This window comes from Limanda limanda, chromosome 15 (genome assembly GCF_963576545.1).
Source record: "Limanda limanda chromosome 15, fLimLim1.1, whole genome shotgun sequence".
NCBI lineage: Eukaryota > Metazoa > Chordata > Actinopteri > Pleuronectiformes > Pleuronectidae > Limanda > Limanda limanda.
The window spans coordinates 24,137,915-24,282,093 of record NC_083650.1 but is presented as its reverse complement, the minus strand read 5'-3'; the positions used below and the strand labels follow the sequence as shown (position 1 = coordinate 24,282,093).

The following is a 144,179-nucleotide window of genomic DNA, read 5'->3' as shown; positions in this document are numbered from 1 at the left end:
ACCTATTACCCTAACTTGAGCATTAACTTGTTTGTTGAATACAGTAAGTGCTACTTGTTGGGGCAGTTTTAAGTGACAACAACAACTGAGACGCATCAAGAGCCAATTCCCCTCGTGAATCCAACTCAGATCACCTCAAATGGAGCCACTGATGATTTTCTCCTTCATAAGTGCTTCTCTTTGGGGTTGTCTTGGTAGGGATAAGAATGTGAGGGAAAGATCCCTGGTGAGCTAAAGAAACAATCTTGAATTCATGTGTACAATCACGGGACATTTTCAGCAAGTAAGAGATGCTTTTCCGCTTTATTCACAAACATAGCCTTTCAGCTTTATTTGCATTCAAGAGGATAGCTCTTTATAGCCATACAATTACACCCACTGCCTCAATTTTGTTGAAGAATACAATGCTATTTGATATTACTTTAGAAACTCCTCTAGCCGAAACTACAGGCTACTATCTGGCAATGAGATGCATTCACAAAAGTAGTTTAATTCCAATTGGCCTATCATCAGCAACCCTGCATACATGATAGCTGTCTCATGAAGGTGTGATCCTTTCCTTAACGAACCTTTACCAAGACCATTGAAAAGTCTTTCTGAAAGAGGGTGGGGCAGGGTGGGTGTGGCTACATTCGACTTTAAGATGGGCAACATTGCAGAAGACAATCCACTGGTGCTGGAACACAGCACAGAAGATGCTGCAAAGGACCATCTGGACCATGAGGCAAGTCTTAACTAAGGTAGAGTTTTTGTCAAAAAGGATTTAGTCAGTGACCAAGCTCATCTAAACTACTCACTTATGATTCCTTTCTTGACAATTGTTTTTCAGTGTCTGTGTCCCTGGTTGTAAGTTTTCACAAAACCTGGTCACTGTATATTTTGTATTATTAGATAGGTCAATCGATATGTCACCATCTTTACCCTAACACAAGCACAGACATGATTTCTCAAAGCTGTAAGTGCTAGTGGTTGGGGTATTGTTGCTGATTTTGCAATTTTTCCCCCTTCACATAGTTCATGAAGAATTGCTGAAGAATTCTGTCCTACCTATTACCCCAACTTGAGTATTAACTTGTTTGTTGAATGCAGTAAGTGCTACTTGTTGGGGAAGTTTTAAGTGACAACAACAACTGAATGAATCCAAAGCCATTTCCCCTTGTGAATCCAGCTCAGATCACCTCAAATGGAGCCACTGATGATTCTCTTCTTCATAAGTGCTTCTCTTTGGGGTTGGAAACAATCTTGAATTCATGTGTACAATCAGGGGACATTTTCAGCAAGTAAGAGATGCTTTTCCGCTTAATTCACAAACATAGCCTTTCAGCTTTATTTGCATTCTAGAGGATTGCTCTTTAGTCAGTGACCAAGCTCATCTAAACTACTCACCTATGATTCCTCCTCGACAATTGTTTTTCAGTGTCTGTGTCTGTTTCAGGTGTAAGTTTTCACAAAAGGTGTAAGTTTTCACAAAACCGGGTCACTGTATATTTTGTATTATTGGCTAAGTCAATCGATTTGTCACCAGCTTTACCTGATGGCTTCGGAGCACTGTAAGTGCAACTGAACCTGGATATTTCAAAATCACTGCTATCCTATTTGCGTGACAGGTTCCTCATGAGTGATGAGAATCGTTCCATTCCTGCTCCAATTATTGGCTGATTCTAGCTGAGCAGAAGACATCTTAAAGACGGATGAAACATCATTTACTTCAAGGGTTTACCTTGAGGGAAGAAAATACCCTTTTGAGTCTGACAAATTACTTTCTTATCACACTTCTCTTTTCAAATTATGAACTTTTAGGCTTTCAGGGAATGGCAATTTGTGCTTTGAAATGTGTGTGGGTGTGTCGTTAAAGGATAACCTTCTTTCTTTGAAACCTCTGTGCTGTGCAACAAAAGGAAAAGCGTGTGGAGTCTGTAGGCAGGGTCTGTGTGTTGAGGGAATTTGGAGTGTTTCATAGTGTTTCACTGTGAATTAGCCTCTGCGTGGCATCCACATGGCACACACTGCTGCCTGCCCTCTTCCCACCACCTCACACATGTGCCCAAGATTAGAATTAATAACCGTCACTGCCAATCACACTTTAATCACACTACTGTAACTCTGTATTTAGGGGGCACAGGGAGGTCACAGATATCTGGCCCTCAGGACGGCCAATCTGGAACAGCTAATGGCATGGCTCCGAATGTGTGTAGGTGTGTCTGAAGGACTCTGTGCTGGCAGTTCAGGTGAGACCACAAATAGGAAGAATTCAATCAGATATTCTTTCATGAAGATCCATGAGCTATTCCCTACGCAAAACTCCATCTTGCATTGTTACAGAAAGTGATAACAAATTTTGGAATCCACCCAAGAATTTAAAAGGTTCTTGGCCAAAGCCCATACCCTATTCTTTAGTGGAACAAAAAACAAACCAATGGACAAGGCTGAAAAATGACATTGAACAAGGTAAAATAAAATTGTGTGCACCATGGTTGCTTTATTCTAGCTTTACTCTAGATAAAGATATGCCAGAATTCATGTGATCTTTTGAGGGTCATTATCATTTCATGTGGTAGTCTATTATTTATTTATATGGCCGAAACACTGGCATGGAACATTCCACAGGTAAAGAGTTGGTAACAGGTGATGTGTACTGATTGAGGCATCCACAAAAGAAGTTTACAAGGACTTCTTTTGATGTTCATCATTGTATAAAACTGCACGGTTTAACAACAACATGTCTATGTCATGACATTTTACTAGTTCATTTAGTGACTTCAGGGACTCTAATTCTAGAAAGACCCATTTTGTCCGGTTAAAAGTGCTTGGCTTTATCATTAAAAACTGAGTTCAGACCTGTTCACCATTGAAAATGTTTGGCAAAATTATGAAGCGCACAATACAACGATGGAAGCAGGTGTGAGGACAGTAGGAGCAAGGACAATGGGAGGATCTGGGAAGGAATAATAGACATGTTTGCAACAACAGCAATATCCAACCTTAAACTGATGAAGATAATGGTCTGAAACAGCATTTTCTGATTATCTTCACCTTAATACGTTCAAATAATCAAGTTAAGACATTGTTATATTCTGACCCTAGTAGCATTATAAAAGGTTGGCTGGCCTTGGGAAAAGGGATGGCCATTGGAAGATCTTATCTTATCTCATGTACAACTGACTTCTGTTGTACATGTAATTGTAACTGTTAGTTGACAGTATTTTATTGAATCGTCAAAAATTATAGTTTATTACCTTTACCCTTGCATTACTGTATATATGCATATTTATTTCATTCTTATTTATCAAATTTTCCCTTCAATGTATTGACTTTTCATTATACCTTCGGCACCATTGTAAATGAGGGTGTTATTCCTCAATGTGTTTTCCGAGGCTTAAATAAATAATCAATCAACGTCTACAAAACACGTTTTTGCAGCATAGCTATAGTTATAACATTTTGTAACTGCTTAACAGCCTATGTGCCCTGGATTTGAGTGTAAACAAGTAGTAGGATGTAATGTTGACATGAGTCATACTCACACTATTGTGTGACCACACTGTAATGATACAATATCTATACAGAGACTGCATCAGTTCACATCTTCTTCTTAGAGTACTGTATCTTTCAGCTCCAAATGCAGACAGTATAACAATGTTGATAAAACCAGTCAATTGAAATTATCGTATAGTGATTAATGTTTGGCAAACACACCTGTAGTGATACAACATGTTAATCAGTTCACATCTTATTCTTAGAGTACTGTAAAGGATGCATGCAATAATGTAAACCAAAATAAACATAAATATTCCCTGCCTCACATGTCTAACCCATCACAATGACTTAATATGGGTTCACAAACAACATTTGAAAAGGACCAATGCACTTTAATTTGAACTTTACAAATCCCACAAGAAAACGACTTCTCTGATACTCGAATACTTATGACCTTGTGATATTTCAGTTTTTCTTTTTTAATGAATTTGCAAAAATTTCTACAATTCTGTTTTTTTTCTGTCAAGATGGTCTGCTGAGTGTACATTGATGAGAAATAAAATTTACTTTTTTGATTTTAATGACTGCAATGAAACAGAGTGAAAAATTTAAAGGGGTCTGAATACTTTCCTTACCCACTGTATGTTTATAAATGGCAGTGGCATGGCCCCCCTGTACCTTGCACATGTTTGAATTTAAACATGAATATATGAACCCGTGTAATATTTGAATAGCTTAGTCAATCAATCAATCAAGTTTTATTTGTATAGCCCACATTCACAAATAACAATTCGTCTCATGGGGCTTTAACATTAGTATTGAATGCACAATATCAGGGTAGTTATGTTTATACATGGCACAATTTTATACAATATATATAGTACTGCTCCATCTCTCCACCTGTTTGGGGGTCCTTGGCCTGAAAAACGTTGACCCCTGCATTAGACCGTGTAATGAAACATACCTGTCTCTTTCAGCTCCAAATGTAGACAGAGAGACAGGTTCCTGAGCGATACGTACCACAGCATGACAAGGGGGGGCACAGACCAGAATACTGATATACAACATATTCACATGTAAATAAAAGGTACATTAAACAGTACTCCTTTTGTAAGTACTGAAAAGAAGCTCACAAAGATGTTAGGACTGATTTAGCCGAATCATTGGCTATACAGCGCTCAGGTCTGTGTAAAAACCATTATGTACAAGTTCTCACTGAATCTGCATGGAGATAAATACACATGTGAATAAAATGTTTACTTTGGGGAATCTGTAATGAACAAAGTTCCACTTTTCAGATATTTTATTAAAGTTTTAAAACAGTTAAACATTAAGTGTCACCCTCATTGCCGCAGCTTGAACTAAACTCACCTTTCTGAAAGCTTCTCCTTATTCTGAGGTACTTTATCACTACTTTGAGAATTATATCTGTGTATCATGTGATAACAATTTAGTAGCACTTAAATGGCACTTACTTATAGCACTTTGTAGTTTTGCTTTATTTTTGAAGACATTTTATTTTCTTGATTCTTGTTGTTCTGGGTTTGTACCCTCTGGGTTGAATGCACTTATTGTAAGTCGCTTTGGACAAAAGTGTCAGCTGTGAAAAATGTAAAAAAAATTTTTAAATATGACCAGGAGAGAGCTGTTGATATGGAAGACCATCGTTTTCTTTTGCATTTAAAGAGCTCTAGTTTTTGGAGGTTTCTTGATCGGAAACTTTTTGTCAAAGTGTGGGCTGCTGGTAGGCTGATCTGTCTACTGCAGGTTCAGCCATTAGACAGTGATGTCCTCTTTTTGGATGGTTATACCCTTTAGCCTCTGGATAGAAAAAGACTACCGGGAGAGAAGCTGTTACTGTGACATCTCTTATGTACTTATCTTCTTGCTTGTGCTGTGACTTAAAATCAGAATTTCCAATATTAATAAAAACATGTTAAAATATTTCAAAGGATCAGGAGATATGATTCATGTAGGTTAAAAAATAAGTTGTTATAAAATAATACATTCAGTGGTATAAAAAAATATTGTGGGCACAACCCTCATGCATAAATTCAGCTCAGTGTGATGATAAGTAAAAAAATAATTGCCTGCTATTATCAATACACACCACAAGATGGCAGCAGTACTATACAAAAAAGAAAATGGCAAACCTCTCTCTGACCTCCCAATGACATAATCCATCTGCTGAGGAACAACAGACTATTCTGCCTGAAATGAAGAAAGATGGAGAAGATAGAGAGAACAGAAGTGGCTAACAGAAAATACACAAAACACAGACAATACTAATGATTTTTATGTTTAATCATTTCATTGGATTGTATTATATGTGTCACAGAGTGGCTCCTAAAATCAATTTATCTGGTAAAATGTGTATAATTCAGTAATGGTTCTTTCTCAACCCACATTCACTTCTCATAGTAGGTGGTCATTTATTATAATGCACATTGTAACTAAAAATGGTGCCACCTCCCACATATATTTTTGTATAGTGTGTGTAGTGCGGTGTCTGGATTGCCGCAAATTTTTTCTCTACATTATTCATCGGCTGTAATTGAGTGGTAAATGTTAGCGGTATCCTGAAGCAATTACTTAAAAGGGTAGTTCACAGAAAAATGGAAATTCGTATCATGTTACTGACATCGTTTAGAGTTGAATTTGAATGTCTCCGGACACTTGTATGACACCACAGGAGCATGGAGGCATTTCATGTTTTTTTCTGTTTTTTTTTTACATTTGAAGAAGTGGTCCACATTTACTTTGATTCTATTGGATTTGGCTGCAATGCTGTTTACCCCTGAAACCCACAGTGTTTTATGGACTCAAACACTTCACCCACCCTTCCATCGGCATAGTGGTGAATAGATTATGAGTGAATTTGGATTTTTTTATGAACTATCTCTATATAGTTCCAGTGTGGAAGATTTAAGTAAAGAGATCGATTGGCAGAAATTGAATATAAAATAACTCTATAGTGGTACTTTCACAAGTGTGTTTCATCTAAATTGTACGAATTTTTGTTTTCTTTAATGGCCCTTTAATTACTTTATATAAAGCAGAACCTCTCTACGGAGGCTGCCATGTTTTCTACAGTGTAGCCCAGACTAGACAAACTAAAGACCTTTTGAGTTTAACGACAACTGAAGCCTTCCACAGGTACTCTTCCATGTTTGGAAAGGGACCGTGAGGTGTATTCAGCTGCAACATGCAACTTCACCACTAGATGTCACAACATTTTAAACACTTTCACCGCATCTTGGCATCATAGAGGAAATCATTGCTGCTCTCTGCACTATAAATTGTCACACTTATTGTGTGCCTTAATCTGTGTTTGCAATGTAAGCTTGACACATCAGAAGTTGAGGCTGGTCCCCATTTACCGAGGAACAATTTAATAGTTGCCAAATGGCTTCTTGGGTTGCGTAATCCACAGTATGGATAACAGAGGAGTATCTATTATTATTTTATTATTATTCCATGACATTAACGAGCCTAACAGAATACAAATGTGATCTTCCTGCTCTCTCTCTTCTCTCTCTTGACAAAGTGCTGCTCATTGTGGGAACTGTTTGGTTTTTCTAAAAATGTGAACTATTTTTTAACCTTGTTTAGATAAGTGCTATACAAATAAAGTTATTAATATTATTATTATTAGTACCTTTTTGGAAATCTGGAAATCCTGTTAAATGAGGAGGAAATTACTATTTAACTGTGCAGTCAAGGTGACAGAAATGTTCAATGTTCCAGTTTGTTCTCTGTTTACAGTGGCCTACTGAAAAAAATAAAAATAAAAACATCTTCTCAAGATCACTTCTGTTATAGTAGAAAGGTATAGATAGCATACATTTTTGACATGTATCTATTTAGGAGATGAAGCATATTTGTCAGAATCTATTTGTTGAATATTTGGTCGAACCAAAAGCACTGAAAGTGGCAGATATTAACAGAACACCATTTTATGACTGTGTTGCAGGGCTTGATCAACGCTGGCCATGAGGCAGCTCTTTTGAGCGATCTAAACAGACTATACTAGGCTGGTGTGAACACGCCCTTAGAATCAATTCATACAGTTGCCATTTGTCTGCACATGCCAAGCAACACTCGGTGCATCTAGTCAGGGAGCATCCCATTGATACTTAGTTTAGTCTTCAAAAGCAAATATATCCAATATATATCCCAAATATAGTTTTCCATTCTCTTCCAGCAATTTGTCCTATTTGTCACCTGTTTTTTCTTTATAACATGCTTAAACTCATGAATTCCTTTTTCCTTTCTGTGTTTTCACCCCAAGATGGAGACAAACTCTATAGCCCTATGCACCATTTAATTGTTTAAACTTCTGGGAGAATGGCCTTGCTGTGACATCACCCACAGAGGTGCAATGGGTGCACCTTCACATGTCTCCTTGACTGATCTCATGGTTACTGCCACCTAAAACAGAGATTCTCCATTCCTCCACAAAAGGATAAAAGAGACAGTTCCTGTTTGGCTTTTGTATCCCAACCCCAAGGCACATAAAAAGTAAATGTAAAAAAATGTCAGGGGGTATCTGATTAACAAAACACAGAATTGGCCAATTAATAACTGTCATTTAGACGGCTACACCATCACAATTACATGCAAGGGTGTGGGAAGCCTGACCAGAGTGGCTTTTAAAACTAGGAGGCAGACTCAAACGCAATGTACAGGTATCAAACATGTTTATTTTTCTAAAAATAATCCCATGTTGCACGTGTATCAAACATAACAGTAACAGTTAATTTAGCTCAACTGAACAAAACTCAACTCAATAACACGACCAAAATGAACTTTACATGGCTACAGTCATATAGCCCACGCTGACTAACCATGGCAACTTTTCCCAAAGCTTAAATATGGCAGTATGATTGAAACCCTAGGGGAAGATGGCGTGTTGGCAAAAAGTAACAGGGAATCTTCACTGATTGATGGTTTTTCTCCCATGCATTGTTTTTGTGTGTTGGTTTTGGTAATATAAATAACTGTCATTAACTGATGTGTGAATGTTGACAGCAGTACTGTAGTAATCCATTATTTATTATTGATAATTGCTTTAATGAACCTTTTTTCAATCACTAACTGCCTTAAGATTATTGAACTCATTTGAATCTGTGAAATGTTGATACTTTTTGAAATATTAAGCTTTTTCTGCAATTTATGGAATTAATGATTCTGTCAATGGGAGGCTTCTACAGTGGCGACATCACGCAATGTGACATCGCATTATTATGAGCTTTATGTGACATCATCACATTCCTCTGAAGTTTCCACTGATGCCACATTCCTTTGATGTATGAGATTAAGGGAATGTTCAGTTTATTAACATTTTGCAGTGATTTCGCCTTGTTCTTGGTGGTCACATGCCATAAACCAAATAAACAAGAAGAGGTACTCAGCACATCAGTATTTTCAGCAGAAATGCATGCAGAGGCATGACATTTATAGTATATTACTGTACTATTTCAATGTTGTTGAAGTCACAAGAGTGAACCTCCACCATGAGATTGAAAACATCGCTGTTAAAGGAATCCAACCATAAGGAACTAGTGAGTTGTGTTGGCTGGACCACAGCAGATGAACTGTTCTCATGCAGTGACGACCACCAGATCCTCAAATGGAACCTTTTGACCAGTGAGAGCTGTTTGGTTGTCAAATTGCCAAATGACATTTACCCCACTGATCTACAGTGGTTACCCAAAACTGTTGGTGGCTCTAGACAGACCCAGGCGGAGATCTTTGTCCTTACCAGCACTGATGGAAAGTTCCACCTGGTCTCCAAGATAGGACACATCGAGAAGAGTGTTGAAGCACACAGAGGAGCTGTTTTGGCTGCAAGATGGAATTATGATGGGTCTGCTCTCGTCACAGCTGGAGAAGATGGGCAGATCAAAATGTGGTCAAAAAGTGGTATGCCGTGCTCAACACTAGCCAGCCAAGGGTCTCCTGTGTATTCTGTCAACTGGAGTCCAGACTCAAAACGAATTCTCTACACATCAAGGGGATGGTTATTCATTAAGCCTCTGCAACCCAGCGAAAAAGTCATACAGTGGAAGGCACATAATGGGATTGTCCTGAAGGTGGACTGGAATTCAGCCAATGACCTGATACTATCAGGTGGAGAAGACTCTAAATATAAGGTATGGGACAGCTTTGGCCATCAGCTTTATTCCTCGTCAGCTCATGACTACCCAATCTCCTCTCTGTCCTGGGCACCAAATGGAGAAGTGTTTGCCGTGGGCTCCTTCAATTTCCTGTGGCTCTGCGAAAAGAGTGGATTGACCTATGCGATGGAGAAACCCAACACAGGCAGTGTCATAAATTTGGCCTGGTCTTCAGATGGCACCCAGTTGGCCGGGGCTTGTGGTAATGGGCATGTCATGCTTAGCCATGTGGTCGAGCAGCAATGGGAGTTGAAGAACTGTGTGGTCACTCTTACCAAAAAGGGCACCATGCAGGTAAGGAACGTGATGAACGATGCAGTGCACGCATTGGAGTTTAGAGATCGAGTCATCAAAGCCTCACTGGCATATGGTCACCTGGTTGTCGCCACATCCCTCCAGTGCTATGTTTACAATTCAAGTAACTGGAATACTCCCCTCATCTTCGACTTGAAGGAGGGAAAAGTGAGACTCATCCGGCAAGCAGAGAAACACTTTTTGCTTGTGGAAGGAGCAGGGTTGTATGTGTTCTCCTATGAGGGTCAACTGATATCTTCCCCTAAATTCCCTGGTATGAGAGCTGACAGCCTAAATGCTCAGGGTGTCTCGCTGAGTAATGACACAATTGCCATCCGGGACCAGAGTGATGAAAAAGTCATCATTCTCTTTGATGCCCTGAGCGGGAAAGCCCTTGGCAACAAGAAGCCCTTGACCCACATGCTGGAGGTGGTGGAGATCGCTCTGGACCAGTGTGGCCCATCCACCAAGAGGAAGATGGCCTTCATAGACAAGAACTGTGACCTTTATCTGACTTCTTTTTGTCATCTTGGACTAAAGCACAAAATCTTCAAAATTGGCAGCATGGTTCACAGTATGGCATGGAATGATAACGCTAACATCCTGTGTGGAATCCAAGACAATCAGTTCACAGTGTGGTGCTACCCGAGTGTTGTATTCACTGACAAAGACCTGCTGCCAAAAACACTGTACACGAAGGACAGCAGTGAGTTTAGCCGATGCCCCCACATTCTGAGCTATGTTGGGACCAAGGTAACGTTACGCCAAGAAGATGGTTCACTCTTTCACAGTGCCATATCTCCATACCCAGCCTTGCTTCAAGAATACATCACATCTTCATGCTGGGAGGATGCACTGCGCCTCTGCCGCTTTGCCAAGGACAAAACACTGTGGGCATGTCTGGCTGGTATGTCCTTGGAAAACAGGGAGCTGAACACAGCAGAAATTGCATTTGCTGCCATTGGAGAGTTACCAAGGGTGCAGTACATTCAATTAATAAAGAACCAGCCATCCAAGGAGTCATCCTTGGCTCACTTGCTGTTGTTCAGTGGTCATATCTTGGAGGCTGAAGCAACTCTGTTACAAGCTGGACTCATCTACCAGGCCATACAAGTCAACATTAACCTTTTCAACTGGGGGAGGGCCATGGAGTTGGCTCTCAAACATAAGACCCATGTGGACACTGTGATGGCCTGTAGGCAGAAGTTCCTTCAGAAATTTGGAGAGAAGGAGACAAATGTGAAATTCCTGCAGTATGCTGGAAAGATTGAGATAAACTGGAATTCCATCCAGACGAGGATAGAGATGGAGTTGTCCAAAGAAAGACAAACAGCTGCAAATAACTCTGAAAGGAGTGTTATGGGCACTCAACATTAATGTTGCTGTTTTAATCTCTGTTTATGTATCTCTCTCTGTATATATGTCAAATGCCTTTGGATGTATATTGTAATTTAGCAAGATAGAAATAGAAATGTATTGAATATATGACATTTTTAGTGTTTTTATTAAAAATCTGTATCACTGACATGCTGATGCATGTTGTATCTCTTCTGATTTGTTGTTGTATCGTATTGACTTCAGCTCTACTTCATCCTTCTTAATTTAGCTAAATTCTTGTCCACTACAGCTAATATGGCACCTCCCTAGTGGCCACCCAGCAGCTCCCGCTTATTCCTGGCACATTTTTTCCCTTATCTTGTCTTTTTCAGTTACTTTTACTCTCTTTTGTATGTTTTTGCTCCTTTAACTTTTGTGCACTATGGACACCAAGTGCATCACGTTTGCAGTGTTTTTTCTTCTGTTTTTTACACTGTCAACAAAGCCCGTAGATCTTTTGTGGAGCCATGGTCCTATTGTTTGCAGTAGGGATCAGCTGTTAGCGCTCTGTAACACAGCGATGCTCCCAGAGGAGAGATCCGACAGGAAGTAGAAGGGGGAATCATGCCGGGGCCCAGCATTGCGCTAGGAGGAGACACTACAGCCCCGAGCTCCCTTCCACCAGCATGGGGAAAGTAAGATCTCAACCCAATAAGATGGACAAGTTAGCGGTGTTGAGAGGGACTACTGGCGGTGTAGCATCATGCTGTTCATGGAGACATGGCTATCCACAACAACACTGGACTCAGTCGCCGCACTTGACGGATTCTAGCTGATACGGGCAAACAGGACAGTGGAGTGCGTTAAGAAGAAAGGAAGAGGGCTAGCAGTGTTTGTAAATGATAGATGACGTCACTCTGGGCACATCACTAGTAAAGAACAGTACTGCTGCGTATTCGAGCCTATCCAGGATGTGAGGTGGCCCTGCACCTCACATCCTGGATATTTAACAACCTGATCAACAGATCCCAGTATGTGAGTGTAGCGGGGATATTGAGAGAGTTGCCACAACGCCACCCGGGGAGTTTCACCTCCAGGAAATATTAATATTTGTTAAGTGCAACAGCACAGGTTCATGAAATCAGAGGGGCAAGAGACGTGTTTAAACTAATAGTAAATCACTTTAATATAAATCAAATACAGGTAACCAAAAACACAATGAACAACACACAAAACACTAGTTAACACATGAATTAAAATTCTCGACAACGGGACAGGGCTGGGACTTACCGCGGCCACGAGAACCAAAGAAAAGGGGGAGGGATTAATAAACAAACCCGTGACACTGCAAACCAAACAAAACTGATCGTGAAGAACCCCACCCACCAGGCATTGGGTCACCGCCTCCGGCCCACAGCACCTGACCACAATAAAAAAAAGATTAAAACAGGTCAAGATTGAAAACAAGTTAAACCAAACAACAAAATAAAGCAAATACAAACCTATATAAACACAGTGTAAATAGGGTTAAATGTTACTTTAAAATCGGGCGTCCCCCCGACGTGATCCCTCCACGCGCCATGAAGGTGTAGCGTGGAGTCACAGTGGAGACTAGGATATTTCTTAAAAATGATCAAGTCCTCGGGCTGAGCCAGGCAGTCTTAATGTCACTCAGTGCCTTTCTCAGTTTCTCCAGACACTGGAAAGTGTTGTTTTAATGTAGTGCAGTATATAATAAAGGCAAAACCAGAACTTCAAACAAAACCAGAACAGCAGGTCCAATGATGGCCGACGAGGAGCAGGGCCTCACCCTATCAGGCCAAGGCCCCGTCCCAGCAACCCGGAGGGAGGGAGGGAGTCTCCCCAGCTGTAGCTGAGTCCTGCAAGCTGATGCGCTACTGCACCTGAAGGTCCCCGGCGGAGAGATGCCGCGCCGGCAGTCAGTCGCACTGAGAGGGATATCTTACGAGAGGCGTTTGGTAACCCGCCAAGCTCCGCCGCAACGGAAGTAGCTCTCCCTCGTTAGCAAAACCCACCTGAGAGTAATGTAACCGGAGGGAGGGCGAGGCAAACACGGTTGCCTCCTTAAATAGGGTGCATGACTTCGCCTAACAACCGGCGCGTCACAACAACCGGTAGAGCGCCCCGCAGCGGAAGGGAGGGCGCACGCATCTGGCTACATGAGGACTCAGGACTGTGTGTCGGACACGGCGATGACTCTGGGACTGAGGAGGAGGACAGGGAATACAGAAGATTGACGCAGGCCAGCGGACCTGCCTCCAGATCAATCTGGGAAAACCCAAAGACAACTCTGATGAGTTGTGGTATTGTAACAGAACAGCACATAGAGCAAACAGGAGGCCCAGTCCTGTTTCTGTAAAACTGGCATGGCACGAAGGTATGGTATTGTACATGGAACCGTTACCTGCAGGGTTGTATGGGGTTGTACAGGATTTTGCAACACCATAAAAAGAGCAGAGCTGGTGAATCAAATAACTCCCTGGAATTAGACAGGCACTATTCTCCTGTACAGATATAATGTGCAATATACAATATACATAATATATAGTGGCATATACACTACTGTGTGAGTATGTACAAAAATTCCTCAACAGGCAGTTTTGGAGTAACAATACTGTTTAATTCAAGCTATACAATATTGAACTTCAGGGTAGATAAGTTTGAAGGGCTAGCTAAAAGTCGTCTTCGTCCATTGCATCTTGAATCCAAAAGCTCACTGAGCTCTCCGGGACAGAAGCATCTCTCTGATGTTGTCTTTAGCTTCTTTCACGCTGTGTTCAAGGTACACCTTTATCTGCTGTAAGTCTTTGATCTTCTTGTCAGCCATTTTCTGTTTGTCCATCAGCTTATTGTTGATTTCCTCTTTCGTCTGCACAATGAACATGCGTACCACTCCCTCGTAGAGTCTCGTGTTGTCAGGCAGCGTGTTGATCTCTGCGTGTGTTAGCTTAGCGTGTTTGTGGACTCGTGTCAGCTGATCGATCTGCAGATTAGCTAGTTTCACCTTCTGCTGGGTGTCAATCATCTTCACCTGCAGCTCGGAGAAGGCCTTCTTTAGTGCCAGGTCAATCGTCGCCGCCATCTTCAACAATTCTGAACCAGAAAACCCAAACATGTTAATTTTACAAAAAATAATCCCATGTTGCACCTGTAACTAACAACAACAACAACAACAGTAACAGTTAAATCAGCTCAACTGAACAAAACTCAACTGAATAACTCAACCAAAATCAACATCACACAGCTGAACCTATATTTTCCCTTCCATCAGCAGGCGCTGACCCAGACGACATCATCACTTACCACGCCAACTTGCCTCCAAGCTTAAATATGGCAGTGTGATAGAAACATTTAGGGAAAATGGCGTGCATATAAAGCTTTCATCACATTCCTGTGATGTTTCCACTGATGCCACATACCTTTGATCTAAGAGATCGACGGAAGTTTTGGTTTGTTAAGTTTGCCAGTAATGTGCTTTGATCTTGTTTGCCACCTACTAATAAACCAAACAAACAAGAAGAACTACTCGGCAAAGCACATGTCAGTCATTTCAGCCGAAACTCATGCAGCGGCATTAGTATTACTATATGTAACAGTTGCTCTGTCTCTACTGCGGGTCCCTCGTCAGTGAAGCCACCAGACTCTCCAGGTACAGGTTAGAATTTGCTTTATTTTTCCTTTTCACAGACACTTTTTACTTGTGCACCCCCCCCCCCCAACACAGTGGGGGGGGCGGGGGGTGTCTGTCCCACACTCTACTGCTGATAAAGGGAAGAGAGTGATAGCCAACACAGAACACCTGTGTACAATCACTGGAATGAAACTGCTAACATCCTGTGTGGAATCCAAGAAAATCATGCAGAAATGAAGACATGCCTATTTGATTGTAGCATAAGTTGAGCTTCCATATGTAGGCCAGGTCCTTGAGGTTGTGGGAGACGAAGTCCAGGTTAGATCCTTGCGGAAGTCGGTTGAAAATAACTTGTTTATGTGGCCACAATATTCAGATGTCCTTTTCTACTATAAGAGAGATGTTCATGCTGTCATGTCAGAACCTGATCCAGCAACCTCACGCAACTCTTAGTTGAGCAGCCAAGATTGGGCAAAGTTCAGAAAATGCATTTAACACCACATGCCCGACTTTCACGCGAACATTCCAAATACCATCAGCAGTATTATGATTGTCAAGTTTCATGAAATATTTATTCACAACAAGGCCACAAATGTGTCCTGCACTTAAATGTTTGTGATGAGATTGTCATGTGAAAAATGTTCCTGAAATGTTTGTGTTCATGAATATTTTTTGAAATTTTAAGAAAACCTAGTTTTAATGTATTTTTTGTATGGAATTTATTGATCTCTTTAAATGATGGAAGGACATTAAAAGAAGTTTTCATATCATTTGGAGTGACCACGTATCGTGGTGCGACCAAGAATAGTAAGACTTGTATCTAAATAAAATATCCAATATCTGTGGCTGAAATATTAATCACTGGTACAGTATGCATAAAAGAAGGGTCTTTTTTGTAAACATTTTTATCAGTTTAATGCACTTTACAGGAAAATTTTGTCTGTTAACTTCATTTAAGACGGGGACCTTGACCTTATGGAACAAAAATATGAGGTCATTGTTTACAAAGACTCAAAAGAAATGCAAATACTGTGTTTCTAAACACTTAAATTACTGAGAACTTGTAAAATATGTTAAGCATGTCAAGGAAATGATTTTATGTATGTAGTGTGTTTGTTTATGTATTTGTTTATTCATTTAAATGTTGTTTTGTTTAATTATTCAGTTATGTATGTATTTGTTTATTTATCTATTGTTTATTTATGTGAATGTGTTGTGTTTCTTGACTGACAGTTTGATCTCCGGAGCAGAAGATAGCGGTAGTGAGCTCGATCCAGACACGGACAGGCAGAGATATAGGAACAGACCCTGTGTGTTTATGACATGATGTGACCAGTAGCGTTTTTAGCCTGAAATTTCAGGTGGGGCAATTTTGTATGACGTCATGTCACCGTCACAAAAATAGAGGTAGCTGATTATTATAAGCAGTAGGCCTATATAGACCAGGAAGATATACTATGGGCTGCATTTTGAGTGCCAGCAGGGAGCAGAAATCCTATTTCAAATACATTTCACATGCTATAGCGCTCAGCGCGACACAAAGATGTTGCCCATAATACAGCATTAAAGTAGAAATGATTGCAACAAAGTAAAAAGATTAGACAGACACATAGCTAAAATAACTTGCAGAATTTATTAAACAAACTTTGTAAAAAAGGCGATGTCCTTCACAGCGCAGACGTCTTTAGCTTCTCCGTCATCATCAAACCGTATTATTCATCCGATATGTGAGTGAAACCTCTCCACAGACTCAGGTCCTGTTCACTGACGGGGGATAGCCTGCTAGCTCAGGTGAAGTTGCTAGGCAGATTTCGTGAGGCACATCTGAAATTGCCCAATCTCCAAATGTTAACTTTGGCCTGTGTGGTTCACGCTCATTGGTGTTTCCATGGCAACAGTCTTAAGCTTGCGGCGTTGCCCCACAGAGCAGAGAGAGAGAGAGGAGAGCAGCATTTCACAGAGCAAGCACACAGACAGAAACACACACGAATCAAATTACTCCAAAACAAGACTATAATGCTTGTGAGTTAAGTTTATTAACACACACATTCACGCTACTTTGCATATAAAATAAAATACAATATATTTTGCCACAAAGTACAGATGTATTGAGCTTTCTGCACAACAGCGCCATCTGGATCTGGTGGGGCAGTGGCCCACGTGCCCCTATTGTAGAAACGCCACTGGATGTGACCATGTGACGACAGAAGTTTATTTTGAAGGTAACGTTCCTCTCTCTCTGGGCAGCTTCTTTACCTCCAGAGCCACTGAACAGTCGAAATGGCAGCCAGGAAGAGAGCGCAGGACCTCCCGCTGGCCGCCTGCAAGCAGCAGATCAGACGCAGCGGAGAGAGACACGTCGCTGCGTTGATCCTGGCTAGAGGTGGAAGTAAAGGGATCCCCCTCAAAAACATCAAGACCTTGGCCGGGGTCCCCCTCATCAGCTGGGCGCTGAGAGCTGCTGGAGACTCCGCTATGTTCCACAGGTACAATAATCATTATTGTTTTTTAAACTTCTTTAATACACAAAATATAAAACCATACATCAGCTCCAGACCTTATCAAAACCTGTATTGCCAATAAAGGTGTATTCATATTTATTTTATTGCCATTATAATTTTTACATGTCCATGAGTTTTATCTATTACAAACTAGTTGTGTCATAGAAAACAATGTGAGACGGAGCATAACAACTTGAGCTCGACTAATAATAGTCGTTTTTCTTAGTGTGTGGGTATCAACGGACCATGATGAGATTGAGAAAGTGGCAAAATCCTGGGGTGCGAAGGTGCATCGCAGGAGTCCTGAAGTCTCCAGAGACACTTCGACATCATTGGAAACCATTCAAGAGTTTGTGAGGCTCAACCCAGGTGAACCACAAAATACTCCACACTGTACATTCGTAAACTTTAGTATCAGAGGGGGCAACATCTGTTCAGGTTGTAAATCCACTGGCTGTGCATCTGAGTAACTGCACGCAGTCTGACCACGGAGTGGAGACAAAGCAGCTGTTGAGATTTAGAGCATGTCCTTTTGATGACTTGTTTTCACAGAGGTGGATGTGATATGCAACATTCAGGCAACATCCCCGTGTCTACACCCATTTCATGTGAAGGAGGCTTTGGAGATGATCACGCTGCAGGGATACGATTCTGTCTTCTCTGTGGTCAGGAGACACCAGTTCCGCTGGCAGGAGGTCAAGAAACGATGTAAGTCAGCAGACGTTGTTGCTGTTAGCTCCCTCTACAGGACAATAATGAATCTGCAAACTTTATTTTATCCCATTTCATTAATTTGCTGTTTTTTTACCTATAGACGTTATCTACCTCAGCATAAAATCAATAGATTCCTTCCAAAAACACAATAAAGTCTTGAAATATTTCAAGCAAGAACACCATTATCTCTATCTGTATCTGTTCAACCAACGAAAATGTCCGTATCCTTACTCGGTAGGGCCTGGACTTAAACCGGAAATTGGTACTTTAAGCCTGACATGGATATGGGTTGATCAGAAGTTTCTACATTTATTGTTTATTAGAAAACTAAACACAGAACAGCCTTAGAATTGAGCTTCAGATCAATGTTTTTGATCGCAAGAGTAAGAACTATTCAGAACGTTTTTTATAAACTTCAGTGAATAAACGCACACATGCAGTATTAAAAAAAGTATTAAGTAAAATGCAGGTTTTCATATTCAACACACTCAAACTCAACCCGAACGAGTTTTCATACTCAACATTTCCTTTTTATTGAATATTTATTTTGTTTTGCTTTCAAAAACATACATTTAAACAGTGTGATGTTGGTGTGTGTGTTACTGATCACAGGGCATTGTTTTACATCCTGTCATTTTTTTTGGGGGGTGCTGTATTTTTGAATTTCTACACAAAGTCAAACACAATGTTAATTATGTAGTGTGGGTGTGTGTGTGAGTGAGTGAGTGAGAGAGAGACTGGTAGTGATAGAGAGTGGTGAGAATAATGTAAGCTATTTTATTTGGTTGCTTTATTGTGGAAGGTTGGTGTGTGTTTCCTGTTATAAGGTGTGTGTATGTTGGGACTTTTGTTGTGAAGGCTTTCAATATTAGAAACAATATTACATGTTGTCCAGATTGAATAACACATCTTAAATGATCTTTCGTGTCCCTCTCCCAATGCCTTGCAATGTAAGTGAAGCGATCTGTGAATTGCTAACTTATTGAGAATATATAGATCAACGATGTAACACATTAGTATCCCTGTGGACAGAGTAGCTGTGACAACGACCAGATTGTGTGGCGTGGCAGCAGCAGTGAACTTTTTATAGGATCTGTGTAGGGTAAGAGCTCTGTGTGTGGCTGGCATTTCAAGGGATGATGTGGACACAGCTATCCAATGAGGATTTTCATTCATCACGAGTACGGATATTGACACATTTTACTTGGATGGTTCTCGTGCTCCGTACATTATCCGAATTGGATACTCACTTCATCCGAGTATTCGGTTCAACTCTAACTCTTAGTTAAATTGATCTCTTAAAGTAAAAGCCATATTGATGTTTAGTGAAGCCGTGCATTATAAAAAGTGCGTATTAACCTTAACCCTGCTTCTCTGCAGATGGTGAGTTGACCAAGCCCCTCAACCTGGACCCAGCCAACCGTCCACGACGTCAGGACTGGAACGGAGAGCTGTGTGAGAATGGTTCCTTCTATTTCACCACGAGAGACCTTATTATGAAGGAGGGACTTCTCCAGGTAACTGGGCCACAGTAGATTTTTCAGTATCCAGAATTTGTTTGCCTCAGGATGCTTTTTAGTTATCCCGAAAAATAGGCTGTGCCATCTTACGTCTTGATTTGCAATTTCTTCTAGTGTCAATATTCAGTTTGTGTATTTGTACATGCTGCTGCAGATCCTGTTGTTTTACTTTCTCTTTTTTCATCCCTCTTCTGTTATCTGGGTCTGCAGGGTGGTAAGGTCGGCTACTATGAGATGCTACCAGAGTACAGCGTGGACATAGACGTGGACATCGACTGGCCTGTGGCAGAACAGCGAGTTCTAAGGTGAGATGCATATAAACGATGCTAACTGCTAGGGACGGATAGTTTGATGATTAAAATATACCATGTTTATTATTTTTCTGTTAAACTAACTCCAACAAGAAAGTAGCTGCCAAAATACCCCTTCTTCCAACTAAAGCTGGACAAAGTATGTATGTTTTTTATCTTTGCAAACAACCTGGATGATTACGTCTGTTAGATCTAAACCAAATGATGATCCGGCTGGTTTAATATTGTAGGTCTTTATCTGGTGCCCTGCGTTTGAATCATCTGGATCTGGTCATTCCATATCTTTCTTTTCCCACAGGTATGGTTACTTCGGGCTGGTTGCACTCGAGGTGGTTCGGCTGATGTTCTGCAACGTCTCCGGATGTTTAACAGAAGGAAGGATCTTTTTGTCTATATCCGGAAAAGAGATGGTGTCTATTAATACCAGAGACACTGTGGGCATCCGGATGCTGCAGAAGGAGGAAGTGGAGGTTTGAATTTTAACACTATTGTCACCAATCTTGTTGCAAACAATGTTGTTCTGTTGGTTTTGTCAGACCATGACTGAGTGTCAAGCAGTCAGAATGAAAACCACTTTCAAACTGTGGCCATGGTTCTTGTGGTGCAGTGAAGTGAAGTTTAAGTATCTCAGGGTCTGGTCTTGTTTGCAAGAGAGGGGAAGATGAAGTAGGAGATGTAAAGGAGGATTGGTGTATAATCAGCAATAATGCAAGTGTCGTACCGCACCGTTGTGGTGAATGAGAGCTTAACCACAAGGCAGAGTTTAAGATTTATCAGTCAATCTACATTTCAAATTAGAAACCTAATATGGGTATAACCAACTGGAAGGAAACCTTGTCCTAGACCCATGGCTTGCTAGAGGGATAACATATCTCATCTGGCCTGGGAATGCTTGGGGATCCCCCAGGAGGTGCTAGAAAGTGTTGCTGGGCAGAGAGATATCTGGAACACCCTGCTCTGCCTGCTATTAGTCCATCCCCATGTCACGTAATCAAAAGAGGGATGGAATTGATTCATATTATCCCTTATCACTCACATTAAGCACTGTCTAACATCTCCAGGTGGTGCTGTTGATGTCCAGCGAGGACCCAATGACCCAGTTGGTTAACCAATTGTCTGAGAGGACAGGCTGCAAAATCATCCAGGTGGGAGAGGAGCCGCTAAATGTTTTGAAAGCGATCGTGGAGCAGAGGAAGTTGGAGTGGAAGGACGTGGCATACATGGGTAAAGCATTCATACCTTTATTATAGTGTGGTTCTCTAGCGATCTCACAGTGTTAAAGAAAAATTCCTGGATCTGTACCAAAATTTAATAGGTTCTTCCCTGGCCCATTTCCTAAATTTTTTTGGGAACTATGTTCAGTAGTTTTTGCTTACTTCGTTTAACCCGGGTTGGTGCTGAGGACATGGGGTAATTTAGCTGGAATGACATGAATACCTGGATATTGTCTGCAAAGTATTGATAAAAGAATCCATGTTAGCAGCAGGTAATTTGACCCAAGGAGGTGGTGTATATAGCAAACAAAAGGGGGCCCCAGCAGAGAGCCTTGTAGAACACCTGTGTAGAGGTGGATGTTATTATTTTATGTTTATGTAAATAGACCTAGCTTGTTTCTTCCCTCATAAATGTTTTCTTCTTTCTTCAGGTAGCGACAAAGCAGATGTTAACTGTCTAAGTCTGGCAGGTTTGAGTGCAGTACCTGGAAATGCCCCGAGGGTAGCAATTAATGCTGCAAAGTACACCTGCCACGCAGTCGGGGGGATGGGAGCCGTCCGGGAGTTTGCTGAACACATTCTCCTTCAGAGAGAAAAAGCAAAGTCTCAGAAGAAGCAGGATCGTATCGACTTAAAATCAGTTCATATTGAGAGGTTTTAGACTCGGTGCAACTCATTCACATATACTGGAAGTAATCAAGCAATGCATAATACTTGCATATATATGCAAGTATTAAGATATTATACAAAATGGAATCTGCTATTTACATCATACATTTTCGTCACATGTAGTAAATTCCGATATATATTAGCATTAGAAGCAACCAATAAGCTGGTATGTATTTTTTATCTTAGCACCACTACCTCAAATTTGGATAATTCCCCAAATTAAGCAGCCAAAATCCATACAGTCTGCCGAGCCGCACTGGATGTATTTTCCACTCCGACCTCTAGATGGCAGCAGAGTGCATCCAATACCTTCCTTGGCATGTATAATATTTGCATCAACAGGCGTTAGTGGGATACAAACGCCACTTCGGCGGCATTAAGACCGGAAGTGGTTTGATGCGAATTCGCGACAATAGTCTACTAAGGGGTTTCTATCACTCTTCCGATACCAGGCTTTAAGCTAACTGGAGTTAGCTAGCTGTAGCTTGCATTATTTTACCAAACACATACACATAAATAGTGTCTGGCTTTTCATAGCAAAGAAGGTGTTTAAGTCAAATGTCCGACAGGTAAGGACGATTTGCAGCTGTAGGATGTTAAGAGAGAAAAATCGGATTTTGTTTCGGTGAACTCGTAGGATGCAGTACCACGTTTGCACTTTCATCCAGTCAGTGAAATATCGTTTTTATTATTTATTTTAACTATATGTACAACATGTGTTGTTTATGTTACTTTTCAATTGAATCTAATCTCTTTCCAAGGTGCTTGGATGATTGTTGTGGTTTGCTTGTCATATGATTTTATTTCACTCTTTTTCATTTAATGACGGAATAATTAAAGTGATTTTCCTTTTTGTAAATCATTTTCAGTGAAGATGAAAAATGAAAATGGATTAAAAGTCTCTGCCGTCAGCTTTTAATCTAGAGCAGAACTCGGGAGCAGTTTGACATTTTGGTTCTCGCCGCATTGTAGCATTCTCTTCTGTTCGTCAGGACGATAAATATGAAACTGGAGCCAATAGACATTATGTCACCGATTATAAGATAAATCATGGTCGCACCACAATTATTTAATTATTTTTTTTAATAAAAATGGTCCTGTTGAAAATCCTTATACATCATTGACATTAATGTTGATGTTATAATCTCTGTGTATGTCTCTCTCTCTCTTTCTCCGTATATATGTCAAGTGCCTTCATAGTCCAGGCAAAGTAGCGTTTTACGACCGACTAATTGTAAAATAATTTTTTTCAGCATAGATCATTTCTATGAGGTGTCCAGAACAACATATTAAAAGTCCTAAGAAATCCTAGTTAATCCTAGAAATATGTTTAATTCTCATCAATGTGTGCCAATAAGGCCCGGCAACAATTCACCCCAAAAGGGCTATTTTTTTCCTTTACTCCTATCAAATGAAAACTTTACACAATGAAAGTAACCATGAAACGTAACATTTTTTGTATTACAAGTTTTTTTGAAAATTAATTTGAATATGCAAATTAGCTATACACTAATCGAATATTCCCCAAATACACCCAAATAGGCTTAATTTTTTCCTTTACTCCTACCACAGTAAAACTTTACATAGTAAAATTATTCATGAAAAGTAACTTTTTTTGTATTACAAGTTTCTTTTGAAATGAATTTCAAAATTTCTTTTGAAATGAATTTCAAAATTTCTTTTGAATTTCAAAGAAACTGCTGCAGGAGAAGGAAGGCTTCCGTCTCTGCAACAAATGAAAAATGGTGCACGTTCTGTGGTGCAATCAGAAAATGAAGGTCCATCTTACCCAAATTGAAAATGTGAAGCGTTTCTCAGCACAAAGGATTATGAAGTGTTAACAGGGGTCAGATGAGTACGACACAGAGAAAATCCCAGCTGACAAATTTTAGCCCAGAGGAGGTAGAAACTCTTATGAAGTGCACCTACTACTCCCATGTAAAGATGTCAACATGGGAACAGATCTGCATTCTATTTGGAGGGCCATTTTTGTTCCAAGACATTGGCATGAAAGTCCACTTTGAAGAGCTTACTGGAGCATCATTGACAGAGATTTCCATCGGTGTAAAAAAATGGGAAAACGGCTTCTGGGCTTCATGAGAAGCCTTTGTGCTGACAAGTGCAAATCGTTTTGCAGGCTGCCACAAAGCTGAAAATCCCGAGCAGAGAGTTATAAGGATGCTCAGGAAATGGGAATCGGTATGGTCCTCCTCCTTCTTGCCTATTTTGAATTAAAAAGAGGAGACCCCTTTCACTACGTAGAAGAAACATGTCTGGAAAGAGAAGTAAAAGTAGAAAGCTTGCCTGTGACACTAAAGGAATTGCGTAAATTAATAAAGAAACTAATAATTAGTTGCATCGCTGTTACATTTAGTTTATGGGAAATAGTGGCTTGTGTGCTCTCCCCCATGTATCTTTTTTGCAGGAACCTCACACTATACCTCATGGCAGTTCATGCTGAGCATAGACCACAAAGTTGTGAATGACCAAATCCCAACCTTCATAAATGCCACCTGTTGATGTTTAGAAGCTACTATTGTCTCAATATCTACTAGATAGGTTTTTCTCCCTCATCAATCCAGAGAAGAGCATGAAAGGTTAAATCAAAGAACAACAAGCAACTTTCAGTGAACCCAAGAGTCCTCACCCTTGCTGATCTTTCTAATCATTAGTGGACCTTTTCTATATTCCTTCTCAATCTTGAAAATGTGGCCGATGATCTCCATGGCTTCGGGCGACATCAGGGAAAGGGTATGTGGAGGCACAGGACCGGACACCTCACTGTCATGTCTCTGGATCTTCATCCTTTGCCTCATCGCTAAGAGTCTGCAGCACATTAACACGAAGAAAAGACAGAGTTAGAAATTATAGACAGACAGATGAAGAAGAGTTCAGCTGAGACACATGGAATAAAACAAAGTGCAGCTCTCCTGCAGGTTTTGAGACAAAGATGAAAGTTGTAAAATGTAATTTACTGAATTAAAAGCCAGATGAATTTGCATGAGAGAGAGTGAACAATTGTAATTTAAAACAATTTTCACCACACTTTCACAACACCACTCAAAGTGTATAAACACTTAAGGGATATCTGTAACTACTCAACAAATCATCAACAATTATATCTTGCTATGCATCAAGTCGTCAGCATCGCAGACATTATATTACATACCAAGCTCCCAGTCCCCACGTCCCCGTGCATGTGTTTTTTCTGCGTTATCTAAAAAGAAAATAGACTTGGTCATTAAGTAATGTAACAGAATGATAAACATGTATCCTGAAAAGCCTTGTATCCACCAGTGACATAATTTCAAATACTTATTTATTAGTGATGGCGAGATTTAGCTTCATGAAGCATCGAAGCTTTCCATCCAATTGGTTCACTCATGGGCGAAGCTTCATGGTGCTTCATTGGCTCTACTGTGCCATCAAGTGGACAATAAATGTAAAACAGGCAGAGTGATTATAATGACACCACAGCTTTGGTGTCAGAAGCTTTGAATTGAATGATGTTTGTGATGCCAATACATAAATTATGAAGTTATTAATATGGTGTCTGTCTTTATGATACAATGGCAGGGTCAAAAAGTAAAGTGGAAACAAATTGGGAAGAGAGTTTTGATGTGAATGTGCTATTTGGTTTGTGACTGCTTATGTTACTAGGGGACAACATGAAACACGTAATATAGGGGAAACATTTTATTAATTTTTATTTATAAATAACAACTTTTCCACAGTGCTGCGCCTCAGGCAGTTTCTTTTTCTTTTTTGTTGATTTCGCCAGCTTTAGAAAATATCCTTTCACAGGGCAGAGATGAAGCTTTGGTACAGAGAAAAGCAACAGCAAGTTTATACAAGTTGGGATGAACAATTTTCTGTCCTTTCCAAAACCCGAAGGGGTTCTCTAATCTTCCAATGTTTGTTTCACCCAGGGACGCCTGGACCTTCACTGTTGCGTCCGCAGTGAGATGTTGAGTCCTCGCTGCAGGCCTGTGGTGTCCAAATGATGCAACAGTTTACTACCTAAGACAGACAAACAGGCTGTGAGTGACTAAATACATTAACACAATTAGAATGTATCCAGTATTCATTACCTTGAGTCACAGGCTGAGAAGCTTCTGATATGTGCGGTTGCGATGATAAGGAGGAAGACACGCTGTTTCGTTTAACAGTAGCACATTCAGAAGTGAGCCTCTTCTCCGAATCTGCTACTTTATTGGGGCTAAAGAAGCTTATCTCTTTAAACCAGGGATCGAGCAGTGTCGCCAGTGACATGATGCTCATTGATTGCAAAGTGTATAGAGTCTCCCTTTACTGTCTCCTCAGACTCTCAGCCATTGCGGTGCTGTCTGGAGTGTTGTGTAGCATTGATAAATGGGGAATGACTTTATATCCAGGCACACTCTTCTCTTCTGAAAGCTCAACTGTGGCATCATTAAATGGGGAAAGCACTTTTAGACATTCTGCCATAATTTCATACTGTTCTGATGAGTGGGGCAACGTCAGTGCGTAGGCCTGCCAAAGCTGCTCCTACAGGTTCCTTGAGGTCATACACGCATTGGAGCATATGGTATGTGCTGTTCCAGCGTGTATCCACCTCTTGAATTAGCTTCAGTGCCGGCCAGCCCATTAGCACCTGCGTCAGCCACTCCTATTAAATTAGCCAACATAAAGGGATTCATTCAAGTGTAGCTGCAGCAGCAACTTAGACAAAACAACGTCTTTTAGAATATTGCAATGAAATAAAGGAATTCATCTTTGCAGTGGTGCTGCTCTTGAAAAAGCCTCCTATCTTCTTAGTTTGCCCGAATGTTAACAAGTGTTTTGGTGAAGAGACTTTTTTAAAATATGAGCCACACAATTTGTGAGACGCAAACAAAGCTCCCTGGCACACACACCCATATTTGTTGCACCATCAGTCACGGGGCAATTAACTTTGTGTGTTATACACCAGTGTGACATAAGTGCTGCTTTTACTGTTCAGCAGTATGTGCCTCAGGGAAATGCAGCACCCCATAAAACAGAATGCAAAGCAGTGCTTGCATCTATAAAATGGCATGTCACATCTAGATACCGATCAGTGTTGATAGAGGTCCACATATCTGATAAACTAACTGCAGATGCCTTCGACACAATGGCTTTGGCTTTCTCCTTGGATTCCTTATATCTGTCATCCACCATTTTTTTATAAAGCCTGAGGGAAAGAAGAGGACACTTCGAATGGCAAATATGGGGAAATGGGGGAAAATGCTTCATATGCTCACATACACACCTGCCTTGTGGGGAGAACATAGGTAGGCTTGAAAGCTTTAACAAGCTTTCTGAACCCTGTGTCATCCACAAAAGTGAAGGGCTGGGAATCCTCAATCACCAAATTGCGAATCCCACGGCAAACCCGTTAACCACTTCCTGAATCAGTCACATGGTACGGCCGGCTCGCAAGGCTTCAAACATCACCACATACGTCATCAACACAAGCCTCGATACCCGCTTCACAAAAACCTTCCTGGATTACTCATCACACGCTTCAAAGCCTTCACAGATCACTACTGTCCTACAGCCATGCCTCTAGAAAATAAATACTTTCTAAAAGCACTGCTTGTTGCTGGGCGACTGAGGTGCTCAGCATGTCCCCCATTGACCAAAACTTCCATGTCTTGGTCAAAAACTGAAAAACATAGATAACCCTGGGGAAAAACTAGGAACTCACGAGTAAAGGAGAGAGGGTGATGAGGAAGGACAACAACGAACCGACAAAGACAAAAGCAAACACAGAGACTTATATACACAGGGAAGGCAGGGGTAATTGAACACAGGTGGAACACATGAGAACTGGTGCAGAAAATTGCAAGGGTGGGAAACAGGACAAAGACAGGAAGTCAAGATGGAAAACACACAAGGAGCAGAAACTACAACATAAAACAGGAAACAGAACACAGGGAGAAAACAGAAAGAAACACAGAGTGGGTAACAGAGGGGGACACCATGAAACACATGTGACCCGACACAGTGTTTAGAATTAAATCAAATTTTAGGGGTTAAAGAAGAGCAGAGATAGGCATTCAGTTCACAATTAAAACTTTATTTAATAATGGAGGACTAGACGGAAAAGAGTATACATGTGAATGTTTTGTACAGTGTTTTGTCAATATTCATAGATATTTTTACAATGTGGATATCCTCCGAGACCTTTAATGACCTGTATTTATCCATTCATCCATGATAAGTGCGGAATGTTATATCCAAACAGATGAATAATGGATAATAACAATTTACTATGGTATATTGATAAAAGTTTCTTGAATTGTGTTTGACCAGATCTTTTTACCAACTCTCTGCCTGTTAGAACTTTCCCAACTGCTGATTTCTCTGAAGAGACTGGCTTGAGTAAGTCCAGAGCCTCTTTCTTGGAACTTTGTGGACATACAGCCTATCTGGGGAATGTCTCTTGAGATTATCCAGAATTCAGTGAGGGTGTGAAAGCGATCTAAAAGGCGTCTCACTTACACTTAAGCATAGGCTGTTTTTCAGACACTAATGTCTCCACATAACTATACACTTAAATAAAGTAAATGAAACGAAAGTGTTAAAAAATGAATCAAAGTCAGAAAGTATCTCACTACTCCAGAAGGTTTAGAATAATCCAATGTTCTTTATTGTCAATCTTTTAATGGCAATTTAGTTGCTGCAATACAAGCAAAGTCATAGCTAATGTGTATAGACTGATCTGTCAATACCTACTCTGTCAATCTTAAGGCCATGGCTTGCTGTCTGCCTGCATGGTCCCACTCTGTAACTAGGCTATAATGTGGCATAGGCACAGAATGAGGATAAAAATATCTGACTCAAAATGGGTCACAACAGCCGTTTTAAGGATAGATCTAGACCTGCTTGTGTTCCAGCAGTTTGAACCTTCAGACGTTCAAAGCCTGACTGTCCTCACCAGAGGAGAGGAACTGCATGTGGCCAATCTAGAACTCTGGTGCTGTAGGTACATTTTGTTGCACATTCTCCTAAGACCTACAGACCTATAAGGTTTACGGGCATTTAATGTGCTTCAAAAACCAAGGCTGCAGGTTTAGTCTTCATTGTTGAGTGAAAGCAGAATAACAATTTTCTGTACAAATGACATTTGTAAAAAATAATTAGGATGAAATTCAACATTTGATTTAAAAGGTTTGGACAATCTTTTGTGGATTTCAAGGAAGCTTGGGTTAATATGGATTTTTCGGGTAAGAGGCTGAACTAAGGGGGCTGAACAACAGGAAGTCAACCCCCCTCCCCCTAACATCACTGTTAAAAAGCCATCCAAATGTATGATATAACAAAGGAAGTAAATATCGTCTGTTTCAACCGTGTGATTTTGAGGCTAATACTCAATAGCATTTAATTCAGTGTTAACTAACAGTGGTTTAGCGGAAGCAGGCTGCAGTGCCAGTGATTAAAATGATTTGGTGAAGTAAGACACTCCTACTGATGCTTGGTTGAAAAAAAGTGAGAGTTTTTAATTAACAGGTTTGAAATGGAAGTGACAAGATGTTGACACATGTGCATGCTTGATAAAAATAGTCTCTTGTGTTAGACTTTTTAATTGACTCACATTGAGTCTCTGCAACAGCTGTGTTGCTTCTGGTAAATCCCCAGCATGCCAGCTATTTATAAAGTGCAACCCAAAAAGCAATGATTTGTTCAATACGACCATTTCACTTAACTCGGATGCAACTCCAAAAAGTACTTCCAGACGAAGGCGTGTATTTCCCTATGTACTGTCTCTCTTTCTGGCTGAAATCACCCACTCACTCACTAACCCCTACTTCAATATATACTGACTTCTTTGTAAAGGACTATATAGTGAGTTCACCAGCAAAAGAGAAAAACAAATCATTATTATTTGACACAAAAACATGTAAATAAACTTGTTTGCTGCAGTTTCTGCTGTGATACCCTTCTTGTATTTACATTTGTTGCCCTCTCTCCTCTTGTCTCGGCCACAAGCACAATGCATGATGGTATATATTGCTTGGTTAGTGACCATCGACTGTATATTACATTTCCCATTGCATTGTGGGAAACATTGAGTGCGCTATAAAGGGTATAAAAATATTTATTTTGGAAGCACTACAAAATGGTGAACTTACTATATAGTGGACGACACAGTGATTAGTGTGTGATTTTCAACACAGCCTCTGTCTCTCTCTTACAAACACACACACACAAACATACACACACACACACACACTCACACACTTAAACTCATTGTAGCCATTCAATCATATAGACAGATATCATCATCCATAACATACTGCGATGTTGCCTCAGGGTAGGGGGAGGGGTGTGCTCCTTCCCCTTAGTAACCCAGCTTTACTGTTAAGGTGCTAATTCCAGTCTCATCAATCAGGCCTAGCTGGTGTAAGCCTGCAGCAACCACTGCATTAATGTGTTAACGAATCCCTGAGGGACGGGAGCAGAGCACTATAACATGCCAATGGTATACAGGTGGTGGGGTTTCCTCCTGGGTCATTTCTGTATCTTCCATTTTTTACCATTGAGATTAGCGATTAGCCTCTGATAGACTGTTGTAAATGGAAATGGTTTTGTATTTATAGCGCATGTCTAGTCTTGATGACCACTCAAAGCTCTTTACAGTACAGTTTTACATTCACCCATTCACACACACATTCATACAGTGCATCTATGAGCAGCACTTTGTTGTTCTATGAGGGGCAATTGAGGGTTCAGCATCTTGCCCAAGGATACTTCGGCATGCAGATGGAGAAGACTGGGGATCAAACTGCCGACCTTCAGGTTGGAGGACGACCGCTCTACCCCACAGCCACAGCCGCCGTTGTGTGTGATACTTGTGGGTAACATATTTATATTGGAAGTGGGAGTATATATACTTACTATATTGTATTACAACAGTATATACTTACTGTTTATAGTTAATGCTATTGGTTTTTATGACTATTTTTTTGTTGTAGCTTGTCTTTTTGCCCAGAAAATGGATGTTGCATAATAAAAGCATCAAATGAGGGAGATTGATCATTTCTGGTCGAATTTCAGAGAGTAGAGGAGTCGTATCAGATAAGATAAAATAATTATTTATTAGTCACACAATGGAATCAGACAACACAGCCCTCAGGTTCACAGGGACACGCAAACCTCTCCACCACGATAAGGTGATGGTTCCAGGAGAGGGTGCTCCTGGTAGGGTCTCTCATGGCAGAGTGGTCTCAGGTGAGGGGCCAGACTAAGAATGGTTCAAAAACCCTCAATGAATATCGTTACAAGAGGAGATGGGACTCAGCCCGGAGGAAGCCCGGGGCCCCCGTCTGGAGCTAGGCCCAGACGGAGGGCTCGATGGCGAGCGCCTGGTGGCCGGGTTTGCCACGGAGCCCGGTCGGGCACAGCCCGAACAAACTACGTGGCACCCCCCCTCTCTTCATCTCATGGGCCCACCACCTGTGGGAAGACCCGTTGGGGTCGGGTGCGCAGCCACATGGGTGGCAGCGAAGGTCAGGGGTCTCGACGGACCAGACCCGGGCGGCAGAAGCTGGCTCTGGGGACGTGGAACGTCACCTCGCTGTGGGGAAAGGAGCCGGAGCTTGTGAGGGAGGTGGAGCGCTACCAGTTAGATCTGGTGGGGCTTACCTCCACGCACAGTCTCGGCTCTGGTACCGTACTCCTGGATAAGGGTTGGACTCTATTCTTCTCCGGAGTTGCCAAGGGCGTGAGGCGCCGGGCGGGTGTGGGGATACTCATAAATCCCCGGCTGAGCGCCGCGGTGTTGGAGTTTACCCCGGTAGACGAGAGGGTCGCCTCCCTGCGCCTAAGGGTTGTAGGGGGGAAAACTCTGACTGTTGTTTGTGCGTATGCACCAAACAGCAGCTCAGAGTACTCGGCCTTCTTGGAGACCCTGAATGGAGTCCTGCATGGGGCTCCAGTAGGGGACTCCGTAGTTCTGCTGGGTGACTTCAACGCCCACGTGGGCAACGATGGAGATACCTGGAGAGGTGTGGTGGGGAGGAACGGCCTCCCTGATCTGAACCCGAGCGGTCGTTTGTTATTGGACTTCTGTGCTAGTCATGGATTATCCATAACAAACACCATGTTCGAACATAAGGGTGCTCATAAGTGTACCTGGTACCAGAGTACCCTAGGCCGAAGATCAATGATCGATTTTGTGATCGTGTCATCTGATCTGAGGCCGCATGTTTTGGACAATCGGGTAAAGAGAGGGGCAGAACTGTCAACCGACCACCATCTGGTTGTGAGTTGGATCAGGGAATGGGGGAAATTTCCGGATAGACCTGGTAAGCCCAAACGAGTAGTGCGGGTGAACTGGGAACGTCTGGAGGAGGCCCCCGTCCTAGGTATCTTCAACTCACACCTCCGGCGGAGTTTTTCTGGCATTCCTGTGGAGGTTGGGGACATTGAGCCGGAGTGGGCGGTGTTCAAAGCCTCCATTGCTGAAGCTGCGGCGGCTAGCTGTGGCCTCAGGGTCTTAGGTTCCTCAAGGGGCGGTAACCCTCGGACACCGTGGTGGACACCGGTGGTCAGGGAAGCCGTCCGATTGAAGAAGGAGGCCTTCCGGGATATGATATCCTGGAGGACTCCTGACTCGGTTGCAGGGTACCGACAGGCCCGAAGGGCTGCAGCTGCTGCCGTGTCGGAGGCTAAGCAGCGGGTGTGGGAGAAGTTCGGAGAGGTCATGGAGAAGGACTTTCGGTCGGCACCAAAGTGTTTCTGGAAGACTATCCGGCACCTCAGGAGGGGGAAACGGGGAACCATCCAAGCTGTGTACAGTAAGGATGGGACTCTGTTGACCTCAACTGAGGAGGTTGTCGGACGTTGGAAGGAACACTTTGAGGAACTCCTGAATCCGAATAACACGCCCTCTATGTTGGAGGCAGAGCTCGAGGTTGATGGTGTTTCGTCGTCAATTTCCCTGGTGGAGGTCACTGAGGTAGTCAAACATCTCCGCAGTGGCAAAGCCCCAGGGATTGATGAGATCCAGCCAGAAATGCTAAAGGCTCTGGGTGTTGAGGGGCTGTCATGGTTGACACGCCTATTCAACATCGCGTGGGAGTCGGGTACAGTGCCAAAGGAGTGGCAAACCGGGGTGGTGGTTCCCCTGTTCAAAAAGGGGGACCAGAGAGTGTGTACCAATTATCGGGGTATCACACTTCTCAGCCTCCCTGGTAAAGTCTACTCCAAGGTGCTGGAAAGGAGGGTTCGGCCGATCGTCGAACCTCAGATTGAAGAGGAACAATGCGGTTTTCGCCCCGGACGTGGAACTACGGACCAGCTCTTCACTCTCGCAAGGATCCTGGAGGGGGCCTGGGAGTATGCCCATCCGGTCCACTTGTGTTTTGTGGATCTGGAGAAGGCGTATGACCGGGTCCCCCGGGAGAAACTGTGGGAGGTGCTGCGGGAGTATGGAGTAAGGGGGTCTCTCCTCAGGGCCATCCAATCCCTGTACTCCCAAAGCGAGAGCTGTGTTCGGGTCCTCGGCAGCCAGTCAGTTTCGTTCTCAGTGGGTGCTGGTCTCCGCCAGGGCTGCGCCTTGTCACCAATCCTGTTTGTGATATACATGGACAGGATATCGAGGCGTAGTCGTGGTGGGGAGGGGTTGCAGTTCGGTGGTCTGAGGATCTCGTCACTGCTTTTTGCGGATGATGTGGTCCTCATTGGATCATCGGCATGTGACCTTCAGCACTCACTGGATCGGCTGGCGGCCGAGTGTGAAGCGGCTGGGATGAGGATCAGCACCACTAAATCTGAGGCCATGACTCTTAGCAGGAAACCGATGGATTGCTTACTCCGGGTAGGAAATGAGTCCTTAGCCCAAGTGAAGGAGTTCAAGTACCTCGGGGTCTTGTTCGCGAGTGAGGGTACTATGGAGCGTGAGATTGGCCGGAGAATCGGAGCAGCGGGGGCGGTATTGCGTTCGCTTTACCGCACCGTTGTAACGAAAAGAGAGCTGAGCCGCAAGGCAAAGCTCTCGATCTACCGGTCGATCTTCGTTCCTATCCTCACCTATGGTCATGAGGGCTGGGTGATGACCGAAAGGACGAGATCGCGGGTACAAGCGGCCGAGATGAGTTTTCTCAGAAGGGTGGCTGGCGTCTCCCTTAGAGATAGGGTGAGAAGCTCAGTCATCCGTGAGGGACTCGGATTAGAGCCGCTGCTCCTTTACTTAGAAAGGAGTCAGCTGAGGTGGTTCGGGCATCTGGTAAGGATGCCCACTGGGCGCCTCCCTTGGGAGGTGTTTCAGGCACGTCCAGTGGGGAGGAGACCTCGGGGAAGACCCAGGACTAGGTGGAGAGATTATATCTCAACACTGGCCTGGGAACGCCTCGGGATCCCCCCGTCAGAGCTGGTCAATGTGGCCCGGGAAAGGGAAGTCTGGGGCCCCCTGCTTGAGCTGCTCCCCCCGCGACCCGACCCCGGATAAGCGGATGAAGATGAGATGAGAGATGAGACAATGGAATCATTTTCAGTATTACAGGAGGACAGGACATGGTAACAAATAGGTAATATGCAACCTAAATATACATGTTTACATTTCATTTTAAATGTTGTACATATATGAAAATGGGAACAATATGAACAAGTGGAAAAATAGAGAAATTGACAATATAGACTTGAGGTAATAATAGCAACAATGTTAGCTCAAGGTCAATATCAAATTAGACAGTATACATGTATACTGGTATATACATGTATATTGCGTATATCGTGTATATACATGCATATTGTGTATACATGTGTGTACAGTAAACAGATTCAGTAGCTGAGTCTACCAATTGCACACAGAGATATTGAATCTGCACAGACACTGAAATGATGAATTGCACGGTTGAAATTAAATTACACCTGAGTGAATGTGGGTGCTGCTCAGTCTGTGCAATCTCATAATAGTGCTGTCTATTTTTCCATTCTGGTGCAAGAATCACTGGAGCTGTTTTGGAGGCTCCACTTTACAAGTAGTAGTATCAGGAACGGATCCAAGATTTAATTTTCCCTTTCTGAAAAAATTGCGAGATAGGACTTTTTTATTTTTTTTTTTATTTGTTAATTTGTTGTTGATTTCTCTTAGAATTTTTTGCAAATCTAGCCATTAAACATTAGCTCAGGAAATCCATGTTTTTTCAATTACCTCAGTCACAACAGCAGAGATACTCAATGAACAACAAGCACAGTTGTTCTGTATAAAACACACTGTTTAGGTCAACAAACACACAAGAGCAGATGACATGTACTGTTGATGAGTAAGGCAGTTACTTTTTTCAGTGTAAGACTCAAGGTTCACACACTACGTTCATTGAACGTGTGTGTTTGTATAAACAAGGACAACGCAACACAATGCAACTGAGAGGTGGAGCGATGGATCTCTTAAAGGATGATGGGAAGCATAGCATATTTTGTTTTAGTTGCATGTGAGATCATTTTGCTATTTTCGAATGTAAAAGTAGTAATATGGATGAAGCCTTACTTTTTATTTTTTTATTCTTTATTAGGAAAAGGCAATATAATATAACATATTATATAAAAAAACTTTCAATGTCTTTCAAATGACCATTTCCCATTTTTTCCGCACACATGTATATAACGTTATGCACGGTGAAGTAGTCATACCTCAGTAACCCTGACTTTTACTGTCAGGAGTCTAAAGAGCATCATGACAGGTATGAAACTGTTTCATCTGCGATCAATGACATAAAGTTGCACTGTAACAAACTGTGGAAAAAGTGGAATGGGAGGCTGTGCAAATGCATGGTGCTATCCACAAAGAGGCCAAGGAAAATACTTAATGAATAAAATGTGATTTGAAAAATGTACCTGAGGAACAGCTTTTACATGTTAATTATTTTCTCCCATGGACCTGCACCAACTAACTTCAATGATTTCTTCCTCAGTGTCTGCTGGACCCCATCCCAACTAGGCTGCTACTCAATGATCAATCTATCTTTCTTAACACGAACAATAATGTACCATAATCCTTTAAAGTGCTATTACCTCTTCTTGATCCAGGTGTTTTAGCCAACTTTAGACTTTTATGTTGCATTTCTATTTAAGATCTTTGAAAGGGCAGTCATCAATTCATTGTGTGGTTCTCTACATGGCAATAGCTTATTCTCAAATGTTCAGGCAGGATTTAGATTCAATCATAGCACACTCTTTAATTGCCTCACACAAAAGACTGGTTTCTTGTCTTGTGTGATCTTAGGGCTGTATTTGATAGCACTGACCATCGCATTCTATTACAGAGACTAAAGAAACCACTCATAGCTGGTTAGATTTTTATTATCAGCTAATTTGTTTGCCTTTTAGCCAAGAAGAACAGCTTTTAAAAGTCTGTGTGTATGTGTGTGTTTGTGTGTGTGTGTGTGTGTGTGTGTGTGTGTGTGTGTGTGTGTGTGAGAGAGAGAAAGGATCTAACAGTATTACTTATATAACTTACACATTCTTAATCGATTTATGTTTCCCATCCATATGCCATACATAGACAGCTTGGCCCTTGAACATTGTAGACCCTCCTCTTAATACTATTCAGACTGATAGTTCAATCAATTACTCCTCCTGGCTCTGCATGTCTTATTGCTTGCTGTCTAACATCTGGAAAATAAATTAAACACTTTGGTCTGTTGACTCAAGATTCTTTATAGCTGATCAAACTGAGTAAACCTTGTAGGTAGATGTATTTTCTCAGACTCATCAAACATATTTAAACAGAGTTTGATGGGGACGAAGTGCTTTATTTACAGCGTTAAAAAATATTTCACAATTATACAAAAGGGTATTTGTCATCTGTAGTGGCTGAAACTTGGGAAATATGTAACGTGTTAATTGTCTCAACAGGCGTGTTGTAAATGTATTAGCCAATTGGATTTTTAGTTACCCCCCAAATTAAAAATAATTCTAATCAGAGATAATAACCTACAAAGAGGCCAATAAAAGGTAAACTCTAAATAGAGTAAAGTGAATTGCAGTACAGGTAATGACTGAGCTGACCTCAACAAACTACAAAGGCAACCTCACTGAGTGTGACAGAGAGGGAATGTAATGTGTATGCTGTCTGGTCAATCCAGTAATACAAAATACAAGTAAATGAACTTCAAATAAGCAAATATGCTTACCACATGATATTAACTAGGTAAAAATAAAATGTAAAAAGCAATTTAAGTGTTAAATACACACAATTAATTAAATAACCACTTGTCACCCCCTTCACAGGCAGCATGGTTACAAAAAAATTGCATTACATATACATAAAACTGATAACAAAATAACAAAAGGTCAGATGATGATACACATCAGGGCAAAACCTTGACCCATGTGGGATTGCATTAATTAGCAGAAGCTTGTGGAACATATGACCAGGAGAGAGCCTCAGATGGCCGGACTGAACTACTCGTGTCTCTTTTCCAGCCCCCTGCTCTCCAAAGCAATTTCTAGAGCTTAAAGCAAGGTGTCATTGAGCTAATTTCCACTGAATTGAAAGTCTGACAACAGGCTGCATATTGTGAGCATGGATCAATACCAGTCAACAGGCCGCCTCACTGGTTTGGCCCCTGCCAACAATGTCACTTGCCTTTCGCATAAATTGGCTGAATGACATCAAATCAGTTACAAGTCTATCACACTGTGATCCCCCAACTCTTGAACACAGGCACACACACACACACACACACACACACACACACACACACACACACACACACACACACACACACACACACACACACACACACACACGCACATGTTTGTACAGCTATCTTAGTGAGGACATTCATTGACAAACTGCATTCCCTAGTCCCTTACCCTATCCATCCAAACTGAATGCATAACCCTTAACCTAACCTAAACCTAATTCTAACCCTAACCGTAAAACCAAGTCGTAACCCCCAAAAAGTCCATTGAAGGGCGGTCACGAAGTGAGGACCAGCTAAAAAATGTCCTCACTTTCCCAAAATGTCCTCACTCCGTTGGCTATATGCCCAAACCGGTCATCACAAAGCTGTACAAACACACGCACACACACACATACAACTTTAAATACAAGATACCATCAGATATGCTGCCTAAGCTGTTTTCACTTGGTTACTACTAGGGTTGCAAAGGGGTGGAAAGTTTTCGGTAAAGTTCCGGAAACTTTCCGGAAACTTTCCACGGGAATATTAAGCACGGGAATTTTGGGAATTTTGAAAAAAAACAAAACTATGCAAATTAAACGCTGAGCAATAAAAACATCATTCAAAACTCTATTTTAAAGATGTATGGAATGCAGCACAAGCTGCATGTTGAATGTCAACATTCAGGGCTATTGAGGCCTGCTGTAGAGTGCAGGACTAGTCCGGTAAGTTTCAATGATATTACTGGGAAAACATATTAGCATGCTGATTGAGGATTGTTCATCTGTTCATCTAGCCTATTTCCATTCATTTATCCATCAATTGTAAAATATGTTTACAGATGATTCCAATTGTTTGGCTAACTATTTATATCTCTGGCATTGCATGAGTATTTTTTTACAAACTTTTTTCTCATCTTATTCTAAAGAACAATGCCACGTGCACTCTCTCATGTGTGGAGACATTTCACCCCATCCAATGTAGAAGGAAAGGCTGTGTACATTTGCAAATACTGTGCAAAGACCTATGTTAAGAATGACACAACGATGCCGAAGCATATAGTCAAGTGCCCAAAGTTTCCTTTAGGGCTCAAATCAGCCTATGACACAACAAAATGTTTATATTTATGTCTGTATATGACAAGGTAAATACAGTTAGTATAAATTACCCACAACATTTCCAGTTTATTCCAATTAATTCCCGTTAATTCCCGTTAATTCCCGTTAATTCCCATGGAAAGTTTCCAACTTTGAAAATTCCCGGAATTTTGCAACCCTAGTTACTACACTGATAACCTTTTTATACCCCTGCCTCTCGTTTTCCCCCCACAATCCCTTGCAGCGTTTAGCTTTCAGCATGGGGTCATCAGGAGCTGGCTCCTGTTAAAATACTAAACTTATTTACCCCATTGACATTCTGCTCAGACCAGGGCTGACATATGTACATTAAGTGAAATAGGGGGCTTATCATCTTAGTTGCTAAAATGTTCTCAAACTGTGAAATGTAAGATATAATACGTAACGCAGGATAGCATGAAACCTAAAGCATTCGTTTTGTGTGTTATTTTCAAATTTCAAAAAGGCATAAGTATTCCTTATGTTAGAGCTCACACTGCATATGATACAGAATTAATTTAACTGTTCGTGTCATGATGATCCCAATAAGAGCATCTGTTTTAGTCTGTGGTCAGAGGTGAAAAGACTTGATCTGTGCAATATGCAAATATGTTTGAAATAGCATATGACAATATGACATGAGGCACAAATTAAAACTGTTAATAGTGCTCGTCAAAGCACTAATTGCCAATTCAAGAGTGAAAGAGACAGAGACATAAAGAAAGCGATGCTCACTGCTGCCAACAGATTAATAATTCATAGTAAATAATGTGTACATGTTTTATTTTGCAGCTGTAATTGCAGAGTATGAGTGAGAATATAACCATGTTTACCTTATATAGTTTTGTTTTAATGGTGGTGGTGATGATGCTCATCAGAAGTGATTCATTTTTGAATTTTCTTTGACACAGACACTGGTGTTTGTGACAGTTATTACAACCACTAACTCATGTCGCCCATCTATTGACCAAAGCCACAGGTCGGACTCACAGTGACAAACAACCCTTCACTCTCACGTTCACACGCACAGGCGGTTCAGGGTCACCAGTCAGCCAAGCCTGCATGTCTTTGGACTGTGAGAGGGGAACATGTTCAAGTATATAGCAATTTAATTTATCATCTATAAAGGTGCCCATCAATCCTTTAAAAAAACAGATAAGGAGCTGTCAGAGAGAAAATAATTGTTGAGCACTGTAATGGATGAAAAAATAAATTGCTAGAGGATTGTATGATTTAAACGATTTTCTCAAAGAATTCAGATGTTATATGAGAGATGTGTGTGTGTGTGTGTGTGTGTGTGTGTATGTGTGTGTGTGTGTGTGTTTGTGTGTGTGTGCTGTCTTGAACACTGTGAGCAGTTTATCTGGCTGGGGGAAATCGGTCTGGACATCAGTTGCCTCTGTTGACACCTGTTGTTTTCAAAACCTTGCTGTGATGGCCTGAGGCTACAGAAAGACACACAGGGCGAGAGAACAAAGGTCCTGCTGGAGATTCAGAAAAAGACCAAGAGGTGGAAAAAGATAGCAATTACAGAAACGGAAAGAAGGAAGAAGACAAGACATGACAAATCAATACCCAGCTAGTCAGTGCCGTCCCTCATCAATCTCTGCAGGGATTCAGTCCGAGGTTATTGGTGACTTGTTCACACTTCTGTGGTTGCCTCTGGTGTCTGCTGAATCCTGCTGTTTGATGAATGTAACAGCAGGCAAAGGATAAACAGGCCAATGGAAACAAAATAATGGAAAAGGTTGTGAAATTAAATGATGTTCCAGGTCATGTTTAAAGTACTGTCAGCATCCTTTGCCTCATGGATCTTAAAATTCAAACACAAAAATACAGAACAAAATAAAAAACTAAACAAAAAAAAAAACAGGCCAGTCCACACACTGACCCTCACTTCCACTTTGTGTTAAGAAGGGATGGGGGGGATGGGATTGCCATGGAAACCAACAGGCAAGCGGCCAGGCTCAGCCTTATGGTGGACTCCAGCCGAAAAAGACGCATGGGTGTATTCCCCAGAGGCCTGGCTTCTCATGGCCAAAGCTAAAGAAATAAATCTTCATGTGTCCCTTGGAAACATGACAAATGATTTACTGTAAATATATTGTGGTCCCACACTGTATGTCACAAGAGTGCAACTCAATGCTGGTGTGAATCAGTGGTGCTATAGCGCATGTTAAACTGTTGCTATTAGAAATAAATCACATTAAAGAAAAAACATCCCTGCAAAGCTTAAATGTTGCATGACTGAGCAGATGTTCACAGCGAGAATTCATGAAGCGCTTTGTGCCTGTGTCTATAATAAAGCAGACAAACTGCCTGATCTTACAGTGTGGTTTCCCTTTCTACATGAACGAATGGCACGTAGGTGGGGGTTGTGTTGCGTGATATCGTGTGATGTTGTTAATAGGATACACCAGATGGTTCTCGTGACATTTACACTGGCATTTCTCTTACTTCACTCTTCAGCTTAGTTGTTATTTTTTATTTTCTCTTTTATTTTATTTGTATATTGTGTCTTCACACAGGAAATTAAACCTACAGTGGTTCAACCTTTAATTAGATAAAAACAGACACCAGGAGAAAATATAAATGTCTCCAGATGTTAAGCTTTACTCATATAAAATTGTTCATACTACACATTTTTACCCTAATTATCGACTCGCCAACACTTATTAAAGATTACAAGATATGTCCAAGATAAGCTTTTGATTGCTGCTGATCAGCAAATCAAGGCTTGGTCACTGTTTGTGAACTGTTTAAAGATTCAATTCTGAGAGTCGCTGGTGCATCACAGATGCAGACAAGAGATATCTAGCAGGCTAAATATCTAATACCTTTCGCAATCAAAGCCATGTTGTGACTGGCAATGAGTGCAGTGACTGGTCATAGCCAATGAGAGCAAAAGATGCAGAGTGAAGTGAAACACAAGATGATCCTATATAAAGGATAATCACAGTTAAAAATAGATACTTCACTCCACCCATGTTATCAAAAAACAAAGGAGCTCATTTTAAAGAATGAATGATATTTACCTCCTCCATGGAGGCTATGTTCTCACCCATGCTCATTTGTTTGATGGTTTGTTTGTCTGTAAGCAAGTTTACATGAAGATAATACATTTCCACAAAAGTTGATTGAAGAATTCAGAATGGGTCAGGAAAGAACTCATAAACTTTTGGTGAAATTCCTGGATTTTGGTTTCCCCTTTCTTTAACAGGAACATATTGCGTTTTTAAACATATTCACCATCTTACGATAGAATAATTCATGGACATTAATGAAAAAGGTTCCGGGCCATCAGGACTAAAACCTCTCGCCATCTGAACAGTTTTTTCCCCGTGGCAGTGGGGCTCACAAACAAGCCCCCTGCACCACAATGACTCTGCATCACACTGACTCTACCCCACCAGCCCCCCCCTTGCACATAATTTATAACTTATATACTACTGGCACTATCACCAATCTCTGCACCTTCGCACAGCACGTGCCCATAACTCTGTTACTCTGTTACTGTATATATGTATATACTTTATTTTATTTTATTTTATTTTATTTTATTTTATTTTATTTTATTTTATTTTATTTTATTTTATTTTATTTTATTTTATTTTATTTTATTTTATTTTATTTTATTTTATTTTATTTTATTTTATTTTATTTTATTTTATTTTATTTCTTATATATTGTTGTTTTATGTACAAAAGTAGTGCACCAATGACACCAAGGCAATTTCCTGTATGTGCAAACATACCTGGCAAATAAAAGAATTCTGATTCTGATTCTGATTCTGAAAATATTTGTCACAATTAGAGAACTGATATCTATGAGTGTGTGCGATCAGGTGCAGCTGAAATGTTGATTTACTATTGCAACAGTTGTCAGTGTTGATAGATGATCACATTTTAGGGAGGCTCTGGAATGTATTTTTTTTAACGCGAACCTTGGTTATTTACCATAATATACATGCTGTACATATATATTTCTGACCATATCCCCCTGTGTTGGGGGACTGTTTGTTTCTCTGTGATTGATTATTTTAAATGAAGCGTGGATTAATGCACAGTAGAATTGTTATAAGATTGCCACCGTACTATTTGTATTGAAATAAGACAAAAGGAAAGCAAGGTTACTCCCGAGTTTTGGCCTCAAAGTTTTAGCTTTAAAACTCCAGGGCCGCAGTTCAGTCTGGACGAGCAGAAACTGAGATGTATGGCAACAATAACGTGGAAACTCACAACCACTTGCTTATTGGGTATTTTTGGTTATGAAGTAGCCTTCGCTGTTTTCCTTAGAAAATGTTGCTGTCAAACTAAAATTTTGTCCTATGGATGAAGCCAGAGAAAACCGGACTATGAGTCAATAGAGTTTTCTGCTTCCATTCACTTTCCTGCAGTAAAGTACAGATTTTCATTTCTCAAATAAGTTGTTAAAATCCTTAATCATAGTATTTCAAAAACCTCTGTGGAGAGTTATGTCAATCTATTCAAACAGGATTTTCTTGATCTTATACATTTTTTCTCTATCTGGTACCTGGACACAACATGCAAACTCAAAAGCACCTGCTTCTTCTACATTACACAAGCTGCCACCAGTTCCTGGTTACTCCTCCACCATCTCACCTTCAGTGTTACCCCCCACCCCCCCCACCCCCTCCCACACTTCATCGTTAAGGCGTGAACAAGTCACCTCTGCCAAGGTGACATCCCAGCACATCACATCTCCACAGCACAACATATAACACAAAAGAGTTATTTGTATTGAACTGTAGACATTTGCAGCTACTATTGTGTAATGTCTGCGACCACAAGAGCCCCCGCTGAGCAGAGAATGACACACATTAAAAGCCAAATGGGAAATTACATTACAGCAGCTAAGTTATGCTAACTTCAGCGCTGGGATTTTATATCCAATTCTGTTAGATTGGTCTCATTTGCAAGCTTCTAATATTGAGTTTGGAATTCAGCACAGGCCTCACTGTCTTCACGTACTGCATATGTCAGACAAACTCAAGAGAGCAAACTCTTGGTGATCGCATTATCATTTTACTACATGGAATTTTACACTGAAAAATAGAATAAACTGTGTCTTTCAACATAATGAGAAAGGTAGATGTCAGTCTATTTGAGGCATGATGGTTGAGACACCTGCCTCGACAAAGTTGTTTTGCGAGTCTAGTTTGCTTTGTGTATTTAAGCCTTGTCCAAAGACTGCAGACATATTTGTTTTTATTGATATTTTTCCCTCCAGTAATAATGAAACTCTGATTAAAATCAACCAATACCAGAGAAGAAAATTGACAGCATGCTCTGTGAGCTCTTTTGCCATAAGTATTGGGGCAGACGTCTTTGAATCCAATGTGGTGCAGTGAAGCTAAATTTAGCTGCAAACTTGTAATTAGAACTAGCAGTGCTAACCAGACATAGAGAAATCATTATATAAAAGTGGGCTTGTGGGAAGTTAGCTGTGATGTCATTCATTCCCAAACGTGTAAAAACAAATACATAAAAGTGTTTTGAATATTAGCACTTTGGAATGGAATTAGTAGAAATGACTGGATTCTCTTTGCCGGTCAGCTCGCAGCGGAAATAACTCAGTGATGACGTTGAGGGTCGAACAACCAATCAAAGAGCAGCCTCAGGTCCCTTGGTTGCCAAAGGTTAAAGAACTTACATTCACTTTCTTTTGGCCGGCGCCCAACACCAAGTATATGAATTTAAACAGATATCTAACAAATAGAATTTGAAAACCATTTCTATTGAATGCTCGCAGGCGCTTACAGTCTACCAGGCGCGATGTACGAGTCAACTAGTTGACGAGTAAACATGTTGAATAGTCAACATGTTGAATAGCCTTTTTTTTCTCAGGATACTGGAGGGAGCGGTGCCCCAGCGCCCCATTTTAACAGACCACCACTGTCTATTCCACTGACTTAGTCTTCAGTACAAGGCTTCCCATTTCCCAGTGGCTGTTTATCCAATGAGCCATCACTGCCATGTACGCCTCCATTTGTTGAGTGGACCACAAGTCTATTGTGAAACAGAGAGCCTAGCACTTGCTTGCTTGATACGTCTGCATATTTCTGTCCCATATGTCAGTGTGCCTCGCTGTCAGTGCATGACAGATAGCCTCTTGCTTGGTCTAGTGTAGCCTGGTTCCAGAGTTTTAATCAATTGTTTCAGTCCTTACCCTTCCAAGATATTAATGGGCCTCATGTCTAGAGCAATGACTCAATTTCTCTCCTATGGAATGGGATTTCCCCCCATGGAGTCCAGTGTTTTTTGTTAGGGGCTTTTGGTTGAAACATCAGTTTTCAGTTGATGCCCTACTTGCTAACTGTTGTACTTTATTGGAGGTGTTATCAACCATATCAGAGAAAGGAAATGTTAGTTGCCGGACAGCTAAGCTATTACTTTCATGACCGATTTTTTTCGATTTGGAAGTGAATCAATCAATCAGATTTTATTTGTATAGCCCATATTCACATATCACAATTTTTCTCATAGGACTTTAACAAGGTGTGGCATGCTCTGTCGTTAACCCTCAACAAGAGTAAAAAACCTTTTTACAGGGGAAAATAACGTAGAAACCTCAGAGAGAGCCACATGTGAGGGAGCCCTCTCCCAGGACGGACAGAAGTGCAACAGATGCCACGTGTCACATTCCCAATTCGAAGGCTTCTCCAAATGCGGCCGACAAATGTGTCCTTCCACCCAAGAGCAACAGACGCTCAACTGACTGGATCCTTCCTGGCCCAACATATCCCTTGATGCATTGCGAGGTGATGCGAAAACATCAGAAGAATGTATTTTTAAATGTTAGTAGGCAATGGCTGTCGCAGTCTACGAGGCTGTTTGAGGACTCAATGAATAAAGAACTTTATTTCTTCACATGAGGCGTTTTACATCTTCAATCACAAAGATATCCCCTGTTTTCTAGAAATATTTGTCCATTGTTGTAAGTTGTCAGCATCTTAAAGTAAATTTTTTTTAAAATATACTCCAAGCTCTATTTGAAATCAATAAACAAGCAATGCACTACTTTAAAAGTCTTCAGTTTATTGTGAATAATTGTTAAAAAGGATGAATAGATTTAATTCCACAACTTAATTACCATATCCTAAAATGATATTTAGCATGTAGGCCCTGCACCCAAAGCACAGCACCCTCTTGCTAGCAAATGCCTCCCCCTCATTATCCAAATACTCCAGTAGTCCCCCCCCCCCCCCCAGAAATCAGCTACTAGTCAAAATGTTCCCCTTGTTGTCAAATTCTGGAGCCATCGTCCAAAACACAGACCTGTTGAGGTGGATAACCTGTAAAGATGTCCATTAAGGAAAGCCCTGCAATCTGAATTGTTTTCATTTTAATTTCGTCAGCCTGCAGGCGTAAGCCTCATTCTAACATGAGATGGACGTATAAATAAAACATTAAAACAGAGATTTGCATTAATATGAACAACAACACATTTTGGGGGCTGGATTAATTAAAATTATGCATAATATAAATAAACTGCCATTGCTTGACAGAAAGAAATTCTGGGGCTCAGTATGGCTGCACAGTTTTGCTCACTCGATTGGTGCTGGAGCTGGATCACAGGAGCACTGTCATCATCTGAGTATTTATTCCCTCTAAGTCCAAACCAAAGTTCTTACCCAGCTGAAAAACAGAAGGAATACAACTGTTCAGAATGTATAATTTCCTTCTAACCTACAGTATGTTTTGCAGGTCTTTTGTGTATGTAGATACAATTTGATCAGAGCATTAATTAATTTATTGTTTATATCTTTTTTCAACAAATAATTGCCCTTATTATTGTTAACATTTTTACAGAATAATACACCAAGAGCAACTATACAACAGAGCATGAGACATAACAGTAAGAGAGAAAAAAAGATACAAACAAACAAAAAACGACTCTAAGGACAGACAATACAAAATATAAATAAATAATGAGTTAATTATAAAAGAAACAAAAACATCTAAATTTATTTATATTTGAAGGAATTTTTTTATATTTAACCATATCTGATTGCACAGTCCTCATTCAAGTCCAAGATTTTATGTATCAAGCTTAAGGCCTTTCGCAAAATGTCCTTAGCTCAGTAAAGAGTTGAGAAAACTGAAAGAAAAGAAGAAAAGCTAAAATGTGAATTAATGTAGATATGTCATTCTGGATTTGTGGGGAAACACAATTGTCTAACATAAGAAAAAATGGACCTTTATTTATGTCAACTGCAGAAGGTAACAGGACTATAAAAGTTGAGTAATTCATTAGAAAATACTAATAATTAATAAATGAGATGTCCTTATTGTGTTAATTTTAGCTCTTGACTGATAAAGAACAACATATGGTGTTAAAATAGCATGACAATATTGTTAAATTGATTTTAAATGCATGCTTAACTGGAAAACACATGGACATTATCCACTCTTATATCGATTCCAGACAAAGACCCAGCTTAAGTGATCAACCGGTTCTTATTTGACGAAAAACAGCACTGAAAATTATTAAATAAAAAAACAACTTTTAACATAATAAAATAATGCTGGGCTTTTATAAAGGTAATTGACACTCCACAAATAATGAATGATTTCGAGGACAATATGGGACACAAAGCATGAATTATTTTTAAACTCAAACTGACTTTTGCTCTGAATTACACAAGCCAATAATAATGTCTGAAACTCTCCATACTGTAAAGGGTTTGTTTTGGAGAGGACAGAGTCTGTAGGAGCAGAATTAGCTTCTGAATGCTGTATAATCATCTTCTGGTATTTGAGACAAAGCTGTACTCTCCTCTCAAGTCCATCTTTGTCAGTCTCTATATTTAGTGTCCAGTCTCTATATATAGTGGCCAGTTTCCAACCATTTCATGGAAGTGCATCCATCCTCGTGTTGTAACCTTCAGGTTCCTTTACTTGCCTGGTGCCGTGGCTAGATAGAGATTCCCTTTTCCTGTGACCCCAGACTAACCCTAGCACCTGATACAAGCATACATGTCCTCTTTCATGAACCTGCAGGAGGTGGTAAGGCTGCAACCAATTTCATGGTAAGTGATTGGGCGCTTAGGGTTCAGGACTATCCGGGGGGTCACTCAGGGCATCAACTGTGAGTGGACAACTGTTTATTGTGGCTACTGCCTCTTAGAAGAATGTCTGCAGAGAGGCACAATCCAGCCTGCCTGATGAAACTAAAGACTGGAGTGAAGACCATCCCTTAATGTTCTGATACGCCTCCCACATGGCTCGCATTGGGAGCGTTCATATTGATATGACACTGCTCCTCAGCCAGAAATGTAGTTGTATTGCTCCCAGTCTTCTCTGTCAGTTTATATGTTCATCTCCTCAGTTTGACCTTGTGCTTCAGTTTCAATTCTTTTAGTTTACTTGCGCTCCTGTTACTTCCTGTTTCTCACAGTATTTTTTGAGTTGTAAGTTTGTACCTGCCTACTTGAGCATATGTCAGCCTTGATGTTCACATACAATTTCTTCACAGCACCGTAATGCCTTTGTCATTAGTCTGCAAAAGCCTAACCTTGTAACATAGTGCATCACAGTGAGGTGCTGGGCGGCCTCTCCACCCACTGCAAACTGTAGGGTTTATCATCACATCCCAGAATGACTTGCTGTGGTGGCAGTACCCTTGAGCAGCTGTTGCCACTACAACATAGTTATACACCAACATCACACTCAAGCTCTGATGGTATTCCATCTCTTATTGTGCTTTAGATGGTTCCAGTGCCTCCAGATATGGCATCGTACAGGTAACATGAGAAATATTGTCTCACTGGATAACTGCAAATATGATAATACATTGTTCGATTTTTTTCCTGTGTTTTATGTGGAGTCCTTCCATTGTTGACTGAAATGAAGATGTATGTTGGCATTATATACTGAGAGTCCAAACATTGTTAGTTATTTGTATTTTCTTTGAATATGGACTGGAAAGAGTAGTTGTCAAGGCAACAACTAATGGGAATACCAATACACAATAATTAAGAGACCTTGATACCATGATCCAAAATGTCAGCCAGTATATTTTAATTAAAGTTGCTTACTTGGTACAAACACTTGGTGGTTCATTCCTCAGCGGCTGTATTTGAAGACCGAATGCGTCACAGCGGTCGTTTTTTAAAGAGGTAACAGCAATGGCAAGCAATGAGATGTCCGATGCTTGAAAATGCCACTTCAATTCAACCAAACTGAACTCTTTACCTACTTTTAATTCAACCGGACTGAAGTGGGACACAGCTGTTGTCAGAAAAAAATGGCAGTTTTTTCTGTTACTATGCGAACAATAACTGTTGATTCTGTTTTGAGCAAATACAATAATTACCAGTCCACCTACTTCACCTACCCACGACTCTCTACCTACTCCACCTTCTACCAATAACTATTATAGTCACTCATTGATCCACCTGTATTCTCACTCCCGTGTGTACACATCCTTAATCTATAACCTTGGAAAGTCTTTGAATGAGTTTGTATTTAATAACATATGTTTGTGACATTGTATCTTATCTCATGCAGTGATACAGAGTTAATAACAAAATGTTTATCGACCTCTCACTCTCCCTGCTGCTCTGCCTCAGCCTGCAGCTCACCGACAACACACAGGATGAGTCTTGTGTACAGCTGCAACCTAGTGTATGTGCTGCTCTTGCCATGTGTGGTGCACCATTGTTCTCAGCCTATAACAAAAGAACTACAGTGTCACAGGAACAGACTCTTATTATACAGGTGATTAATAACTTTGTCATCATGCAGATACACAGACGTGATTAATAAATGTCTTTAAACGCATGTGCAGTTCCATTGAGTCCTGTGGGTTAGTACATTTTCTCACAGCTCAGTACAGAGGTATTTATTAATTTGGCCTGCAGCCACCCTGGTGTCCAGTACCAGACCATCACATTGTCAACAGCTAATGTTTGTGATGCTGCTTATCTTGTAATGTGTTTGTCTGCACTGACACAATGTAATTCACAGCCACTAGGAACAAATAAGTGTTAGCGAGCCAGGTTGTAAGGCCTGTGGTCAGCACACACTCTGACAATATAATCACTCAGTGAATCATTGAGGTGTATATAGACCTTTACTCTCACGGCCAGAACCTCTGCTGCTGAAGTAACTCACTCTAAATGATGTGTGAAATAACTGCTCAATTTAGGAGACCACATGTTGGACAGAAAATACATCTCTGCCCGAATCACGACTGGGTTTCATTTAGGGACTAATAACAGACAATTCACTTTATTATGTTTGTTATGCATAAATGATTGTACACATATATTAGTCGTCTGCTTGCTCCATGAATATATAAAGTGAATGATACAGTTTGAAAGGAAAGAACAGAATATAAGCGCTTCAACAATCCCAGAGCAACTGTCACTAACCATGATAATTGCACTACACATTATGAATGTTTGTTTTACATCTTTATAAATTCATCAGATAAAAACAATTACCAGCAGTAATATATATAAATTCATCGCAAATTAGAAACATAGCGGTATGGTAATTATTTAGTTTGTTATTTAATGTAGTATTTCACTGTAAATTATCAAATAAAAAGAACATAAAGGCACGTAATGCCTGTTACATTATTATATATGATTATATATATAAATTATGTATTACACTATATATATATATATATATATATATCAGTGGCACACCTCAACAGTGCATTCCATTCCCATTCTCTAATCTCATCAACAACCCCCCATAGAGACTGTTCCAGGCAGCTATGGGACTCAACAGCCGACCCTCCTGAGTAACTAGTGTGTTTTTTATTCATTCATTTTCCCCCTCTAATATTTACTATTACAGGAAATGGCTTGATAAAGTCTCTCTCACTCTGCTCCTGGAGCGGCCAATGGTTTTTGTTCCAGATGTATCACCTGAGCCTATTAGCTTGAAAACAGTCTATTAGCATCAGATGGATTGTGAAGGTATATGGTGGCTGGAGAGAGACTGAGAAAGTGTGGTGCAGGGAATGTGTATCCACGGGTCTTCAGTCACTCTGTTTAAATAGCAGGGAGACTGAGCCATCCATCACTGTGGGAGTCTCATTTCCACCATGTGTCCAATGCAAATGAACAGCAATTGCAGTGAGGGGGGGCTGTTGTTTCGCAAACGGTGGCAGAGGAGCAGGAGGAGTGTTTGCTCATCTGTCTTGGCTTTGAGTAAACAAAGCGTCGCTCAGATGAGGGGCTTGGTTTACGTTTGCGAGCTGGAAACACATTTAATGTTTGTCATTTATTGGTGTATGTTAGCGGTTGAATGATGATGGTGCTTTAATGAAGGACATTTCTGACCTACAACAGCATTCATTCTGCTTCTTGTGTCTCCGACATTTAAAGACAGAGGAATTCTTAAAGGGTCGAAAGCGAGAGAAAAGAAGAGTGTCTTATTGTTTAGGTCCAAGATCATCTCTCAGTGCTGTGTGACCTTTTCATCGGTTATGACAGTTCTGTCTACAAGACAGGAAAGAAGAGGGTAAAAAGAAGAAGCCCCGGGAAATGAAACCCAGGAACTGAAGGTATGTTGAGAACTAACCTGTTGTGATGTAGTTTTCTCATTTGGTTGCTTGAAAGATGTTAGAGGAACTGGAGGCAAGAAAGTGGGAAAAATCATCTGTGTTTCTACACTGTCTTTTTCTGTTCCAAAATTCTAAATAACAAATAAGAAAGTATTCTTGTCCATACCCTCCAGATTGAAAGCATTTTCTGTGTGCCATCCAAAGGCTTTATATATCCAGTGCACACTGCACCTGCCTCACAGTATAGGTAGGTTATTTGGGGCTGTGTAACCCCCAGTCAGATGGTCTCTCCCAGTGTCAAACTGCCCGTGGCAGGTCAGAGATTCTTTTTTTGCCGTCCCATCTGGCATTTACATGATTTTCGGTATTTCCAGTCCAGGCCTACAGTTGGGTTATCATATGAGCCAAAGCATTTAATCAGAGCAATTGTCAAGAGTGATGAATACTTCATGCACATAGAAACGTAAGTACCCACAGATTAACATGAAGATGGAGTGTACACAGAGTTTATAAGAAGTTTAAAAACTACACTTTTAAAAACAGATACAAAATTCACCTGATTTGCTGGTGTATTCTGATTGAGGCTTTGTATGGAGCTTTAAAACTGATAACAAACAAAACATGAGGCCCTGTGTTAGATGTGAACATAGTCTCATTCTTTACTGGAAGGTCTTGTTTCCAGCATCTGTCGCCCCCTCTATGAGGTTGATGTAATCTACTCCAGTTTTTCATTGGTGCTTCTGCTGGCTCCCTTTGTCACTTCCTTCCTTAGTGGGTGTCCTGCATCTTCCTCCGGGACTTGTACATGTTTTCTTCATCCCAGCGATGCAGCCGGCCCTCTATGGCTCCACAGATGATAAGGAAGAGGACCCATGGGGTGAAGAGAGATCCTGCTGCTCTCACGCACAAATGACCACAGTTTTACATTTAATCTTAGCGGGAGACAATATGTCTGTTCTGTTTTATCTATTTTTTGTTCAGGTGTGGGAGCCACAGTGATTCCATCCTTGTCAAAAGAGGGGCACAATACAATGGTATGGCTATTGTCAAATCTTTATTGGGTAAATTGTGTATTCCTTGTTACGTTAGCCAGCAGTTGTTCACATATGAGCATGCGATTACGTAAGAGCAGGCAGAACCATTGAGGCAGAACGTTGTTTGTGTGTGTGTGTGTGTGTGTGTGTGTGTGTGAGAGAGAACCACCTCAAGCGTCGCTGTCATCCTTGTGAGAACCACTCAGCCTTACAAGCTTAACTCTGCCCTCATATTTATGCGATGTGAGAGGCTAATATGCGCGAGATACAGTTGTATGCAAAAGTTTTAGGCAAATTCCCTATTTCACGAGTCGATGCCACAAGCTATTAGTCATATGGAATTCCTCTCAGCTGTCATTGACTTTTTCTGTTTTTATTTTTAAACAGTATTTTAAAATCTCTTTTCGAGTGTTTTAGCTCCGTGTCAGAAAACACTGCATTGTGTCTGCGATACAAGGTCACCAGGGTCCTCGTGGCATAAATGTCTTAGCAACATCTTACCGGCTTATTGTCAAAGCAATAATGCGGCCCCAGCCTCCTAATTACGTATTTGTACCATTTATACAGATCGCGAGGCACAACATTCTCTTCTTTTCAATATGCTTGATTAAGCTTTGTTACAAGAGCTCGTCTACTGCGTTGACTCAATTGTCCTATTTTCAAAGCAGTAAATTGCAATCAACAGCAGCACAATCTGGATCTTCTCCATGGTGGTGTCTGAAATCACCCACTACAGAGAGACTTCCATATAGGGGACTAGGATGAGCTCATCTGCTAAAGAAAAAACACTTTCAGATTCTACTTTGTGATCACGTCATTGTCACAGGATTATGACAAACAAACGTTTATTTTACACTTAGTATTAACACTTTTAGGTAGAAAACATGTTGGATGACTAAATGTATAAATAAACTTAAATTCAGTTTGTGCTGTGATGCTCTGCTCCTTTATAAGACAGGTCGGGCTGTTCCTGCTTGCCTCTCTCCACTGGTCTCTCCGCCGCAAGCACAATGCATGATGGTAGATATTGCTCGATTAGTGACCATCAGTTTCATGATGCATTGTGAGAAACAATGAGTGCACTAAATAGGGTAATAAAAAAATCACTGAACATATGGACAGAACTACAAAATGGCAAGGTCTCTACACAGCGGACTTTATATTTTAGTTCCTTGAGGTTCCTAAACTCCTAGGTACCTTTGGTTTAGACACTGCTTTAGAAACTATGGGTTTAGACATGTGAAAGCAGGAGAATCTATTCAAACAAAGGAACAGAGCGAGACAGACCAGAACTCCCCCAGCACAGCGGTCACAGACGCACTGGGTATACTGGCGCACTGACAGAGACACCAGCAGCCGGATACTGCTGCATTGCAGAGTGAACCAACAAGTATTTTGTACTGTTTGTGTGTATGTGAGAGAGAGAGAGAGTGAGAGTTTGTATATTCTGTAGTGCTGACAGTGACACCCCAATGAGCCAGCCACCCCCTCTACTGTGTGTGTGTGTGTGTGTGTGTGAGAGCGAGAGAGAGAGAGAGAGGAGCAGAGAGCAAGAGTGATGACTAAATAGCTTGGTGTGTTTGTGTGAGAGAGAGAGAGTTATGCATGGGTTGCTCATATACAAATTTGTTTGATTCTGTGCCATCCCTCCTAATAAATAATAGGGTTCCCTTTCCCCTGGCAGCAACTTAGAAGGGAATCTATTCACTGCACACATAGCACACACATGCAGGGGACTTCACATATACTAGTGCTATAATTGAATGAAAAATGCCCAATCCGCTTACAGTACAACTGCAAGCGATGTTATTGATGGGCCAGCACTGTATGTGTGCACCATAAGCAAAGTGTGTTTCTGTCGGGCAGTGAGCGGGATGATCAAACAGCAGTTGGGTCCTGAACTGACCACATTTTCACAAATGATATAAAGCACTAGAAACCTCACCTGGACAACACCTTATTTGTTCTAGCTAGTTGGCTAGTTTTCATTGCAAAAATCTATAGCTACCCCATATTTCTTTTTTTCATTATGGAAAATAATCAACAGCAGAAACTGTAACTAGATAACAGCCATGTCTCATTATAATGTTTATTAAAGGTAAATTGTAATAGAAAAGATGTTTTATAGGAAAGATAATGGCACCAGAATACAATTAAATTAAATCTAAAAATCATGTTTTCTATCTGAATATACCATCATGCCTTTTCTTGATACATTTCAAGGATGTGTGATTTTGAGATATTTTCTCTCCTGTCATCCTGTCGTTCACCCAATGTCCTTCTACAGCTCTTCATGGACAGCAACTTGTTCCAGCTGAGGGAACAGGCCATATTGTAGACCTAATAGTATTCTGTGATACCCCCCCCCCCACCCCCCCGCCTTTTCCAATGACCACACAGATGAGTGTGAAAACCGTCTCTCCACATCATCATTCTGTATAGTAAAGTGGAAAAATTGATGCAATAGTAAAACCAAACTGTGACTTTAACACAAACAATAACACATGATCTATCCAACACTGCAGACAGGTACTGTGTTATGACCCAGTCAGTGAGAAGCTATGCTATACAATTACAATATGTATGTATGTCTTTGTATGTCAAATACAAATAAATGGATACAATGAAGACTTTCTGAAAAAGGAGTTGTTTTTACATAAAGACACTTTATTAGCATATACATACATCTCTGGATATAATAATTAGTTATATAATACCAAGAAGTCAAAAATAATAACTGTAGATATATATATATATATATATATTTATTATAGTTCCTTTCTTGTTTTGTCACCAAATCTAGAAAAACAGGGCGAAGAGGTTATACAGTACAGCTTAAGGATATGTATATTTGTATATGTCTGTATGTGTACATTATTTTGAGCCACTGTGTAGATGGATAGAGTAAAATGGTCACATTTTCTACACAACCGGGCATCCAGTTGTATTAGGACACATGTCTTGATCATTTCATCTGGTGGTGAATCTAATTTTCAAAGAAAAGGTAAACATTCTGATTAAGATAACATTCCAGTCGTAATCCTGCAATAACAGGAGGATTGAAATACATTTTTGACATTAACCTCAAGTTCTGCTTTCATAAGTTTGCAAGTCATTCCTTATTAAATATTGACCTTTGTGCTTCAGTATGTGGGAGCTTCTATTCAGAAGTCCTCACTAACCCACCCACATGGAAACAGTGCTTTTGTTCAGAATCTAAATACGCTTCTCTTGCTTAGAAACCAATGAATGTGCACAAATATTCAACCAGTGGTTTAAAAGAAGGTAGGGCTGAATGATGGCTATATTTTATAGAGCTGTTCCTGATTAGGAATTGTATAAGTTGAATCACATTTGGCTGCTAAATGTGAATATAACTTTTCATCTGATTAATGCTGTTATTGAACTGCCATATTTTTTAAAAGGTTTTGGTGAGATGTTCAGAATCAAAGCAATAGTCATGGAACATGTTAAAGAAGTCAAGTTAACTCTCCAGGCTAATAAAAGATCGGAACTGTGTAACACATTTTTTTGTTGACACTAGATATCAAATCAGAGACACTGTATTATGTTGCTCTCTCGGACTTTGGATCTGGTTCAAAAGTACACAGCTGCCTGGATCTAGAGCAGGATGACTTGATGAGGTGGACTTTTACCTCAGAGAGCAGAACGAAAGCAGAGCGCTCACTCGGCAGCTACTTCCGAGCACAGAAAAGCACACTGTACACTCACCGATCATGAACCAAGCGGTCCTATTATTTTATTTTGACACACTGATTGAAGAAAGTGTATAGTCCAAGTCAAACAAGCCAAAATGTATATTATAACTTAAACATTAAGTCAGGGAAAGTTTTGTGGTAAATTTCTCAGCTCAACAATAACAAATACAATTTCAGCTAAACTGAAAATGAATGTAATGTTAAGCCCATCATATCATTGATCCAAGCTCATGGTATCACATTACCAGCTCTGAACCCAAAACTATTCGGCAGCTAATCTTGCTTTAATGATTGTCAAGAAACTGGATCATTAGTTGCCATTAGTCCACTATCAAAACTGTGAGATAAGACTTGATAAATATTTACTCTCAACTGGCCAATATACTGCAGGGATAAGTCAATGCAAGACAACTCTAATCATCCCACTGTGGTAATAATGTGGGCTATATTGTACTGTTTTCCTTTAGAAAACTAATAATGTTTTTTAATTACTATCTTTCAGTGACTTCAACAACACTGGATCAACAATACTTTTTCTAATGATGCTTTGTGCAACAGTATCTTTAAATCTCAAAAGATATTGTAACAATTGCAGGTTGATATTTTCCTCTAATCATTGTGAACTAAATTAATGTTCACTCTCCGTTGCAGATATGATCAGTCTTTAACATTATGACATGTTAAAGACACATGAAAATACTATTGATTGATGACTTTTCATTTTGGGACCTGAAGCATAATATCTTGATAAACTGAAAATAGTGTCAGTGTCCTAAACATCCATAGAAAGACATGTGGTCCATGACTAGATGCGTGGTAGTGTAGAAAATGACAAGCACACACACACACACACACACACACACACACACACACAGGCACCAAATGACCAAACGCTGACATAACACTGTCGGTGTAGGAACAGAACTTGACACAAAAGCTAAGGAAGGAGTCAAAGTTTAGCAAACCTTTTTGTCTCCCCTTCACAAGAATATATGTATCCTTACCTGTTCTTTATGGACCCTGGGTTAATTTATATCTAAAGAATAACTAGAAAGGAAAAAGTACAGAAGTACCATACACAACAAGCAATATGGCTAGGGGAACTTGTTGACTTCTCTATAAGCTTACTTTCTTCAAACAGGAGGTACATGCTAGCCCTGGTGGTAACAGCAGTTTCAAATTTCATTATTTTGTATTACTTTAGCAGTTGCAATTCCAAAAAAGAAAAAAATCACCTAAATATAAACAAACGGTTCTTTACAGGATAATTCCTGTTTAATACAAAACTAGAGTTAATTGTTGAAATCTGGAACAGCTAGTTAGATTTGGTTTGGGGTTTTAAATTAAACCCTCTCTCAACCCTTGAAATAGAATACAAAGCCCAAACCTTTATAATTTAGTGGTGCACCTCTGGCATTGGTTAATTAAACACATGCTGCTTTTTCTGCTGCTTCCCTATAGGGTTGGGGTAAATGAGCCATGACGAGCAGAAGGTTACATATGTAACCCTCATTCTCAGATTGAAGGGATCTTTCTACCACACATATTCCACACTCCTCCACCCCTACACTCCGCTCAGAAGGCTGTGGTCCTCAAAGGCGCTTTACAAGTTACGACAATTGAAGGGGCAGCTAGCATGGATACTTTTTAGGGCCCATCCCCTATGGTGGTAACACACTTAATATCTGCATGAGGTGATATTCAAACCACCGAACCTTGATTAAAACCAATCTCAGAATGGCTTTTAGCTGAGACACTGTCGCTTCACTCAGAGAACAAGGATAATACATTTTACCTTTTGCTTTCAATTATGTTGACCTTACACTTTCCAAAAGTAATATAAGAAAACCAATTAGAACCTAAAATGACAGCTGGATTTAAAATCCCATCATCACCAGAATGCTGACCCATGTGCGCAGATAAATAAACTATTTACAGATATACTCTACACAAATGGTGAATGTGCCAGATGCCCTCCAAGGCTCGGCTGGTCCCACCAGGCGCTAAGGCCAGATGTATGTGGGTAGAAGGCCATGGAATGTCAGGTCACTATACAAATCTAAGATAGGGGGAAAACCTTGCCAAGCTAACTCTGACCCATGCGCACGACAGTTTGGAAACGGGAAAATGACGATGCAGAGGTGAGGTGGTGAACTGAAGCCAGATTATTGACCTACTTCGTAATTAACATTCAAACCAACAGTCTTATTTGTGCTTTTGTGACACCCATATACATAAATATATACAAATATATATGGGTGTCAGATAAGATATGAAACAAATTACAGCAATTTACGTTCAGATACCATTAAACAGCAGAGTCATTATAGTTTTTAATAATATCTTCTAACACTGTGTGTGTATCATCAAGTGTGTAAAATCGCTGAAGTGAAGTTGACTGTGCACATTTGATCACTCACACAAATAAAGAAAACTATTCACTTTCAAACTTCTATTTCCAAATAATTTCCCATAGTGGAGGTTAAGATCCACTGATGTGTGAAGTAATCAGTCCGATTGCTCTATGAAGGTATAAATACTTTGGTGACACTCGTGCGTAATGCTGCGTGATGGATGCATGCGAATGGAAGGATGGGGAGGAAACTGGGGTTCAGGATCACAAAGATTATATATGTTCCCATGACGATGACTCATCAGCTGACAGGGATATGAGGCAGAGCCTGAACGTTTCCAGGTGGACTTTGATTTATAAAGAGGCTGTGGTCTCTGCAGAGGGCAAACCACAGATTAGGGAAAACCCATGACTAGGAACTCAGCCCACTCATTGGTGAGGCCCGGAGCTTAAGCCCCTGGGGAAAAGGATGAAAAACAGTCCCCTGAGCCTGGTGCAGGAGGTCCTACCAAACAGGGAGCTCCCCTGAGGCATCATGAAGTTAACAAAAAACAGATAACGCAAGACCCCTCTTGCACAGTGAGTTTCACTACATTGATTGAGTTCTACGAAGACATTTGGCCTCCAAATGGAACATCCAGTCGCCTGATGCGACAGCAATGAGCAGGTGTGTCCCAAGCGCTGAGGTTGTTTAGACATACTGTTCACAGCCCTGTGTGATCATTCCCAATATCTCACAGGCAGCCATTTCTTGAATCATCATGACCATCTTCCCATGGTATACCAAAGCCCAAACAGGAGTGGTCTTCAAAAAAAAATACATTTTGCAGTACCCAGTACTGTGTGTGTGGGTTTGAGTGAGTGAGGGAGTGACAGAGATGCATGCAGTGGCAATATTCAGCCCTCCAAGATCCAACATGCTGGCACAGAAAGCGAAAAGGCGACCACTGAATTACCCACAACTTAAAAGATCACATCCTGGGGACTAGCTCATATTCGATTAAGAGACTACAGCTGTGGGTGTTAGACATCACACAACTATTCACCAAAAAAGACTGTTTTAACTCATGGAAAACAAGGGATCAGAGAAGCCACACACACATGGTCCTCATATTACCTTGTGCTGCCAATCGCTGACTATTGCAGGTGATGTGACTTAAAGAGTATCCACATCAGCTGTAATGACGGGGGTTAGTCTCTGTACACATGAAGTAGAGCATGTAGAGTGGAGAGGTAGTTTTAATACAACTGAGCAATGGGACCATTCACAAATGGTTTACCATAAAACAAGATGACAAGATGAAAGGTGTCGTTTTTCTCTGACTTGTTGGAGGTGTGCTGGTTTCACAAAAATACACGCAGGGCTTGTCACCTGCCTTTCATCATGTAAATCTCTCTCTTCTCTTGTTGTATCCATGAGCTGTGGGTATAGAAATAGCAAATGTGCAAATGTTTTGTGGTATAGGCAAGTTTTAAAAAATTATGACTGCTGGTCATAAATTAGATGCACTTAAAAAAACATTTCAATATGCATTTCACCACTGTGATGGGAGTAAATTGCAAAAATGTTTTAGAATGTGTAGTACTGTAGTAGTTTGTGCAGTGAGGAATTATTTCTACCATTTGAGATTTACTGATTTCCAGTTTTTCGTTTTATTAACCTTGATATAACATGATTTCAATGATCTAGCTAAATGGCTTGGTTACAACCAGTCTGATCTCTTGTGTTTTTACTGTATTCCCAGATCTCAGCAATTACAGGTTGTAATAATTTATCTTTCATTCTTTCTTGAAGTTAAAATTACTCTGTAAATCCTTTTGTGCTTCAGTTCCAAATACACAATTACTTTTGTTAAGTAGTTGATATAGTTAGCTACATGTTGTTGAGTTTAAAATACTCACTGGCACTGTGATTGTGTAGGGTGGAGGCTGTAACCTCCAATGTTAACAGGAGAAATTAAACGGCAAGTTTCTTCTTTGATCCAAAGGTCTATCTTTCTAAAGAGGTAGGACTATTTTGTTGGCAACACAAAAAAATCTCATCTTTCTTTTCACCTTTCTTCTCTTTGCAAGGGATGAGCCTCTGCTCAATCCATACAGTGACATTCAGTCTGGTGGTCCACAGGAAATGCATAGCAGCAGCAGACAGGGCAGAGAGAGTGTTCAAGGGTTTCCTGTGTTTTTCCACTTTGTCATCTTGTTACATCGGCTCCCTTGCCCTTCATTGCCTAATTTTGAATTCCATGTCATATATCCATCTTGTTATGTATCGATCTGCTCTTCCCTCCATCCAATAACTCAATAATAACTTGTTTTCTCCCTCGAGAGGGAGGTGGGCAGGGGGTGTTGTCACAGCAGCATCTGATGACGAGGCATATCATGGTCAGGAGGCATCAAGGCTGAAAGACATGAGGGAAACATTGCAATTACTGCATGTGGCTATATGTATCTGTGTGTATTTACTATACGTATCTGTGCGTGTGTGTGTGTGTGTGTGTGTGTGTGTGTGTGTGTGTGTGTGTGTGTGTGTGTGGAGCCTGTACTCAGCAGAATACAGGGATGTCTCATCTCCAGGTAAAGATTGAAGCTGATTTATTCACCCAGTAAGAAACACTTCATCATTAAATATTAACCCAACCAACCCAACCCCCTATGTAAGATAGTTGATGCCTGAATGAAAAACCAAACATGCAAATAAAGTGAAAAACAATCCACGTTGTTATTCATATTGGATTTGTGTATGCATTTCTTTTCATGGTTTAATAAAAATGTAAAATTACCCTTATTTTGATGTTTGTAAACCTAAATGGAAATTGCAATTGTTCTTTACTCTGATTTGAATTCTTCATTCCACATTCAAATAAAAACACTAAACAAAGTCAAAAGCGGTATTGCATTTCGGTGTTCCAGCAGAGGTTATTATAACCTGCCCAAATGAAATGCAAACAACTGGCGGAGAAAGAGAACTTTTACTCCAGCTTAAACTGAAACCTCAGTTCTTTAAAGGTATCCAACAGTGTCTCTGCTCACCTATTATAGAAAACATACACACAACAGAAATTAAGTTAGGAAAGAAAAACAGAATCCTGTTCACATCTTCTTGAAGAGGAATGCAGTTAATCATTTACCAAAAAGTGAAATTAGGTGAGGGCATTTATTCAACGTCTTTTCCATTCCATCCATTCATTTTCTATACCAATTTTTCTTTTGAGGGTCACAGGAGGAGCTGTAGAGAGTCGGGCTACACCCTCTGTCACAGGGCCACCATGAAGAGACAAACAACCATTTGCACTTGTCTCTTTCAGAATGTAATCTTGTGAAAGCTGCATGTTGGGCACACAAACTCCTCCAAAGATTTGCCTACTTGATTTGTCCTTCGACCTTCTTTTTCATCACTGCGAATGTGTTCTTAAAATGAATTAGTCAATAGTGACACTCATTATGGTTTGAATCAGAAAACTTGACTGAAAGTCCTGAAAATATTATGTTATCATAGATTTTCGGTGAGCTGGTCAGCGTTCACCTTTTTTAGAAATGAAGACATCGAGGATATTGTTTTGTTGTTTCAATGTTGGCTGTCCAACAATAATTGGTTCCAAAACAAAGTGACTGAATGCTAAAATACACCAGGGATAAGTCTGCTCTGATTGCTTGACCACATGCTGAAGGTCAAGATACGATGATGCCAACATCATCTGCAAAGAGCAGGTAATCAATTCTGAGGTTCCCAATCTGTAAACTTCCCTCACCCTGACTGCACCTTCTTATTGATATTCATGGATATCAGAAAAAGACAATTGGCAAACTTGGTTGAGGACAAAAATCATTGTTTTTACATGTTTGACTTTGTGCCACACAGCTCTTAGCTCTTTGTGGACAAAGCTCTGTCTCTGGTTACACAAGGACCTTGATGGTCTCTAGTGGTCCAAGTACCCCATACCTCTGTCGTACCACCCACAGACTCATCCAACATAATCCACTGTCAGCAGTTCTGTTCCCTGGCTGAACCCAGCCTGAGCCAAGCCCCCCTTTCCCTTCCTGAGACATCAAACAACACAAACACTTATTTGTTGATGGACCAACAGTTAGGTCTTAGATTGCTGCCCTTATCTGAACAACTAGGAAAATATGTAATGAATTCAAAATCACTTCACAACACAAATATACTCTACCCATGGTCCTAGTCCCAGAGCTGTGACTGGAAAGTTAATTGTTTTTGGCAACATTAATTCCTCTGAAAAAGTGAAACGGTTTGACCTCATTTTGGAATCTAATGATAGTACTTTGAATTCAGTATTGGCAGGTCTCTTTTTTCCTGTAATGGGCAACTAATTTTGTTTTTGTGGCTTTAATATAGTATGGAAAATCCATGTCACTATGAGAAATATGCAGTCAGTTATATACATTTTTTTGAAATAATTGTCTTTTTACTGAAAATAAAAATTTCTGCTCACAGAGAAAAGGTTACCTTGGTGCCACAGCTTGCCACAATATGCAGGATTCCAGGAGCTTTAAGACTGATTCTCTTAGTTTTAGAGTCAGTCTTCTTATTCTCATTACATTATACATTTAGCATTGTAAAAGCACGGCTAGAGCAAGGGGAATTAGTATTCAGACTTGATTCAAGGGATAGAATTAGGTTTTGGTGATGGCTAGGTTCAGGATTAGGCATTCAGCTGTGATGTTAAACTTGGCATAAGGGGCTAGGGAATGCATTTTGTCAATTATCGCTCCTCACTAATATAGTAAGACAAGGATTTGTGTGTTTGTGTGTGTAGATGTCCTTCTATGGTTCTCAGACAAATTTTGGGTTTGACATTTTAAGATTTTGCCCAGTCCTCAAACTTCAGATGACCATTATTTAGGACTTCAGGTTATAGTAAGGTTAGGGTTAGGCGCTTTTATGCAATGGTTAAAGGGACTGTTCACAGAAAAATGAAATTCACTCATTATCTACTCATCACCATGCTGATTGAGGGGTCCACAAAACCCTTTCGGAGTTTCATGGGTAAACTTTTTTGCAATACAATTGAGGTCATTGACTAGTACGACTAAAGTTTACCCCTTCAACTCCAAAAGTGTCTTATGGAATTAAACATCCCTTTAAACCCCTTTAAGGTTAGAGTAAGGGACTGGAGAAGGCATCTTCAACGTGTGACCTTACAACTTTCATATGTATGTGGGCATGTGTGAGACTCACCTGTCCCAAAGTTTTACACTCCTACAGGAGTTGGTGCAGCAGCCGGCAGATATCAGCGCTGCAAAGAAATCAACAGAAACAACCAATGAACTAATGGCAGCACTCAAAGTTAAATGTGTGGGTGCAATAGTAGTCTAAGCAATGTTGCAGCTAACACATTTAAAGTGACAAGTGTATTTCTTCGCGGTGAGCTGTTCTAGCCACTGGCAACACTTCCTCTTACCCATCATCTTCTTGTTCCCTGTCTTTTAGTGACATAGATACAAGATGGCAGTCTGTCTAAATCTGTCATGGCTGCTAAACCTCTTTTAGAAATTCATGTTTATTCAGGTAAGCGAGAGGCTTCACAGTCACTTACAAACATTGATAGGCGGCTCTACACTACAGTGATTGTGAAAATGACCTGTCAAATAGAAAGGGAAGGTCTGCTGCAGTATGTTGACAAGGAAAACTGGATGCAACACACCTACGGCTGGATGCTGTGACAGTAGAGTGGGAACTGAGCCGGCCACACCAATTATTTTCACTGACTACCAGACACATAACTACACAAAGGCAGTGGAATTTAAATAACTGGTGGATGCTGATTTAGTGATAGAAAACAATCTCTAGTTAATTGTCAGTTCTGCTCTGCCTTCTACAAATCACACAAACATGAAGAGGAAAGTCGTTTTGATTTGTACAATGATGTTAAAGCTGCTCCATGTGGTACTCAAGCTCCTACAGGGATAAACCTGAATACCCACAATGGGGCATTTCTTCACAATATGCATTGTACCCATCAGGTTGGCATGAGTGAAAATGTTGGAGCATTGCAACTTTCAGAGGTTGTTCGGCTCTTGCAGAGAAACAAAACAATTTTTCAGCACTTCAGTGAAAAAAGCTTAATAATATCATACAATATAAATTATCATGTTACAATATAATGTAAATGTATGTAGCTTTATTTAAAAAAAAAAAAAAATTGTGTCTGTATTTATACAGTACTTTTCTAGTCTTGATGACCACTCAAACACAGTTCAGTTTTTGCCACTCTCCCATTCACAAACACATTCATACAATGGATCTTATGTGCAGCACCCAGGGACACTTCGGCATGTGGAATGGGATTGAACCGCTGACCTTCTGGTTAGAGGACGACATATGTTGGGGAATGGATGATTCTAGGTGCCATGTATAAATGAACATGAAGGGGTATACACTATGCTCTGTGCTGTAAAGTTACCTTTCGCCTGCTATTATTGTAGTGTCGTAGTGCCAGTGTGCATGTCTTGCCCAGAGATTCTCCAGATAACAGGAATGAAGTGTCACTCCTTCTGCCATATATCACAGGTACTTCTGACCAGACACAGAGTGGCAGGGTGCACCAGCGAAAACAGGACACTGCAGAGAACATGCTCTGCTGCAAATAGCTGGGGAGACGTACTGAAGCACACCACTGACTGTGGTCATTTGTTGCAAATGAACAACTCTGCATATATTCTAAATATAGAGTAAATTCTGACAGTTTGCTGGATCAACCTGTGCTAGTCCACTGCACTCTCTGCTTTAGTTTCTCATGCACTCATGCACCCTCACTGCCCTCGTTCCTTGGCTGACCTGCTTTTGCCTCTGGTTGTGTTTCAGAGGTCCAGGCTGTCAGAGAGAGGCGGGAACAGGCCTCTGGGCTGGTTCACAGCTGTGAGCTCTGTCTCGCTTCAATGCACCTCATGGTGTGTGTGTCAGAGACAGTGATGGACGAAGGAAGAAAGGGATGTGTCAGAAAAGAGGAAAAGACGAATGGTCTGTGTGTTTTGTGAATATGTGTATACATGTATGTAAATGTTTTCCAGAATTTGATTCTGCATTTGATTTTGTTTTTGTTTTTGTAAAAAGATGGAATCTAGAGAACAGAAACAGATGATCCCTTTGAACAGACGAGAGCTGGTCTTCTGTCTGCCATCGAAGAGCGCACACACACAATATGTGGTTGAGGGACAGAGTGGCAGCTTTGCTGAATTTAAATTAATCCTAATTTCTGTTACACAACCATAACCACCCACACACACACATAAGGTGACTATGACACATTTATTTGAACTGGTAACACTTCAAGCAGGCTTTTAGCCAACACCTGGACACGTGTTTTGTTACGAGTAAACCTCTACAAAGGGATTTTAAATAAATGTCTGTGCGTGTGTCCGTGCCAATGTGGCATGTGGACGTGTGTGTGATGGTCAGTGTTTTACAAAGTGAGTTCCATGAATATGTAAAATGTTCCTGTGTTGTAATAATAGGGGAAAAGGGCTTCAAAGCTGAGTGAAGATGAATTGCCAGCGAAGCAGCTGTTGGCCTAGTTAGCAGGCCTGTCCTTAACACAGGACCTCTGATCACTCTCACACACACACACACACACACACACACACACACACACACATCCTTTATACATGCACATGTCCACACAAGCTGTCAACTTCAGCTGGACTGTGCCAGAGACCTCCCCTGACCTCCCTGACCGTCACCATTGTCACGTGTATGTGTGCAAGTGTTATTATGCATATATGCATGTGTGCTTGCATTTGTTTATCTGGACCCATGTGTGTGCATGTGTGTGTGTGTGTGTTGGGGGGTGGTTCACAGATTTTGCACTTATGTAACAATTCACTCGTTCTATCACACAGCAACATTTAATGTGGGACTATAAAGGTTAAATTATCCAACTTCAGCTAATTAAGACAAAGTACATTAAATTCACTCAGTTATCCGTTACTGTTAGTATTGGGAATCTAATCCATCCACAGGACACGACTAACCAAATTTTACATGCATAATAGAAAAGCAAATAATAATCAGTTAACTAAATCTGGATGACCTGTAACCTTATGTGATTTCTGGGTAATGAAGTCCTTGGATAGACACTTGTGCTTATGGTTGGTTTTTATTTCAAATAAGGGGCTAGTTAGAGACTTTGCTAATTTACTAATTCACTCTGCTTCTGAGGGTGAAATTAGAGGGTTTATACCACTCCCATGTCAGAGTGTCAACTAGTCCATTGAGCTGGAGTCAATCCTCTTAGAAAAAAGCTGTGGGAACCAGAGGACAGAGATTTGCTCTTTCCACAGTTAAGAAACACTGTATACCTAAACCAACTCTAAAACACACCAATTTACTCATGTAACCTATCTTGCTATTATAGTCCCAAAATATGAAAATGACAGTTTGTGGTTTTAAAGGTAGCTAAGTGCTCTAATTGTAGACTGGATGTGATGAGCTTAGTTTAGCATAAAGACAATAAGCAGGGATAAATAAAATATCTCCCAACATCTTTAAAACCCACGGATTTACGTAATCTACCTCCCTTGTTTATTGCATATTTCTAAAATAAAATAATAACTAACTACTTGTTTTATTAGGGGGATGCACAGTATATGTGCTGTAATTATTTATTGGCTAACAACAGCCTGCTGTAGTGACTGTGTGCAGCTTCCTGGAGTCTTGCTATCACAGTAAGCTTGCCAGATTCAGTGCCATTGTTGTTGGCAACCTTCGCTGTAGCCAGAGACACCACAGAGAGGCACTGGGCAGATGGATCAACTGTTGTTCCCCAAAATCTTGAAATATTTCTTTAATAATGAGGTGGCAAGGTGTGAACGTGCATCATACATTACTGTTAATGACAGTGAAAATCTTGAAAAGAAAATGCTGCATATGGACACTAATTCAGGCCTTACCTGACTCAGTATGTCACACAGCTCTTGGTGCAGGCCATGCTTATCTCTCGCCTCAACTACTGCACTGTCCTTCTTGTGAGCCTCCCTTCATGCACAGTGAAATTCTGGCACATCTGGTCTTCAATCAGCCCAAAAGGGCACTTGTCGCTCTGCTGCTCATCAACCTCCAGAGGCTGCCCATGGCTGCCAGAATCAACTTCAAGTCACTAACGCTTTCAGCAGCTTCTGGGTCGGCACCCATCAACACGAATGGCCATTTTTCCAGGGAACATTGTCTGGCACTGGCATCCCTACACACAAGGTAGTTACGGTCTAGACCGTTCTTGTTTTTGGCTTCCAGATATAAGAACAACCTGCCACATGTTGTCAGTGTTGGGGTGCTCCTCTATCGTCAAGAACCTCTTGAAAAGTCACCTTATCCTAGAGTACTTTCTCTTCTAATACCTCTATTACCCTAACATGCCAAGCTCGCACTTATTTTAGTGCACTTCTAAACCTGATTACACACACAGTGTCTTATTGAACATATTTAGCACTGAGTACTTTCTTCAGTTGGATATATGGTTGTCAGGTTCATATTCTATTCTCCTCTGACAGTGTGTGCTGCTGGATGGGCACGACCTTCAGTTCCTGCTCCTCCCTGCTATCAGGCCATGCACCTGTATCTCCGTCATCTGTCACCTGCCTCAGAATATAAACTCTAGTCTGACCACCACTTGACAGAATATTGTTTTCCCTCGCTTGCCAGCCTTTTTATAGATATTTTTGTACCTACCCAGTTCAGACAGCTCCCTCAGCCACACTCACTACGTTTACATGATGGCATAAACCCGATTTCGGCTGAAACCCGGTTTCTCTATCCATGAGGGGTTAACTGCTCTATCTCAGGGTACATGGCAATGAGAAATCCGACTCTTGTCCGAAAGCATTTCATACCCCGCTACGATAGGTGGCGCTGTTTTCATTACAGCTAGTGGTGATACAGCGCGGGAGGGAGGGGGGAGGCAGGATCTCAAGCATGCGCAAAGACGTCATCTCCAGTTGTTGTCTAGCTTCCAGAGTTACATGCGCGCGTTGTCCGATATACAGCCAAAATCCGATCGCTTATCTGGGGGTGGTTATCCGACTTCAGTCGGACACAAGAAATCTAGATTTGTGGAGTTACATGAAATGGATCTTCGATTGAAACTCGACAAGGCCAGAAATCGGGTTTCAATCGGACACATGTAACCGCAGTGACTGTCTCCTGGGTTACCTCTGTACAAACTCTCTGGACTCCTCCCCTTGTTCCTCAGGTCACTGGATACCCCCTGCACTATTGACCCTTACACAATAGTTCAGTACTTTTGGGTTGATGTCAAAAAGTTATCACATACATAAATATGTATATACAGTTTGTTGGAAATACATCTATATTGCACTTTACTTCCTTGTTTGGTGTATCTGCACATTCAGTCCCTTGTCAGTCTGAATCCTGACAACTTCAAGCTCTCCTGCTGTATTGGCGCTTTAGTGCTCTCCCACAGTTGCAAGTCGCAAGATAGGAGTGTCTGCTGAATGAGTAAAATGCTTTGCCAACGGTAATAGTATGATCAAGTTACCATGTTTAAGCTTTTACATCTTACTTCACGGAAGTGTGTGTTTAGTGTTGGGTTTGGGGGTTCGACTATTAGAGAATAAAAGCTGGACACTGGAAATCTATCCCATGATTTGGAGCTGAGAAAATTGAATATTTTGTTACTTTCAGTGCTTCAGTCCAACTATTCCATTTAAAACACATTAGTTCTAAGCAGTGAAGAGCCTTCACTCTCTTTGTCATCCTTGGAACAAACCGATTATTTGATTCCAAATGTTCTAGTTCGAATCATACAGCAATAACCACATCTTACCATGAAGAAGCCACAAACAGACTCTGATAAACACACACACTCACACACAGACAAACACACATGCATACACACAAACCTTTGCTTTAAGAGAGACTATATGAAACACCAGCAGGTTGAATTGGTTCAGACCAAACCAGAGTGCAACTTAAACCTTTACACAAAGTAGCTGACACATGCATAATGGTATATTTTATGCAGCGGTTTGAGAAAGTGCACGGTATTGCAGACTGGACTCCACAGAGGATACTGTACATCAACCCCTCTCCCTCTTGCTCTTATTAATTCTTCTTGGTCACAACCTGCGTATGACAAGCTGCTTTCCTTTTCTACTGTATTTCATTCATACAAACACACACATGAATAGCAAATCTCAAGCAGGAAACTGCAGCATCATTACTTGCGCAGCCTGGAGAATACACCCACGTAGTAAATTCATTACATAGCAAAAAGCTAACTGCCTCTGCAGGGTGTTCACAAAGACAAATAACACTACTTACAATGAAATACATAATGCACAAAGAACGATACCAGGTAGTCTCCTCCAAAGCAACTACATGCTTTGCTCACACTAGACAGACTCAAACACATTAGGATGTCATATCAGTTATGGTGGGTTCCAGCACACAAGAGCTGTGAAAGGAAATTAAGAAGGTGACAGATAAACAAAAGAAAAAAGGAATAATAATGGACACGTGACTCAGTAAGGCCGAGGCAAATATCTATTCCGAAATGGACCTAAGACCGATAAAATCTAAATTTGACAAAACTTTTCTATTTTAACAGGCGCAGCAAGTGGTTTAGAGATCCATGAAAATCAAAGATCAGTTGCATGTGCTGTAGATCATCCCACATGAAGCCACTTCGAATCTGTGAATTTGGATTAGCATTGTGGACGATGAGAAGGGAGTCAGAGAAAAAAAAGAAAATGTACGTCATATGGTGTGTTCACATGTTCCTTCTTCCGCTGGGCAGTTCAAAAACAACATGACTTACATGCTCTGAGACTGTGGAGATTGTTCAAAGCAGCAATGTGAAATGACCCTACAATATTTCAGCCCCGATTTAATCATACCTATGAACCACATTTCAGGAATCAATTAAAAAGTCATGGGTATGTAATTTAAAAAAGCCACTAACAGGTTTTAGCTGACAGAGCTACAACTTTTAAGTCAAATGCCTTTAAATGTGTAGTTCTGCTGTGTCTGATTTTACTCTATACTGTATGTATGTGTAGCGTATGCACCGTGATAAAAACACTGGATTTCCAAAATCAGCAAAGATTTAGTCTGGCGAAAGAGGGAGGGAAAGACATTCGTGTTTTATTGAAAGACACAGCAACCTTCAGCTTGCCACGAAGCTGTTTTGACATATTTTTTCAAACACACACACCTTCATCTGCCTTAAATCGAATCAATCCACGTGTCTCAGTTGTGGAGTTGGATCGACATATCCGGTCTCTGTTGTTGTAGTAATAAGGATGTCCACACTTACAGCAACATAGTGATACACAACAAATCAGAATTCCAGTTTTCTATCAAACTCTCACACAAATATGACAGTTGTCACTAACTAGGGGAACAGACTGCAGGGACTTAGCGGGCGTTCAGGGTCACGACTGTCCCTTCCAACCACTCCCCCGGGGAATCCAGACCGGGATAAGAGCCAGTGAAGTCCCTCAGTTCTGCCTTGTTGGACCTTAATCCAAACAGACGACTCTGGGATGCCAGGAGGAACGCCCACATGGTAGACATGTAAATTTAACTTCAACACATGACAGACACACGATCTAAAGTGCACTGGGAAGATACTGGGAAGATCAAAATGTCCAGACTGAAAATTAAAAGCAAAGATGTTTAAGCATGGTGTCCACATCTTACAATGGAGATTTATCAGCCCTACCAGGTCGAATTCTGTTTGCAACCGTTTGAGTTGATGGGGATTAGCTGAATGCTCCGTTAAATCATTTACAGTGCAGTGATTGTGTCCTCTAAACTGAGACAAAAAAGACTCCCTTCCCTTTTGAGGAGCCTTTATGAGATGCTTTGATGATGTATTCAGGGTAACAATCCAGACATCAGAGGATCCAGTCCATGAATGAGACTTCATTGCTTTCGCTAAAGCCACAAACTGCAACATTCAAAAATAGCCTCTCATCTTTAGTCTCTGCTTTGTGTCTGCCATCAGGAATTGCTGCACGAGAAGCACAATCTCCTATTCCTGGTGAATTATGACCAGGTTTAGGATAAGGGTTGATTTTATGACTAATCTTGACCATCCCCTTTCAACCCAACATATTGCTGGCTCACTGCTAACACTCCTGTTTGACACAAGGTAATATCATGAGAGGAGGGTTGGCAAAAGAAAAGTTTGACTCCAAAAATGGAAAATCACAAATTAAGGTAAAATTGCTGCAACTTTTACTAGGGAACCATCAACAATACTGTTCCCACTGTTTATGGACGCTTGCAATTGAGCACTCACATGTATGTTTTGCTGTATCGCTGGGTGGTCGGTCTGCTTAGCACTTATTGCATTCGTAACGTCACATAACATGAAGACAACAGACAATCACAGTTTCCAATCGATACGCAAAATAAAGCCATATAAATACCATGCATGTTAACACCACAAAGGAATACTCTCGGTAGATCCAGCCCAGGAAAAGGACGACAGACAGAGGGTAGACCAACTTCCACATAAACCTGCTCCAGGAATCAGCAGCCTTCCTCAGTTCTTAGTGGCTTAGGGCAGTCTCATAAAAAAACTAGCAATCTCTTCACTTTTCTGTACTTCAATTCTTTACCTTTAGAGGTTAAGTTGGGGTCTGGAGTTTTCAAAACCCAGCCAGTTTTGAAATCGGGATGTATCACGTACATAAGGAGAATGTCTACAGATACCACAGATGTAGACAAAAGAGATGGTGCAAAAACTTGGTCTGACATCTTTTCACCCCTTACACAAAACATGAGCACATTTTGACCATTATTTGTACGCTTGGCTCTGAGTATAAATAAGGTGTGTGTGGCTCAGATCACAAGTGCTAACCACCGGCTTTAATCCTTAGCACATCCAACACGGCTGTACTTTAAATGATGAATCAGCTGCTATTGATTTCCTGGTCAACAGTTGTAACAATCTATGTTGGGTAACACTAGATATATTTGACCCCCTGAGATCAATTTGCAAATCCTCTGTTAATCACTGCTCCAGGATCAATGGTACCGTCACTCGATTAAAAAGAGTCTGCTCAGAAGCAGAACGTAATATAAAGGATCTTTTAACATATTTTAATGCCTGAGTCACGGATGCTCGAGCATCTTATTATACTAATTTGATTATATGCATTCAGTCAACCACAACCAACAAAATGTTCTAGTCAAATATTCAATAAATCTTTTGATAAGTATGTTTTCGTTACAGCTCTAGAGAATCTGTGGAACTGAGCTTTTTAGTGATGTGCTTTATCGTCAAGAATAACAAAATCCAACTATACCCTTTTGTTCCCTACAGCTGGCTATTAATGACTTGTTTTATGGTTTATGTGGTTCTTCCCATCACAGGACTATTCCCATTTACAGTAGTTTATACGAGTAGAGCCAGCATCTAACATTAAAATGTAGTGGGCATCAGGAGCATTGTTTATTTTACCTTTCCTGTATTCCATGATGACGTTGTACTGTTGCAACCTTCGTGTCTGTCTGATCAAGTGATGTGTTTTTTGATGAAATCATTTTGAGGCAGATTGATATGTAAGAGTAAAGTGTTTTCTGGTGGTCAATTGTCCGTGAAGCACCTCTTTAGTGTAACAGTGCAATTCCATTTAGCTCAGTTTAATGGTCTACTTATATTTGCAATACCTTATTACATTTTATTGTCTATTATTTGAGGAATCACAGCTCTACGGCCTGTATCACTCTCATCAGTGCAGTGGGAGTGAATGTGGGTAACAGGCCCAGACTTGATATTGATTGGTCAAAGATATGGTGCGATGTTTGCTTCCTGATGAAAGGTGTTTCTGTATATTTTAGGTCATTTCAGGGCTGAGCTGTCTGATACAAATTTTCATTCGGGCACAGCCCTGCAACTTCCTTGAGATCTGTCGGCGCTGAATACGACTGAAGTCAGGAGCAGCACAGACATCTTCCTCAGTGACACTGTTTCAAAGAAACCACATTTCTTGCAGGACCTAGACAGGTTGAGTCACAGAGGACAGCTGCACAGTTATGTCACCTCGACACACTAGACTGGTGTCTCTCAATGTTTTTTGCTTTGCTGTCTGGATCCAGAGTCTCTTGCTACAACTGAACCTATAGTTTCTGATGGGATAAAACTGGAATTTCCCTTAAGTTTTTTTCGTGGACACATAAATAGACAAACATCCACCTAAATTAATTTCAATACAAGTAATTAGAAAGTGAGAAAGTGAATTTAATTTGAAAAACTATGAGGGGCATGACATGCACATTTAAGTTTCAGAGTCAAAAAGCAGCTGTTGATGGCCCACCCATTTGCAAATACAGCCATTCATATGATAATGGAATCATTATGGCTGATGGCAGCACTGGATCATTTCAAGGTAAAATCTCCACATTTGATTCTCACAAACATGGAAACATGTTCGGCTAACTTTTTCTTTTCATCTACATTTTATCCATTGATATGTGTGGGTTTGAAGACGGCATGTTCACTGTAAAAGGCGTCATTGTCTCTCCTCGTCTCATAACCCACTCTGACTTCCCACACTGACAAATGGATTTAATAAGAAATTCAAAACTTGATTCAGATTTCATGAATTGCAAATGAAGCCCAGCCTAATATAGTAACCTGATGTAACTTATGATCATCTGTACTTGTAATTGTGTTTTAAAAATGAAAATGAATGGCTCCTATTGACATGACTTGGACTTGAGTTGGAACTTCATAGTCACAGCCTATTTGTGATTTGCAAAACAAGGACTTTGTCCCACCTCTGGAAAGCACAACTATAAATCCCTCTTAGTGAATTTGCATTCAAGAAACACAGCCTTCTCCCTGTCTAGTGCAGTAAAACCATCGTGTCCAAATGTTTGTGTTAATAGCGCTAATGTCTCTATCATGATGTGGAAACTGGTGATGGTATCATGCTACGTGACATTTTAAGTGTCAGATCGGCTTGAGTAGTTTAAATGGTCAAATGTGTTTAGTTTATTTAAGTGACAGTCCCAAAGCTGCAGGTATTCAGACGAATTTGGCTTATGTTTATTAATAGCAGCAGCAATGAAATGCATAATGTGCTCCCTTGACAGAAACTAGATGACTGTCTCTATCTGTGTGTGTGTGTGTGTGTGTGTGTGTGTGTGTGTGTGTGTGTGTGTGTGTGTGTGTACTTTGTGCTTGCCATTTAGATTCTTTCTGCCTATGCACGATAATGTGAGCTCCGGCCATCTGAGCTCCACAAAAACTGCTGTGATTTCACTTACACCTTGGCCACTGACACACACACACACACGCACACACACACACACACACACACACACACATGCATGAAGGCCATCTGTTGCAGTCAACCCATTTCTGACCCTTAGTGCACAAAAGAAAGCACTGTACACACACCAACTTTACAATCCATACACACAAACGCATTTGGGATTGGGTCAGATGGGTTACGTTGGCTACAAACCAAAGGCAACAAACTTGAATTTAACATAAACTCTGGATGAAACCGATGTTTACTTTTGATGATGCCCGCATGTTTAATCTGGGAAAAACTGGCCAACTGTGACCATGGTAACAAAAACTGCATGACAAAGTAAGGACAGCTTAGGGTGGGATCAGACAGTCGCACTCTAATGGCTAACTCTGTGTCAGTACATCCTGTTATCAGTATAAGGTGTGGTTGGAATAATAAAACATATATGTATATGCTATATATATATATATCATAACATATATTTCCAGGGACAACCTTTTATTGAATGAATGAAGCTCTTTATGAACTGCACCAAGCTGCACGGAGGGGGTCCGAGTAGATGCTAAATACACAAAATGCAGGACTGTGGCACCGTAGAATGTGTCTATCATCCACACTCCTGTATGTGGTCATTTTAGACAAATGAATACGACTATTTGACATTAAAAACAAAATTACATTTTAAATCAATATTGATTTATTTTGTTGACTTGGGTGTGTGAACCCAAAGTGTGCTTTTGACTGAATTTTGATCACACACACCCCTTGGGGCCGTAGTTTACTCAGCATCTAAGCGCCTGCAGAGGAGATTCCCGGGGATGAAGATTATATCTGCATTTGATGTACTCAATAAATGTGTTGAAAATGTAAAACTGCTTGCCAGAAAATAAGCCACCATGCTCAAGAAAAGGGTCAGTGTGAAGGTGTGTATTGCCCAAGGTACTTTCATGGTGCGTAGCATCGGCAAATACATGTTTCTTCAGTATGAGTTGTTGGTTGAAAGATCTCGCCTTTATGAAAAATCTTATTAATATTTGTACTTTATCCTACGAGTACAAGTCACAGTTGGAGGTGATAACGGAGCTGGCATCTGTCTATCCAAATCTGGCTCGTCTCCCCATGCCATTGCATTGACTAGTGTTCGGAAAGGGACTTCTCTGCCATGAACAGGCTAAACCAGGCTGCTATATACAGGTATGCACTACACACGGTACATTTGTGCTGGACAATTGTTGTTGGCAGCTCCTGTGCGTATGTGATTATTCTTTATTAGACCAAGACAGGCCTCAGGCGGGCTGCACGGAGAAAAGCTTGACAGCCAGTGTACAGAGTGTAGTGATCAAACATGTCCTCTGTGCCACAAAAAGGGGCCCAACTCATTAGCTCATATCCTTTTTCAGCACCGATCGGAAATGCAACTTGGAAGCAGAATCTCAGTGCTTTCTATCATCTTCCACTACTGTTTTGGTATATTAGGGTGCCTATGTAACTAACAACTTGTACACCAAGTTATGTAAATTGTGTTGAGGCCTTTTTTTAGTGTCCCTGGACACAGGGATTCAACAACACTCAAAGAAAATGCTTCGTAACACATGCACAGAGAGAAACAACTGTAGAAGAAACTCCAAGAGGGAATCGCTTCGTTGTATTTAATGTTAGTTAAATTAATTGATGTTCAAAAGCCAAGCAGCATATGTATTGTCCCCTGTACTGCGCCATTTCGAAGCACAACACGTGTACGCTGCCGTCAGAAAGCAGCCTTGAATGCCTCGCACGTGGAATAAATGACTGAACATTTAAGAGGAGTTGAGCAGCTATCAAATGTGAGCTAATTATAATGAGTGGGCAGCTTTGAGACGTCTCTTTCTCGCTCTCTCTCACAAACACACACACACACACAAGCACACACGAGCACTCACACAATAAAATCTCTTTATCCATCAATATTGTCTCTGTATTCCATCTCCCAAAGGTGTGTGTGTGTGGTGCCCCTGAACACCTCCAGTGTACCTCTGTAACCCATACACCCTGGACAGTTGCATCACCCACACTCCCCTACTGACAAACACAGTTGAATGTACATCTCCCTCACACTCTCAACACTATTGCCACTGCCAGTAAATTCACATGAGCTGTGTGTTTGTTGTTTGTGTGTGTGTCTGGCTTCCATGTGGGAGCGCTTGACACTTTGTGTGGGTGAATTTGACCTTGTCTTTCCAATAAGTCTTGCGTCTGAGCCAAAGAGACAGTATGTGAACCCATAGTTTGAGGCTGTGTGGACATTTGTAATGTGATGTTAGCAAACAGCTGCACGCTGAGGGAAGAAGCCATTTTGAGTAGTTTGGAGGACAGGATTAGATGCAAAGTAGAGTAAACAACTGAGGTAGTAGATAAGCTAATAGAAACAACAGCTCAATGTCTTTATAGCAAATTATTTACAGGCCATAGGTACCTCTGGTTTCTCAACCAGAACACAGGGCTCCTCCACACTAACCTTCTACATTGGTTGCACTGGTGCGCCTAACTTTTTCATAAAGAACTTTTCACTGCGCCTTTTGGCACCTCAATAATACACCTATTAAAACTTTTCTTGAAAGGTTTCCATAAATATTGGTTATTTCTTAACTAGACCTGGGTATCGCCACTGATTTCCCAAATCGATTAGATTTCAGATTCCATTCAGTTAATACGGATATTTCATTGTGCAATACCAATTTTCCCTGGATATTACAGAAATTCTCAGAGAGCTAAAGCTGTTAACTGAACGAAAGAACACCTCTAACTTGGTGCATTATTAAAAGGTATTAGGTTAGTCAGAATAAAAACAATTGTTGGACGACATTTTGTCCAAGAAATTATTGCTATAAATAATATTATTTCAACCACTGTTATAATGATAATATTAGACCATAATCTTACAAGTACAGCCTTTCAAAGAGCAATTAACTGAATTCTAAAGAATATTTAGTCTGACATTTGAAATACAATCTAAAATATTTATATACCTTAAACATTATTAAACATTGAGGTTGCTGTGTCTTTCATTAAAACACGAATGTCTTTCCCTCCCTCCTCTTTCGCCAGACTAAATCTTTGCTGATTTTGGAAATCCAGTGTTTTTATCACGGTGCATACAGTACACCTACATACAGTATAGAGTCAAATCAGACACAGCAGAACTACACATTTAAAGGCATTTGACTTAAAAGTTGTAGCTCTGTTAGCTAAAACCTGTTAGTGGCTTTTTTAAATTACATACCCATGACTTTTTAATTGATTCCTGAAATGTGGTTCAAAGTACAAATGTTACATTTGAATTTTAGACTTGACATCCAGGTAGACAGGCCAATCTTTTCCCCTTTTCTGTACTGTGATGTTTTTAAGAACAAACACTGACACCACACCTGTCACCTGCTCACAAAACTGCTGTTAAAAAAACATGGCTTCACCTTATTTTTATGGGGTACACACAGAGCGGTACAGCTACGCTAACAGTGCTAATTATGCTAAATAGCCTCTATTATGAACAGTACGAGCTGAACATTCAACATGTCAAACCAATATGTCACTTTATGTCAATTTAATCAGTGATAATAAATAAAATATGAGTTGAAATACAAGATAAAAGTTACCCTGTGCCTACCGTTGTACAGACTCTGGTGGTGAGGGGCCATCTCCTCCCCCACTGCCCTCCTCTGACCACCCTCTCTTCTGGGGGAGCCACTGTTGTACCTCCCCTTGCTGTGCTCCACCCCGGGGCTGTGCTGACAGTGGTAGTGTTGCCGTGTAGACTCCGGACTCCCCACAACCACCCGCCCTTTCCGCAGGTGCTCAGGCGTCCCCATCGGTGGCTGCTTGGCCTCAGGACTCCCACGGCTTGCCCCCCCCCCTATGTTAACCTGCCGATGTCTCTGACTCAGCTCTGGGCTGGACTTGGCTGAACCTTTCCCACAGACGGCTGATGCCTGCCCTGACAGTAGCAGTTGTTTCTGGGCATATAGGTCAGAGCTGTAGGTTTTGAGGTGGGAGTCGACAGGCACCCTTGTGGGAGACTTGCTGTGTTTCTCCGGGCTATGTCCCCAAAGCATGTTAGGGTCCAGGTTAGTGAGGGACCCTCCACGTGGTCGGCAGGACTGGGGGAAGGTGTGGTACTCCGAGGTGGAGCTGTTCCTCCTGCCTGTTGATTCACACACACCTCCTGGTTTGTTTGGTTGCTCTGAGGAAACAAATCTCGGCCCAGACCCGGGGCTGGCAGCAGAGCCCGGAGTAGGGGATTTGTGCTGGGGGTTGTCTGGGCTATTTGTGCTTCCCGCACTCGAGGTGCTGCTCCCGTCACCAACGTCTCGCAAGAGGCCAGCCGCTGGGACACCTCCACCCAGCTGAGACAAGCTGCTCTGACTGTCGATAGAACTCCTGCAGCCGGCGCCAACATGCCCACCTGCACCACCACCACCTCCCGCCTCAGCCACAGCCGCAGCCCTCTCCTCCTCCAGCATGAGGCACACCTCTTTGAACTCCTGGTTCTCCCGAATGATCTCCACCTGCCGCTGCTCCAGCTCCTTCAGCTTCTGCAGGTAAATAGCCACCTCCTTCTTCATCAGTCCGGCGCTGTAGCGGCCCAGTCGCTGCCACTCACGCAGCACCCGCTTCCCCTTCTGCCGGTCGTCATCCAGGAAGCAGCACAGGTCCCGCAGCTCCTGGTTGTCCTCCTGCAGTTTCTGGTTCACGTCCTGGTTTAGACAGGACACACACACACACACACACACACACACACACAGCAGAGTGACAGATTACAGCACATGCCTATTTCTTGAATTAGATCAAAAATGCCGTCATTTGCATGAGTGTATGTTTGTGTGTCTTGTAGAGATAAAATAATTAGTCAATTGAGAAAGATTCAAATATTTGTATAAATAAGTAATGATTCCAAATATCAAGCTAAAGTAACTTTTAATTCATAAATAAGAAATAATCATATTTATCTATGAAAATGGATTACTAACAGTAACTTCTCAGTTAATTGGTTAAAAAAAAACCTCCATCACAATTTGTCAAGAGGGGAAGGTGACATTTATAAAGTCTTTTTTTTATGTAACAAACTAATAAATATGTTTACAGTTCTGTACAACTAAAAAATTAAATCAGATCCTCACATTTTGCAATGTTTTCTAATAAACTATTTATTAAAAATAATTGATGAACAAGAGCAGCAACAATACTCAGACTGTGGTATTTAAACCATCATTGATTAATATGAAGGTCCCAAAGTTTGTCAAGACACCATTATCCACATCATCACCCCAGCAGCAGCAGTCTGGACTGTTGACCCAATTCAGGTGGACTCCATGGATTCATGATGGTGACTCCAGATTGTGACTCTATACATCTGCAGCCTCAGCAGAAATCCACAGTCATCAGACCAGGCTACATACTCTTCATCTGTCCAGTGTTGGTGAGTCTGTGTCACTGCAGCCTCACTTTTCTGTTCCTGGCTGACAGGAGAGGAACCTGATGTGGTCTCTGATGCTGTAGATCATCCACCTCAAGGTTGTTGTTCATTCTCATGCTTCTCTGTTCCCCACAGTTATAAATAGTGACTATCTGAGTTACTGTAGTCTTTCTGTCAGTCTGACCATTGTCCTCTGACATGTCTCATTTACACACAACTGCTGCTCACTGGATGTTTGTTGTTTTGCTCACAATTTAGAGGAAAAACTGTGAGACTGAAAATCTCAGGAGGTCAGAAGCTTGAGACTCAAACTAACAATCACGTCAGCGTCACTGTGATCACATTCTGATGCCACAGGATTGGCTGATAGGATAATGTAAAATAAATAAATAAGTTGGTGTTCAGGAGTTGTGTTAAGAGTATAATGTACAGTTAGTAAATAATACTGCTAAAAGTTCATTATTAAGTATTTTTGGTGTATCCATGCGGCTTTGATGATTTGTCATTCCTGACCACTTAGATTAGATTAGATTTCTTTATTGTATCCACACAACGGGGAAATTCACTTGTTACATCAAATAAGAAAAAACAGAATTTAAGTAACAGTGCCGAAGCAACAATAAAAAAAGATCACAATATGTACACTACTAAACTACACATAATGAGAGGACAGAAACAAACAACCTGCAAAAACAGACACTGTGCAAAAGCAGGTACTGGGGAGAAAGTGGAATGATGTAAGTGTTATTGTAATGAAAACAAAAATATTATAAGTAATATTGCAACAGTAGTGACCATGATACAGAAAATAATTAAAAAGTAAGTGACCACAATATAAATAATACTACAAGATAGCATAATGGAAACATAAATGTTGCAATGTAACCATTATAAGTGACCATGATATAATATAAATATAGATATAGACCTGATACTGTGAATGTGGCAGCATGACATCGTGCTTCGTGTCTCAGGTACAGATCTATACGTCATCATGACACTCACTCTATAGCCTCAGTATATGAACCTGGTACAACCTGGCTCCCCGGGGGTCCCCCCCTCCCACCCCACCCATCTCACCTTCAAACTCCGTATCTCGTTCAGATGCTGCTGGAGCCTCCGGTTCACCTCCCGCATCAGATTGCCGTGCTCCACGATGACGCCCCTCTTCTCCGCCTCTGCCCTCCGCAGCCGCCGCACCAGCTCGTCTTTGCTCCACTTCAGCAGATCCTCATCGGGGATTTTGGAGACGTCCTCAGCCGCGCTCTCTGCGCCCCTGGACAGCTGCTGCTGCTGCTGCTGCTGCTGTGCGCCTTTCTCCATCCTTTCAAAAACTCCAGTGGAGATTGACAGGAGGAGGAAAAAAAGTGCACTGTCTTTTTGGAAATTCAGTGAACAAACCCCCCCCCCAACACCCAAAACCCCCCAAATTACGCACGGGGACAACTCTGATCCAACGGCCACTCGGGTTCTCCCTCCACCCCTCAACCCGCCCTTCCTATGTCTGTGGAATTACACCGCTTTCATTTGGGCTCTGCCTCTCTCCAACGCCCATGATGCAGCTCCGATATCCTCCCGGTCCCTGCTGCTGGATCCCCGCAGATGGAGCATCAGTTTGCAGGCGGCTGTGTTTCTCCAGCTCAGTCCAGCGCCGGCGTGGTGAGGACGTTTCTCTCCAAATGCATGCCGGCCGGTTTGCGCACTAACGCCGGGTGGAGGACAGGAGGACAGGAGGAGGAGGAGGAGGAGGAGGAGGAGGAGGAGGAGGAGGAGGAGGAGGAGGAGGAGGCTGCAGGTGCGTATCCACAGAGCCAGGATGAAGAGGTGCGTTATTGGGAACGACAGACTCGTCTCTCCCTCCTGCACCCGCTCTCTCTCCTGGCGCATCTTTGTATTGTGTCGCCACCTGCTGGAGCTGGAAGGTACCTGACCAATATTCACATTTATTGCTCAATAGTCCAGGCAAAGTAGCGTTTTCCGACCGACTAATTGTAAAAGAATTTTTTTCAGCATAGATCATATCTATGAGGTGTCCAGAACAACATACTAAAAGTCCTAAGAAATCCTAGTTGAGGAAATATGTTTAATTCTCATCAATGTGCCAATAAGGCAACAATACACCCCAAAAAGACTATTTTTTTCGTTTACTCCTATCAAAATAAAACTTTACACAATGAAAGTAACCATGAAACGTAACATTTTTTGTATTACAAGTTTCTTTGAAAATGAATTTATGTATGTATTTGTCATACATATGAATGGTGTTTGCCTATGCAAATTAGGACATATTCAATAAGTGTGGAGCTCATGTGCTTGTCAAATTCATTTCAAAAGAAACTTGTAATACAAAAAATGTTACGTTTCATGGTTACTTTCATTGTGTAAAGTTTTATTTTGATTGGAGTAAAGGAAAAAAATAGTCTTTTTGGGGTGAATTGTTGCCTGGCCTTATTGGCACATTGATGAGAATTAAACATATTTCCTCAACTAGGATTTCTTAGGACTTTTAGTATGTTGTTCTGGACACCTCATAGAAATTATCTATGCTGAAAAAAATTCTTTTACAATTACTTCTATTTTTGGCTCCAAAATGGGTTACTTTGCCTGGACTACAAGGTGAAACCAGATAATGAAGTTTGAAGACTTAAATGCTGTTTCTCCTGTTATTTTGGGGGAAGGTAAATAAAAAAATGCGTCTACCTCTAGCAGAAATAGTGATGATTATGAGATTCAAAACATATTTTCATGTTGAAGCCAGATCACATTGACAGATATGACCGTTCTGAGTTCTGACATTGATGCACTTAATGCAGAGGAGAGGGGCCTGTCAGAGTGACAGCTGCCCCTGATAGTGCCTTATTACATTTTAATGAATGTCTGTATGAAAGTGGGGACTCGACTTTGAAGCTTATGAAAAGCACACGTGTCACTGCGTCAGTGTCTTTCTCTGATCTCAGATGTTTTTGAAGAGTTGCTTTTGATGAAACAATATATTTTTAATCATAGGAATTTATCCATTCTACGACATGAATTAACCCTCCTATGTGGAAACACTGTGGAAGATACTTTGTTTTAAATACATCCCATCATAAATCCCTCTGCAATTTAATCTACAATTGAAAATATAAAATATTTGAAATGTAATACCCTATTAAATAACTGCTGGAAGGATTTTCCATGTCTGAAGAATTACTCGTCTAAAGTGCTTTTTCATGTTGTTTAATGATTGATGTTTACATCGGTTCTCTATTGAAATGAGCTCATTCCATCATCATCTCAACGTCTGCGGAAGTGATCCAGGCCTCAGCCAGATATGTGCGTGATGGTGTTTCTGTTGTGTAATAAATAATATTATAATGTTAATCTGATTTGTGTGTTTTTTGGCTGAGCCACGGCACAGCGCGGAGTCAGTTCCGTGAATGCATGAGTCTGTCACTGAGGGAGTCACATCTATGGTCTGTTTGAGCTTCCCCTAACCATGGACGTGATCTTTTAAAAAATCTAAACACACAAGAACGTAAAATAAAACATAATATAAAAGAAAAAGTTATTTGTGCTCTTTCTTGAACAGTGTGTGAGCTACACATAAAGTTAGGGCCCGAGCACAGAAATCAAAGGTGTCTGGTGAGACCCTATTGAAATTGTAAGGATTATTATTATTATTATTATTATTCAGGCAAATGAATTGGCTTTTTGAGGGCTTTGACATGCTCAACTTCTTACCAAAATTTGCAGAAAGTTAGAAAGTGGTGAAAATTTACGTATTCTGAAGGAATTTTCATTACTGCATACTTCCATAATCATTTCAGTGGATCGCTGACTGCATTTTTGGATGAATAAACACATAAATCAAATCAATAAAGTTGAATTCTTCCAAGATTCATCACAGACAAGAGAAGCTACAAGATGAATAACAGATCAGGAAATTGTTTTCACTTTTTCACACTTAAATACAAAATGTCCTTCTCCAAGCCCTCTACAAAATGTATTCACATTACGGCAACATACTGCTGCTCATGCCAAGTACATCTCAACCTCCCTGTTTCCAGAAGCACCAGACGCATCCTCTCACCAATATACGATTATAAGATTCATATCTACTGGCCCCAGTAGCTTATCTCATTCCCACATGTTATTATGTCGTAGTCACGTAATATATATTTTTCGTACACATCACACAATCAGACACCAGCTGTCCTTCATGCATTTAGCAGCTGTGAATGTGTTTCTTTTAGTCTGGATAATGTGTTTGTTCTCCTTTTCTCCTATTTTTCTAATATAATAGTTCTCTCCTCTGCTGTCAGTTCACTCGTCCATGTCTGTGATTGGTCATATGCAGTGAACCCCGCCCCTTTTATGTGCATGTGGTCAGATCTTGATGAGGCAAACCTGGGTGACATGAAAAGTTGATAACCAGCTCTGTGTGACCGCTTAACCTGACTGAGATTGTTAGGTTAAGTTCACCCGGATATCGGAAAGATATCCTTGGTATGTTGAACTTGCTTCGTAGTACAGGCCCCAGATTCAAGATTTAAAATAAAATAGAATAAAATAGAATAAAATAGAATAAAATAGAATAAAATAGAATAAAATAGAATATCAAAAATTTTAAATAGAAAATAAAATATATATCTAAATATATATCTTTACAGATGAAGAAAAAAATACAACAACAAAAGTTCAATTTGTGCAGTAGTGCAAATATTCAAATATGCTTATTACGGTGCTGGTGCAAATATGCAAATATGCCAGGGTGCTGGTTTGGTGGAGTTATTGCAGTTCAGAGGAGTTCAAAAGTCTTATGGCCTTATGGGCTTATGTCTTTGTCTTCTTCTTTAGTGTTTAACGGCAGCTTGCATCCTTGTTGTTGCATCACTGCCATCTTCTGGTGTTGGTCAACTCCTACAGTGCCCGGTTCAGATTACTGTTATCAGTCTTGTTCTCCTAAGAAAGTTTCCCAGATGTTTCTTGCCTTTTCCTCTGTCACCACATTCCTGTGTAGTGTATATTTCCTGCAATAGACTAGTACATGCTCTATGTTTTCTGGGACCTGTTGAATGTTTCCCTATGATGCATAATGTCCCATTCAGTTTCCTGAGTCCTATTCTGAGACTAGTTATAACCACATCCTCTTTCCTATTTCCTCCCTCTCAATACCCACTCTGTTTTGTATGGAAAGCAGATGTCTCCATTTTGTCTCCTGATCCCTGTGCTGCTGACACTCATTATTGATTTTTTTCCATGAAATACCCTATCCCTTGGATTTTGAGAGTTTAATAGCGATGTCTATGTTTTCTTGTTTAACCTGTTAAAAGCGGGCCGTCGGACTGTTAAGGGTCAACTTTGTTATTTACACAACTTCTTCGTATAGCTAGGTAGAAACCTTCTACTTCAGTGTGTTCCACTTCTATTAGTAAATTCCAGTAGCACGTAAAGTGATTCTGACTGTTAGGGGGGGAAAAAAATGTGTGTTACCTTTCAAAAGAGACCAAAACCATCCATGTACTCCGAATGGTTCAAAAACAGCTTTCATTTTACTTTGGGTATTCCTTAGACAGGCTTTTTAAGGCGAATTTTACCAGAATGTCAGGAGGTTAACAGCTTTCTTGACAAATTTGTCCACTCTCCCATTACCCATAATGCGCATATGTGCAGGAATCCAGATGAATAGTGCCTTCATTAACTAATCGTGAATGTATTTCCAAAAGATTATGGGATGTACCTCCTCTTTGCAGACTTCTCCTCTGCAGGCATCAGCTTGCAGCCTCACATCCTGGCTGACACTCTCTCCTCCCGCTTCCATCTAGACGACCAACTCGTCCTGTGGATACTGGACTGGTGCTCTCACCACTACTCTTCATCCTCTGCATCGATGACTGCAGATCCACACAGACCAACTGTCACCTGGTTAAGTATGCTCGACGACACAGATCTCTGTCTCTGCAATTGGGAGATGTGTGACAGCTCTTGTTTGGAACTGAACGTCAGTAAAGCCAAAGAGAAGGTGGTGACCTTTTCAAATAGGCAGAGGGAACTGGCAGCAGCAACATCATCACAATCCACGGAGCTTGTTGAGGAGTACAAATACCTGGGCACCATCTTTGACTGCTAACTGAAACTCTCCATCAATATAGAGGAGATTCTCAGGAGATGTCAGCATTGGCAATACACCCCCAACACCCCCCCTCAACCACACTCAGACACACACTGATGTCACACACTCCCCACTGCCCAAGCACAGACAATCACTTACACACTCCCACCCACACACACACTCTTACTGTAAGCAACTGAAAATGTTTGCTCAAAGCTACCATACACTTATACTTACTCATCTGCTTTAGATGTATTTATCCGCTGCTATATTTATTAAGCTATTACACATCTGCTGTATATATATTTATTAATATGCCACAATATTCATTAATCTGCTGCTAACGATCCTGTACATTTATTCTTCATTATTAATATTCACGTTAATTGTACACAATCTGTTTATTTATTGATCTGCTATCTATATATATATTTATTCATATGCTACAATATTTATTCACCTGCCCCTGTACATATATTCTTTATTCATCCTTAACTGTACATAATTAATGTGAGTATTACTTACTTCAATGCACTTTGATCACTTTAATCATTCAGTATTTATCTGTGTTCAGTTTCCGTTATCCCGTTAACCGTAATGTAGATTACTTGTACTTTCTCATTTTAATATATTTTAAAAAATGTAAAATACATTTTTTAACTGTCCGTGGATACTGCACTGATATCAATGTTGTTTTCTTTCTTGTTTTTTGATGTTATCTTGACTTGATCTATGTGTCTTAGAATTGCCCTACATTCTAAACAGTATCGATATAGTAGTGTTTCTGACTTGTTGTATCACCAACTCTCTGCAAGATGGCAGCAAAATCCTTTGTCTGAAGTTTAGACATGGGGTTTAGACTGTGCAACATATAATTGGCCACTGTATTGTTCATTTTAATCAAGAATTGTATAGGAAGACTTTAAAGAACAATGGCAGGTTAAGCAAACAGTATTAACTGCTTTTTCAAGACTATTGCTTCGGATACTGACTGCTTTTGTGACCTTGTGTGATTTTGGAAAAATACTATGTAAAATGGCCTGTGAGAAATACAGTATTGAGCAATACAATTTCAACACTAGATGTCACTGTTATTTACAAAAAAAATTAAAGACCACCAATGCAATAATTGCTCATTGATAAAAAGGTTTACCTTAGTTTAAAAAACTGACATATGTATATATTAATATGTATGTGTACTTCTATTGAGTGTCACTTCACACACTGGCACAGAGTGAGAGAATTAAGTAAAACAAACCGAGTTAGCTTCTTAGCTCAGCAACAGCAGTTTTTCAAGTCAACAACTTTTGAGAAAATGCAGATATTTAAAGAAATGTATTGATAAAAACTTATAAGAGAAATTTAATATCTAAAAACTGTAAGTAAGTCCATTTATTTAAACAGGCCACACCAGCTTATCCTGTAATAATTTAGTTACCTCTGCTTTTCTTGACATACAATAGCTTTCTACATTATATCAAATGTTATTGATATAAATCTGCATTCACAAAGCACACTTTGCCTCATAAAGGGCTTAAGATTCTGTTCTAGGTGCGACATCCCAGTGTGAGGAAAAACCTTAAAGGGACAGTCACATGTGAGGGATCCTTCTCCCAGGACACACAGAAGTGCAATAGATGCCACGTGTAACAGAGTACATGATTAAAATAAAGAAATTCAAAACACAGAGAAAAGACAGAGTGATTGAGAGTTATACAACTATCACATGACTGCTTCCCTTGTTACAACTCTTAACCCCATCAATGACGGATGATATATATTAGCAATGGCCATTATCTGAGGGAAACTCAATGTAGAAAGATAAAGCAGCAGAAATAATGCTGCCAGCAGTGCGGACATACGTATGCAAGCTGCAACAAATCAGCTAGGTATCTGCACAAACACAAACACACACAGTGTGAAACATAATTCTAACCATGAGCCCAAAACCAAGTCATAACCCTCAAGCCACTGTTTGACGTTGTGTAAGAAAGAAAGAACCCCCCACGATCTCCTCACCTTCCAAAAAATCCTCATTCCAAACAAGTCTTCACATAGGTTAGGAATACAAACACACACACACACAATCACACAAACACACAAACACACGGACACACACACACACACACGGACACACAGACACACGCACACACACAAACACCAACACAAAGACACACACACAATAGAATACTAGATGTCCCTCCACTTACCCTATAATAGAAGACACATGAAGATCAACCTTAAAGAAGTAGAATTCAAGTTTCAAAAATGTTGTTTCATTAAAATATACATAATATATCTTATACATCTATTAAAAAAAACTACAATTTGTTTTGGTGAGTGTTAGTCCAATTGTATAGCTGGAAGCAGTGATAACTACTTTTATTATTCCCCTTTGAAATGTAATCATCAATTTATTATTGGTGTTTTACATTCAATTACATATTTCTTACATATTAATGAAAGTAACCCGGATTCATTTTTTTAATTTATAACAATTTAACTGTAATTGATTTGAATCTGTGATTGATGTGAGGCTGTGATTGATGTGAACGGGGGCTTTACCACTCAAATCTCAGTGGACCATCAGCCTCCTCCCTCTTTAACCACTCCTGGTCTTCCTCTGGCTCTTGTCGCTCCCAGTTCGCCTTCAGGCCGAGTGTAAATCATTCCTCCCGCCTCCTCCTCCTCCTCCGCTTCTCTCCCTGAAGCTGGCTGCCACTCCTCCCTCCTCCTCTCATGACTCTAAATGCTGCTGGAGCCTGGCCCCCTTTACTCTTCCCGACTGGTGGAATGTGATGCATTCACACACGCGCTCTCACTCACAAGTGCACAGGCGGTCCAGCACACAAGGAAACACAGGTATCATGACCCTGCTCGAGGACAACCTCCAACCACAGATGCCTTACCCTCAACTGAGTCTCAGGGCAGAATAAACATCTCTAAATACATGATGAGGAATCACTGAGGAACTTTTTTTTAATTTTTTTTAATTTTATTTGAACACATTTGAAGTTTCCTCAACTTCAGGGATTGTTAAAGCAACATGAGTGTGAAGAGGAAAAAGGCCGGACTTGTCATGAGCTGGCACAAGTCAATCTCCATCCTGGCTCCTTGGAGGAAAGGTAACAGTCACCTTCTGTCTTCTCCTATGTCTTTGTCTTGTGAGGTGAGATGCTGCTGTAGTTCCTCTGATGTTCAAACAGCTCATCACAAACTGATGCTTCACTCCGTCCACTAACAGCTGCATGTTTGCTCGACCTGTAAGGGCCTCTGTCATCTGTGTCATTGCTGTCTGACACCTTAATTGAGCTTCAGAAATAACTGTGGGTCCTCAGGGTTGTTTTGATAAGAAGCAAATCTGTTGTCTGTTGACGTTTAGCAGCTCCAGCATACGACTCTGGTTGTCTGTTTAATAAAAGTTTAATTGGATTCCCAGAAGGCAGATTAACTTCTCTTTCTGGAGAGCAATAAACACTGAGGAGGCTCCAAAACAAACTTTTAAGACCTGATTTTCATCTTCCCTGGCTGTTAGACATTAAACTATTGTGGTCTCCTCATATTATTCCAAGAAGCGGTTTGAATGAAAACTGAGAGCTGTGAATATTTACTCTGTGTGGCTGCCACAACAAAGCAGACATGGAGATCAGATACAGTGCTGTACCACCTTCTCTGTGTCCCTGCTAGAACAGGAATGAATAGCAGCTTTCAAAGAGGAACAATTATTTTAATTCTACAATGTAGATTCTTATTTCTGTGTAACGGAAGCTCTTCTCCTGCACTACCTGCTTGACAAAAACAACCATGCAATCATGAGTTACTGTAGCTCAATTAAGTCAGCCAAGCATGTATTCTGATATGTATTTATAGTGAAACCCCAGAGAGCATAATATCACCACACGTTTCTCTAATATGTGTCTTCATCATATGAACACATTCAAGTTTTAGGTTTTGTGATGTTTGTGTCCACCTGACGCATCCATTAGTTTAGATATTCACTGCTCTATGTGTCTCCTGTTTCAAGATGTTGCAAGAGGCTCAAAGGCAGCCAGGCAACAGGCGGGTGGTAATTGTCTGTTGGTTTTAACACAATGACCATCATGTTTCGTATAGCTCTTAAATATTAATTAAAAATTGTATATGTATAGCTATAAAATGTATAGTGGTATCTTCTTGCCGATTGACGGCGGCAAAATAAGCATCACAATCGAATGTATTCACTAATTTAAGAGTGTAAGTCTAAGACTGATGGAACAAAGTATTAATACTACTTTGTAAATTTAAAGGAAATGAAGTTGTGATATTATGATAATATAGAAAACAAAAATTAGGAAATAAGTAGCAAGGACAACTCAAGCTCACTTGAATTTCAATCCTGTGAGTTTTTCAGTCCAAAGTTTAGATTTCCAATGTCACTGTTTCCTGAGAAAATACGAAACCCTTTGAATAGAACCAAACATTTCACATTATGACTTTAATCTCTGAAATTACTTTTTTGCATTCAGTGGCCCTAACAACCGAAAGAGCAGAGACTCAGCCAAACTACGAATTTATTGGCTAGGAAACCAAAACAATTAGATAAAATAGTTTTAGAGCTTTGTTGCACTTGATGATTCTCTGTGGGTCTGAGAAATGTCTAGTGTGCATAGTCATAATGGCCACTATTATACTATTCAAAAACACAGATTCATGGTTGTATTGATATTTCTTTATCACATATAATAGTATTGATAACTGGAGCTTTAGTTGGTGTAGGTAATAGGCTGCCATGTGTATCTGAAGAGTGTTGCTATAGTATATTGTCAAGGTTTCACACTATCAGGGTTTGATACCCATTAATTCAGCAGCAGTGAGTTCTTGAAAGCTCTTACTTCTTATAATACAGGCATCAGGTTGCTCTGTATTCCAGGTCCAGGCCTCTCATAGGAATCACTGTCAGATTATTTACAGTACAAGCCAACACACCTGCTGAGCGGTAAATCCTCCAGCAGTTTTGCTGCGGGAGTGATGATAAATCTCCTCATTGTTGCGGCTGTGAGTGAGCCCCTCTGCTCTCCACTGCTTGACAGCCGTCACGTTGTTTTGCAACGTTAACTCACAGTTAGAAGAAGAGGGCTATTGTCAAGATAACACATTGTGTGCAGTGCAGCGGAGACAGGCTTTTGATTTGTGCGTTCTTGTGTGGTCCTGTTAAGAACACCGCCTTTCTCCAAACTGTAAAAGGACACCAGCAGCTGAAACCTGAAGCTGTTTGTTTCACAAGACTCCTTATCAGAGCGGTTGAAATAATTTGCCTTCTGTAAAACCCTCCGCTCATCAGTCAGTTGGTGACTAATACCTGAAAAATGCCAAAGTGAGGCAGATGCTGTGTAATGGACAGGATTACAAGTTGAGACCTTACTCAGACATTAGGAATTTGAGCTGCTGGGGTGAAAGAGGTGGTAAACTCGAGTAAACATGAAGCATTGAGATATTTGCTCATACAAGAAGGTTGTTGTTATTGGTGCTTTATAATGTATGGCATCACGTATGTCTGGCTCGTAATGTATATACGATCTCAGCAAAGCACACAAAGCATTGCAAGGTTGTGAGAATAAACTTAATTCTCTGGTCGGCATTACGGTAGAAACCTATACTTAAGATATTACCTTCAATATTAGGCACCAAATGTATAGAAAGCTAGAGAATGAGAGGCAAATTGAACTTGGTTCTCATCCTCTTTCTTGCAAGAGAATCCATCTTTGCAGGCTCCAAGCTATTTTTGGTTGAACCACAGGGATTTGGACCAATCAGTAACAATGATAGAGGAACTACTGGCAGCTATGGGCATGTCTAAGGTGTGAGCGAGAAGCGACTGTTCCAGAACAACGATGGCAGCTGCTACAGTTAAGCATAGATGCTGTTGTAACATTAGTCATGTCAGAACTGGAGAGAATTTCTTGATTGGAAGACGAGCAAAGGACGGCACTGAAGTCTTTTCATCATGGAAAATATGTTTTTACTCATCTACCAACTGGCTTTTGCAACCGTCATAGACGATGATAAACAGATGGTTTCTAATCAACCACAAAGACCTTTTTTAAAAGCGCCTGCCCTCTATAGAATAGTTTCCAATTAAGCTTTTCAAGATGGACTATCTGGAGCATCAGGTCATTCTACTTCAGATGTGTGAAGACTTGTAAGAAAACAAGTTTACCGTCATCAAAGATGTAATTCTGCTTCTGCACAGCATATTACACAAAGATGATAAACATAACCTATTTATGTTTGCAGTCTATCATTAACAACATTCCCCACAAGCTCAAGACTATAGCAATTCATCAAAATGTCGACACATTGCAAGAAAGCAATAGTGAATATATCAGAAAAAGGCTTAAAGGTCTTACACTAAACATTGAACTGATGGCTCTTCTCTGTACATCTTACTTTGCTTTTATTATTTTTAAATCTTTCCATCCTACCACAAATAATATAAAAAAAACAAAAAAAACACCAAAATAAGAGTTAATAAACTACACTCTTCTTATTGTTTTTAGCAAACTCTTATTTTGAGTAATTTATTTTGGGAGTGGAGGGTTTGTACATACACAAGCCCTCATCAGTGATCAGCTGCTGCTTGTTAGAGAATAAGAATGGCTGTGAAATCAGACTTGGGAGAGTAGCCGGTGCTCCTGCGCATTCTTGCCTTATCTCAACGGTTTCTGATAGGACAAAGCAGAGTTGGGGGGCCCTGTTATCTTTGATAAGAAAAGGAATCTGGGGGTGTCATCCTCAGGGAGTCCAGAGTCAAAAAAGAGGTGGAGAAGATAACGTGGGATCCAAACTGGGTCTTGTGGTGAGAGATGGTGGTGATTTCTGAAATTGGATTTTTAAGATTTCAATTCACTCAACACTTGCTGATGTCACGGCGCTACTTGGATCATAATAGCAGAACTTTGGGTTAATTCGCCACATATTTTTTTCATAGGAGGAGCACAACCTACTCGAAGATGAAATTGTTTCAAAATAAGCAAATCTCATGATCCACGAATACATGTTTAACATTTTATTAATGAATTAATGAATTCAATGCAATCTATTTACCACCTAAAGTCACCCATCATAGCTCATCACGTCTGCACTGTACCGCAGATCTCCAGGCGATACTTTGACCAAACTGTTGACTGTATCTACAGATGGATGACAGTTCCCCACGATAAGTGAAGCCAAAACATCTTGATCGCCCCCTTGTGGGAGGCTGAAATAAAGGTCAAATACCCTGCCTCCTCCATGCTAGCAGATAGGGCGTGGACCAAACTAAAAAGTTAAAGTACACATTACATTTCACAAGGATAGGTATTTCTTATCACACTGGGTTGTATGTGTGGTTTGGCTTTAATTTGTTATTTGTTGCTAGACAAGATTAGAAATATCATTGAGAGCTGTGACTGGCTCGTCAATGATCACATGATCACATGATTGACATGGCTGTATCAGTGGAACTTTTGACATCTCTCCACCAATCATGATTACAAATACTCTGGTTCCAAATGATGTCACCAGTGCAAGATGGTGCTGCACGTATCCGGGATATTTTGGCCTCATTTTTGTACAGTGGAACGAAGTGGAGACGTGATGTCTGCCCTGGTTTGGTCCACCAGTGTTTTGGACGGAGACAGTTGGGGAGGACTGGCAGGAACGCAAGGTTCTGAGGGAGTCATTAGCAGAGGCAGACGTTTGAACTTCAATGGAACTTTCTTGCAGTAGCAGCAGTGTGGTGGTTGTTGCACATAACTGAACAGGCAGATCTGTGCACAATGTGGGTTTGACAGTGCAGAACATGTTCCCAGTTTGGGAGTGTGGACGAATCAGCCCTCAGATGGCTGTAAAGACATTCCAGCTATTAGCTTAGGCTACCTATTAGCTGTTGTGGATTATAGAGCAGGTCATTCACCTTTACTCTATCACACTCATTAATGCCATAACCATAAAATATTTCATTTCATTTTCTTCAGGCTACTTTGTGAAAATACTTTAGGTAATTGAATAATGTAAAAGTAATAAAAGTGGAAAGACGACAAAAAACAAAATAAAGGGAATTGTGTGATTCAATGTATGTTTTTGGTCATGATTTCACTAAATAAAGTGAGCAAAATATTATTTAACTGAGTTTCACTAAGCACTCATCAGGCGGCAGGCCGAGGGAGACCCCCCCATTCTGGACACAATCGCAGTCCACCACTGTGCCGCTCCCCACTGGAGCACAGACAAATGACCAATCCATAACCTCAGTGCACGAGTGCAAAGCCCCCTGCTTCATACTGAGTTATGGTTACCATGCTGAAAACAGCACGTTAACAGTCCAGAGAGGCCGTCTTGAGTAACAGTTGATCAGATTGTAAAGCACCACACAGAGGTTAATAATACTGTGAGACATGATTTTACAACTCTGGAAAGTTAGCACAGAGATTTTATCTTGTGTTGTGATGCTGTTTGCATGGAAATGACCCCATTCACATTGGAAAGTCAACTATGGAATGTGCACTAGCATATGTTTGTTTGGTCAATGAAAATAATTTGGAGTTACATTTATCTATCAAAAATTGAGCCAGTTTTTTAAATATTTTTAGATAATTATACATTCTTTTAGATCTCTGTATTTGCCTCCCCTATCAAAATGAGGTAGCCTCATTGAAAAATAAATGAGGATGTGTGTCACGGTGTTTCCATGAAGTGCCTAACTCTTTCTATAAAATAATTAAAATTAAATAAAATTACTTATGGCCGGACACTGTTAAATATTAATATAAATGCAAAAAATGCAAGCAAAATCAACCTTGCATCATTAATGAAAAACTAACATTGTAAGGTAATAGGATATCATTCTCTAATGATTCACAACTGAATCTGTGTGAACCGTGAACCAGATTTGATTCAGTGGAAAAAAATAAAGTCTAAAGTCTTTTTTGCATCAATTTAATACAGAAATAACAAACAACTAACATTTCAACATCGTGTGCTAACCCTCCCAAAACAATAGCCAACCACTTGGCTCGGCCACTCAAAGCTCCTTCCTCCGTTAGATAAGCGGTCAGCCTTGACCACTGCCTACCCAAAGTGTGAACAAGGAGTTGAAATAACCATAAACCACATGGGCTGTAAAAATAGGTGGCTTGTCTCAACCTGTTTATGACCTCCTGTGTTCAGGATCCAGGAGGTCAGAAGACCTCAGTATTTACCCAAAGGCTCTCACGTGCCTGGTCAACACACTGTGTTATTAAACCAACCACTGTGGACTGTAAAACAACATTGACTAAAGTGTCTGGGATTTTACTCATGTTCATATCATCATCTTTTTGTAGTAACTACAATGGAAAAAATATAAAATTTGTAACCCCCATCGCCATCACTACTCTGTAACCCTTTTATCTTCCTGGTGAAAAATGCTTCTCCGACTCATCACATAGGAGAACTATGCAGCAACAGCTTGTGTGATACTTTTGCAGTAATCCAGGTCCGATCCCTTGGCTTTAACAGAATAGTTCCAGCATGTAACTCCCTCTAAATTATTGTTTTTACATTCCTGTTGATGGACTTCACTGCTGGGATAGAGCCTGAGCTTTACAGGTGTTGATAGGCCTATTTTTCACTAGAGTCATAGAGACAAGCTAGTAGTTTTTCCTGCTTCCTGACTTTACACTAAGCTACTCCAAACATGTCTTGACTCTAGGTCCATATTTAACACAGACACAAGGGGTGATGTCAGTCTGCTGATATACACTTATTATTTAACTTCTCTTTTATGTGAGCCTCAGCTACCTTGGATTTATTTGAGGAAACAAATGACTAGTATTTTGGAACCATCATCTATTGGCCATTAGATGAGCTACATTCTAAGGAACAGGTCCCAGTAAAATACCTTCAGAATTGTCCCTGGATTTGCTTTAGTTTTTGTTTGCTTTTTTAAGTGCTCCACACTTTCTGGAGCAGATATATCTGACTCCAGCAGCAAGAGCAGAATTAGACTCCAAAACCTCCTCATCTTTTTCCGACTTAACAGACACTGAGTCACAGAAGGAACCTATCAAACTCTACAAAAGCCTCTATAAACCTAGTCACACAGGCAGTAGTTCTTCCCAATACCCCCAAACAGTCATTGATTCTCTTGAATGTAACATGATGTCAACATTTTATCTAAAAGAAAGTTTCACCTTCCTCACCCTGGCTGTACATTTTACCCCTGTGCTGCATTTATGGCTGATATTAAGACTTGCATGAATAATGTATTTTTTTAACCCTAAACACTCACTGACCTCTGTTAACCCCTGCATGAGGGTGGTGTTTTTCCTCCAACCATCTAGGCAGCAAATAGGCTCTCATGTTGTCCAAGCCCAAGGCACGAGAGAGGGCCACGGGGCAATCCACTTACTCTCCTTACTCACCTTTAGTTCTGAAAACTCTGACCTTGTGAGGCACTGAGTTGAATGACAACACTCGCACTGCCTGGAATGTGTTGGGAATATGACGGGAAATGGCTCAAGGACATTTGTTAGTCGGTAATGAGGCTTTAGGATGAGTTCGGGGCGAAACAGAGGGTGAGGGGAGGTGGACTGTCGATAATTATATGTTGTGGGGCTTAGTCAAGCCCAGAGACTGGAAATAGGCTGAGTCAGCCTGCGGAGACAATTACAGGATAGAAATGTGTTTGTGTTGTTTGGGAGGTGTGAGAACAGCTGGATCAGGGCAACACCTGTCCAGCTGAAGGTGTTTGTGTGGGGAGGATTGTGGGGAAGGACGGAGATTGTATCACAATAGCAAGGAGTCAGATTACACGGCTGAGTTGGCTGAGATGACTTCAGTCTGTAATTAAAGTCAAGCTGCTCTCCGTACTGTCTGCTGGAAATTCACAGGTCCGACAGGACAGGAAGAAAATAAATAAGACAGGATGGAGTCACAAGTCGAGTAAAAAACAATGTCTGGCATTTGGTTCCATAGAGATTACAAATCAATATCAGTCATTTAGATCATTTTAATTTGATTATTATTTTTTAGCTGTTTTGTCACTGAAAATGAATCTGAAATTTAATTAACAGATAATTAACATATAAGTCTCTTACGTCTATCAGCTGAATTTGTTTTTCATGCCTACTGTTTGACTTGAAATCACTGAACACAACACTGGCTCTGAGTGGCTCGAAGGTACTGCTCAAGAGACAGTAAACACTCATTTAGGCTCGTGAAGACATAAATACACAAGTGTTTCAATACAGTGAGGTAATTATGAAAAACAATACGCCTTAGTTGTGACCAGCTGAAGCCACAATGGAAATGTGGTTACATGCTTTCAACTCTTTTTCCCAGCTTTTGGCAAAAACAGGAAATGTGTTTTCTAGCCTACGTGGAAGAGGATTTATTTTGGGAGTTATGTTTTCCTCATGTAGCACGACACTCCAACAACAGCTCACCAAATCACAACACTAACTATATTGGAAATACAGCAGTTAGGACAGTTTAAACCCTACTTGGAATCAATTGCTAAAAGAGAAGATCTTTTTTATTAGTACATTGTAAATATAATATTATATTGATGATGATAATTAGGCTTCTAGAAATAGAAAAAGTGCTGTAAGGATTATGGTTTTGATTATTTTCATGTGATTTACACAGAATACTTTGTTTTGGGTCCTTTGTTGACCAAAGTTTGGGTTAAGTGCTTTTAGACACATATGATCCATGTGTGACAACAGGGACACTGTAGCTTTAAAAATGCCTCACACTTTGTTTTTGTCTTGAACCAAGTTTGAAAAATTCTATAATTAACGGAACTCCACTACTACGAATAATCCGTTGGAGCCTGAAAGATGATTGTGACAATATGCATTTATCTTTAAAAACCCACAGCAGCAGAGAAAGAGCCTGGAATAGAGAAATCATTTCCAAAATGCTGGAATCTCTGTCATGGTGTGATAACGCTTTTATGTATTCAGCTGTGGAGGCAACGTGTTGTTGGCAGCAGAAGATGGAAATATAGATCACTGTGATAATGATATCATAGTCTAACCCAGTAACAGCCACGGTGATTTTGTGTATTTGCAAGTAAAGGTATCTCGGTTCGAACGAATTAAAAAATAAATTATTTAAATCTATGGAGCAAGTCGCCTACAGTTGACGTGTTTTCACTTTCGAGAAACGAAGACCCAGTTTCCCTGATCCGATCTAAAAGTTAACAAACAAAATTTGCGTTTTCACTAAATTCACTAAATACCGTCCTCCTCCTCCTCCTCCTCCTCCTCCTCTTCGGGGAACTGTGGGTGTGTTGCTGTTCTGTTAAGTGAGGGACTTCGAAATCAAAGCAAAATATTTTCAAAGGAAATGCTTCTGTATATAAACCTACAAAAACAAGTTTGATCAAACTATGCCATCTCTCACTTTGAGATTTTCAGTTGGGCCAAATTACAATCACAGTACGAAAACCTCAAATCACTTCCAATCAGCTGACATCCTGTTTCTGACTATTAAGCTGTGAATCATGCATCGTGCAGAAAGGCCTCTGCCCATCACGATCTCAACATCCTGTCTGTTTTAATTAAACTACTCCGAAGGAAGAGGACGTGATCAAGCAGACATGTGCATGACAACTCTGTTTACATTTATTTCAGCTGTGCTGTTCCTACTACGACTGAGCCAAAGGCTTTTGCTTTAATTCAAATTCACACAACATGCTTCGGTCTACCTTCTTCAAACTTCTGCTCAGAGAGGATAAAAGTATTGCCTCTTCAAAGAAAAGTTAATCTCATATTTGCCTTGGCAAGATCTCCACTTCACCCTGCAGAAAGGCTCCCAATCTCCCCTATTGCTGGAGTGTGATCCAACACTCTAGAATTACATTCTTTCGAAAAATGGCGCTTAGTTGCTGTTTTTTTCCAAGTATTTGCTAGCAACCCTCAAGCTTAATCAGGGCCCCTGCATCTCCTTTGGGGGGAAAGAGGGAATGCTTTTTTTGTCTCTGCTCTTAAGATTCAAAGGATGGAAGGAAGGAAAATGTAATTTGACTGACAGCTAGATGTATCAAATTGCCCACACTGAGAAAGAGGAGAGGATACATATGACTGCTCCCTGTCATGGTCTTAACCAAAGCTTCAGATCAAAGCTGCACATTCAGGTCGAATACAATGACAAATTGTACCGATCCTGTGGTATTTGAGTCAAATAGAAGGATTACATAAACGTCAGTCTCCTCGTTTCACTCCAGTTATGTCACTGTAGATGTACTATGTGATTGTCCATAAGGGCCATTGATGGTCTAAAGATTGGATCCAACCCAGCACATGTCAACTGACAGAATGCTTAAAATACCAGCATGTCTACAGTCTTTTCTTAAAAAAGCCCTTGAAATCAATTATAGTTGTACAGTGGCCAGCTATTATATCAAGTGGCTATTATAAGTCAAGCAAATCCACACTCTGGCAACCCAAAGGAACACTAGATTTCAGCTTTAGCTCAGGTATTTCAAGGCCTTTTGTTTTGTTTGAGACGTATTAGAGACATTTGAGGCTATGTGATAACAGTAAAAATTGGCAATCCAGTCTCTTCAGTAAAGAAAAATGACAAAATTTTGTGATCATGAGCAAAGACGTTACGAATTTCGATGCTTGTCTCTGCAGTCAACAGAGAATGATAAGGGGTGTATCGTCTAGGACTTAAACTTTTTCTATGTTGGTGTCTTTTAACTCAAATCACATTTATAACAATGACAGCGAAAGTACCCAAATCCTATTCAAGAAGATATTTTGAGCCGCAACCTTTGCCTACCCAACTCAATTTACCAAACCTTGGCCATGCTGGTGTCAAACCATATTATGGAAGTGTCATGTTGATGGACTGACTCAGATGACACAGCTAAAATAAATCTTTCTTTCTTTATCTGTTTTGAAGGGAAAGGAGACAGAGATGCAGTTTTGGATAGCGAGGTCGTCCTGACGAAAATGAAGCTCATCAGTAACTTCCATGAGAGGCTCCTGATGTCTGGTGACTCTACGTCCAAAATGTCTACAGTTTCAGTTTCTGAACAGGACATATCGGATCTCACCAAAGCCCCGGAGGTGAATCCCCACCTCGATAAGTCTGGACAGCCTCAGATGGAAACCAGCTCAGACTACCTGCCTGCCCATTTCTCAGACTCTCAGCTTCCGAGGTTATACAAGTTTGAATCAGAGGACTCTGGAGTGGATCTTCCAAGTGGCGCTAACTCTCCATCCACCCCAACAGGCTCCGAGCAGAGCTTTGTGGTTCACAGTCGAGAGTCCTCCTGCGATTCCTCTTGCAACTTAAACACTGACACTACCACTCTCCCTGATAAACTAGTCAGACATGCACAGAGCTCTGAGATTAAACAGGCAGAGGACTCGGTGGATAACAGTTTGGGTACAACAGTGAATACTCAGGACAGTGTGTTCATACACTCAGAAGAGCTCTGTTCTTCTGCTGTGACAGCAGAACTTCACATGGATAAGGATGTGGATAGAGACCAGAGTAGGGCTTCAGGAGATAGTCCTGAAGGAGATGAGCTGTCTGAACAGCTTGAGGAGACCAGAGCAGTAACTGAGAGGACCTGCTCAGAGGATATGAGGTCTGGTAATCAACTCTCAACAGGAACCTGTGATGACATGTTGGGCTGTGACTCACAGTCAGAGCCAATAAGAAGGAGTGCCACCAGTGACAGCCTGGAGGAGTACATGGATGCATGCTGCAGACTTAGTGAGGTAAGAAAAACAACATGTCTAAACATCCATGAATGAATCCATCCATTTTTTGCACATACTGAGTCAGGGAATGGGAGTCAAGCACAGTAAGCAAGGTAGCCCAGATGTTCTTCTCCCTAGCCACATCCTCCAGCACTGCCTTGGTAGCAAGACAATTTCCAAGGCCAGATGGGTAAACTACCTAATATTTCAGGCAAAGTCTGCATCCACCCCATGGAGAACTTCTTGCCTTAAGATGTTCACCTCAACATTTTTTGGATAAAACATTTGTGCATCCAATATCACACATAATAGTGTAATTTTTATGGAGAAAACAAAATTCAGATAGAGTGTAAAGGCAAATTGTCCTTTCACTTGATTTGCGTGACTTATTTGAGAACCAATGTGGTCACGAAAATAAGCCGGAATTTCTAAATTATGTCAAATATACATTTAGCTTTTCTGAACAGTAATCAATTGTGCTGTAGTAGAGTGTCCCTTTGCTTCTCCAATATTTCCTCTTTTTGTCTTCTGGACGCTTTTCAACTCCTACAGCTACATTTTCGCCTCAACTTATGACGTCCAGGGTGAATTTACCCCTGCCAATAAATATTAATACCTTTCCATCAAAACATGGGAGGCTTTAGAAATACTGTCCATCGAAGCACACTCTTACATAGATGTTTTCACCTCTAGTGATTTCAGGATGAAACACTGCACTTCAAACACTGAAAACAGCTTCACAGAGTCAAACAGTACTGGACAATACAGTTCTCTGTGTGATTGTGTGTGTGTGTGTGTGTGTGTGAGAGAGAAAGAGAGAGTGTGTGTGTGTGTGTGTGTGTGTGTGTGTGTGTGTGTGTGTATGTGTGTGTGTGATGTGTATGTTTGTGTGTGCTCATACTTAAGGAAAATCCCTTTTCTGGCCTCTATCATGTTAAACTTTAAACCATACCAGCCTCTATGGCTCCAGGTAATTGCATTACTGCAACTGAATAAGGGTTCAGAGGGTGAGTGCAGTTTCAAGAGCATGTTTATTGGTGTGATTCACACATGGGGGCCCTTCAATTTGTCAGATATTCTCTTCAAGTTACAAGGTGAACAAAATGAATGTAGCTGTGAAGCTGTCTGTGCTTTTATGTCTTCCTGTGCCAAGGACATGACAAACAGTGACTGTACTCATTCATAAGGACCTGTGCGGGCATGCCTCATTCATGTTACAGGAAAAAACAGAGAGGCATTTTCTTATTCACATCCAAGAGGAGAGAACAAAGTGGGCTCTACAGAGAGCGCACCTGACATCTGTGGAAGCTGCAAAGTCATAATCACCTGCTTGAAGTTCCTGAAAACATCAGAGTCAAGTCTTGAGACTGTCTTTCATTACCGGCTGCTTTTAGAATGACAGGCCAGTGCAGCCTTCAAGTAACTGTAGAAAAGATACTAAATGAAGGTTAAATGTACATTTTAATCAACTGTATTCCTAAAAGATAACATAATGTATAAAGTGTAACATTTGGCAATTGGTAAAACTTAATTACTTTATATTCTATCCATAAAAAAATTCAATTCTGTCAAATAATTGTGCATCACGACTATGGCATAGCATTTTTCCCTTCTTATAAAACAACATCTCTTTCTTGACACAAGGCTTTTATTCCTGCCAGCACCAAAACATGAGAGCCTTCTACGAGACCGAGGCAGTGTGGTCGGGAGGGCCATGTGTTACAGTGCGTGGCCGCTTTCTTCAGGACCCGCATGTCATACAGCACCTGTTCATCTGTGCTGGGGGACGGAGATTTTTTCTAGCGATACTGTCGCCTGCCGCGGGCTCCTCTCATCTGGACCCTGCCTGTTTTCCAAGCCCTGCGCTCGGCGGCCAACCTGGATGCATCAAATAGGTGTCAAATAACTCGAATTACTCACATTTTTACCCAGATAAAGGCTCTTTGATAGGTCCCTGGGGCCCTTGGGAGGTACAGTAATGGCATGTGAGCGGCAGCTTTTGGGAGCCCAGCATGCCAGACCCTAGGAGTGCATTGCTGACTGGCAGCATGGTGGTGTGGCCCCAAACGTTATAATCATCACTTATCACCCCTGCTAATAATGTAATTCCTTCCCCTGCTAAATGGGACTCTGTAGTCGGCCTCAGAGGGAGGCTGGATTCAAATATGTGAATATTACAGACTTTCTCTGTGTTCACCCACATGCCTTCTCTCTCTCTTCAACTCTGCTCCTTTGTCTGTCATTAGAAAGAACAAGAATGGATTTTATAATCTGAAAATCTGAAAGGCTCAGATGCTGTGGATGTCTAGTGCATACTGTCATATTTCCAACATCAGGCATTAATAGTGATCATATGGACCTGTTTAGCCGCGTGCTTGATCTCACACTTGGTATTCATTTTCAAAGCATACTTCATCAGCGCTTGTGTGAAATGTAATTAAAATCTGGAGCCTGGCCGCTTCTGGTTTACTTGAATTCCTCAGCTCCACAACACACAAGTGTGAACGTGAACCGTTCGTGTTTATGGGTTCAGTAGGTTATTGGTAGGAATGAGTGCAGGTTTAATGTAGGCCGTCAACCATCTAAGGGCACAGTTCTGCTGCTACAGACGTGCTTTCTGTAACACCCACTTCACACAGTGTTCGGTGAGGAATGCAGAGGTGAGACAGCCGACAGAGTTCAAACTTCTCTCCTTCTTTTTCTTCGGTCTTCAGTCAAGTATCACATTTCTTCATGAAAAGATGAAAATGCAAATGCAAATGCAAAAATACAAACTTTAGATCCTTCAAGTTCAGCTGAAGTTGCTGTGAGGCTTCAGCAGTTTCAACTATAGAGTGCATTTTAATACACAACAACAGGGAACAATTTTTGCGGCTCCTTTTAACTGCTCTAGTTTCAGGGAAAGCAAAACTCACAAATCCCATATGTACTATATTTAATTTTCACCATTGTATTTGAAAGTGTAAATCATCAGGGTGGAATTTATGTGCTATATAGTGCCAGAAAAAAAAAAAAAACTAAAAATACTACTTAAATAAATAAAATGTTGTTAAAACCTTTATATTTATCATCAAAACTCCAGTAAATTAGTCAGGTGCCAAATTCAGAAGAACAACAGCAGCTCACAATGTCTTCCAGTTCCTGCCTGACTACTGTGAAAGATAAACTGCATCAAAGTGAGGCAGAAACAGTATCTGCGTGTGTTTGGCCGGGAGAAGCAGCGTACGTGACCTGCATGTACCTTCCTCCCTATTCCTTCCACACACATCTGGTGCTTCATTCCTATCCAGCACTGTCATGTTTAGGAAAGTATTTTGAATGCGAGAAAGATAATGGGAACATCTACAAGGGAGGGGCAGAAGAGGTTCTGTTACCATAGGGATCTTAGATGTTTTCACTACTCTTGCTCTTGTTTCAAATGTGAAAGGGGGAAAACAAAATCATAAGACAATGCCTACAGTGAAACCTGCTATAGACTTTGTAGCCATAGAGAGAGAAAAATAAATAACTTTACTGGGTACGTCACTGTCAAATTTCCGACATCCACCTGGCGGAAACATTGCTTCTTTTAGTTGAAGGAAGCTGGAGTGGCTTGGGTATCTGCCTAAAGGACTCCTTTGAAGGTAATTCCAGGCATTTCCAACTGGGAAAGTAACCTAAAGTTGACCCAGAACTGGCTCGAGGGATTACACAACCTATCTGACCTGGGGCCGGTTTACCTATAAATTAAATGATTTATAGGTAAACTTGTTGAATTCTCATACTCTGCCCAAAGTGCTTGATCAATGTGTGTAAGGCTTCAAAAGTCTCCTCAAAGCGCGCTAGGTGACTTTCCAAAACCAACGCTCTCTCATTCCCACTGGCCTTGAGGTGATTTGCATGTGGTAGAGATGCTCCACTGGTTACTCTGGGGATCTTCACCTCAGTGACCAATCCCCCTTGTGCCTTTGGAGTTATCTTAGCTGGTTTTCCACTTCCAGGGAGGGTACCTTCAGAAATACATCATCACCATTTGTCTAAACTCATCCAGATCCCTTCGTTGTCATTTTCAGCTTGATTTTGCCTTTTTGCAAATCAAGGTTCGTAATGCCTTTTTGGAAGTGTCACATATGTTTTAAGATTAAGTAAAAGCATCTGTAACACAACTGTCAATCCTGTTTCATTGATTCAGTACAATGGCTGTCAACGTCAGTCTCAAAATAGTTTTTTCTGGTTATTTCTATCAGCCCAGGCATTCACCTCCTGTGAATGTTCAAAGGAACAAACAAAGGAACAATATAGTGTTTTTTTGGAAATTAAAAAATTGTTTTTTTTCATAATAAATAAAGATGAAACCGTATTTTAAAATGAATTACACATACATTTACAACTGCAGGTTATTACAAAGATTTCACTAAATTTTTCTTGACCCTCAGATTATAACGCATATAGATGATTTGAAGAAGCAGTGGATCCTTCCGACTCTCAGGGCTTAATTTATCCTTCTCATATGAGATTCTTGAACTGACGTCAGCTACTAATTCTCTCCTCAAACAATAGTGCCTCCAATGTTTCGTGCCAAATCAAGCACAAACCGGAACTCACTGCATCTCGCTAGAATTATTCATTCTTGTGTTATACACGCGACTTTTCACATGCGGTCATACTCTCGTGTTAGAATTTATTGCCCCTTGACTCATGGGATCACCGGAAACCCGAGGAAGCGCAGCAGGGTGTGTGTGTGTGTGTGTGTGTGTTTGTTTGCGTGTTTCTCCTCTTTAAAATTGGCCTGTGCACACAAAAGAGGGCATTCCTGAATCCCACTCTCTCTTCCCGGCCGTGGATCACTCACTGGTCTCTGTGGGGCTATGGATAAGATCAGTCTCAGCCCTGATAATGTCACAGTCTCAACCAAAGCAGCTTCTGTTGATAGACCACCCCCCCCCCAATCTCTAAAATCCCCCCCCCCCCCCCCCCCCCCATCAACAACTACCCCTGAGGAAGTGAGGGTCATCTCCTGGGGGGGCCTTATCTAAATAAGCCACCGATAAACGACTGGAGGCCTGGTAGCCTGAATGAAGAAAGGGGGTTTCGAGGAGTCAACAGAAGAGGAAATCCACCTGCCAAATATTGTATTAACCCTTTGAACCCGACTCATGCATTTTGTGTCAAAACCTCATGTGGATATTATAGGTTAGTCAAATCTGAGCTTGCACATACAGCAGGAATCAGTGCTCCCTTTTCAGTGATAGCAGTGAGTCTACCTGTCCCATCCCGAGTGGTACAGGTACCGGTTGTGCACACTGAGGAGTGGTCATGACATTAAGACATCATGGACCTCAACAGAATGAAAGCAGTTGTTGGCCAGGCTCGTGGAAACAGCTTCAAAATGATCCACATCGATTAGCAGATCCACTGTGGGTTGGTTGGGTTGTTGTGCTAAAACACTGTTTTATGGATCTAGACCAGAATTTTATGCGGCTATGGTCTCTGACTTTGACTGTAATTTAGGGCTCAACAGGTAGTGTACACAGTTTCTTACTCTGAAACACTGCCTGGTTCTGAAGGACAAAGGGTTGAGAAGAATGGTGAGAACTAACCAAAACAGTACAGTGCTTTAACATCAAAACAATGAGCTCGAAGATGAAGCTAAAACGCTTTAAAAAAAACTGCAGAGTTTGGTGATACATTTTAGCATTGTTTTCCACAAGTCAACCCATTCATATTATTTACAGTTATTTGACCTATTATCAATATAAAAATATTGACTAATACCAATTTCGCAAAAAAGACAAAATTCTAGAAAATCCAAAGTAACATTTCAAAGTTTTATGTTAAATATGTCACAGCATTTATTACTAGAGCAATCAAAAGCATCCAAGGTGCCACGTGGGAACGGGTTCATGGTCAAGAGCCTGTGTGACCTACACGAGGTTTGTGCATCAGGGGAAATGAGTGATGTCAGTCCTCCAGCATGTTGTGGCTGCTGGCCCATTGTTTGGCCAGTGTTTCCATCACGCCTCCCAGTTGCCTGACTGGAGTTTCAGTGTAAGCAGTACAGGAAAGAGGGTAGAAAGACCCTGACCTGAGCTCACATCCTGCTTTTGTTGGGACCCTTTTAGGAATGTTGACGAATGGATAAATATTTGCTCAAAATTTCCTTTTTTCAATTTGCTGAAAAACGTGAACATCTGCACCTCCTGGGAATTGGATTCTTGATGATGCACTAAGACACAAGCCAATTGAATCCTCGAACATCTCTATTAAAATGACATTATTTAAGTCCTTAAAATATAGTTGAAAGCAGAAATCAATGAAATGTCTGTTGACTGTGTTATGACACAGTAGCACAGAGACATATTCTTTTTTGATTGTTTATCTTTGTCTGAAATGCTTTTCAGGAGCCACAAAACAAGCTATACACCAAAACATATATTTACCTGGAGCAGGTCAAAAGTGCTACTGGCCTACTTACCCAGGCAGGGTCAGTCAAAACCCCAGTGCAGGTTTACATACTGTATACTTACAAAATGTAAAATGCAATTCCAGAAGGTGAATAATTCATTTTTCTAGCTTATTCCTGATAACTTGACTAACTTGAATGCCTTCTGTTTGTCACAGGCACAGGAAGTGAGTTCCAACCCTTTGGGTTCAGGCCTTGGTTACCTGGAGCACATCTGCCAGCTCATCGAGAAGATCGGCCAGCTGCAGGAGACCAACCTCCGGCTGCAGAGGCAGATCTGTGGGCTGGAAAAAGACAGCAGGATGACAAAAACCAAAGAGGTGAGTGGATGTTCTTTCACTTGTGTTATTCTCAGGGTAGAGGTCTAATATGAACAAGCAATAGCACTGCCTTCCTGGGGGCGTCACCCCTGTTCATGGTTTACCTTCTTATCTCAGCTTGATCTTAAAATTATATCTGAAAGCCTGTGTCACAAACTAGATGTGAAGAGTTTGAGAGATGTGGGCATTAACATGAATATCTAAATTATGCTTTTACTGTTATTATACATTACTTGTATTACTTTTTCAAATATACACATGAGAACAAGGTCACTTTACAAATACACACATATAAGGTCACTGACCACAACATTTTTTGTTTTCTTAAAAGCGCTGTAACTAAAGGTTGCAAATACTGAAAAAGCACTTACTGCTCAACAGTATTCCAGTGTGATTTGTGGGCTGTATTGTAATCTATCATATACAGGGATCTCTAAACAAGAGGATTCATTGTTAAAGACCTTGGCACAATAGGAAATTCAGAAATGCTGAGACAGACACTGGTGCAGTCAGTTTTGGGTTTAGATGCCGGAACAGCTGAACACTGGAGCAGTGGACGAAGCCAGCAGGAGTCCAGGACTTCAAAGCTTTCAAAGAATCCAAGCCAAAGAGTCGGACAGAGAGAAATAAGAAAGGGCGGACTCAGTGTCACGTATTTCATTCAGACAAGCACCCTTTATAAGAAAATATACCTTTACATTACAGAGTAGCTTTAAGCCAACTCTGGAGCAATATATAACATTCATGTGTCATATTATAAATGTAGATAAGGTGAAATAAATAATGTGAAATAGGTTTTCATCCACATCAAGACTGAAAAATGCCTGAATATGATTGACCAAACCGGCTACTCTCCCAAGGCTTTTATGTCTGATTCCCTGCTGTGATATTCTCAGTGGCAAATCCACGACTTGAGACAACAGCGACACATCAAAAGAAGAGGAGAGCAGCCTGAGTTGCTGCACTGTCTCAGCTCTGAATGGACCTTTCACACACTGATCTGGTGCAGCATTCACATCAGCAGCAGTATCACAGCTGGATACATGAAGGCAGGAAGAGGCCAAGCAAAAAGCAGTGACTGCTCTACACTTGAAAATAGAAGTGACAATAGTTAGAAACACAGAAAATGAGGTATTGCAGATTGACATCATACGTATTTCCCTCTTAGCTCAGTGCACAGGTAACCAGGGAAAAGGTGAAAAATACATATGCTGTGGAAAATCCTGAAATCAAACAAGACTAACAGCCTGCTGCCACGTGAGTCATAGACACTGGTAGCTAAAGGTTAATGTGCCATGCACATATTAAATTCCCAATGTTCTCCATCTTTGTTTGGACAGTGGCTTGCCGGTATTTGTTTAACAAAACTCAAAGTACAGGTGAGATTTACAAATTGTAGTTAGTCTGACCAATTAAAGAAATAATGATCTTAGATTCGGATACACCATTAAACTTTCTCATGTCCCTTCTGCTATGTCTCCAGCACCTATACTGAAACTCAGGCAGGGCCTTTGTGGTCAAACCCAGAATACCTTGAGGTTTAACAAATACAAAATTATGAGGCATTTCGGGAGGTGAACGGTTCGTTCATCTGCCGGGTAAGAGTCTTTGGATAATTTTTCACGTGACCTGCATAGGCTCAGAGGAGGAAACAGAAAGGATTTGTTTACCTCGTTCACTTTCACCTGACTAGGTTTAGTAAGACGTGAATGATATTCGTTCACAAGACATAATTACAGGTTTTCGTTATTTTAACTTTTTTGTACTTTACTTACAGTTCAGTGCAAAGTAATTGTTTGCCATTATAATAACATGCTAGTGTGATAGTAAATGACCATTTCAAATCATCCAAACTGTCATGATACAATGCAGGAATTTCATTCCCCCCCCCACCCCCTTTCGTTGAAATGAACGAATGACTCTAAAAAAGATTTGTTCATTTTACTGAACGAGATTCAAAGAACCGAGTCGGTAAAATGATCTGAACTTCCCATCACTATCCCCTATGCTCTTGTAGAATATAAATGAGCAGTGGTTATGTAAGAAAACTGTGTTGATATCAGGAGGGAAAACATGTGCGTGTGTGTGAGTGTGTGTGTGGGGGGGGGCTGATGTGCACTTGGCTGTGTTGATCTAGAGGCCCATTAGAAGCTCCACAGCAGGGGAAAGGTGAAAGAGGTTAGAGTAAGCAGAGGGGGAAAGAGAAATGTTTTGACAAAAATTGGGATATTAAGAAATTACTTTATATATTATTCTTCTTTGGGCGACTCCAGTCAAAACATTATTTCATACAACAGGAGAGAAAAGAAAAAAAATATAATCTCTTGCCTCTAATCTTCTCCACGTGACACTGCTCATTAATATTGCTTTCACTATTATGAGATTTTAATAGTAGTGCTGTCCTCACTTTTTTTTTTTTTTTTTTGCGTGGAAGGATGTGAACTTCAATTTGACCGAATCTGGGATGACTCAGTCATTTGTATTGTTCTTTTTTTTTTCACAGGATGAACATACAGTGTACTGACACACACGCTCGCAGGCATACACACTCACACACACATGCTATTTTTTCTCCAAATTTCAAGCAGTCATTTCTTTTCTGTACCACAAAGGCTCATTTTGGCTCCGAGCTCTAAGCTTATTGATATTTTATGAACACAAAATAATAATTATGTCCATTCAGTAGCTTGTTCCCCCTCTGAGACCACTTTCCTTCACAAAGTACTCCTTCCTGAGTAAAAAAATATCTAGTATCATTTTTGTTAATGTTGGCATGTTTGTGCTGTGTCTCCGAACAGGACTTTTTCAACCAGCACTGCTGCTGTGGAGCCGCCAGCCTCAGCTTCCAGCACGTTCACAAGAGACACTCCAGAAGTGAGTGTTTGTCACCCAGCGGAACCCTCTCCGACCTGTCCACCATCCCCGAGGTCACCCAGCTCATTCCAACCATGACAGGTAACACAAATTTAATTTTCAGTATTTGACATTTGTTTTTCCTGCAGTAACAAACCATCTTCAGGGTGAGAAATTCGATGCTTGTCTCAATTATTGTGTTCATAAAAGCCAACCCCTTTCCCTTTGTGTACGGTCTGTGAGGAATATTAATAGCTCTACAGTTGCTTTTGATGGCACAGACATTATTGAACAAGTCTAATGGTCTCATCCCTGTTGGTAATTACATCTAACTCAAAGTAAAGATCTGAGATCTGTGAACTAGTGACTAGTGAATCAAAAAAAAAAAGTTGGACAAGTTGTTCATGAACCCCTATGGTTAGTCAAATTCATCTGAAAGAGAAAATAAAGGTACAGGGTGAAGCACACGTCATCTAAAGGTGAATGTTTTTCCTGGTTCTGAATGACGCTACTCTGCAAACTGTTAAAATACTCCCCCCCCCCCGTGGCTGCATCGCACTGCTGTGTAACCTTTACTCAAACATTCTGTTTCTTTTGTCATCTTGATGCGATTAAGTGTACAAATGGGGATAATAACACCCAGACAGTCTTTCCCCAAAGTCATTTGTGATATTTCATGCAGTAGTTCATACAAAAAGAAACAGGGAGAGAGCTCACTCTTTCACGGTGGGTAGCTCTCTGTGTACAGGGGTGACTGTCGGATTGTCAGTTTGGGGAAGTGTCTGACGCAGCTCTTCGGAAACTCTCCACAGAGAAAGAAAGATGACTGCTAGTGGATCTGACAAGCATTATGGTCTGAGGGAGTACAAACCAACGGCAGTGCTAAGAACTGCAGAGATGAATGTGAGGTTGGAAGTGTAGTGAGAGCAGTTTGATGGGATAAGTGAATACACACTGGGGTTCTAGGTCTGTGTCAGCCTAGAGAGATCCAGTAACAAATGCATTGTTTGGTGGACTGGGCCCATCAGAGTCATAGATTGTGTTTCTCTGAGATACACAGTCCTGTTTGGTCTGAGTCTATGAGACGCAGCTGAATGACCTGGAGGTCAGTGAAACTCACCCTTAATTAACATTTAGCATTTAATTACTAGTAGGATCAGCAGTTAATAACCTGCTCCAGTGGGATGTGTCAACAAATACACACACGCACAACCACATATTCATTTCAGTGTGACACACTGTTGAAATGGATCTAACTATGTCATTGAAAAAAGCTTCAGTAGTGATAGAGTTTCACATCCTGACCCCGAAGCGACCTCACATGTTTTTCTGCCTCGGTGTTTACCTTGTCATCAGACCCACGCTCCAGGTGATGTTGGTCGTTTCGGGAACGCGGCCACCCCCCCCCCCCCCCCCACCAAATGTTATCATTCGCGTTGTGCTTTTTTTTTCGGAGCTGCTTGAGAAAGCGGTGTTGAGCGACAGCTCGGCAGTCCCGCAGGGAAGATGAAATTATGACTCGAGCGAGACCAAGGCGGAATTCCTGGCATCCTGACGGGAACACATGATGTCCCATGGACTCTGGAATGCCTCGGTTCTTCCTCTGATGGACAGGAAACGGGATCTGGAGGAGAGGCTTAGACGTAAGGGGAGAAGGGGGGGGGGCCTGATTGGGTTCTTAAAAGAGGAGAGTTCTTCTTTGTCTTTTGTTAAGTGTTGTACTGTGGCGTTGAATTCATTGTCATAGACAATCCTCAGATGGTTTGGGACTTTTTCCACAGAAACAAAAGGATAAATTGTCGAGTGAGCGACGGTGAAAAAGAGAAGATGGTTTCTGTTTGGTTTGTGGAACTGGAGGGATAAGGTTAGGGTGGGAGTGGGCATTTCACGGAGGATCATTCCAAGTTTGTATGGTATATATGTTTATACACCAAAATAATGGTGCCAGGAGCAGCAGGAACTGTGAGTCCACGTGATAGAGGTGGTGGTGGTGTTTACATGTTAATGGGAGAAGTGGGAGTACAGGATGAACAAAAACAGAAAAACAGGCCGGTGCTGATTTCTATCACAGGCTGTCATAACAGCTCTCTCTCCCCCCTCAGCAGGCCTCTAGCACATGAACACTTCTCACACAAACGTGCAACATTCAGCTTTGAAAACTGTAATTAAGTCACAGTGACCATTAACAGTGCGTACATGCCGTGCCCCTACTTGACTGAAACTGGCTTTTATAGTGGTGTTCATAGCCTGAACTGGGTCAAGCCTCTGGTATGCAGGCTTATAAATTAGGGCTTCATCAAACACAGCAAACAGCTGTTTTTGGTAAAAATAAAAAGTTCAGACTTGGTGATCACAGACTCTAAAGGATTTACCTGTAACATAGGAAAGCTGTGAAACATAAAATTAAAGGGATTCTTGAACACAACATATCATATTTATTGTAGTCGGGAACATCTCAACCTTTCCTACTGTGACAGGTCAAAAGGTCTAATGTGAAAAAGTGCACAGCCCTGATTAAATAATATCCAGGTATTACTTATTGTAACTGCAAATACGGTTGAGGAAATGAGGATATACAGAACATTGGTGATCAAATAATAAGGATTTTGCTGGCAAATACCAATTTTTGGTGTCTGTAAAAGAGAACAATATTTAATTGCCATTGAATGATAAGACAATAAATCAGTGTTGTGCAATAATGCATTAAACGTGATACCATAAAATGGTGTGCCTTTCGACATTCAATAAATTTGGTTATCTAAATAAAATATTAAATATTAAAAATATTAATATTAAATCACAACTTTAATTGATGAAAGTTACCTCATGGCACCACCCTTCTAAGGAAGGGAAGAGATAGCCAATTTATTGATTAAGTCTCATAAAAGTACTAACTACAAATTTGGAACTCTGAAAAATTAAATTAATAACTTTAACTAAAATTACCATATAGATAGTTAGCTTAGTTGAGGATATGGAGTTCTTGACAGTGGCAAAGAAAGACTGTGAAGAGCATAACTAACTAACATTAACTTTCCTATATCAACACAACAAATCAAACTCATACACTTCACCCAGGATAGAATAAACAGTCTTTGCTTAGCCTGGGATAATTAGTTGTGTTACCCGTCCATGGAAAGGGGAGTTCTGTCCCAACATCAGAATGTTTAATCAAACACTTCAGTGTTTCCCTCTCAGCAAAGTGCAAATATAAAAACAGCACAAAGTTCATACTTAATGGCGTCTGGTAGACATGTGTCTCTCAGAAGCAGTTGAGAGCACTACAAAAAACTCTAAAAGGAATGAACTGCCTCACCCAAGAAAACTCTCCCACGCACACATTGTTAATGTTCCACGTTTGTGATTTGTGTTTCAGACTTGAGGAGTGAGGGTTTGACACCCGTCCCGCTCTGGAGGAGAGGCTTGAACCGAAGGAGTTACACTGAGGGGGAGGAACGCTTCCTCGGGGACAGCACCGAAGGGCTCTCCATCCCCCAGCGCAGGGTGAGTCATGTGCACATGTTATAGACCCACTGCAACAAGGAAATTCATTCAATCAGTGGGTGATCCATGTTTTTCCTACACAAAGGACCTGTTCATGGAGAGGCCAAGTGCTGTCAGTATTAAGGAACCTGCACTAAAAAGTTAGCATCTAAAAACAATAGGACTTCTCTGACCATAGACTGTCTTTCTTTGAAAAATAATCTCTTTAAAAACTGATTGCGATGCTATCAAAAGATGCCTTCACTTCACAGATTATTATTCACAAGAAGGCGGGGGGGTGTTACACATGTCTGTAGGATCTATAGTAGTGATCTAAGATTATGGTATAAAGAGCAATTAGGACGTTTCCAAATTCACTCATCCTAGTCTAACAGTGGAAACAAAGTGTCTGAGCCAGGCACATGATTCAAAAGGGTTGTGGACTCTTCATTAATCACGGGTCTGTTGTGGGTGTGGCATGCAATAAACCAGAGTGAGCATCAGAATGCCATCTTCTATTCCCTTTGAAAGCCAGCTGCACTTGAACTCTGTCAGATCTGTTGGGTAGTAAAGAGAAATTCCACTCCGCAGAGGAAATGGTTTTACTTTGTACATGAGAAAACCATCTGTGTGTGTAGGCAGCAGCGTGTGCACGTGTTGTCCACCTGCCCGTGCAGGTGCATGTTAATGTCTTGGTGACATAAACAAAACATAGACTATCAGTGTTCCAGTTTTTGTTGGTCATTTACATTATTCCTCTGCTTTCCCTTGCTTGAAAATATCAGTGTGCCTGACCAGACCTGATTTGAGAACCAAGACCTCAGATGGGTGCCAGTGCATCTGCTGTTTCAGCAACATGAGCACTGGATGGGAAAAGGACACATTAGTGGGTCTAAAAGCAAAGATATTTGCATCCTGCTTGGTGCCTCTTTCTGTCGGGTGCAAGATAAAGTTTCCCAACATCCACATCCTATGTTTACTGTGTGCATGGCACACTCACTGATGAAACGTGATAAATGAAGTATTTCTTTGGGGTGTGGAGCAGTGATTCTCCCTCAGCGTTGGCCTCAGCTGTGGGAACCGACAGTAACCAAAGTAGCAGGAAGGAGATGCTGCTCCAAACACAACACCTCTTGTTTTTAGCTTGTTTTTTCAGTCTTTCCAAACTTTAGATGAGTACATTTCAACTCCGTGTCCAATTGCCAGCTTATTCCAAAACTTTCTCATTGTCTTCATTCGCGAATAAAGTTTTTGGTGCAGTTGTCATTGTAGAACCTTGCTATGGAACTTCACTCATTAGCAATGGTTAACATGAACTTTTCTGAAATCTGAAATTTTTATGGCATTTTTTTGTCTTTTTGCTGGATCTTTACTCTCAACAGTACCAGAGGATAGAATAACACTGTCTCTCTAGTACATTAGTCTGACCCTCATCAACACTTCCAGATTCCTCAGCACTGTGGTTGTGTCTATCAGACAGCACCAAAGGAAATCTGTGGAGCTTCTCATATAGCAGTCTCACATTAAGAACAAAGCATCAACGGCAGTACTCAAAGTTAAAACCTGAAAATCACTTGAAACGGTTTGGTCAAAAAGTAAACACTCCATAGAAAACCTCAGTGTATTAAACTTTTTTTTTTTTTTCTCTACAAGCTAAAGACCAACCTCCTCCCCTCATAGTTAATGAAGGTGATGCTAATAGAAAGGGTAAGGGTTAGTTCTTACTCAAAGTTATGTTCATATGAAGGTTTATTCTTATATGTCTTTGGTTGCAGCTGAGTGAAAACTACACCTGGGGCAGAGTCAAAGACCTGGTGAGGAAAACTAAGACAAGGAACCAGAGCAGGCTGGGACTGACCTCCGCCTCTCTGAAGATGTCCTGCCCACAACTCTACAGGTGAGGAGCACGCCACATTCCAACTTTGAGTCCCTTATTCTCTGTAAACTTGACCATATCAATACAACTGTGACTTTCTGGTGCTTTAGTACATTTTTCTTACTGACCTACTTTTTTCAACTTCATTGTTAATCTATGAAAAATAGAAGATTAGCTGTCATGTGTTTTAGGAGATTGCTTTTTTCCACATTATATACAACTGCCACTAAAGTTTGTCTTGGTTTGGTCGAAGCCACTTAGCTTCCACTCAAGGAAAATCTTAATGCTATGCGATGATATTTTGAGCAACAGCATTCTTGCAGCTTTATGTGTTTGAGGAAATGCTCCTTTAAGGATTAACTGCAACGTGAACTGAAAATCCCGGACTTAACTGGCTCAGAACTGTGTGCATGCACAAAATCTGATTTGCTGTAAAGCTCTATCCCTTTGTGCTGCCAAACACTGAATATTAAAATGTAATACCAGGCCCTTCAGGGTCATTTCTGAGAAAAACCCCAGATCTAACCATTTTACAAGCTGGAAAACAATGACATTGTATTACTTCTTGCATTATATACACAATTTTTGCAGTTGCATTAATGGCAGCCTGTTTCGAAGACTATTTTATTTAAATATTGTCTTTCTTATTTCCTCAGTTTTGTATACGAAGGTTCTGTCTTTCCTCTATTTTATGCAGCAGTTTAGCCTCCTCCAGGTCATTGTTTTGGTCTCCTGCCCTGCAAATCCCTCTCTCATTCCGTTGAATTTGAATTGTTTGCCCAATATGTGAACTAATATCACTGAGGAAGGCCACACCTCACTGATTAAAGATAGTCATTCCGATTCTGGATCCAATTACTTGTACTTTTCAGTGCATACCATAATATTGGGACAGCTGTGAGCCAATGAAAATATATGGCTCTAGAGGCTTATTTAGAATCACATGACATAAGGAAGAGAAATACCAGCGATGGATTTAGTACTCAATCAAACTGTATTTAAACATTTCTGCTCAGTGAGGGTTTTCCAGACAATACATCACTGTATCAGCAGAAAAGAATCACACAAAATACAGATAAACATATTCTTGTTATTCAAAAATGATGTGGTAAAAGAGAAGAAGTGTGTTTTCCTTCATCCTGCTTTCTCTGTGTCCTCTTGTTCAAAAAAGTATGAAATGTTGAAAAATGTAAAACTCTGTGATAAAGCCCATGCTTTATTGTCCTTTAGTTCTTTCTGCTGCTCTCTCGTCCTTTTTGGGTTGGAATGGCATCAGTGAAACGATTGGGCACTTTCCCCCCCCCGTGTGTTGGACGAAACCTAAAAAAGAAGAGAAGGAATGCGAGTTATTTAGCTGCAGTGAATAAAAGCCAGCATGAGGGGGGAAATTGGTGACAGCTTACGTGACTTTTGGGGCAAGTCACCGACACGTGACAGGTTCCTGGAAGATGGAGATAAAAAGGAGTTCCTAGCTCCAGCCTGACAGAGCGGTCAGAGTGTGGATTTATTTCATGTGATAGGTTGTACAGTGGAGGAATCTGATGGGAGGTGGAGGACCGCTGGCCCTTCAGCCTCTCCCTGCGTCTTGACCGGGATTTGGCACCGGCCCAGAAGGACTGAGCGAGAGGAGGAGGGGACGGGGGTGCAGAGTCAGGCCTGAGGTATGCCTGGAGGAGTGGGAGAGTTCCCCTGTGGATTGAAGCTCAGGCCTGGCGAGAGATATGGCCGCTGTCCAGGATTCATTAAAAACAACAGCACCCTCCCGCTGAGACATGCATGCCGCCCTGCTGCGGGGCTCCTGACTATGTGGGAATATTGGACAATAAATGTTTTCTCATAGCCCGAGCTGCTGTGATGCAAACTGAAGGAGCATATCGGACGTCGACCATAAATACTCATGAACACTCCCATTAACAACTGTCTCCTCTTTTATACAGGCCTGATCTGGGACCAGTAGAACCTGACAGCAGGAACAGGAACTCCATGATTGTCTTGGGCCACCAGAGCAAAATGGACTTCGCATGGCTACAATAAATATCCAGGTAGTGCAGAAGACTGTTTATCTTCCCTCACCTGCGCTCCACATAAAGCTCTATATGACAAATCAGGTACCACATGGGGAAAAAAATCTGTTTGCAACAATGAACAAGTCTTTATCCGTTTCTGCATGAACCTATGAAAGTATGTGCAGGCCCAGGTCAAAATCTGATAAATAAGTTCTGCAAACTTCCAGCCCCATGTCATTGTTTCCAACTTTCTAGCACAACACAACAATCAAGCTGTGTCCAAAGCACCAGTAAAATATAATAATGATCATCTGAAAAAAGGTTGGGAATGAAATTAGTTCAAGCTACACCTAGCATCTTTGGCACTTCTTCTCCATCCTGGGAGAGGGATCCCTCACATCTGTCTGAGGTTTCTACGTGTTTTTCCTCTGTTAATGTGTTTTTTTTTTGGGGCTAGTTTTCCCTTACTCTTGTTAGTCAAAATAACAATAGATCGCTACAGACTATAAATATTATAACCAAGTGTCTCAATATCTTAATTCGTTGATTAGCATTTTTATTTATCATTTCCGACTTCAGTGTAGTATTTTGACCAAGCAAAAGTTAGCAACCTGAAGCATTAAATCCAACAACATATTGATGATGAAACACTACCATTTTGGAGTAATGGACAAATCTTAAGGCTTAATTAAAAGCCTCTACATAATATTTATGTATATTCCTGGTACCTGCCAATAACAACTCAAAACATCAACTACAAAGCAAATTAAAAATAAACTATTTAACTCTAATTGTAACTACAGTGATAACACTATCATACAAACAAATCTGCAAATATCCACAACTGAAAAATGAGAGTAAAATGCAGTGAAGTCTCATAGTGGCCATCTGTCTATTCAGCTATAATTTGTATTGTCACAACCCAGCTCACAAAGCAGGGAAGGCCACAAATGAGTTCAAACTACAAATAAGTTTGTTTTAAATGAAATTAAAAGGAAATTTTAATGTAGAACGATGGACTGGTTGAATGCTGCCAACTTATATACGGGAGCCAGACCAGGTGAGATAAATCTCCCTGACAACCAAACTCCCATCAGGCTCCTGCAGGGAGAGGTTCCTCACATTATATAAGGTAGAAAAAGGGTCCTCACATTATATAATATAAAATAAGGGTCCGTACTGGACTTCTAAGTACTGAACTTCACTTTCTCTGCAGCCCACTATACATTAGACAGCATACCAACACCATGCAATGCATCACAGTGTTGTTAGCATCCTGATTTCACTCACAACATCTGAACCCGACAGGACCTAGACTGTGGTGAAATTTAGTGTCCATGCATCTGCTGCAGTCAGCACTTCTCTGAACATGACCCTCCATCTTTGTCTCCTCCTCAGATCAGATTCAGACGGTCTCACGTGGGGAAATGACGCAGAGATGGTTCAAGAGAGGAAGAGAAAAAAAGCAGGAAAAGGAAAGAGGGATGGAAGTGAGGGAATTCAAAGAGACGACTCTTGTACGAGGGATGTATGAGGATTGTTTGCTGCTTAAGGAGAATGAGATGAAAGTGAGGCTACTGTGTTTTTCAAAATGATCTACACTGTGACATACTGTAATTTAACTGCATTATATTGTAATATATGTTTTCTGTTAATACTACTCACACCAGTGTAGGTTTCCTTTCGGACGCTGCAAAATCTGTAATAATCCACATAATGTGAAGCATACACATATCTCATTTTTTTTTATATATTTCAGCTGTTCCTTTTGTAAGATGTTTTCTACTCAAAGATGTATGTGTATGTGATGTTGTATAACTGGAGTGCATGCAGAGCTAACAAGCGCAGTGTGTATGGACTGTTTGAAACATACATCATGTTAACAAACGGGCTGAAGAGAACATGTCGGACAGAGGGCACAGCCTCTCCACAGGCTGCCTTCTTGTCTTGTGTAACATTGTAAATACCAAATACTGTGACTGCACAGCAGAGAGTTCTGCTTCATTGCACCAGAACTCTGATAAACAGCAGCTTGGCCTAACCCCTGTTATTCTTCATTTTCAGCCCATAAACTCCTACGATAGGAGGGTTTTATGTTTCTTGACGTGCAGAGCTTGACTTGGACACCGTAAGCACTGTGATTTATCCTCTTTTCCAGTGTTGCTTTATTGTCGTCTTGCTCCAGACAAGATGGAGCTATAGTAACAGAAAAGGCTGAGGGCAATTAAATAATACTGTATGATTTCACATAAATTCATTAATACTAAGGCCTCCGACATCCCAGGATTAGTGATAATCCAACAACAAAGGCAACTCTGATGCTGTGATTGGCCCGGTATTTGCAGAGGGGATTCCATTAGACTTTGTTTGAAGTTGGAACGTTTCTCTCAAGCTGTTCACTTCTCATGTGAACGACGTTTACTTGGTTGATACATGAGCTCACAAATGTTGTGCATCATCTGCTCACCTGAACTACAGAGAGCTGGTTTCAGGAATACATATATTAAGATTAAATGCATGCTAAATTTTGACATCATATTTTTTTGTGCAAGTTTAAGCATTGGACGGCTTTTTGCCCCAAATGTACAGACAGAAAAGACCTTTGCTATTGCTCTGGGACTTTTAACAGACTAGTTAAAAGAGGCTAGCACAAGTCCCCCTCAAGTTTTGGGGGGTACTTGTGCTGCTTTTCGGCAATTTTGATAAAAGGAAATACTCTTGGCAATTTGAAAGATCAGTGACTTTGTGTCATTATCAGAAAATACTTTAAATATACAATCGTGTTGCTTCACTAGTATTATTATCGTCATAACACAAATGGATGCCACATTGTTATATTTACTAAAGAACAAAGTATTTACTGTATACTGTACTATCATTCAGTAAAAAAGGGAGCTGTGTTGATCTTAAAAAAATGTTTGTGTGTAAATTATGATGCTGATGTTTTTCTGCAGGACGTCAGACAACTGTATATGTTTTATATGTATGGCATCAATATTAAAATTTATTTTTCAAAATAAAGTTAAATCAAAAGAACCTACCAATGTGTGATATGATTTTTGCACACAGGTTTCGCACCAGTGCCACATGGAGTAATATACTAAAAACGTAATAAGTATAAACTTTAGATCACAAATGTGCATAGCTTAACAAAAGAATAGAAATGTATAGAAACCCCTTAACATTCGAATTAAGCAGTAATCTAGAGTATTAGATGAAGGACAAAAATATTGACATGGCCCGATTAGGTAACTCATCATGACGCACTAGACATGGAGCTGTTATGCTGTTATATAATGACTGTTTTTTCTCATGAGCCCTGCTCCTTTGCATGAACCAACCCACTAAGACCTGAGCCTTTCCTGCTATTTCAAACTAAAGTCCCGTTTCTGTCAGTTTTCATGACTCACTCATAACATCTCTTCCTTATTCATACCACATGTTACATTTAATTGTTGTTATACATTTGTGTGCTTAAGTTATATTAATAGTTGGTCTTGAGTGACCTCGTGTGGCCACAGTGAATAACTACAACCATACGGAGGAAACTGGTGCTGAAGTTTGGAGCTGCCCTGACTGTTTTAGGAGCAGTGGGAGTGAGGCAGCAGGCATAAGGTGAGGGCCTTGCTCAAGGTCAATGGAAGTTAGTATTCTACAACGAGTACTGCTAGTGAAAAATTAAAAGCCCTATAATAGATTAAAGGGATAGTTCACAGAAAAATGAAAAGTCCCTCATTATCTACTTACCACTATGCCAATGGAGCATTCTGCTGCAACAAAGTTTACCCCTGAAACTCCAGAAGTGCTTTGTGGACTCAAACACTTCACCCACTCTCTCCATCGGCATAGTGGTGAGTAAATGATGAGGAGAATATTAACTTTTTGGTGAACTATCCCTTGAATGGCGACAGATGCCTTTCGAGCTCAGACAAAAACAAGCAAACAGGAATTAACAACTTTTCTCTGATTGTAGAAACATAGTCATGAAAAAGACTTGTGTGCACACCATCCCTGGACTGTACTTTTTCTTTCTGCTGACAGGTTCTAAAGTCAAGCCTTTTCTGCTGCAACCTGCTCATCTGTTAGTGGAAAAGCTTCATTAATACACTGAGGAATCCATTGTGAACCTTGGTGCCTGCCTCTGTACTGGCACTACACTGGACAAAATCTTCTTGTGACCACGCTGATATCTTGTGGTGGCTGTCGGTAATGCTTCCTCTATGCGAATAAATTACCCCCAACTGCCTATGTCTGGTTGGTCTTTGATCTGATATTTCAGCCACACATGTTGTCTGATGCACAGCATATGTTTTACTATGGGACACAGTTTATCCCTGTTGTTTAATTTCCCATGGTGGTTGAAACAACATGAAAAGCTGTTGTTCTCTCCATATTTAGCTTCTGTAACTCAAATACAACTTATTATGTTAAATGTAGAGGAGCCATCAGACACACCATAACCAAAATGTCTCTGTAAAGCACTTGAATCTACCCGTGTATGAAATATGCTTTATAATATTGAATTTTACTTTCCTTACTTAAAAAAAAATGTTTAGTTAGTTAGTTAATTAGTTAGTTTTTATTTTTAAATAACATAGACATTTTGGTTACTAATCACATTATATGTTCATACACTGAGTAGTCCTGACCTTGCCATTGAAATGGACAGCAATTTTTTTATTTGGTTTGTTATTTCAAGGACCTCAAAGCGCCCAATTAAAAATATCATTGCTGATCATTGTTTTTTTTTACTTTGACAAATAGGCCTATTCTACAGTTTAATATTGTGTGATACTCTTTAGTAACAGAAGTAAAGATAATAATGCTAATTAAAGAAAAAAGTATATATATATAAATCTGTATAAAACAATTACATTGGATTCATTCGTTTTTTTATTGATTTTGACCGTGAATCACTCTTTTTATCTACCAGCTGCTGAGGTGAATACAGGGCAACACAGCTTAAAACACACTCTAAGTAGAACAGTGATGAAGTGTTTGTTAAATGTCTCAATACCGAACCTCCCCCAGTACTGTGGGAGTAACAAATATCTCAACAACCCAACAAACACTCAGAGAAATCTGTGGCAGAATTCCAACTTTTCTTTCAATCTGGGAGGACGACAATGAGCAGACTGTTTGTTAGAATGCACATCCACGGGAGTCACATTCAAACTCGATAAACCCAGAACATTCCGATCTGACTCCAGTGATCATCTTTGAACAGAGACAGAGGTTACCCCCTCCCCTGCCCCGACCATACATAACCTATCACATGAGTCTAGTTCCATTCTTGTTCTGTAGTGTTTCAAGTGAAGACACTTTGACAAACAATCTGATCGAAAGACTGCATTGTCAATAGTGAAACATTAGTAGAACAATGTTACCAAAAGCTGATTGATAGAAGAATTACTGAAATAAGAAATTACTGAAAATACCCTCAACTCCACTCTACAGAAACTTATGCATAATGTTATGCTTCCATGCACACAAACACGCACACACACACACACACACACACACACATAAACACACACACATAAACACACACACACACACACACTTTACCAATTGTACACTTTTAGGTGAAAACCAGCTCCTACATCATGAGAAGAAACTGAAAACCTTAGGAGGAATTCCACAGTCATGTAGGAAATCACTAAAGCTAGACACAAAATGGACAAGAGTTCATCTTTGATGTGGCTTGTCCATTGTCTCTTCAAGTGAAGACCTTTGATGACTTCACATTGACTGCCATTCAAATACTAAAAATTAACCTAACCCTGACCTTAACCACTGACCTTAAAAGCAGCTTTTCCCCAATTGGACAATCTGTCCTAAAATGACAGCGTGGAATTTCTTTAAATTTGCACCCAGAGTAAACTTTAAAACTTAGATTGCAAACCCACCGTAGCTTCCAGAACTGCATCCACTGATGATGCTCGGAATAAAAATGATCGGTGTCCTCAGAAGTCTTTGTCCCAGCCGGACAGCTCATCAGGAGCCTCCTCTGTGTCAGGAGGAAACATGTCAAAGTGACTGTGATCCATCGGCCCCTTTACCTGCAGAAACAAAGAAAATCACCAAGAAATCATATTGTGTTCGTAAGTACATAGGTTTTTACAGTGGGGTCAATATATATACATAGGGTTGCAAAGGGGTGGAAAGTTTCCGGTAAATTTCCAGAAACTTTCCGGAAACTTTCCATGGGAAGTTTGGCTCGGGAATTTTGGGAATTTTGAAAAAAAAACAACTACGCAAATTAAACGCTGAGCAATAAAAACATCATTCAAAACTTTATTTTAAAGATGTATGGAATGCAGCACACGCTGCACGTTGAGTTTCAAGCCTCCACTGGTCATTCTTCCATCACATGCACAGATAACTCCCAGCATCCTTCACTCTACAGCAGGGCTACTGAGGCCTGCTGTAGTGTGCAGGACTAGTCAGGTAAGTTTCCATGATATTACTGGGGAAAATATATTAGCATGCTGATTGAGGATTGTTCATCTGTTCATCTAGCCTATTTCCATTCATTTATCCATCAATTGTAAAATATGTTTACAGACGATTCCAATTGTTTGGCTAACTATTTATATCTCTGGCATTGCATTAGTGTTTTTTTAAAACTTTGTTCTCATCTTATTCTACAGAACAATGCCACGTGCACTCTCTCATGTGTGGAGACATTTCACCCCATCCAATGTAGAAGGAAAGGCTGTGTACATTTGCAAATACTGTGCAAAGACCTATGTTAAGAATGACACAACGATGCAGAAGCATATAGTCAAGTGCCCAAAGTTTCCTCAGGGCTCAAATCAGCCTATGACACAACAAAATGTTTATATTTATGTCTGTATATGAAAAGGTAAATACAGTTAGTATAAATTACCCACAACATTTCCAGTTTATTCCTGTTAATTCCCGTATATTCCCGTTAATTCCCGTTAATTCCCGTATATTCCCGTTAATTCCCGTATATTTCCGTTAATTCCTGTTAATTCCCATGGAAAGTTTCCAACTTTGAATATTCCCGGAATTTTGCAACCCTATATATACATGCAAGTTTGATATGATATACCTGGATTCATGATTATACACATCAACATAGACACTGTACATTCATGAAGAACTAGTTAATTATTCCTACATCTGACATTGGTTACTTTCATTAGACAATCCAGTGAAACCCGACTCGTACTCATAAACCACATTTACATGCTGCTGTTGAGGCGTGACTTCAACCTCCAGAAAGAACCCAATCTCTGAGGTTATAGATTTAAAAACAGCTTGTTTTTTAACATCTCTTAGAAATAAACTTAATTCAAATACTAAGGACAACAGTTTAACTATAATTAAAATAATAATTATATAAATAATGTGGGGTTATGTTTAACTGCTCCCTAACACATGTTCCTTTCCATAACAATGTGCTTATTTATCTGATTAGATTATAAGCAACGTCTCATTCATGGCAACACATACTCTAGTTCTGTCCAATCATCTTTTGGTATCTAAATAATGTCAGACCTTCAATAGATATTCTACAGATTTTTCAAAATCTATTCAGTTACTAATAATTCACTGATTAGCATATTCTCAATGGAGCAGATAAAAGCTGTTCAGCGCATTGTCCCACAAGTGTATATTTAATTTCACTGAAATGTTTTGACTACAAACATGATGTCTGTGCTGGTGCAGTGCTGATGGTCTCACCTCTCTCCTCAGGGGAGACGGCAGCTTGCGGCGCCTCAACCCCTCCCAGTTGAAGCCCCGGAACCACCTGCAAAACAATATAAAACATCATGGATAGATTCATTTGAAATCTACTTCTTCAACTATTATGCTCTCAAACGTAACTGTCAACCATCTGGCTGCTGCAAGTAGTGAGCATTTATAGTTGGAGGTGATGTTTACTGAAGTAAACAGTACAGCATGCATTGTGCATTAAACCTACTGGATGTGCCACAATAGTGCTGGATCCTTCTCTCCATCATCAAAGTCATGAACTACAACTATTGACTTCACCACACATACCCAGCCCTCCTCATCTTGAGTGCTGCTACAAATTCCAATTCCAATGTAGCTTGTCCATCTCCTCATGGCTTCCATCCAAACGGTCATTACCATTCTGACTTAATACAGTTCTGTCATTCTGAGTTATGTCATCAATCATCCCATCAGGTGTACACTATAGCAGTGTAGTTTTGTACAGGTGGTCTTCCCCAGAGATGAGACCTCTGTGTTCAGGTCTGTCAGTTGCTTTGTCATTCCATATATAGACTTTCTGACTCTGCAGAATGCATTACTGACTATAAATTGACCGTAGGTGCAAAAGTAAGTGCGGATGTCGCTGGTGACCGGTCCAGGGTGTACACCACCTCTTGCAGTCAGTCAGCTAGGACTCCCCCCCCAAAAAACTCAATGCTAAATGTTCTGTATTTGTAATGCTTTTCAAGTCTTCAGCACTTAAAACTATAGTTTTGCCATTCACACATTCATACAATGCATCTTCTGCATGTGCGGCTCTTTCTCTATCATACATCACTCATACTCTTTGGCACGCGGAATGGGGGAGACGGGGAATGGAGGAGACCTGGATTGAAACATCGACCTTCAGGTCAGTGGATGACCTGCGCTGACCTGATTATTCAGTACAGCACTGACAAAAATGTACAGTCACAATAAAAGAGGAATAACACAACAGAAGTTGTATCTGTTTCTCCCAGTCCCTGTGCCACACAATGAGGCTTGGTGCATGGCAATGTTGTGGTTCACTGTTTCTGTGCCCCCACCCTCATGTCATGACAATGACAGCCTGTGTGGACAGTAATGTTCTGTATGAGCCACCCTCAGGGTGTTTTATCCGACCCACTGAACAATATGAGGGAGAAAACACAATGTCCCCTCAAATCATACAACTAACAACCTATAACCATGCCATCTTACATCAGATAACACAAAGCTAACAGAAACACCATTTACTGCATGCTATAATCATGACGTCACTAACTGCCAAGCAAACAAACCTCTTTAGTTCCCTTGTGTTGTGCAGCTTTTTTACCCTTTTTAAACTAAAACTAAAAACATCTAGGAATGGAGACTATCATTTGGAGAGTTAACTTACTTGTGTTTCTTTATGTCAATGATGCCGTTTTTTTTGTTCCCAAGCCTCTCCACTGGGTTTAACCTGAGAGGAAACAAACATTTATACTGGTATAATGTCAGGTTTAATAACCTATGAATTGTCTCTTTACAAAAAACAGACACAAATTGACTAAATAAATTCAGTAAAATCTATGACTCATGACTCATATGAGCATCACTGATGATCTGGTGTAATAACACTGCAACATAATTACTCAATTATGCTGATTCTAAATGATACTGCTTTGTCGTCTACGCCCCCAAAAATCACTTTCAATGACAATCTCTGTCACATCATCTCATATTTGATCATGATAATATTTAGTTTGTGATTAACCGGACCTGCAGAGTCTCCTGATGAGGTCGTCTGGACGCTTGCCTATTCTCTTTGGGAAGTCCACCTTCTCAATGCCATGGAGGACCATGGTGTAAATCTTTATGGGGTCTGAGCCAGCAAATGGTGGGCTGGAAGGAAAACAGGTTTTTAAATTCCCTGTTTATTGCAAAAGTGAAAAATACAATTCTGATTACACTTTGTAAAAGATGACGACAGGAGACTTGAGAAGCTGCAAATGTCAGAGATCATTCAATATTTGGTTACACAATGTATCTGGTGAGCAATACAACTAGTGCACAATCACGCTGAAATGAACAGAATCGATTGGGCTGACTAATTGAAATTCAACTATGAGCTGAGAGGACTTTTTCGGGGGCGTTATGACAAATGGTAGTCAAGGAGATTAACTTCAGTGATATGAAATACTGTTAGTTATGTTTGTCTCCAGTAAACATAGTTGTTCATCACTGACAGGAAACACTATGAGGGACGTTAAAGTCAGCTTCTGTCCACAAAGAGCTACTCTTAGGCTCACTGCTTTCTCTGGTCAGATCATTTGCCTTTGTTGCCGCACAGGACCTCTACCTCCAAACCAAACCTAACCTTCCAACAACAACCACATGGTTGTGTGAGAGAGTGTGAAAACCAGATAACTTTGCTTGACGCCCCTATGAGGAAGTTTTCAGTTCTGTTGATTTTGGACGAAAGCTCTAGTGTTTCCACCGTCGTAAAACCCTGTGTCTGATCAGGATGTGTATATGTTTTGGAGGGAGTGAAAAAAAGAAATACAGCTGTTTGCAGGATGCAAAGCGATGAGGTGTCAAATATTTTTGTTGCCGTATGATTGATAACTGTAATATGACAACATTATAATTTTTTTTTAGTATCGTTCATACGATAACCCTACCCCTGCTGCAAATGGTTTTGTCTGACCTCTGACCTTGCCAGTGGTCCGACCTGACCGCAGACATTATGAATAGTTATTAGAAAAAGAAAATGTTCTCCCTGATTGTCTCCTTTGCTATTGTAGGTTTTACAGAGGCAGCAACATTGTAATACAATCGTTTCATTTTCTCTTTCACAAAGTGTAAGTGTAACATTATATCTTGCTGACTTACTTGCCGGTGAGAAGTTCAAATATGAGGATTCCCAAAGACCAGCAATCTGCACCAAAGTCATGGCCTTTGTTCATGATGACCTCAGGGGCCACGTACTCTGGAGTCCCACAGAAGGTCCAGGTCTTCTTGCCAAGTCCAATCTTTTTAGCAAAGCCGAAGTCTGCCTGAGAACATACAGAGGAATTGGGATAAAAAAGGTCCATGAAAGAAATCGCCCTAACATGGATGCATGCAAGTGACTTACCATTTTGACATAACCCTCATTATCCAGTAGAAGGTTTTCAGGTTTCAGGTCTCTGTAGATAATGCCCAAAGTGTGGAGGTAATCAAAAGCCTCTGAGACACAACCAGTGCAGAACCTGGCTTTGGTTTCATCAAAATAGTTCCTGGTAGGTTATGAAAGGGTCAACAAGTTAATGAATGTTTGAAAGATTGAAACATGGGAAAAGCATTTTTACACTTTGCTGTGTTGGGAACGTTAGTGAAGGGGAAAAAAAAAAATTAAAAGCAACAAAGTGCAATAAGAATAGACAAATTTTCGCATATATGAAGTTAATTATGGAGAGTTTTCTCTAGTCGCCAAAGTGCTGCTCATTGTGGGAACTGTTGGGTTTCTCTATAGGTCTTCACCTTCTATGTAAAGTGCCTTGAGATCATTTATATTACGATTTGGCGCTCAGTGGACTGAGGTTAGCTCATGTCTGGACACATGATTTGTCGGTAGGTACGACAAACTGGAAAATTTCAACCCAGAGAGAGGAAGTGAAACAATTCACCTTGTTGAAATGTGAAGTTGGTTTTTAAAGAGCAGCCTCTAGTTTTCTCACACACTCACATGTCCCGCAGCACAGTCCACAGCTCTCCGCCCAGGCACACCTCCAGCAGCATGTAGACAAACTTATCATCCCGAAATGTTCGGAATAACCTGAAGACAAGCACAGACAGCTGAGTGACTCTTTGTGAACTACCATGCTGCTTTACAAACAGAGTGCAGTGATACACAAGGTGCGACCATACTGCTTTGAATCTGCTTTCAAAACCTTTTTTGTAACTACATCCTCAGATTTCAAATCTTTCTACATTTCATCTCTTCTTCATGAGTGTAAGGACGACCGGAGTGCTACTGAAATGTTTGAACAGCACATTTTGGCTGAACTTTTCTTATTGAATGAAGGTCAACAGACTGCTTTCACAAAGCCTTTGTTCTTTAAAGTCGTAGGTCAGATAAATCTCAGTGCAGAGGTGGGAGCCGGGTCAGGAGCATTCTTCGCAGCAGGTTCCTTAGCAACTCTACTGAGAAACCAACAGTTCTCATTTCATCCTCTCTTTCAGGAGCACAGGAGGCTTGTGGGAGACTGATCTGTTGGCTCAACCATTCTCAGCTCCTACATGCTCCCACTAGCTCAGCTTGGTGCACACTTGAGGGTTTTCAAATCTCTAAAAAAAAATTTAAATGTGGGAGTCCACAGATATGGTGACAGGTTTAACAGATATTCATCTTAATATTTCAATTTCAAACAGACATGGACATAAAAACATCCCTATTTGTCAGAAAAACTAAATATGACAATCATCATCCTTTTGTGAGGGAGATACATTATGGAGAAGATTAGTGAAGAAGAAGTTGGATAGAAAATGCTATCAACATCTTGCCGTTTGCAAAAGAAACCTGAAGGCGTAATGATGTGTGTGAGCCACACCTTATGATAAACCCTGAGCTGATTTGCTGCAGGATATTTTTCTCAGAGTAGATGTGCTCCTGCTGTCTGGTGTCCACAATGTGCATCTTCTTAATGCACTTCAGAGCAAAGGTGGTGTCCTCGTCCTTCAGCTTCACCTGAGAAACAGCAGCCCAGTGGTGAGAGCAAGACACTAACAATCAATGCTGGTTTTAACCCCTACAGGGGACACACAAAAAACATATACGGTATATAACAGATTAATTTTACTTGAAAACATCAACTGAATGTTTCTACTGCAAATGTATCAAAACCATAAATTACAATAACCCAATATTGCTAAGATTTGGTAGTAGTATGGAAACTGCAATAATTCTAGTGGCCACTAGAAGAATGATACTGATAGTCATTGTAGTGAAGAGACTCAAGAAATCCCTCACGAATATTTGTCTTTGTGATCCATGAAGTAGATTTGATATTCAAGGAGCACTCCACCAAGTCCAAACAAACACTTTTGTATATGAGGTTTGTAGAAAACAGTTGTAAGATCATTTCTGTGGCCTGGAAAAAAGTTTCACAGAGTCTAAAGATATAAACCAAATGACGGCAACTAGTGTTAATACCAGTGTTGTGGATTTGGAAGTTACAGATTTAGAGTTGTTCTAGAGGCTGAAAGTCAGGATATCTCAACTTCTACAAGTTTAATTAAAATAATTGTTTCTTTTTACTCAATGTTGGGCTACATTGGGCTACTGCCACTATATCTCTCCTCTCTCATCAGCTGGAATTGTAATACCCACAATACCCGCTCCCAGAGCTGGCTTTCCTTATATCTGCCTCGTGTTAAGACCAACTTGGGGAAGAAAGCTTTCTGTTATAAAGCACCCTACATTTGGAATGAGGTCCAAAAATCTTTAAAGTTGCGCTCATTTGTTTCACTGACGGAGTTCTCGAGTCTGGTCTCATGTTCAGCTGACTTCTCCTGCAATGACTGTAACTGCTAGTTGACTTGGCCATAGTATTTTATTGACGAATTGTTTTATACCTTGTATTACTGTGTATATATATATGCATATATATTTCATTCCTATTTATTCAATGTATTCACTTTTAATGTATCAACTTTTTTATTGTACCCTCGGCACCATTGTAAATGAGGGTCTTATCCCTCACTGTGTCTTCCGAGGCTTAAATAAATATTTAATCAAATTCAATCAAATGTATTTTTGTCAATACATTAGCTTATCATCATAGTAATGATTGTGCATCATAGTGCATAATCAGGTTGCATTGGATTAGCTCATGTTGCATTTTTCCTGACCTCATTATTTTTCCTCATTTTTTGTCAGGATGAATTAAACTGACAACACTGGAACAGATACGGTCTCTGCTAAGCTGCATTCCTAAGTATGCATCATTTAAACTTCATTTTTGCTCAGAGAGATTATAAACATTTGGTATAAGGTGAAAGGATGAGTTTTAAACAAGATCAGAATTTAACAAGGCTCCATTGTTGTGTTGCTGCAGCTCACCAGCTCCACTCGTCCAAATCCTCCCGTGCCAAGTGTAGCTATGACCTCGAGCTCCTGGAAAGGCAGGTGTGGGGGCAGGAGGGCGATCTTCTCTGTCAGCCTCATCAGCTCCAGAGCCTCTGCAGAGTCGATCTGAGGGGAGTAGGGCCTGAGAGGAGAATAACAGGAAGTGTTTGATTAAATGTAAGTACTCCTTAGATAAGAAAATGTACACTTACAAAAACCAAACTAAAATCAGTTTATAACCATTGGAAACTGTGAAAGACAATAATGTCGGTAAAATAAAACATGTAGTAGGTCACCATCATCATCACCTCACCAGGAGCCATACAGGTTATACATGCAAGTTTTATCTGCTGCTGAGTGTGGTTTCTTGCCAGGCTTTAGGTTATCCATAGCAAAAGCATAGATATATAACACCATAACATTGTACAGCTGTAAGTGTTTGTTGTGTCCGTCTGTCAGCGTGCACTCACAGGGCATTTCTTTTCTCATCACTCCTGGAAAGCTCTTCCACATATTCCTTCAGGTAAGACTGAAGCTCATCGTACGTTCCCACCATTTGGTTGAAATTGCTGGAGACGAGGGCCAGGGGGCAGAGACAGTTAAGAGGATTTATTACCGTTCTTTATGTGGTCCCTTCGTATCAGGAATACAAATACATTTCAGACAGAGTGTGGTAAATGGGTCCAACTCTACATAATGACACGTCATGTAAAAACATCCAGCAACTCACTCTCTGTCCACCACCAGGCAATGTGTGTCCCTCTCATTGCAAACAATGTTAGCTGAGCGAACATCCTCACTGCAAAAATACATGAACAGCTCATTAAAAAGACAAAAAACAATCCAACATGCAATAGCAAACACTATAACTTCAGCAGCAAAATAAGGCTCATCTTCAGCAGCACACAAATAAATACAACAAAAATCCATTCATTGGACCACTCAGAAGGTTGTGTAACTGTAGTCCTCCAGGTTGTGTTATGGTTCAGAAAAACATTGACAATCTAAGTTTAATTTCCTAGAAAAATTTATTTTGCCTTATCCGTATCAAATCCTTTGTTTGGCTCTTTTGATTTAAGTTAAAAGTTATCTGTATTTTATGGCTTTAAGAAAATAGGAGACTCCTTGTTATAATTGTGACTTGGATGCTAATGTCACCTCTTTAAGACAGTAACTAATAATTCAGGTCACTACCATACAATCTGATCACACAAGGACAAGACAAGGCAGTGCAACAGGTTAGCTCTCATTCACAAGTGTAAGAAAACCGGAAGGTACCTCCAACATCTACTGTATTATTTATACAGCTTTCTAATTGATATTCATGATGTGATGAAGGCTCTAGTGTTAACTGAGAGTAAACAGCTTGGAAGGTCAATTTCCAGATTTTCCTTTTAATTTTGAAAATGAGATTTACCACAGAAACCACAGATATAACACAAAAAAACGAAATCCAACATCAATGTGGTGTGTGTGTGTAAAATGTATTCTTAGCCTTCAGTGAAGCTGCTGTTTGTACCTGATGAGAGCTTTCTCTCCAAAGTAGTCTCCGACTCCAAGTATCTTGATTTCTTGTGGTTCAGCAAACCCCTCTGTGCTTTGAGTGACTATGACCTACAGAAAGAAAACATCAGAATGAGGAATAAATACTACTACTGTTTTACTTGTCATTTTACTATTGCCAACTTTTTAAAATTTTAACTTTAGGTTTATTAGAGAAAGTCAAACAATAATGCCGCCCCCCTGACATTTGATGATTCTAATCAGTCGGAGACTTCTCACTTGACTGAGATTCTTTAAGTCGGGTTTTTTTGTTTTTTGTCGGTAGACAGTTTTTGTCAGTGTGCAGTGTTACTTCCTGAGAAGTCAATACAAGGGTTTGGTACTCAGTAGTTAATGACAGATTTCACCATTAGCACCCAAGACCAAATCAAGAACTATATAAGGTTATTTCAAAATAGTATGTTTTATGTTGTTGACTATAGTTCAGTCAGAGAGTTCTGTCTAAACGTTTGAAACATTTATTGCAGCAGAATATATTTAGTGCTTGGAATCTAGGCCTCTAGGCTTCATCACTCTCACAGATATGATTGCATAGATATAATGGGGGGGGTGAGCCAATGTATAATCCCTCTGTCAGAGTCTGGGTGGTGGAGGGATGGAATCAACAGTTGGTTGTCGGACTGACTGAGACCAGGAGTCTGTTCTACGCAGGCAGCTGAGGTTTAAACAGTTCCAGGTCCAGGTCCAGATCCAGAGAAGAGAACAGGTTTAAATCAACATACGATGGCTGGCTAAATGTGCCAGGTATGGCCAGAGTGAATGATCATCTACAGCAGGTGACTGACCATCCTTGCGGAGTGTGGTGGGATGAACAGTGCTTGAGCACTGGAGCAGACTGGTTGAGTTTAATAGCGAATGGATCTGAGGATCGCAGGTGAATTGTCGGGAATAAGAATTCCGAAAAGCCATGTCAAAGTATAATATTACCCAATATGGAACACAGATATTGATTGTTACTGACGTATAGTGAACAGTGCTTAGTGTTTTTTATAAATGCTGATTGGTTGGCTGTAAAATTTTCAAAACTCAAGAATAAAGTTGTTCAAAAAAAAACATGAGCACACAAGGGTTGAGAAAATATTTTGGCTTAAAGATGTCTCACCTCTCCTTTTGCAATAATAAAGAAAGTGTTCCCCTCTTCACCCTCTCGAATAATATACTCCCCTTTTTCAAAATAGTCCTGCAGAGAAAAAAAAAGGGTCAGTCTTTTGTCCACTAATCTGGTACAATCTGAAAATGTATGGAACTTGATAAAGATTATAAAGAAATGTCATGAAGTGGGAAATACTCACTATTTCAAGACAATCAACAATCTTGGCCAGTTTCTCCTCCGGCAGGTCACGGAGCAGAGACACACTGACAGGGAAACAAATAATCAACTTAATCAGATGTTGGGATTGATAACAGATTGATAGTTTATAAATTCATTGACAATATAAAAAAAACCAATTACATAATAACCAAATTACATAGTTCACTTTTAATGTACAATTCACAGAATCGCGATATTAACAGATATTTTTCTTGCAATTCTTTTTCCTGTTTATGTTTAATCGTGTCTCTATTATTCACTATATTTGATGATGTCTGATATTGCTGGGAGGTTCTGTAGATCAAGAATGTCATCTGTGTGACAAATTGTTATCCGCAAATACGAAATTAAGGATTGAATTTGAATTTGCAGTAACCATGTTGTACCTACATTGGGTAAATGTTGATGACATGAATAATAAGCAGGCACTGTCTTGATATCGACAAATTGTGTAGCCCCCTCTGGGATAAACTCATTCAAATAGCAGAGATTGAAGAAAGCTTGTCATCCATTTGTCATATAATCTTTACCAAATCTTCTCCATCTGTAATAATAAGAATAAATAAGAGTGTTTTTTTCATGTATTGCTGCCAACTAAATATGGACAATGCCTAAAACGGCATCTTCAAAACAAAGCTTGATTTCAGAATTCAAAACTAAAACCCTAACCTGCCAGGGTCCATTACTGAACCTCAACTCAATGCAGTGTAACACAATGGCTGCAGAGTTTTGTTGTCCCCAGTGTGTACTGTGTACTATACAAATAAAACTGAATTGAAATTGAATATGTGCACTGGTGCAGGTATACACATAACACAGTATGGTCCTGCTAAATGAATGTCCACTGAATCAACAGTTGGTCAGAGAGGTTGGAAGAAAAGAGAATTCTTTTAAAATAATTAATAATTATTGTTTGCTGTTAAGAGGAGATAGAGTGTGTCTGTTTCTACCTGCGCAGGAAATTGAAGTATTCCTCATGTCGGGCCTGCGTGGTCTGCATCATGATGGTCTGGAAGGTCTGGCGGTCCAGTGCCCAGATGTGAGACTGGGACACAGCTGATTGAGATTGGAACCATGAAAAACTCATCAATCCCAAATAATCCTGGTGATGTTTTCACCTTTTATATAGAGAGTTAGGGGGTCCTTCTGACCAAATTGGGTACAGTACGCCTATGGGCAATATATGTAAATGAAGGGTTCAGTATCTTTCCCAAAGTCACTTCTTGGATCAAAGGGGATTGGGATCAAACCGCCAGCCTTCTGGTTATGGACAATCACTCCACCCCCTCAGCCACAGCCACCGGAAATCCAATTGTCAAGTAATTATGTGAAGTCACAGTAACTGAATTCATTCAGAAGATGGCCCAAAGTGTGTTACACCCTTGAGGATGATCATTAGGATCAGGATTGTGAAAACCTGTTTTAAAATGTACATTAAAATAATACTCTCCATCTAATAATACTCCCAGGCAACAGTTTGTAGGCATGAACACATCAGCACGGCCATGACGGAAAGAGACGGATGAGTAGCTTTAACATTAATGTAATAACTCCCTCTGTGAATAATCTGCTCATGTACCGTCCAGCTGGCAGAGAGCATGTTTATGGTATGATGTGGTTGTGGAACACACTCAACATGACACACACTGAAGCATGGGGGAGTATTTGAATGTGTGTCATCCCAAAGGCAAAAGAGTTCTAGTCTTGTCTTGTTTGTGCTGCTGTCACTCACCTTGAACAGTGGCTGTTCTCTTACAGTTGTACAATATGGCGAGTTCTCCGAACGCGGTACCAGGACGCATCTCACCCAGCAGCTTTCCACTCTGGATGACCTCCAGAATGCCATCTGTAGTGAGGGAAACACAGCGTACGGTTGAAGTGTATTTTATTATTTTACATTTTCACTGGACTAGTGTCTTTTGTGAGAGATTTTCTATCAAAACAAACATAAACCTCCGTAAACATAAACCAAAGTTGTGGTTATTTCCCATATTCAATCTGTTTTTGTTCCTTTTCAGCTTTGAGAACTGCTTATGCATGTTTGATTCTCAACCAGGTTTCTGGTGCATATATATCAACATGATGGGAAAATTTCACATCTGTAAAAAATGAAACAAAAACACTGTAAATCACATAGTTATGAATTTTAATATTACTTCATGGTTTTATTTGTTTCTTAGATACTGTACCTGGTTTAAAAAAAAATTTGTAAAATCAATCAACAACCACCTTTCTTATTTTAAATAATACAAAGCAAGTCCTTTTAGAGCTACAGATATTTTGCTGACCTGCCAATACGTAGAGGTAGTTTCCAGGTTCACCCTCCTGGATGACCAGCTGCCCCTCAGTGTAAACCTTCTCATACATACAGTCCACCATCTCCCTCATGTGCTGTGGATCCAGATTCTTCAGAAAGTCATTGTTTATGATAGCTTTGTTGATCAGCTTTTTGGTGCTGAGGTGGAAAGAAGAAGCAGAAACAAACAGTGCCAAAGTCAACTCAGTTTTAAGAGACCAGGTAGTAAATAACATGTTTACTGTATTATTAAGAAATAAAATAATGATTTCCTTATTGGGAATTCAGAGGAATCCGGACACGTGGGAAGAACAGGACGAAATGCTGGAATGAAAATAGTCATCAATGTGGACAATGAGGAAATCCATTGAAAATGCCATTTATTATTTAGTAATGTTCAAGAAGTTGTTACTTAAATATTTATTTATGTGGTAATGACATTTATTCCAGTGGAAAAATGTTTCTTGTCCGGCTAATTAAAGATCTTCATCTTCAAACAAACCCAAGATAACCTTTCAGCAGTCCTCGAGATTTTCATGTTTGCCCCTTTGCCTTTTGATTTTTGTACTGCCACATTCTTTTTGTTTATATGAGCAATATGTATTTATATTATTTAACAAGCCTTGTCAACACAAACTACATTAGGAGATCAGAATTGCCTTGTAACATATTTTTTTACTTTACCAAATATTAGCTTTAAAGCTTTATGAATTTCTTTATTTCCTCTGGTTTAGTCCAATTCCTTCCAAAGGTATCCGGTGAAGTACATTAACGATTGAATTAATGCACCATCAACAATCAAGAGGCCAATGCAGGCTGTGCGTCTGCCCACAACTGTCTGCACAAGTAAAAACCAACAATTGACCAATGGAGGAAAGTCTTACGGCAGATGTGCAAGAAAAAGAAACCTGAGACACACTGGTAGACCCTCTCATCTGTCAACCACATGATACCTCAGAGAAGACAGACATGATAAGTAAAAATGGCCAAACTTTAATTCCAAGCTAGAATTGAAACTATCGCTAGTGTTGAATCACTCACTAATGTGAAGGAATTCAACCGCATGCCACCATCAGGTAACTATTAGGGCTGTTAGATATATCAAAACTGTATTGTCATCGCTATATCACCATGCACAATTAATGTTTGGCAAAAGCCGGCTTGTGATGAATTGTGTTCCAAGTGCCATGCATTCATGCTCTGCATGATAACAAATTTGGCCAATCAGATGGAATACTGCTGCCCTGGATAATAAACTAAAGATAATCACATCAGTAACAGAGTTTGCAGTCAGTGACAGAAAACCCTATCAATGCTCTGTCAAATCCCACTCCGCATCCCCCCCCCCACTAAATTTTACTGTGGAAACTTCACACATCAGTCTGGGTAAAAACAACAGACTTTGTAAACTAATGAAACCATGACAGAATTTACCAAGTGTTAAAGTATCTAAGCAATTCAACAGCATACATAAAGCAAAAGGCTCACTGGAAACAAGTGATAACTTCTAGCAACATTTCCACAGCCATCCCAGCATCCACTGGACAAACAATTATACAGTGCTTCTATTAACACTTTTTTGTTTTTTGTTCTATATCGCAAGGACACTTCAGCATTCAGATGGGGAAAACTGGGGATTGAACCTGCTGGTTGGAGGATGAACGCTCTACCACTCAGTCACAGCCACAGATAAGGAGTTAATACTCCCTAAACCACAAGACCATTTTTGACAAAGGAAAGGCGGGCAGCTGCAAAGCCATTAACAAACCAAAATATTCAGGTAAAGAAAATATCTATGAGAAATGTAGAGAAACTGAAGGCCCCTACCTTTCTGCAGGGGACAGAAATAGCCTTATGCCCAATCTACCTAATGTGCTACCTTTAAGATATAAAGGTAGCGCATTTTTAAAGGTTGTTGTGAAAATAATTACCATAATACATTGAAACGATATTAAACCATGATATTACAATTATTATCGTAAATTTTATCCTTATTTATGTAGAAAATGCTACATGTGTGGGTCCTTAAGTTGCTTTTGCAGCTATCTAGCCTGAAATTTGCAAGGCATTCTGGGAGGTTTTCACAGCACCCCTTTATTGCCCTAACACTTGCCCTAACATTCGCCCCTACCATCCCATCCCAACAAGAATCAGGACACCCTAACCCTGCAAGATTCAAGATGGATGGGCTGAAATAGGATTGGGCCTTAGATTAGATGGAAAGTAGCCTGGACAACTGCTGCTGTTGTGCAAAATCAAGTCAACAGTCCAAGTTCTTTCATAAATCGGCAGCACATTCAACATGAAAATTAAACTCAGCCCACAAATCTTGAAGAGACCCACATAAGCTTAGCCAGGTTGCGATATATGTCCTGTGACTTCCTTTCATTTGCATGACTGACTCTATTGAGCATAATGATGATGCCCTAGTATCTTCTTGTTTGTTTGTCCAAAACATCAGGGCTGAGGCGTTCCATTATTACACACACTGGCACATTGCTAAATGGGAGGATGCATAAATTTGTAATATTTTTTAACACATGTCGTACTATCAGTGCTGTATAAATGTTGTTATGCTTTAATTGGGTCCTGGATTCACTGAGCATGCATGTGTGTGTGTGTGTGTGTGTGTGTGTGTGAATCCCTGATTACCACATCACACAGTTGATGTGTGAGTGCATTGACAGAAAAGGAGGATGGTAAATTAATCAGGGAGTAGTGGGAAAGGGGGGGCAGCATCGGTTGTGTAATTGAAGCCCATAATGACTCAGACACAAAATTTAGATCCTGTGGCCTTTTGTTTCCCCCCCACACGTCTTGCTATTATACTACCATGCTAATATGGCTTTTGAAATGTGGTTAGAATTACAAAAGCTTACCAGAGCTCTCACAACCTCGAGCCAATGATATTGTGTCTGAGATAATCCCAGTTGATCGAACTTTATAAATAAATGGCAGCTTTTCGTGTCAGTGAGCAATTTCTTCATTTCTATTTATGAAATCTATCATTCTGTAATTACATTATATGTGATGGTTTTGTTTAACATTTTCTGTAGTACCATTGTATACTGTGTCAGTCACGGTTCTTCATGTTATTTATTCCACAAGATGTTAGATCCTTTTCTGTTAAATTAAGCTCCATGTTGACATGACGGCACCACATCATGTCTGCTCTGCCACATCACAAAGGTTCCACCATGCTGTTTTTCTCACCATTCTGAGTAAAAACTATTAAGACTATTGTGATCAGCCAAAAGTGTCTCTGTATCCATGACGTTTTTTACAGCTAAGTACTTTTGAAGTGTACACAGGCTGCACAGACTGTTTCATATTCCAAACAAATGTATGGTTTGCAGTGTTCCAGATACTTACATTGAGTTTTTGTGGACAGCCCTTACAATAAAGCCGTGTTCTGCTCTCAGGCCTCCACAGAACTGCTTTGATGTGGGTTCAGCAGAGACACCCTCTTTTGCTTTAAGCCTACGGTGGACTTCCACAGCCACCCTATGGAAGCGGCTGGGACCCTGGTTGATTGCACTGAAGCAGCGGTGGCTCTGGGGTAATTGAAGTGGTGGAGAGCGTCCCAGGATATTGTTGTATCCAATAGCATCCTGGAGCTTATCAATCTGAGAGACCTTGGCCTCCAGTTCCTGCTGAAGATGCTGTAACTGAAGCTCCTGAGCTCGAAACTCTTGTTCCCGACGTGCCAGCTCCGCTTCGAGGTTGGCAATCCGCAACCTGAAGTTAAATATATGAGTTACAGAATACACATTAAAGTGGGCTCACGAAGCCAGGCTAGCGTACATGTTGAGCTTGATGAATCTGTAAATTATGAGGCAGGTTCAGATAGAAACACGGTTCTTAAAACTCTGGCTATTCACTTCTATTTGGTGTTTTAAATTAAAACACAATACACATGTCTTGATCAACATTCCCATGGAAAATCACTGCTAGTCTTACATGTTTTGACTTAAATGATGTTGGACCCCACAGTGAGTATCATGTAGTACATTACGAATCTTCGAAGCCCTCAAATGGATATTGCAATGTATTGATGATAAGAGCTGTTTTAGTGGGCACTGGCAAATGCCAATAGAACTATCAGATTATAAACACTTAGGGTGCTTGGAAGGATTTGTGGAGTGATCTGCACTGTAAACCATGACAGCCTTCTTCTTGTGATCCACATTGAAAACAAATTGTTTTTTTAGCCTCTCCAGACCATAACGATATAAGTGAAAATATGCTGTCACTGTAAAAGTTACACAGATAGTTTACCCAAAAATGAAAATTCACTCCTTATCTAGATAGAGGGGTGGGTGAAGTGTTTGAGTCTTTTGGAGTTTCAGAGGTGAACAGTGTTACAGCCAATTCAATACAATTGAAGTAAATGGTGACCACTTCTTCAAACGTAAAAAAAGAACAACTGAAAAATACATTAAATCTCCTCCATACTGCTCCTGTGGTGTCATCCAAGTGTGCGCAATCCCCGACATTCAAATTTGACTTAAACGGTGTCATTTAAACCATGTCAAGTCTGAATGTCCGCTGTGATCCTCAGCTCCTAGCGCATTACTTAAGTGAACACACACCACAAGTTGGTGCCCTTATGCTCTTGCCCATGAGGCACGGGACGCCATCAGCTAGTTCTCGCAAGTATAGCTGAAGAAGAAGGTAACAGAGGACATTGAGGCTTAAAAACTTCTCGTTTCGAGTCGAGTTAGCCCCTCAGTTACTTCAACTGTGTTGGATTTGGCTGCAACACTGTTTACCCCTGAAACTCCAAAATTGTAACAGAATTTTCATTAATGTGTGAACAATCCCCTAAAATAAACCAAATGACAATCTACAATTTTGATATTTTAGCAGCTTGATGCTCTTCACTGTGATAATGTTTCCATCAATTTATTATTATATCATATTGCACTCCCTAACGGTCACAGATAAACTTGAATACATTTCTAATGTATATAGCAATGCACGCACGCACACACACACACACACACACACACACACACACACACACACTATATACAAACGTTTCCAAAGGATTGGTTCTAACCTGAAGACATCTTTATTCAGACCAGCAGGGTCTTTACGGATTGAGGCTAGGCAGTTGTTCTCTTCAGCCCTCGGGGCTTTTATAGAACCATTGCCCATGGCCACACACTGACTGGCCACCATAGGAATGGCCCAAGGATCAAATTCACAGCGAAGACTGTCTGAAAGGAAGCTGTGCAACCAGACAGGGTGCTCTCTTCTTCTTCAATGCCTCTTTCGTTAAATGCCAACGTGTTCCTACAGAAAAAGAAATGAAAAGCATTATCCATCTTTGTGTGAGATTGTTTGGCTGACTGAAGATGTGTCAGTCAACCAATTATGATTCTAAATAAGAAATTAATAAAATTATATTAAAAAAAGTATATTGTTTCAGGTTGATTGACGCCTTGTATCATACATACTACTTTCTCATGCTGAGTGCGCATCGGTGAACAAAAACATAATGCCATTATTCAACATTATTCATTATATTATATTCATCAAAAAAAAAATATTTCAAAACCTTCTTACAAAATAAAAACATCACTGACTGTTATCTGTCAATTATCCTTGAGCATGTATGAAAAAACGATTTTTGTATTGTGCAGCCTTCACAATCTGTCAAAATCTATGAAGGTTAGAAATCAAGAAAGAGAAAAAAAGCAATGGTTTACTTACAAATTGTCTGAGAAACACATCCGACATGATCCTGGTTCTCTGTTTCATGTATGATCCCTGTTTCATTGTGCCTCTCAAGCAGCTGCATCTTATTTGGTTGCCATGCGCAAACACAATGACACTCATCTGTGCTGAGAGGGCTCTTTAACCGTTTCCAAGTGGATCTGCTGAGGAAGAGGAAGTATCTGGCAACCCCTTGTGGCTCAATGGTGTTCCAGAGATACTATGATTACATTTTATAAATTAACAGAATTTTTTTTTTTGTAACCAAACCTACATTTGTGAGTCAGTGTGGGGTAAACCATGAGATAAGTGTTCTTATGATGTTTTTCCTTTTATTTGGGAATCATCAATCCCTTCTATATATATTTTTCAGTATTACTGGTAATTCTGGCTGCAATTGTGCAGTTATCATAAAAAAAAGTGCTGCCCATAGGTGTACTGTATGAATGTGTATGTGAATGGGTGAATGAGAACTCTTCTATCAAGCATTTAAGTGGTCAAGACTAGAAAAGCTCTATATAGATCTAGACCATTTACAATTTATTCATAACAATATAATAATACTAACACATATTGACCTGAGTCGAATGAAATCATGACACACAAATTGAAGAGGAACCAAAACTTTGCCAAAATTTCCAAAAATCTCAATATATCACGTAAAATCTTCTTATCTTGTGAAATGTGTTAGACGAAGGCCAGTTATTCACCTCACATCCATCAATCATTGCTTTAGCCTGTCAGTCGCTGGCAGTTTGCCAGCAAACAAAAAACACACACAAAAGCACTATGCAAGATTTTGCATGTATCAGGCAGGTATTGATTGAATCAAATCAAATTTTATTTGTCTAGACCATATTTAAAAATCACAATTTGTCTCATAGGGCTTTAACAAGGTGTCACATCCTCTGTCCTTAACCCTCAACTTAATGAGTAAGTAAAAATAAAAAAATAAACCTTTTAACATGGGAAAAAGAACATAGAAACCTCAGAGAAAATCTGAAATGAAGAAAATCTGAAAAATAAGAGTTCCACCACATGGGCCTCATTCAGTAACATGTGCGCAGAAATGTTCTTACTCTTGGTAGAAAATAAATTTCACCAGCTGTTTTTGTTGTCACCACCATGTGTTTGTTTGTGAATCAGAATCAATCTAAATAGACAGCTGGTGTCCGCTCTCTGCAATAAGCAGAAATTTAAAGAATTGCGTCGGAGATGGAACTATAACTCAGGCTCTGAATGCTGTGTCCTGCACAGTGCTCAGCACCAGAGATGTGGACAATTTTCCGTTATTAGATGCATAGCGACGTGGATGTGGACTCCACTGAATAATTATAAAAACAGCTGCTTCAGGACCAGGACAGACGCACATTAAAGGTGTGTTACAGGACTGACGTGTACTTTGTGTTTGTTTGATTCTCTATAGTTTATGAGACACATGTTTAAACCTGCCACACAACACGAGACGTAACGTCACGCGCACAGTCAGGTGTGATCCGGAGTCATGACACATGTGATTATCAGGTTGTGTTCAGTTCAGTTTTAACATGTTGTGCATATGGTTAAAAGGGTGTGTGTTTACAGTTTACAGTTCATTTGGTGAGTTTTATTCCCCTGAACTGTGCATATTGTCACTTTTATGCTAAGTGGTCTTCTTTCACTCTTTTGGAACAGCTGTTAGACTGAAAGACATTCGTTCGTCAGGGTTGAGGTGGTATAGACAT

The 144,179-nt window shown here is 40.5% G+C and overlaps 6 protein-coding genes across 6 annotated transcripts; 3 read left to right on the top strand and 3 right to left on the bottom strand.

The window, feature by feature from the left end:
- Window positions 1-8,993: 8,993 nt before the first annotated feature.
- On the top strand, window positions 8,994-11,327 carry LOC133020544 (intraflagellar transport protein 80 homolog). Its single transcript, XM_061087140.1, has one exon. It carries the CDS (start codon window positions 8,994-8,996, stop codon window positions 11,325-11,327), a length of 2,334 nt encoding a protein of 777 aa, XP_060943123.1.
- Window positions 11,328-14,001: 2,674 nt separating this feature from the next.
- On the bottom strand, window positions 14,002-14,370 carry LOC133020564 (prefoldin subunit 1-like). Its single transcript, XM_061087167.1, has one exon. The coding sequence runs from the start codon at window positions 14,368-14,370 to the stop codon at window positions 14,002-14,004; it is 369 nt and encodes a 122-aa protein (XP_060943150.1).
- A 2,829-nt stretch (window positions 14,371-17,199) lies between these two features.
- LOC133020344 (N-acylneuraminate cytidylyltransferase-like) lies at window positions 17,200-21,840 on the top strand. The gene is made up of 8 exons (XM_061086869.1): window positions 17,200-17,405; window positions 17,647-17,789; window positions 17,973-18,128; window positions 19,515-19,651; window positions 19,865-19,959; window positions 20,264-20,435; window positions 21,027-21,189; window positions 21,611-21,840. The coding sequence occupies exons 1-8, from the start codon at window positions 17,200-17,202 to the stop codon at window positions 21,838-21,840; spliced, it is 1,302 nt and encodes a 433-aa protein (XP_060942852.1).
- Window positions 21,841-63,446: 41,606 nt separating this feature from the next.
- Window positions 63,447-81,270, bottom strand: LOC133020556 (coiled-coil domain-containing protein 85A-like). Its single transcript, XM_061087157.1, has 3 exons — window positions 81,028-81,270; window positions 78,142-79,228; window positions 63,447-63,508 (listed from the first exon to the last, which is right to left on the bottom strand). The coding sequence occupies exons 1-3, from the start codon at window positions 81,268-81,270 to the stop codon at window positions 63,447-63,449; spliced, it is 1,392 nt and encodes a 463-aa protein (XP_060943140.1).
- Window positions 81,271-88,880: 7,610 nt separating this feature from the next.
- On the top strand, window positions 88,881-120,726 carry si:ch211-250c4.3 (uncharacterized protein LOC100535981 homolog). Its single transcript, XM_061087150.1, has 8 exons — window positions 88,881-89,166; window positions 99,956-100,782; window positions 107,365-107,526; window positions 110,325-110,481; window positions 113,756-113,883; window positions 115,638-115,759; window positions 117,676-117,780; window positions 119,143-120,726. Exons 1-7 carry the CDS (start codon window positions 89,088-89,090, stop codon window positions 117,770-117,772), a joined length of 1,572 nt encoding a protein of 523 aa, XP_060943133.1. The 5' UTR covers window positions 88,881-89,087; the 3' UTR covers window positions 117,773-117,780; window positions 119,143-120,726.
- Window positions 120,727-123,710: 2,984 nt separating this feature from the next.
- Window positions 123,711-141,918, bottom strand: LOC133020547 (cGMP-dependent protein kinase 2). Its single transcript, XM_061087148.1, has 19 exons — window positions 141,797-141,918; window positions 140,107-140,472; window positions 136,727-136,893; window positions 136,171-136,284; window positions 135,389-135,494; window positions 134,419-134,482; window positions 134,229-134,306; window positions 133,083-133,177; window positions 132,294-132,362; window positions 132,034-132,132; window positions 131,558-131,705; window positions 130,047-130,183; window positions 129,182-129,271; window positions 128,591-128,732; window positions 128,347-128,510; window positions 127,234-127,356; window positions 126,872-126,934; window positions 125,461-125,527; window positions 123,711-123,806 (listed from the first exon to the last, which is right to left on the bottom strand). Exons 1-19 carry the CDS (start codon window positions 141,916-141,918, stop codon window positions 123,711-123,713), a joined length of 2,310 nt encoding a protein of 769 aa, XP_060943131.1.
- Window positions 141,919-144,179: the final 2,261 nt, after the last annotated feature.

Coding starts and splice junctions, on each gene's coding strand:
- LOC133020544 (XM_061087140.1), top strand. CDS start 8,994: ATGAGATTGAAAACATCGCTGTTAAAGGAATCCAACCATAAGGAACTA.
- LOC133020564 (XM_061087167.1), bottom strand. CDS start 14,370: ATGGCGGCGACGATTGACCTGGCACTAAAGAAGGCCTTCTCCGAGCTG.
- LOC133020344 (XM_061086869.1), top strand. CDS start 17,200: ATGGCAGCCAGGAAGAGAGCGCAGGACCTCCCGCTGGCCGCCTGCAAG. Junction 17,406..17,646: donor GACTCCGCTATGTTCCACAG/GTACAATAATCA, acceptor CGTTTTTCTTAG/TGTGTGGGTATCAACGGACC. Junction 18,129..19,514: donor GCAGGAGGTCAAGAAACGAT/GTAAGTCAGCAG, acceptor GCTTCTCTGCAG/ATGGTGAGTTGACCAAGCCC.
- LOC133020556 (XM_061087157.1), bottom strand. CDS start 81,270: ATGGAGAAAGGCGCACAGCAGCAGCAGCAGCAGCAGCAGCTGTCCAGG. Junction 79,229..81,027: donor ACGAGATACGGAGTTTGAAG/GTGAGATGGGTG, acceptor TGTCTAAACCAG/GACGTGAACCAGAAACTGCA. Junction 63,509..78,141: donor CCACCAGAGTCTGTACAACG/GTAGGCACAGGG, acceptor ATTTCTTTGCAG/CGCTGATATCTGCCGGCTGC.
- si:ch211-250c4.3 (XM_061087150.1), top strand. CDS start 89,088: ATGAGTGTGAAGAGGAAAAAGGCCGGACTTGTCATGAGCTGGCACAAG. Junction 100,783..107,364: donor CATGCTGCAGACTTAGTGAG/GTAAGAAAAACA, acceptor TGTTTGTCACAG/GCACAGGAAGTGAGTTCCAA. Junction 110,482..113,755: donor GCTCATTCCAACCATGACAG/GTAACACAAATT, acceptor TTTGTGTTTCAG/ACTTGAGGAGTGAGGGTTTG.
- LOC133020547 (XM_061087148.1), bottom strand. CDS start 141,918: ATGGTGGCCAGTCAGTGTGTGGCCATGGGCAATGGTTCTATAAAAGCC. Junction 132,133..132,293: donor TGCCTGGTGGTGGACAGAGA/GTGAGTTGCTGG, acceptor CCTCGTCTCCAG/CAATTTCAACCAAATGGTGG. Junction 128,733..129,181: donor TGGACTGTGCTGCGGGACAT/GTGAGTGTGTGA, acceptor ATAACCTACCAG/GAACTATTTTGATGAAACCA.